We start from the raw sequence: 144,179 nt of genomic DNA on the forward strand, positions 1-144,179 counted from the left end.
CACCTCACAGGAGACTAGTACCTTCTCCATATGAGCGGGGGGCGGGAGAAAGTGTCTCACCTTGGTATCACTTAAGATTTGATCACATGTATAGCAATTATATTCAGTATTGTTAAATATCTGCTGCTATGGAACTATTGAGTCTAACCAGGGGAAGCTAGCCTGGTCCCAATGTGCTGTCTTGCAAACTCCTATGTCAAGTGGCATGGCAACAGATGGAATCAGGCTAAGGAGAAGCATTCCAGTTATCAGAAAGTATAAATGCTATTAGATTCATGCTCTACGCATCTTGAAACCACATTGTGTTGACACCAACCCTTCTCCCCAGAAATGTGGTTGGCAATGACCCCAGTGATAGTGAGGTGTTTACAATCCTGCCTTTTTATAACAAAACAGCAACATACCAGATGCTATGTGGGAACTCCTTCAAGACTGTTGGAAAAGCATTCCAGGTGAAGCTGGTTGAGAGAATGCAAAGCGTGTGCAAAGCTGTCATCAAGGCAAAGGGTGGCTATTTGAAGAATCTCAAATCTAAAATATATTTTGATTTGTTTAACACTTTTTTCCATATGTGTCATTTCATAGTTTTGATGTCTTCACTATTATTCTACAATGTAGAAAATAGTAAAAATAAAGAAAAACCCTTGAATGAGTAGGTGTTCTAAAACTTTTGACCGGTCAAAAGTTTTTCTACATTATTTTCTACATTATTCAAATATAACTATACAGTGCCTTCAGAAAGTATTCACAACTGTTTACTTTTTCCACATTTGAAATGTATAAAAAATGTAAAGCTAAAATATCTTGAGTCAATAAGTATTCAACCCCTTTGTTATGGCAAGCCTAAATAGGTTCAGGAGTAAAAATGTGCTTAACAAATCGCATAATAAGTTGCATGGACTTTAATAATAGTGCTTAATATGATCTTTGAATGACTACTCCTTCTCTGTACCCCACACATAGTCAACTACAAAGGCCAGGGAGGTTTTCCAATGCCTCGCAAAGAAGGGCACCGATTGGTAGATACGTAAAGTAATAAAATGGCAGACGCAGAATATCCCTTTGAGCATGGTGAAGTTGTTAATTACACTTTGGATGGTGTATCAACACACCCAGTCACTACAAAGATACAGGCGTCCTTCCTAACTCAGTTGCCAGAAAGGAAGGAAACTGCTCTGGGATTTTACCATTAGGGCAATTGTGATTTTAAAACAGAGTTTAATGGTAGTGACATGAGAAACCTAAGGATGGATCAATAATACTAACCTAATTGACAGAGTGAAAAGAAGGAAGCCTGTACAGAATAAAAATATTCCAAAACATGCATCCTGTTTGCAACAAGACACTTAAGTGATACTGCAAGAAAATGAGGCAAAGAAATGAACTTTTTGTCCTGAATACAAAGCGTTATGTTTGGGGCAAATCCAACACATCATATCTACAAGTACCACTCTTCATATTTTCAAGCATGGTGGTGGCTGCATCATGTTATGGGTATGCTTGTCATCGGCAAGGGAGTTTTTAGGATAAAAATAAATGGAATACAGCTATAAGCACAGGCAAAATCCTAGTTCAATCTGCTTTCCAACAGACACTGGGAGACAAATTCACCTTATACACTGGAGTTGCTTAGCAAGATGACAAATTTGCAAACATTTCTAAAAACATGTTTTCTCTTTGTCATTATGGGGTATTGTGTGTAGATGGGTGAAAAAATATATTTATTTAATCCATTTTGAATTCAGGCTGTAACAACAAAATGTGGAATAAGTCAAGGGGTATGAATACTTTCTGAAGGCACTGTAAATCTGGGAAATAACAAAAGCCTAAAATATTGGCAGTGTCACATTCTTTACGTAGCAAAACAAAACCAGTAACATCCATACCGAGTTGGGCCTCGAGTTCAATAAGAAACTAAGTACGAATTGAGTTTAGAAAGACATTTCACATTGCATGGTGGAGGAAGACATTGAGTCAATGAGCATTAGTGCTACCAGACGTAACTACAGACATCCTGGTCTAGATACAGTCACACTGTATCAACAAGCATCTCCATAACCGGAAAGTCATTAACTGTGTCCGTTTCAGTACTGAACACTATTATCACACATTACTAATTGTAGTGTTAAATAGCAAACGTATCTAAAATAGAAACACTGGCATCAATGCAATTTGATTCAGTTGTGGAAAACACTTCAGTTGTCCAAAATGACAATGCAAAGATGCACCCAAAGAAGTGCAATGGAAGGCTGGTTAGCCAACAACAACCTTATAGGGTGCACTGCACAACATAGGGACTTCCACTCAGGCACTTAGCTAACTGTGTATCTTTTTCCATCTTTCTCTAGAATGTAGCAGAGTTTTCCTTCACCTGACCATCAAATATTATGGTCTGTACCCTTGATGTATTCCCCTCATTTGAATGATAAACTTCCCTCACAGCCCCCATTTGAGCATTGCGACTCCTGGTTTTAACAGAAGGCACTCCATTTTGGTCTATGAAAATTCAGACCAATAATTGTCTCACAGCAGACCAAATCATCATCCTATGGCAGATGCATTCAGCTTCTACATTCTTCACAATTCACATTTGGACAGATATAAATGGCTGGCAGAGCCATAGCTAGAGAGGACTGGTGGATGGGAATAAGAGGCCATAATAGCTGGCTGATATCTAGGGGCTGAGAACATGTCAGTGTTCAGGGTTGATACCAAAGAGATATTATTAGGAGTGCAACCATTGGCTTCAGAATAGGCAGTGCAGTATGAACTGAGAAGAACCTCCGCTAAGTTAGGGAAAAGTAAACAAACACCCCGCTGATTGCACAAACATGACGCTCAATAATTGAGGATCTGGACGTCGAACAGATCACAGACTCCCTCAAAGATCCAAGATGGCGGAGTAGTGCAGTTGTGTTTTTATCGTATGTCTGTAAATGTCTGTAAATAGCCTGTAAATACCCTATTTTTCGTACATATTTCCCTATCAGACTTTTCATCCTTCTACAAGATATACTTTCCTGCAACCCGCCTCACTCAATGTGGAACGGATTCTATTATTGACTTATCTTTATCTAGAATCTAGAATCTCCAGTTGAAACTAGCTAGCCAGCTAACTAGCTACTTGCTATTAGCCACAGCTAGCGGTGTTTCACCCAGAACATTGGATTTTTTTCTGCGGGATTAATTTTAATCACTGGACATTGATCACCGGATATTCGGCCAGTCTGCACAGCGCGTTATCGACCCAGAACATATCAGTTTTTCCGCCGGAATCACTGAATCACTGGACCTTTAACTCCGGATTCGTCGCTACCAGCTAGCTACAACAAAACGGACGCTGTGGTCTGGCTAATCATCCTGAGCTAGGCCCATCTCCCGGCTATCTACCTCTCTGTCAACCGGACGGGACCACCTAGTGTTGACACGGAGCCCCGCCGATCCTACACGACTGGTCTGCCGACGAAATCGTCTGATTTGGTTACGACGTTAACCACGAAGATTCCATCCATCTGCTAGCCCTGGCCCGCTAGCACACGCTAGCCGTGGCCTCTTACTCACTAGTACTTCACCACCGGACCTTATGATAACTCAGCTATACAGCTGATATCTGCTGGACTGTTCCTTTTTACGGTACTACATCCTGTTTATGTTTAGCCTCAGCCCAAACATGGTTAGTTTATTGTTGTTTCGGTAATTTCTAATTGTACTATATCACTGTAGACCCCCCAGCCTAGCTAAACCTGCCTTAGATAGCTCCTTTGCCCCTCCCCCAAGACACGCGGAGACCGACTCAATTGATGCCTCCAGCGATGCTATCTCTTTCATTGTTACCCAACGCTTAGGTTTACCTCCACTTTACTCATATCCTTCCATATCCTTGTCTGTACATAATGCCCTGAATCTTTTCTATAACACCCGGAAATCTGCCCCCTTTATTCTATGTACCCAACGCACTAGAAGACCAGTTCTTAAAGCCTTTAGCCGTATCCTTATTCTAGTCCTCCTCTGTTCCTCTGGTGATGTAGAGGCTAACCCAGGCCCTGCAGCCCTCAGTATCACTCCTACTCCCCAGGCGCTATCATTTGATGACTTCTGTAATCGCAAAAGTCTTGGTTTCTTGCACATAAATATCAGAAGTCTACTTCCTAAGTTTGAGTTATTCACTGCGTTAGCACACTCTGCCAACCCTGATGTTCTAGCAGTGTCTGAATCCTGGCTCAGGAAGGCCACCAAAAAATCTGAAATTTCCATCCCCAACTATAACATTTTCCGTCTAGATAGGACTGCCAAAGGGGGTGGAGTTGCAATCTACTGTAGAGATAGCCTGCAGAGCTCTATCATACTATCCAGGTCTGTGCCCAAACAGTTTGAGCTTCTACTTCTAAAAATCCACCTTTCCAGAAATAAGTCTCTCACTGTTGCCGCTTGCTACAGACCCCCCTCAGCCCCCAGCTGTGCCCTGGACACCATATGTGAATTGATTGCCCCCCATTTATCCTCAGAGTTTGTACTGCTTGGTGACCTAAATTGGGATATGCTTAATACCCCAGCCATCCTACAATCCAAGCTAGATGCCCTCAACCTCACGCAAATTATCAACGAACCTACCAGGTACAACCCTAAATCCGTAAACATGGGTACCCTCATAAATATCATCCTGACTAACATACCCTCTAAATACACCTCAGCTGTCTTCAACCAGGATCTCAGCGATCACTGCCTTATTGCCTGCGTCCGTAACGGGTCCGCGGTCAAACGACCACCCCTCATCACTGTCAAACGCTCCCTAAAACACTTTAGCGAGGAGGCCTTCCTAATTGACCTGGCCCAGGTATCCTGGATGGATATAGATCTCATTCCGTCAGTAGAGGATGCCTGGTTGTTCCTTAAAAGTAATTTCCTCTCAATCTTAAATAAACATGCCCCATTCAAAAATACAGAACTAAGAACCGATATAGCCCCTGGTTCTCCTCAGACTTGACTGCCCTTGACCAGCACAAAAACATCCTGTGGCGTACAGCATTAGCATCAAATAGCCCCCGCGATATGCAACTTTTCAGGGAAGTTAGGAACCAATATACACAAGCAGTCAGGAAAGCAAAGGCTAACTTTTTCAAACAGAAATTTGCATCCTGTAGCACTAACTCCAAAAAGTTTTGGGACACTGTAAAGTCCATGGAGAATAAGAGCACTTCCTCCCAGCTGCCCACTGCACTGAGGCTAGGAAACACTATCACCACCGATAAATCTACAATAATCGAGAATTTCAACAAGCATTTTGCTACAGCTGGCCATGCTTTCCATCTGGCTACCACTAACCCGGCCACCAACTCTGCACCCTCTGCTGCAACTTGCCCATGCCCCCCCCGCTTCTCCTTCACACAAATTCAGACAGCTGATGTTTTGAAAGCGCTGCAAAAACTGGACCCCTACAAATCAGCTGGGCTAGACAATCTGGACCCTTTCTTTCTAAAACTAGCCGCCGAAATTGTCGCTACCCCTATTACTAGTCTGTTCAACCTCTCTTTCATAACGTCTGAGATCCCCAGAGATTGGAAAGCTGCCGCGGTCATCCCCCTCTTCAAAGGGGGTGACACTCTAGATCCAAACTGCTACAGACCTATATCCATCCTGCCCTGCCTTTCGAAAGTATTCGAAAGCCAAGTTAACAAACAGATCATCGACCATTTCGAATACCACCGTACCTTCTCCGCTATGCAATCCGGTTTCCGAGCTGGTCACGGGTGCACTTCAGCCACGCTCAAGGTCCTAAACGATATTATAACCGCGATTGATAATAGACAGTACTGTGCAGCCGTCTTCATCGACCTGGCCAAGGCTTTCGACTCTGTCAACCACCGCATTCTTATTGGCAGACTAAATAGCCTTGGTTTCTCAAATGACTGCCTCGCCTGGTTCACCAACTACTTCTCAGATAGAGTTCAGTGTGTCAAATCGGAGGGCCTGTTGTCTGGACCTATGGCAGTCTCTATGGGGGTGCCACAGGGTTCAATTCTTGGGCCGACACTTTTCTCCGTGTATATCAATGATGTCGCTCTTGCTGCTGGTGACTCTCAGATCCACCTCTACGCAGACGACACCATTTTGTATACACCTGGCCCTTCATTGGACACTGTGTTAACAAACCTCCAAACGAGCTTCAATGCCATACAACAATCCTTCAGTAGCCTCCAACTGCTCTTAAACACTAGTAAAACTAAATGCATGCTTTTCAATCGAACGCTGCTGGCACCCGCCCACCCGACTAGAATCACCACTCTCGACGGGTCTGACCTAGAAGTATGTGGACAACTACAAATACCTAGGTGTCTGGTTAGACTGTAAACTCAACTTCCAGACTCACATAAAGAATCTCCAATCCAAAGTTAAATCTAGAATCGGCTTCCTATTTCGCAATAAAGCCTCCTTCACTCATGCTGCCAAACATGCCCTCGTAAAACTGACTATCCTACCGATCCTTGACTTCGGCGATGTAATTTACAAAATAGCCTCCAACACTCTACTCAGCAAATTGGATGTAGTCTATCACAGTGCCATCCGTTTTGTCTCCAAAGCCCCATACACTACCCACCACTGTGACCTGTACGCTCTTGTTGGCTGGTCCTCACTACATGTTCGTCGTCAAACCCACTGGCTCCAGGCCATCTATAAATCACTGCTAGGCAAATCCCCGCCTTATCTTAGCTCATTGGTCACCATAGCAGCACCCACCCGTAGTCTGCGCTCCAGCAGGTATATCTCACTGGTCATTCCCAAAGCCAACACCTCCTTTGGCCGCCATTCCTTCCAGTTCTCTGCTGCCAATGACTGGAACGAAATGCAAAAATCTCTGAAGCTGGAGACTTATCTCCCTCAATAACTTTAAGCATCAGTTGTCAGAGCACCTTACCGATCACTGCACCTGTACACAGCCCATCTGAAATTAGCCCACCCAACTACCTCATCCCTATATTGTTATTTATTTTGCTCTTTTGCACCCCAGTATCTCTATTTGCACATAATCTCTTGCACATCTAGCATTCCAGTGTTAATACTATTGTAATTATTCTGCACTATAGCCTATTTATTGCCTTACCTCCATTACTTGCTACATTTGCACACACTGTATATATATTTTCTGTTGTCTTTCTGACTTTATGTTTTTTACCCCATATGTAACTCTGTGTTGTTTTTATTGCACTACTTTGCTTTATCTTGGCCAGGTCGCAGTTGTAAATGAGAACCTGTTCTCAACTGGCTTACCTGGTTAAATAAAGGTGAAATAAAATAAAAAAAATTGTCGTCCAGGTTGAAGTTGTAGTCCACCCCTGCATTGGGAGACGGCCGCAGGAGAGGGAACACTAACACAAAAGAAAGGAAAAAACTCAAATCTCACACTGTCAGACTTTCATATCGGGAGTCTTTGCAGACAATATTGAGAACAGCTAGATATGATCTTTAGACTCTCAGCTCTAATGTTTACTATGATATGATCTTTAGACTCAGCTCTAATACTTACCATCATATGATCTTTAGACTCAGCTCTAATGCTTACCATCAGATCTTTAGACTCAGCTCTAATGCTTACCATCATATGATCTTTAGACTCAGCTCGAATGCTTACCATCATATGATCTTTAGACTCAGCTCTAACGCTTACCATCATATGATCTTTAGACTCAGCTCGAATGCTTACCATCATATGATCTTTAGACTCCCAGCTTTAATGCTTGCCATCAGATTGCATCAGCTCATCTATTAGGTCAGCCACACCTAAAGGACACAGAAAACATCTCTCTGTAAGGACACCACACAGCCGTTTTACTACATGTACAGACCTCAGTCAACAAGCCCCCTCCCAAACCCAAGAGTTAACCTCCCTCCCACTTCCAGACTCCCACCCTCCAACACCTCCTTCATCTGGTCTCTGGAGTCGGTTAGTTTCAGCAGGCTGCCCACTTCCCCTCTCCCCTTCACCCTCCCTCTTCTCCTTCAGCAGGTCTCCTGTATTGAGCTTCAGCAGGCTTCCCACTTCACCTCCCTCCCTCACCCTCTTTCTCCTCCTTAATCCCCATTTCCAGCATGGACTGGAGCTCTTGGCCTGAGTGTCCTCCCAGAACCCCTTGCTGCTGCTGGACGCCTGTTGCAGTGCCAACCAACGATTGCTGCGTCGCCAGGCTGGTCGTCGCCTGGGGGTTGGCATTCTACAGGAGTGGAAGAGGGACAAAAATAGTCAACAGTAGCCTGAAAAATATGAGCATAGAGAAATGCTGCAGACTTCACAATGTTCCAATTCTGTCAACCACTCCCATTGATTTTAGATACAATAACAACGATCATCTTAACCCTCTTTTTAAAAAAGTCCCTTCATTCCTTAGATTCCTTCTGATTACTATAGGCTAAGATACCCTCACCATTCACTTGTAGAATATCACAGTCATCATTACAACTTCACAAATGACCGTGAACTCTGAGTGAATGGCCTAGTAGTCCTACTCAGGTATACGTCTGGTGGGTTGGAGGAGGGTGTCAGAGCCTCATTGTGCCTCTGCAGTGGCGCCATCCTGTGGTCAGAGATGTGGTGTGTCACAGGGCTGTAATGTGTAGACAGGGCTAGGCTACATGTTACATGTGATGTGGTCATGTAGGCTAAATGCGTATGGTTTCACCCCACATTTAGAATTGCAAAAAGAACATTGTTTGCCTCCTGCTTATTTTTGTGCTTCTGCGATATCATTAGTTACAACAGACAGCGGTGTAGCTACATGTCAATCATGTCCTCCTAAATTAGACTATATAGAATTTTTGGGGGAATGCTCGTTCAAAATCGACGCAGGTTTTTTTTAATTCAGCTGTTCAGAAATATGAGGCAGACATACAGTGCCTTCGGAAAGTTCAGACCCCTTGACTTTTTCCAAATTTTGTTACAATACAGCCTTATTCTAAAATGGATTAAATAAATAAAATCCTCAGCAATCTACACACAATACCCCATAATGACAAAGCAAAAACAGGTTTTTAGAAATTTTAGCAAATGTATAAAAACAAAAAAACTGATATCACATTTACATAAGTATTCAGAACCATTACTCAGTACTGATGAGGGGAAAAAAACAATTTAATAAATATTAGAATAAGGCTGTAACTTAACTAAATGTGGAAAAAGTCAAGGGGTCTGAATACTCTCCGAATGCACTGTATATATAGGGATGAGGCAAAATAAATGACAAATAAGTCTGGCTGTACAACCGATTGGCAAACATACTGCAAATTGAGAAATCATGTGACTAAACTGAATAAAAAGAAGACGAAACTACACTATGAAACAAAGATAAATGACAAAGAATGATAGTAAAAAGCTTTGGAGCACCATAAATGAGTTTTTGGGCAAAAAGGCAAACTCCGCTCCATCATTCATTGAATCAGATGGCTCATTCATCACAAAACGATATGCAATACTACATATCCTCCAAGATGTATGGTAAGATACATCCTCTAATTCATATGATATTGTAAGATCGCTATTCCATTCAAAATGTATCCTAATAATCCTACTAAATAAAGTTTCACAGATTTACTTACAGAATCATTCGAATTGCCCTGAGACCACGTTGTAGAGATGTGAGACAGGATATGTGTTTTACTTTTCTTTATGGTCCTCTATAGAACAACTTGTCAGATGGTGAATTAAAGACTGTGTTCCTGACCTGTCTTTTCATAATATCATTGCAGGTATGGTTATATTATCGAAGAATTACCACTTTATGATTTTTTTTTATTGAAAACTGTTTATTATTTTATTCTATACATTGTGGCTATATGTATAAATTGTATAAATGATTGTGGAGTTCGTGATTACACACACAGAGAGAAAGAACAACTTGTCAGATGTTACATTGAAGACTGATGTGTTCCTTTCATAATGTCATTGCAGATCTACATAAAATACCTAAAAGACAGCTGTGGTGTCACTCTTCATTTCTAGATGGTTATGTGGTACATGTAAAGACATCAACCAAGTTAGAGTTACAGCTGTGGTTGCACTGGTTGACAAGTTGCTACAGTAACAGTTGCACCCTTAACCACATATATGTTGGGGATCTGCCCGGCCTATTCAGAAGATTGGTTATTATCTAATTTCATTGCATCATTTTGAATTCCATTGCTTTGGACTTCTATTTCCTTGTAGTCTTTTGTGGTGTTGTGTCATGGACTTTCTCTGTGCTATTTCTCTCATAGTGTTGCTCCTCTATGAAACAAAGAATGATAGTAAAAAGCTTTGGAGCACCATAAATGATATTTTGGGCAAAAAAGGCAAACTCCGCTCCATCATTCATTGAATCAGATGGCTCATTCATCACAAAACTCACTGATATTGCCAACTACTTTATTTTTTTTATTTGCAAGATTAGCAAACTTAGGCATGACAAGCCAGCAACAAATGCTGACACTACACATCCAAGTATATCTGACCAAATTATGAAAGACAAGCATTGTAATTTTGAATTCCGTAAAGTAGGTGTGGAAGAGGTGAAAAAAGTATTGTCTATCAACAATGACAAGCCACTGGGGTCTGACAACTTGGATGGAAAATTACTGAGGATAATAGCGGACGATATTGTCACTCCTATTTGCCATATCTTCAATTTAAGCCTACTAGAAAGTGTGTGCCCTCAGGCCTGGAAGGAAGCAAAATATATTCCCCTACCTAAGAATAGTAAAGCCCCCTTTACTGGCTCAAATAGCCGACCAATCCGCCTGTTACCAACCCTTAGTAAACTTTTTAGAAAATAAATATAGGGAAGGACATTCAACAAGCACAGCACTTACACAAATGACTGATGATTGGCTGAGAGAAATTGATGATAAAAAGATTGTGGGGGCTGTTTTGTTAGACTTCAGTGCGGCTTTTGACATTATCGATCATAGTCTGCTGCTGAAAAAACTTGTGTTATGGCTTTACACCCCCTGCTATATTGTGGATAAAGAGATACCTGTCTAACAGAACATTGAGGGTGTTCTTTAATGGAAGCCTCTCCAACATAATTCAGGCAGAATCGGGAATTCCCCAGGGCAGCTGTCTAGGCCTCTTACTTTTTTCAATCTTTACTAATGACATGCCACTGGCTTTGAGTAAACCCAGTGTGTCTATGTATGCAGATGACTCAACACTATACATGTCAGCTACCACAGCAACTGAAATGACTGCAACACTTAACAAAGAGCTGCAGTTAGTTTCAGAATGGGTGGCAAGGAATAAGTAAGTACTAAATATTTCAAAAACTAAAAGCATTGTATTTGGGACAAATCATTCACTAAACACTAAACCTCAACTAAATCTTGTAATGAATAATGTGGAAATTGAGCAAATTGAGGAGACTAAACTGCTTGGAGTAACCCTGGATTGTAAACAGTCATGGTCAAAACATTGATACAACAGTAGCTAGGATGGGGAGAAGTCTGTCCATAATAAAGCGCTACTCTGCATTCTTAACAGCACTATCAACAAGGCAGGTCCTACAGGCCCTAGTTTTGTTGCACCTGGACTACTGTTCAGTCATGTGGTCAGGTGCCACAAAGAGGGATTTAGGAAAATTGCAATTGGCTCAGAACAGAACAATTTGTGGAAAAATCACCCTGATTAACTCTTTAGTATTATCCCAGTTTACCTATTTGCTTATGGTCTTGCCTACGCCTAGCAAACAGTTTTTTAAATTATATGAGAAAAAAATATTCAATTTTATTTGGAACGGCAAGCCAGACAAAATTAAAAGAGCATATTTATATAATGAATATGAATTCGGAGGACAGAAATTATTAAATATTAAAGCATTAGACCTATCACTAAAATCTTCAGTCATCCAAAAGTTATACTTAAATCCGAACTGGTTCTCAAGCAAATTAGTAAGATTGTCTCACCCACTGTTCAAGAAAGGCCTTTTTCCCTTTATTCAGATTACAACCTCTCACTTTCAGTTATTTGAAAAGGAAATAATCTCCCAAATGTCACTATTTCTAAAACAAGCCATAGAAAGTTGGTTGCAATTTCAATTTAATCCTCCAGAAACGACAGAACAAATAATGCAACAAATATTGTGGTTAAATTCAAATATACTAATTGACAAAAAACCTTTATTTTTTGACAGAATGTTTAAAAAAGGTATAATCTTCGTAAATGATATCATCGGTAGGACTGGTGGAGTTATGTCGCACATGCAGCTAACAAGAACATATGGAAATGTCTGCTCTACCCAAAATTACAACCAAATAATTGCAGCCTTACACGCAAAAGTGGAAGAGGAAAGTTGAAGGGGGGAGAAAGTAAGGAACTTGTCTGTCGGCCTTGCATTAAAGAACATAATTGGTTAAGGAAAACTGTGATAAATAAAAAAGTATATCAGTTTCACTTAAGGACCAAAGGATTGACAGCAGTCCCATATAGATTGCAAAATAGTTGGGAAGAGATCTTTGACGTACCGATCCCATGGCATAGTGTTTATGAACTGACACGCAAAACGACACCGGATTCAAAAATTAGAATCTTTCAATTTAAATTATTATATAAAATTCTTGCTACCAATAGAATGTTATTTATATGGGGGATACAATCTTCCCAGCTCTGCAGATTTTGCTGTGAAGAGATAGAATCATTAGATCATTTGTTTTGGTTCTGTCCATTTGTAGCTTGTTTTTGGACACAGGTCCAGGAATGGCTAAAGGATTGCAATATTTACCTGGAACTAACCTTGTAGATAGCATTACTGGGTGATCTGAAAAGTCATAGTCAATCAATCAATAATATAATAATACTTTTAGCAAAAATGTTTATTTTTAATTCACAATCTGTAGAAGCAATGAGAATAGAAAGGTTCAGAACTTTTGTAAAACATCACAGTACGGTTGAAATATATATGGCAAATAGAAATCCTATATGGATGGTGTTAAGAGATAGATGGGAGGTATTGAATAGAGTTGAAGGATGGGACTAATAAATAACAACAAATAATAACAAAGATAGCTAATAATGTAAGCATACTGTGTCCATAATAAGTATATAGGTTGTATGTTGGGAGCTTTTGGGAAAGAGCACAGTTAGAAAGTTAGAAAGATATGGCATTTAGAAGCAAACCGGATGGACATCATGAAATTGATCGGAGAGGTTGAGAGTAGAAGTAGTTCAGGAGCAAAAAAATAAATAAATAAATAAATATATATATATATATATATATATATTTAGAATTATTGTAAAATTAACTCTGTCCATAAGGTGTAGATAGTAAGTATAGACCGGAAGTAGAGGCCTGGGCGTTGTTGTTCACTAATTTACTCCAAGTAGGGAAAGGATGGTGGGGTTGAAAAGTAATAAAGGGGAATATATATATAAAAACAATTACATTGATAGAAGATACAATCTATCTGCAATATTAAGCTGATCCATTCCCCCCGAAGAAAAAATAAAATAAATAAATAAATAAAATTGGCTCAGAACAGGGCAGCACGGCTGGCCCTTGGATGTACACAGAGAGCTAACATCAATGATATGCATGTCAATCTCTCCTGGCTCAAAGTGGAGGAGAGATTGACTTCATCACTACTTGTATTTGTTAGAGGTATTGACATGTTGAATGCACTGAGCTGTCTGAACTACTGGCACACAGCTCAGACACCCATGCATACCCCACAAGACATGCCACCAGAGGTCTCTTCACAGTCCCTAAGTCCAGAACAGACTATGGGAGGCGCACAGTACTACATAGAGCCATGACTACATGGAACTCTATTCCACATCAAGTAACTGATGCAAGTAGTAAAATTAGATTTAAAAAACAGATACAAATACACCTTATGGAACAGTGGGGACTGTGAAGCAACACAAACATAGACACACACACGATAACATACGCACAATACACACACGTACACATGGATTTTGTGTTGTCATATGTGGTAGTAGAGTAGGGGCCTGAGGGCACACACTTAATATGTTGTGAAATCTGTTGTGAATGTATTGTAATGTTTTTTAATTGTATAACTGCCTTAATTTTGCTGGACCCCAGGAAGAGTAGTTGCTGCCTTGGCAGCTAATGGGGATCCATAATAAATACAAATATATACAGTGAGGGAAAAAAGTATTTGATCCCCTGCTTATTTTGTAAGTTTGCCCACTGACAAAGAAATGATCAGTCTATAATTTTTATGGTAGGTTTATTTGAACAGTGAGAGACAGAATAACAACAAAATAATCCAGAAAAACACATGTCAAAAATGTTACATTTATTTGCATTTTAATGAGGGAAATAAGTATTTGACCCCCTCTCAATCAGAAAGATTTCTGGCTCCCAGGTGTCTTTTATACAGGTAACGAGCTGAGATTAGGAGCACACTCTTAAAGGGAGTGCTCCTAATCTCAGTTTGTTACCTGTATAAAAGACACCTGTCCACAGAAGCAATCAATCAATCAGATTCCAAACTCTCCACCATGGCCAAGACCAAAGAGCTCTCCAAGGATGTCAGGGACAAGATTGTAGACCTACACAAGGCTGGAATGGGCTACAAGACCATCGCCAAGCAGCTTGGTGAGAACGTGACAACAGTTGGTGCGATTATTCGCAACTGGAAGAAACACAAAAGACCTGTCAATCTCCCTCGGCCAGGGGCTCCATGCAAGATCTCACCTCGTGGAGTTGCACTGTTCAAATAAACCTACCATTCAAATTATAGACTGATAATTTATTTGTCAGTGGGCAAACGTACAAAATCAGCAGGGGATAAAATACTTTTTCCCCCTGGATATTGAAAATACGCGACTATCAGTTTTCCATATCATTGCCCACCCCGACCATGTGTCATTTGTTTTGAGTACCTCTGAGTTTGCTGATGGTCTCGGTCTGGTCGTCGATGACCTTGACTTTGATCCTCAGGGCGTCGTTGTCTCGCTCGTTCTGTTTCCTCTGACTCTCCAGTTCAGTGCCGCCTCCAGATGACCCCAGTCCTGGGACAGAGACGCTCCTGCATGTGTTTTGGGGGGTGGGGGTGGAGGTGAAGGGTCAGCCATAGGGGAAAACACACAAGACAATGTTGATTTCAGTATTTATTGATCTGGTGGAGTGTCGAAACAGCAACTAGATGGCAGTAAAGCATCACACGTTAGGCAACACTTGACCGATGACAGAGAACAACCATATCATGTTTTTGTTGTGATCCTTTTCCAGGTTCATCCATTAAAATCACACATTATACATCATTCAGATTATAAATAGCTTTAAAATATATGCGACTACCGCAGCCCCAATACAGTTAAATGAATAGATTGGACTGTCTTCTAAAAAGGAAAAAAGGGTTAGCAACTCCAAAAAAGTAACCTGCATCCAGTTAGCATACATTTTAGATTTAAACCACTGTATACCATATAAATATAATTACCAATAATGGTAACTAGTCAAAAGTAATTCTATTTTTAAGGTGTTCGCATACCTTGTTGAGCCAGCTCCTGTCCCCAGATCTTCCTCTCAGCTTTAAGGCCGTCTATCACAGAGTCCTGGGCAGTGAGCTGCGAAAGCAGAAGGACTTGTCCTACTTCACCAGCACCAGCTGCAGACAACGGTCCTCCTCTGCCCCCGCCTCCAGAGACAGCACGTGGCCCTGATGGGTCAGACGCAGTCCCAAATCATCCCCTAACCCCTACTTAATTTTCCCTACCCCCGTACACTTCCCTAGCCCCTTATGTTAGCCCCTAACCCACAGACTACCTTATAGGCACTTCCCCTAGCCTTAAATTCCAGGTACTGTAGATCAGAAATTATTTGGTAGTGTATTAAGATTATGACTTTGATAAGGTTTTAAGTGGAACCTGAGAGGATGTTTATTTAGAAGAAAGGGAGCCGTTTTTAGGGTGATGCCCCATAGAAGACAGGGGATTGGACAGTAGAGGGAGCCACCCATATTTTGGGGAATATTATATATACTGGATGGAGACAAAGAAGAGCAGAGCGGCCATTGCAATTTGGGAAACACTGCTCTCCGGGTGATCATGACATCTGTAAACTTATGCTGAAATCTTGTGATATTAATAAAACTTATGATCAAAGTTCAGTATAAGCGGACTCCTTTGTTTAACAGCATCATTAGCAACATTGACTCGACACTACAATAGCTATAAGCAAGATGCTAAAGAGCCCCAGGTGTGGTGTAGTATGTTGTACCTTGAGCTCAGTGACGGCCTCTCACTTGATGCGGTTCTTCTGCTCCTTGACCATGGCGGTGAGCCCCTGCACCAGACCCCCCGCCTGTCTCTCTCTCTCTGCTGGGTCTAAGACAGGGCCATCTTCAACTCAGACAGCTCTGCACTCAGCCGTTCACAGCACTGCTCCACCTGCATGGGGACAAAACCAGGCACTTGATTCCTTCAGTTTCTATCAACACGTACCATATTAACTCACAGAGTCATCCGTCCGTTCAGCCTTGGTATCAACCATTGTCTTTATATACTGTACTCATGAAAGTAATCTACTGTACACTCCCTGTTTGTCTCAATCTGACCAGTAATCAATTTTCTTCATGATCCCTTAGAAGGTCAGAGGTTAAAGTTAGAAAATTGAGGTAACGATGTAGGGGACCGGACACCTGATGAAGATTGTGAACATTGTCATATTAAACACACAATAACTACACTAAAGACACTTAAAACACAATTACTATTCATTAAATAAACTGCTGAGGCCCTCTGTTCAGACCTCGATGGTGAGAGCAGCCTCGATGGTGCGTGCCGTGCCGTTAAAACCTCAGCGAAGCGAGCAGCCTCGACGGTGCTTGCCGTGCGGAACTTGTCCTCCAGGGCAGTGTACTGCTGTGTTGCCTGGGCCAGCCTGTCCTCCATCTCAGCCCTGCACTGGGCATGTCTCTGCTCCATGCCAGCCACCTCCCTGATCTCTGCCCCGCCCGGCACCAGCCTGGTCCCCAGCTCCTTCCTGTGGAACGTGTCGACACGTTACTGGCTGGCTGGCTGACTGACTGTATGGCTTGCTAGCTGACTGACTGAGATTGGGGTCATGTTCAGTAGGGAGAAAACTTTTTGAAAATCAAAGTACTAGCCAATAAGAACACAGATTTTATTTTTCAGTGTAACATTTGTATATGGTGTGCCTTACTGAAAACAACCCACATCTGACGTTCCAGTTCAACCATATTGGCACCAAGCCGCTGCTATAAAAAAGGATGCTGTAGTCTACCTGTGTACTTGTTTCCTGGAGGCCAGCAGTTGGTGGAGCTGCTGTAGCTTGTCTTTATGCTGTGAAGCGAGGCTCTCTGGATCTCCAGCTCTCTCATCAGGGCCGACGCCTTGTTCTCCAGCTCCTCTTCATCTGAAAGGTCAAACCCTACTCTCTCACCTATGACCACCATACAGTCCAGGTAACACTATTATGTTTCAGCACAAGGGTAGGAGGCTTGCCTGACCACGTGACAGTTCTTTGTCCCAATGTAAGTGCTGCCTAGGGAAACTCTACTAATGTACAGTGGGGGAAAAAAGTATTTAGTCAGCCACCAATTGTGCAAGTTCTCCCACTTAAAAAGATGAGAGAGGCCTGTAATTTTCATCATAGGTACACGTCAACTATGACAGACAAAATTAGAAAAATAAATCCAGAAAATCACATTGTAGGATTTTTAATGAATTTATTTGCAAATTATGGTGGAAAATAAGTATTTGGTCAATAACAAAAGTTTCTCAATACTTTGTTATATACCCTTTGTTGGCAATGACACAGGTCAAAACGTCTGTAAGTCTTCACAAGGTTTTCACACACTGTTGCTGGTATTTTGGCCCATTCCTCCATGCAGATCTCCTCTAGAGCAGTGATGTTTTGGGGCTGTCGCTGGGCAACACGGACTTTCAACTCCCTCCAAAGATTTTCTATGGGGTTGAGATCTGGAGACTGGCTAGGCGACTCCAGGACCTTGAAATGCTTCTTACGAAGCCACTCCTTCGTTGCCCGGGCGGTGTGTTTGGGATCATTGTCATGCTGATAGACCCAGCCACGTTTCATCTTCAATGCCCTTGCTGATGGAGGGAGGTTTTCACTCAAAATCTCACGATACATGGCCCCATTCATTCTTTCCTTTACACGGATCAGTCGTCCTGGTCCCTTTGTAGAAAAACAGCCCCAAAGCATGATGTTTCCACCCCCATGCTTCACAGTAGGTATGGTGTTCTTTGGATGCAACTCAGCATTCTTTGTCCTCCAAACACGACGAGTTGAGTTTTTACCAAAAAGTTCTATTTTGGTTTCATCTGACCATATGGACATTCTCCCAATCCTCTTCTGAATCATCCAAATGCACTCTAGCAAACTTCAGACGGGCCTGGACATGTACTGGCTTTAGCAGGGGGACACGTCTGGCACTGCAGAATTTGAGTCCCTGGCGGCGTAGTGTGTTACTGATGGTAGGCTTTGTTACTTTGGTCCCAGCTCTCTGCAGGTCATTCACTAGGTCCCCCTGTGTGGTTCTGGGATTTTTGCTCACTGTTCTTGTGATCATTTTGACCCCACGGGGTGAGATCTTGCGTGGAGCCCCAGATCGAGGGAGATTATCAGTGGTCTTGTATGTCTTCCATTTCCTAATAATTGCTCCCACAGTTGATTTCTTCAAACCAAGCTGCTTACCTATTGCAGATTCAGTCTTCCCAGCCTGGTGCAGGTCTACAATTTTGTTTCTGGTGTCCTTTGACAGCTCTTTGGTCTTGGCCATAGTGGAGTTTGGAGTGTGACTGTTTGAGGTTGTGGACAGGTGTCTTTTATACTGATAACAAGTTCAAACAGGTGCCATTAATACAGGTAACGAGTGGAGGAAAGAGGAGCCTCTTAAAGAAGAAGTTACAGGTCTGTGAGAGCCAGAAATCTTGCTTGTTTGTAGGTGACCAAATACTTATTTTCCACCATAATTTGCAAATAAATTCATAAAAAATCCTACAATGTGATTTTCTGGATTTTATTTTCTCAATTTGTCTGTCATAGTTGACGTGTACCTATGTTGAAAATTACAGGCCTCTCATCTTTTTAAGTGGGAGAACTTGCACAATTGGTGGCTGACTAAATACTTTTTTTCCCCACTGTATATCCAGGACGTATCAATAGTTATGAAGCAGCAGCATCCATCTACCTCCTCAGCCTGCTGGCAGGCCCTCAGTGCTTCACTACAGGACATGCTGTCCCTCTTGGGCCTCCGCACCTCAGGCCTCACAGAGATGGTGGAGCTGCTGGAGACCTCTCCTGCAGGAGTCTAGCGACCAAGTTAGGAGCTTAATCAGTGAAGCAGGTGGACAAACCATATCCAATACAACTCTGTAGTATGCTACAACAATATTCTACACTACTCTGTAGTAAGCTACAACAATATTCTACACTACTCTGCAGGTGATGAAGCCGGATGTGGAGGTCCTGGGCTGGCATGGTTACACGTGGTCTGTGGTTGAGGCCGTTTGGACATACTGACAAATTCTCTAAAATGAATTTGGAGACGGCTTATGGTAGAGAAATTAACATTAAATTCTCTGGTGGACATTCCTGCAGTCAGCATGCCAATTGCACGCTTCCTCAAAACTTGAGACATCTGTGGCATTGTGTTGTGTGACAAAACTGCACATTTTAGAGTGGTCTTTTATTGTCCCCTGTGTAGCTCAGTTGGTAGAGCATGGCGCTTGCAACGCCAGGGTTGTGGGTTCGTTTCCCACGGGGGGCCAGTATAAAAAATAAAAAATGTATGCACTCACTAACTGTAAGTCGCTCTGGATAAGAGCGTCTGCTAAATGACTCAAATGTAATGTAAATGTGTAGCACACTACAATACTCGGAAAAAAACGATGCATATGAGATGTGTAGGAGCTAGAGCTAGACAGAATGTCATATCGCGATAAACGTAACTACACTGAACCAAAATATTTTAGCCCATTGTTAAAATGAGAATTGTTCCACTGATCAGATTAAATAAAGTAAATAGAAAATCTAATCTCCTAAAGACATAAAACCCTAACAAAATTACACTTCACAAAAATATAAAACGCAACATGTAAAGTGTTGGTCCCATGTTTCATGAGCTGAAATAAAAAATCCCTGAAATTTTACATTTCTCTCAAATGTTTTGCACAAATTTGGTTACATCCCTGTTAGTGAGCATTTCTCCTTTGCCAAGATAATCCATCCACCTGACAGGTGCGGACAATAAAAGGTCACTTTAAAATGTGCAGTTTTGTCAGGCAACACAATGCCACAGATGTCTCAAGTCGAGGGAGCGTGCAATTGGCATGCTGACTGCAGGAATGTCCACCAGAGCTGTTGCCAGAGAATGTAATGTTCATTTCTCTATCATAATCTGCCTCCCAACATCGTTTTAGAGGATTTGGCCGTATGCCCAACTGGCCTCACAACTGCAGACCACTTGTATTCACCACCTGAGAAAGTGGGAACTCAAAACACTTAGCTAGATTGCTAACTCTAAATTTGATATTGTTGCTAGATAGCCATGTAGACTCCGGGATCTTAAGCACAACAAATTAGTAACATATTGCACGAATTGGATTCGAAATGAATGACATAGTACACAATTGGATGACGTAGTATACAAAAAAACGGGGACCACTTTTGGCTCATGAGCACCACTTTCAAAACGACTGGCTAAAATTATACAAAAGTTTGAGAGTGCATCTTTACATCTATCAGTAAATGTAGGCTGATGTCCAACAAAAATGTTCAGGCGCTAGGCCTAGGCTACTTGATGTAGGCAAATGGCGCGCTTCGCTCGGTGGGCGCATCAAAACCATTCTAGTAACTACAGCCTACTCCGGTTGTAAAGTGGTGCCATGACCTCAATATTAAGAGGTGAGAAATACATGATATACTCACAGAAAGCTACGACTCGCCTCTAAGTAGAACAACAGTAGTTGCTTTGAAAACAATATTTTCCCCGCAATAGCATTTTGAGCAACGGTCAAATGCTTGTGCTTCTCAGAATGCATCTCTACCTACTCCGCGCGCACAGCGGGGAGAGCGAGTGAGAGCCAGTAGCCAACAGCGAAACCGGGACAGGCAGATACTTTCATAGTAGGAATCAACATAATGCATAGGCCAGGGCTCTCCAACCCTGCTTGGAGACCTACCGTCTAGTAGGTTTTAGCTGCAACCCTAATCTAGCGCACCTGATTCTAATAATTAGCTGGATGATACATTTAATCAGGTTAGTTACAACCGAGTTTGGATCGAAAACCTACAGGAGGGTAGCTCTCCGGGAAGAGGGTTGGCGAGCCCTGGCATAGGCTATTACTGTTGACCAAATAATAGTCTTAGAACTATCTACAGGAATGCTGTGTAGCAAAATCACAGACGTAAACAAAATGCTTCGGTAAAAGGAAGGCAATGTCGGTAATTTTTTTTAAAGGACTGGAGCACCATCTCCCTGTAACCTGCATCAGGGAACACAGGAGTCATTACATTTGAATATGCCAAATAGATGCCCAAAATGACCTATCTTTGTGCTAAATGTTCAAAAAAGACAACAGTAAATAATCGACATTTTAGTTTTTCATGGGCAGACTTTTGCAGGCATTTTCACTAAGAATGGAGGTTTAGTATGGCTACCCAGGAATTGTGTGGTGCTTTGGGGCTCAGTTGGTATAGCATGGCGCTTGCAACGCAAGGGTCGTGGGTTCCATTTCCGCTGGGGCCACCCACACGAAAAGTGTATGCATTCAGAACTGTAAGTCGCTTTGGATAAAAGGGTTGGCTAAATGGCATATATAAATAGCACTGCAACATCACTCCCTTTTCATCACCACTCACTTGGTAAACTGCAGACTGGAATGCCTGCCCATCCACGCTTAAAGGCTATGCATGGTAAATCCGTTATCTGCATTGGCCATACAGCATTTATTGCCGATGCGGCCTCCGCAGAAGTCAGAGAAAACACTTCGCGGAGCAGCGCAGAGCTGTTGTCAAGGAAGAGAGTTTGTGTATATACAGGACCTCCCGTCATCACCTACCGTCAACCAATCATGTCAATGCGGAGCTATACGGAGCCCTCCACAATGTTACAATATATGAGAGGCGCACTGCGATGCGGTACATTGCTCAATTTGGCCTCTGCATGCCTCCAGAGACTCCGCAGTTGCGTCACACCCGCCATACGGCGCCTCTGACCACATTTTCGAAACAAGCATAAATTGGCTTTTAGGGTGACATCTCTCAGACTCTGCAGTTCCAGCATGCACTGCAGCAGCCGGTTGACTCCGCCCGGTGAAGGTACAGCAAGTCTGAGGAGATGGACGGAAGTGTTACAACCATTTAGTATTTACATTTTTAGTCATTTAGCAGACGCTCTTATCCAGAGCGACTTACAGTTTAGTGAGTGCATACATTTTCATACTGTATCACCCTTACTGCTGCTCTTTAATTATTTGTAACTTTTTTTTTGGTATTCTTTCTTAAAACTGCATTGTTGGTTAAGGGCTTGTAAGGAAGCATTTCACCTATTGTATTCACGATGCTCGCTCCCAATGATTTTGAATTCTGGTTGAATGTAATTGAATTGTTTATAATGAGAAAACGTAGAAAATGCTTTTGACTTTAATTGGATTTAATTTAATTGCATTCGGAAAGTATTCAGACCCATTCCCTTTTTCCACATTGTTACGTTACAGCCTTATTCCAAAATTGATTAAATACAAATATTTCCTCAAATCAACACACAATACCCCATAATGAGAAATCGAAAACAGTTTTTTAGAAATGTTTGCAAATGTATTAAAAAGAAAAAAACATACCTTATTTACATAAGTATTCAGACCCTTTACTTTGAGACTCGAAACTGAGCTCAGATGCATCCTGTTTCCATTGATCATCCTTGATGTTTCTACAACTTGATTGGAGTCCACCTGTGGTAGTTTCAATTGATTCAACATGATTTGGAAGGCACACACCTGTCTATATAAAGGTCCCACAGTTGAGAGTGCATTTCAGAGCAAAAACCAAGGCATGAGGTCGAAGGAATTGTCCGTAGAGCTCCGAGACAGGATTATGTCGAGGCACAGATCTGGAGAAGGGTACCAAAACATTTCTGCAGCATTGAAGGTCCCCAAGAACACAGTGACCTCAATCATTCTTAAATGGAAGAAGTTTGGAACCACCAATACTTTTCCTTGAGCTGGCTGCCCAGCCAAACTGAGCAATCTGGGGAGAAGGGCCTTGGTCAGGGAGGTGACCAAGAACCCGATGGTCACTCTGACAGAGCTCCAGAGTTCCTCTGTGGAGATGGGAGAACCTTCCAGAAGGACAACCATCTCTGCAGCACTCCACCAATCAGGCCTTTATGGTAGAGCGGACAGACAGAGCCACTCCTCAGTAAAAGGCACATGACAGCTGCTTGGAGTTTGCCAAAAGGCACCTGAAGGACTCTCAGACCATGAGAAACAAGATTCTCTGGTCTGATGAAAGCAAGATTGAACTCTTTGGCCTGAATGCCAAGTGTCATATCTGGAGGAAACCTGACACCATCCCTACGGTGAAGCATGGTGGTGGCAGCATCATGCCGTTAGTATATTTTTCAGTGGCGGAGACTAGTCAGAATCGAGGGAAAGATGAACGGAGCAAAGTAGAGAGATCCTTGATGAAAACCTGCTCCAAATACAGGTGTGCCAAGCTTGTAGCGTCATACCCAAGACTCGAGGCTGTAATCACTGCCAAAGGTGCTTCAACAAAGTACTGTGTAAACGGTCTGAATACTTATATAAATGTACATTTGCAAAAACTTCTAAAAACCTGTTTTTGCTTTGTCATCTTTGTTACTTCTCCTCAGCTATGGACTTTAAAGGGACAGTTCACTCCAAAATCTGTTTGTTGTTGATGAGGGGGGAAAAAAACTATTTAATCCATTTTAGAATAAGGCTGTAACGTAACAAGTCAAGGGGTCTGAATACATTCCGAATGCACTGTATATTGTACTAAAACTATATGATCACTTGTTTAAATTTGTATTGTGGATTATATATTTCCGTAAAGAAAATTGTATTATGAGAATTGTGCATATAATTGTATATTGAAAAGAAAGAGGGAGGGAGGGAGCAGACAAAGCTATTTCAATGCTGGAGATCCTGTCATGTTTGCAGTGACCCTTGTGCATGTTGCCTGTTTTCCAGGAATAAATAAGATCCAAAAGCAAGTCCTGTCTCTGTCATCCATTTGACCAGCCAATCAGCGTTACAATTAGTTGACCTACGATGCAGAGAAACTGGTATTCACTGCAATTCATTACACTAATTTAAAGCAATAGTCGTGTGTGGTCACCTAGATTATAATTTCAGCACCGTTTTGATTGGGACAGCTCCATCGCGCTGGTTTGAGACAAGCCTGGGGGACTCTAGATAAATCAATCAATGTCAGATTTTTGTTTTCGTTGAATCTCCGTTTGGAGATGTACATATTACCTCGACTAACCGGTACCCCCTTTATTTAGCCTCGGCTATTGTCATTTTTACTGCTGCTCTTTAATTATTTGTTACTTTTATTTCTTATTATTTTATATTATATTTGTGAGATTTTTTTGGTATTCTTTCTTAAAACTGCATTGTTGGTTAAGGGCTTGTAAGTAAGCATTTAACTGGTCCCAGTTAAAATACAGTACCTTGATATTTAAACAATTTCTTAATCTCTGATCTGCTATCTTTATAATCAACTCGATTTTTGCCAAATACGACATTTTGTCATTCGTTGTAGGTTATCCAGCAAGTTTAGCAACTTTGGTCATTTTACTTTTTTGTTTGGCTGCCTTTACAAAGTTTGTATGAATGACAACGCTATAGCCTTCACCGTGTGTCCTGAGTGCGCTGTGTCGAAATAGCCTATGCCTGCTGCTGAAATGATTAACGTTGTGTTTGGCAATTCACAACAATGTCACTGGCGATCAAAGTTACTGTATCATGACTAAATATAAGTTGGGTAAAGATGCAGGGCTGACTGGCATTACCAAAAATAGAGAATGTGGGGTTATGCGCTCTAATACTTGCCCTGAAAGATGTTCACTCATTTCGCCATGCAAAGTAAAACAAGATGCAAATAGCATTGTTAGCAATATCATTTAATCCTTCCCCCTCAGCATAGAATCACTGTTGTACATACGTTTTTTTTTTTTTTCTCAATTTCACATGTTCATTTCTCTCTTCAAACTTCCAGTTTGACCTATCTCTCATATCCAAAAAAAGAAAAGCAGATTGTATTATACAAAAATGCAAACCAATTTTCACACAGTGAATTCTCTTACAAAGTCATAAAATGGCGTAATAATGGCTACATCCACATTGGAGGAAGATAATTCTAAACATTCCTTCATGGAGTATAACATACATATAAAAACGTTTTTTTCTTGCTGAAATCAAACCTGTACCTTAAATTAAGAGATATATTACAAGGAAGTAATCATATAAAAGCGCCATTGCGTTTCTCGCCAAATGTTAGGAATTAAAATGTGAGCCCAAAACAGCAGTCACACTTCTGTGATTCCGGGGATAGTTGGCTGTGTGAATGCGGGGTAGGGCAGCAGTTTCACTAAGAAACAAATGAAAGCAGGCGACTGACATGAACATCATTGCTATTCCCAGAAACCACATCTTTGTTACTTTTCCTCAGCTATGGACTTTAAAGGGACAGTTCACTCCAAAATCAGTTTGTTGCATTTTAGACCTCAAGTGGTTTAATGTTGATTTGAGTCTACATCCCACCCCATCTAGTGTTTATCCAGCTATAGCCTAAACCCAAAATGAGTAGAAATGATAGGCACTGAATTATACTGTGTCCATCTTTGCCATTGAGGTTTACAGCTGGACCTACACAACAGATGGCATGGGATGTGGCCTCATGTTTGCCTAAACATCTAACTGTTACCATGGTTACTCAATGGATTTTCAGCCTGACCAAGTCTCCCTAAAAAAAAGACACAATAGTCCATAAGCCAGAATGTTGAAGAAAATTATATTTACACTTACTTTCCTGGTTGTACATGCTGTTGGTCCTTTTGGCGGTAGGTGGTGGAGATACGGTATCCACAGGAAAGTGTTGTTTACCCGACTTTTTGCAGCGCTGGTAGGTTCTGTCTTGTATTTTCAATCTCTTGACGCTTTGCATGTGATGCACAATATGTAAACAATAGCCTAATGTAACCGAATGTAGTCGACCAAACATGCAATCAGCTGGAAGTGTTTGCTGTTTGGTCCATGTCTGTTCGGTTAGGCTCGGCCATATTGTGCAAGTGTTTGTAACATGCGAATTGCATCAGTATTGGAAAATAAAACCAGAAATTCAAACCGATATACAGACCAGCGTACTGAAGGTCGGGTTGATAAAAAAATATCCACAGGGAAGTGTAATCAGATTATGTCCAACATAGGGACAAAATCAGCAGACAACAGGTAAAGTAAGTTGAATTGGAGTTTGTTCAACATTCTGACTTGTAATGGGACTGTTTGGGCATGCAGAGCCTTCATGTGAGAGACGAGTGTTTAAGCATTTCACTCTTGGATTCTAAAAGAGGCTAGCCTCATGTCAACATTAGACCACTGCTGAGATCTGAAAACATTGGACAAATTTGGAGTGAACTCGCTCTTTAAGGGTCATGGCTGGAGGGACCTTGAGAGTATTTCCCAAAGCAGAATTAACAAGTGTGGGCAAGTTAATTTTCATGACTATTCTGAAACAATGACAACCTGTGTGTGGATGATAGAGATGCTGCGTTTGATCATTTCCATGGACAACATGATGCTTCGCCATGTGAGGCGATACGTAGATCACCGTAAGACTTGGAAGTCAGTGATTTTTCACTCAACAACAACAGGAACAAAAACAACTACAAACCCAACTAGTCAATTACATTTTGCCAGCAGAAACAAGTTTTGTTCTAAATATGACAAAAGGTGACTGACAGTTGAAGAGAAAACGAGCATGCCAATTCAAATCGCTTTTAATTTGGTTAGTGTGCTTCCAAATTATCTTACTGTTGGCCAAGGAGTATTCCTTGAGAATATGAAGCAAGCCTTTGACTAAATTAAAGGCTTACCAGTCTTACCTCTTTAAAAAAAAAAACATCAAATGTCTAATATTTCCACACCGTCACCCAGCACAGCACACTTCACTTTGAAAAAAGCCAGTGTACCTTTTCTACAATACAACCTAGTACACTCACACAAAAACGTTTCTCTCTTTAAATTCTCATCATTAAATGAGTCTTCTTTCGGAAGCATATTTCAATATAGAACTTATTTGTTTGAACACAAAAATATTAAGTGAATACACATCAATGCGCACAGAAGTCCTTCAACTGGGAAAGGATAAAGTCTGTGTTGGCAACCAGTGGACAGGGAAAAATATAACATTTTGCTGATTCTAAGTAGAGATCATTTAATATAAATGCTGAGTGAGTAGAATAAGAGGTGGCACGTTAATAGTGCTTAGTATATTAATGTATGTATACATACTCATATGTATAAGTGAGTTGTGTACCTAAATAATAAAATGTATTAAAGAGCAGCCTGAGAGGCTTGAAGTGTGGTTGGAAAAAACTATAAACCCTAACCCTTGCCCCCAACTTTAACTTCCATTGACCCCCACCCACCTTAAACCCAGACAAAAAAGCAGAACTTTTTTTTTGCCAAACCCAAATTATGAACCCAATCGTCACCTCTATCCTTATCATTAACCGTTTGAGCACTAGGACCCACCTTTTTGCATTTCAGCGCAGCCCTTTTCAATGGCCAATCATGAGGATTGTTTACAAAAAGGCAGAGCACTCCTTAACGAGCACCAACAATTTCCATGACAGGGAAAGCAACAATAATGTAAAGATAATGATGATAATAATAATAATACTATAAAACTATGTTGTGAAAAATATCATGAAAGGTTACACTAAAAGTATTCAAATCGAAGGTTGGGAAGACTTTGGGCAGAGGCTTTTTGAGGGGAAAGACTTTCTGGCTGCTTGCTTTAAACCTTGCAAGGTTGTGGCCCAAGATTCTGGGCTTGAATCCACTAATACACTGAATATGTGTCTCGATCCTGACTTGTTCTAAAATGAACTAATAGTATGTGGTTAAAAACAAAAGGAGTAGAAGGAATTTTTAAAAGTAACCTTGTAAGATGACTCAATTATTTTTAAAGAGACACTTCTCTACTCTTTCATTGTTGATTTTGACTCACAAACCATTGAAATGACTGTTTGGCAGACTACAGACACCTTTTACATGTATTAAGACCAAGAGGGGGGGGGGGGGAAATAGCATATTAATCAATCTCACTTCCCCTCCAATAACGGACCAGTGTTCAGGTAGTCCACAGCCCCTTAATCACGATTTACGCGAGCGAGAGAAAGAAAACAAAGGAACACAACTTCATAGAAGTTAAGGAGAACCAATGACAAGATAATCCCAACGGGGTGGGCTTTTGATGACCAGATGAGGAGTTCTGAGCAAGACAAAATCAACTGTCACCCCATATGATTCCATTCACACTGGGAGGGGATTCAATCCATCTTGCACCAAGGAAAATGTTGTTCCTACAATGTGAAAACGCATGTTTTCTAGAACTCTGTTAACTTAACACATTAATTACACTCCCTGGAGAGTGCATATCTGCACTGCAAGTTTGATTGAATTCCAGCCCATCAGAGTACAAACGAGACATTACCGTGGCCAGCAGCAAGTCACAACACATCCCACGAGAAGCACATAGGTTCCCTTACAGAAAACATGAGGAAAGCTCATTATCAAAAAGATTCACTTTGCAATCTTTAAAACAGAATGCTTTGGTTAATAATATACTGCTTTTCAAGTATGAAACAGACATATGATGTATTCATAAAATGCACTAATAAAATCATACTTCTCATGGCAGCATGTGGTCTCATGTGGCTTGAAGCGGCCTGGTCTCGTTTGGTTCTGAAGGTTGGCGGAACGTTTTCACTCCCCCTTTCCCTGGCCTCCCTCACCTGGTCAACCACGTTTTACGATTCTGGGAGTGGTGTATTCCTGAACACTAGCAGTTACTACACTCATATTACTGAACCCGGACAGAACAGTTACTACACTGACTAAATGTTGATTATAATGCCTTCGTAAGCTGTCAAAGGTATCGGAAACTGTCATAACAGGTTATAATGGATTATAACAGACACTTATGTGATGCGTACGACCGCTGAAATAACTATGTCGTAAACACCAAGACTTATGACACTGTTATGTAGTACATATGAGCATAACTTGATTTAGGATTCGATTCTAAGTTGGTTAAGAAATTGAAAGTTTACATTTGACAGCCTTTAAACAGTCTTTGGGGTGTAAAGGTCCCTGCAAGCTGTTTACCCTTAGTATGCCTCGTAATGGGCACAAAGATACTCTACCGATCGATCCACAATGGGTCTTGGTATGTGATGTCTATGTAGTGGAGATAGCCTTCTTTTAACAAATCATCATCATCATCATCATCATCACCATTATTGTCATCATCAACTGCTTATTGTTTTTACATTACTTTGAGAGGCTTGTTTTATAGTCCCAGTAAGAAAACAGAAAACGAAACAAAGAAATAAATGATATCAAATGCCCTGGTTTCCAGGCGATGAAAGTAAAAAAAGAAAGCTCATTCACAGAACAAAAAGAAAGAAAAACTCCTATCACAGCAGATACTGCTCATCTTCTGTCTGTATGCTTTACACCACAGTGTCTGAGTAAGTGGCGTGTGGTCTAGGAGCAGGAATGGACCACACCGTTCTTCTGCAGCTCTGAGTCCCCGGGCCCCGGCTCAGAACACAGGCTGAGCGAAGACGCCTTATTGGTCAGTGACAACATGGCTCCGCCCACACCGCCGTCCTGACCTAGACCGCTGGAGCCATTAGACACCTCACTACACACACCGCGGGAGAGCGAGAAAGGGGAGAGAGCGGGAGAGCGAGAAAGGAGAGAGAGCGGGAGAGGGGAGAGCGAGAAAGGGGAGAGAGCGGGAGAGCGAGAAAGGGGAGAGAGCGGGAGAGCGAGAAAGGGGAGAGAGCGAGAAAGAGGAGAGAGCGGGAGAGCGAGAAAGGGGAGAGAGCGGGAGAGCGAGAAAGGGGAGAGAGCGAGAAAAGGGAGAGAGCGAGAAAGGGGAGAGAGCGGGAGAGCGAGAAAGGGGAGAGAGCGGGAGAGCGAGAAAGGAGAGCGAGAAAGGGGAGAGAGCGGGAGAGCGAGAAAGGGGAGAGAGCGGGAGAGCGAGAAAGCGGGAGAGCGAGAAAGGGGAGAGAGCGGGAGAGCGAGAAAGGGGAGAGAGCGAGAAAGGGGAGAGAGCGGGAGAGCGAGAAAGGGGAGAGAGCGAGAAAGGGGAGAGAGCGGGAGAGCGAGAAAGGGGAGAGAGCGAGAAAGGGGAGAGAGCGGGAGAGCGAGAAAGGGGAGAGAGCGGGAGAGAGCGGGAGAGAGCGAGAAAGGGGAGAGAGCGAGAAAGGGGAGAGAGCGGGAGAGCAAGAAAGGGGAGAGAGCGGGAGAGCGAGAAAGGGGAGAGAGCGGGAGAGCGAGAAAGGCGGGAGAGCGAGAAAGGGGAGAGAGCGAGAAAGGGGAGAGAGCGAGAAAGGGGAGAGAGCGAGAAAGGGGAGAGAGCGGGAGAGCGAGAAAGAGAAAGCATGAAAGGGAGGAACAGACAGAGAGAGAGAGACAGAGTGACAGACAGAGAGCGTGACAGACAGAGGGAGCGTGACAGACAGAGTTACGATCATAAGATCATTCGATGTACAAAGACTGATGACGTGCTGTCCTGCTGAGGTGTGTGTGTGTGTCCACTCACCCGAGGGCCAGGGCAATCTCCTCTAGCTGGGCCTTGTGGTCCTGCTGGCCATTCTCTGCAGCCTTCATCTTGTACTGGACCTCATGAGCCACCTGGCTGTCCTGTAGAGACCACATCAATACACTGTCAGCTCACAGTGGCGCGTCTGTCTATGTGTCTCTCTGTGCCTGCCCGTCTGTCTATACCCGTCTGTGACTGTCCGTCTGTGCATATTCGTCCGTCTGTCTGTGCCATCCCTTGTGTCTGTGCCTGTCCGCCTGTCCGCCTGCCCGTCAGTCCTCCGCCCGCACGCCCGTCCGTGTCAGTCCGCCCATGTCCGCCCGCCCGTCCGTCCGCCCGCCCGTCCGTGTCTGTCTGTCCGTCCGCCCGCCCATACGGGCGGGGGGGGCGGACAGACGGACATGAACTGTTGGACGGACGGACACGGGCGGGCGGACAGACATGAACGGGCGGGCGGACAGGCGGGCGGACACGGACAGGCGGGCGGGCGGACAGACTGACATCAACGGGCGGGCGGACGGACACGGGCGGCCAGACACGGACAGGCGGCCCTGCCTGTCCGTCTGTCTGTCTGTCCGCGTCCGTCCGCTTGCCTGTCCGCGTCCGTCCGCCTGCCTGTCAGCCTGCCTGTCCGTGTCCGTCTGCCTGTCCGTGTCCGCCCGCCTGCCTGTCCGTCCGCCTGCCTGTCCGTGTCCGCCCGCCTGCCTGTCCGTCCGCCTGCCTGTCCGTGTCCGTCCACCTGCCTGTCCGTGTCCGTCCACCTGCCTGTCCGTGTCCGTCCGCCTGCCTGTCCGTGTCCGTCCACCTGCCTGTCCGTGTCCGTCCGCCTGCCCGTCCGTCCGCCTGTCCGTGTCCGTCCGCCTGCCTGTCCGTCTCCGTCCGCCTGCCTGTCCGTGTCTGTCCGCCCGCCTGCCTGTCCGTGTCTGTCCGCCCGCCCGCCTGCCTGTCCGTGTCTGTCCCTGCCTGTCCGCCTGCCTGTCCGCCTGCCTGTCCGTGTCTGTCCGCCTGCCTGTCCGTGTCTGTCTGTCCGCCTGCCTGTCTGTCCGCCTGCCTGCCTGTCCGTGTCTGTCCGCCTAGCTGTCCGTGTCTGTCCGCCTGCCTGTCCGTGTCTAACATGAACACAAACCACACTATAGGGAAAAACACCACACAACAAGTTGCACATAACACTAGCAATACCTCAATAGGGCAGTGGTTCTCAGTACTGGTCCCGGGAACCCAAAGGTGTGCACATTTTTGTTTTTGTCCTAGCACTACACACCAGATTCAAATCATCAAAGCCAGATGATGAGTTGATGATTTGAATTAGGTGTGTAGTGCTAGGGCAAAAACAAAAATGTGCACCCCTTTCGGTCCCCAGGACCAGGATTGACAACCACTGCTATAGGGCGTTGTGAGCAGAGCAGAAGAATTCCCATTGTAAAAGGCAGACAAACTACTATTCTCCCCTCCATCTCTCCCTCACCATGGCCATCTGGCGGGTCCTCTTGCCGATCTCCCTCTCCACCTGATGCAGCTCCATGCTGAGCTGTTCGCTGGACACCAAGGCAGCGCTGCTGGAACCCCCCGCTGGACCGGGCCACTTCCCCTGCTGGCCCTGGTTCTGACCTGGCTGGGAGGGCTGGGCCACCAGGGCACTGACCTCCCTCTGAGGAGGACGGGGAGGAGGGTGTTCAGGGTTAATAAGGTCAATCTTTCCCTACTAATAACCTCTTCTCTACCATTACTTACAAGCTTGGTTTCCCCCACACCCAAAAAGTTTTTGCCTTAATTGATTTCAACGCAAAAGGTTGTGTTTGTCCGATCGCTGTGTGTGTGTGGATACCCACCTCCATGCCGTGGATCTGGGTCTGTTGGGTGATCTGCTGGTTGACCTGTTGGAGCTCAATCTTCAGATGCTCTCTGTCCTGAGCTGGCATAGACAGCCTGAGAGAGGGGAAACGAGAACCAAGCCATCAGAATTACTGATACATAACGCATTAATAGATGGATGGATGGAGTGATGAGAGGAGTGTTTGATCGTACCTTTCACTGAAGTGTCCCTGAGAGGAGGAGCCAGTCTGGTGGGAGGGGTAGGAGGCGCCGCCCCAGCCTCCGTGGTTCCCATAGGAGTACTCCGCTGTGGGCGGGACAACCACGCGTTAACCACCAATTGTATGTCTTAGAAACACGGTTCGACTCAGTCATATTCATGAAGCAACAAACGGAAGAAAACAGACAAACCGGGAGGGACAACATGGATATGTCTATAATGCTCATTTTCAAAAAACGTTTTAAGTATTCCGTTGTGAGCCCTAATGAGCTCAACCCAGATGACAGAGATTGAGTAAGTTGATTGGTCTCCCTACCGGCCATGGGCTTGGGTCCCTGGGTAGAGGCAGAGGCCATGGCCTGCACGGGGCCTGTTGTCTGGTAGCCTGTCTTGGAGGTGCGTGAGATGGCCCCGAAGCGCGACACGGTGGGCTGGGGGCCGAAGGGGATGATGGGGTCGTCGTCTTTCACCTCTGCCCCCCGCCTGGCCTGGGCCTCCATGGAAGGCTCCCCCCGCAGACCTTTACAATCCACATTCTAGAGGGGGAGAGAGGGACAATTTAGAATTGTCATTTAGCAGGCCTCTAATTTAGTCAGTAAGAGTAGCAGGTCCTCAATTTATCAGGCCCTCAATTTATCAGGCCCTCAATTTAACAGTCATTCTACAGAAAAATAAAGGTGTGGATGGGTGGGTGAGATGGTGGGGGGTCATTTATCAAATGTAGTCATTTAGCAGACACTAATTCAGAGTGAAATACAATAATTACAAAAAGGAGAAGGGGAGAAAGAGGCAGTTGGAGAGAAAAGTGAAGATAAAAGCAATTAACAATTTAGCCAAAAAAGGGACGGTAGAAGGGACAAATGAAAGCTAAAATCCTCCTAATGAAGCATATTTTCAACATTGTTCCTGTGACAACTGAACCAGTAATACTTTCAGAAACAGTGTCTTACTAAGACGCACCGCCACTATTCCAGCTGTCACTCACCATCATCTCCATGGCGCCGGGCGCCATGATTTCTTTGGGCTTGGCGTCCTTGGTGACAATGTAGGAGCCGATGGTGTCACAGGACCAGGGAGAATACTGGCCCCCGTAGTCCGGCTCCCTGCACTTCCCAAAGGCTTTGGAGCTCTCCTCCCCATACTATGGAGGCAGACACAGGTGTGTGTTAGCAAGCTACTTGTGCTAACAGTACTGCATAGCAATGCTAACTTGGAAACATAATTTGAACATGCTAAAACACAGGCATTTTAGAAAAGTGTCATACAGGGCAGAATAATATAAAATGTACATTTTTGTGTGAAACAGGGTCATCGCTAGATAAATGAGTGTCATAGCTAAAACAGCATCAAAAGCCCTGTTTTGTAAATGTTATAAAAGGATTATAGTTTCACTTCCCAATTAAATAATGTCATGACATTAATCCTCCCAGTTGGGAGCTTTGAAGGCCTACACATGTGAGCAGTAACAGTTTGTTTCTGGACTGTACCACGCAGAGCTCTGACTCTAATGCAGGGGTTCTCAAACTTTTTGGGGCCTTTTGTGATAGCAAATTTATCAGGGACCTCTCATAATCAGAACACAACTCGAGTGCAATAAAAATAGTCTACAATACGTTTTACTATGACGTCTGCAGTGCATGGCTGGACGAACCAAGTCTTGGGCCTGGGGATTGAACATTTAAAAAGGCCCGCCTCTTGGCATCAGAGAGAAAATGTTGCAGTTTTCAAGATAATTTCCAGCAATTCTACAAAATGTTGGGGGGCAGAGATTTTTTGTTGTTGCAGCTTTAAAACTAATATCCTGCAATTCTACACATTTTGCCATGAGTCAGAGAGAAAACTTTGCCGTTTTAAAGCTTAAATTACAGTGCATTTATGTAAAATAGTTTTGGGGAATAGTTTTCAGTGGAAAAGTGATAATTGGTGGAGTACTGTGGATACCAATATCCCTGTGAGCCTCCCATGCCCATGTTGCCAAGGGTTAAGAACATAAATTGCAGATTAATAATATTACATTGTATTGTATTACACACTTTAAAAACGTATTCCACAGATTCCTTTGCCAAAAGTCATTTAATATGTTGTAAGTGATATAAAATAAATAAATACAATAATTAAATAAAAAAATGGTTAAAAATAATTAATTTGTGGAATTTCTTTCCTTCTTAATGCGTTGGAACCAATCAGTTGTGTTGTGACAAGGTAGGGGTGGTACACAGAAGATAGTCCTATTTGGTAAAAGACCAAGTCCATATTATGGCAAGAACAGCTCAAATAAGCAAAGAGAAACAACAGTCCATCATTACTTTAAGACATGAAGGTCAGTCAATCCGGAAAATGTCAAGAACTTTTAAAGTTTCTTCAAGCGCAGTCGCAAAAACCATCAAGCGCTATTGATGAAACTGGCTCTCATAAGGACACCCACAGGAAAGGAAGACCTAGAGTTACCTCTGCTGCAGAGGATAAGTTCATTAGAGTTACCAGCCTCAGAAATAAGCCCAAATAAATGTTTTACATAGTTCAAGTAACAGAAACACAAGCAATGGACATTAGACCGGTGGAAATCTGTCCAAATTTGCGATTTTTGGTTCCAACTGCCGTGTCTTTGTGAGACGCAGAGTAGGTGAACGGATGATCTCCGCATGCGTGATTCCCACCATGAAGCAGGTGGTGTGATGGTGCTTTGCTGGTGACACTGTCAGTGATTTATTTAGAATTCAAGGCACACTTAACCAGCATGGCTACCACAGCATTCTGCAGCGATATGCCATTCCATCTGGTTTGCGCTTAGTGGGACTATCATTTATTTTTCAACAAGACAATGACCCAAAACACACCTCCAGGCTGTGTAAAGGCTATTTAACCAAGAAGGAGAGTGATGGAGTGCTGAATCAGATGACCTGGTCTCCACAATCCCCCAACCTCAACCCAATTGAGATGGTTTGGGATGAGTTGGACCGCAGAGTGAAGGAAAGCAGCTAACAAGTGCTCAGCATATGTGGGAACTCCTTCAAGACTGTTGGAAAAGCATTCCTCATGAAGCTGGTTGAGAGAATGCCAAGAGTGTGCAAAGCTGTCATCAAGGCAAAGGGTGGCTACTTTGAAGAATCTCAAAAATAAAATATATTTTGATTTGTTTAACACTTTTTTGGTTACTACATGATTCCATGTGTGTTATTTCATAGTTTTGATTATGCTACAATGTAGAAAATATTCGTAGGTGTCCAAACTTTTGACTGGTACTGTATGCATGTATGTATGTATGTATGTATGTATGTATGTATGTATGTATGTATGTATGTATGTATGTATGTATGTATGTATGTATGTATGTATGTATATATATATATATATATATATATATTGTGTGATGTCACGAGAGGCTGTGTCCTGGAGGGACGTTACATCCCCCTGAGGTGGCTGCAAACCCAGACAGCTATGGCTCCATCTGCTGGTATGGTCGGGAACTCCACCCCTCTATGGCCAATCTTCCCACGCAGCTGAAACAAATGAGGAGCTGATGAGCTGAAGGTTTGGGAAGGGAAGAGACACAGTCTCCAACCGGGGCTCTCTGGAGGACAAGAGTGCTGCACGTCCACTTCCATGAGGAATATAAGGATTTGGAGATACTTACCTTTGGGAAATACTCACCTTTGGATATATGCACCTGTGGAAATACGTGAGAGACATTTGGAAGGACTTTTTGCTGGGTTGGCCACTAGCTGCAACGTGGACTACAGTAAGGCTGGGGAAAAGTTATCTGAGCGAGTGAGAATTATGATTTTGGATGTGGAAGAGACATCCCTGAACTGTTAACCCTTAAAGAGCCACAAGAGAACAGAATTTTGTTATATTTTCGTTAATTTCCCAAGACCTATAATAAAATCCTTGTTTTGTTTGAACCTTGTCTCCTTGCACTACTTGAGCAATCCCGCTGAAAGCTGTGTAGCCTCTCGTGACGTCACAGATGGTGGAGAATACGGGCACGCTCAAGCGTTAATAGTGCATGTCAGAGGAGGATACCGAAGGTTTGATCACCCAGTTTTCCAAGTTGGCCGTAGGCTCCCCGCCGACTGAAATGGAGGACATATTGAAAGCCCTTGTTGCTGGCCAGCAAGCCCAGATGCAAGCAAACGTGGCTCTCTTGGAGGAGCAAAAGAAAGCCAACCTTCTGAAGGCAGAGGAGTTGCAGTTGCAGAGACAGAGGGTGGTCCAAAATACCCGCCCAATAAAGGCAAGTGACTTTATATCTAAGATGGGAGCTACCGATGACATTGAGGCATACCTGCATGCATTTGAGGCCACGGCCACTAGGGAAGCCTGGCCCAAGCAACAGTGGGTTGGTCTGTTAGCCCCCTTTCTAACCGGGGAATCGCTGAATGCTGTCCGGGACCTGGGCCCTGACCAGGTTACTGACTATGATGCCCTGAAGTCTGAGATCCTCAGCAGATATGGACTCACAAAGTTTGGTATGGCCCAGCGCTTTCACAGTTGGACCTTCCAACCAGACCAACCTCCTCGGGCGCAGATGCATGAACTTGTCCGAATCGCAAGGAAATGGCTGGATCCGCAGAGGAATACAGCAGCGGCGGTGGTGGAGGCCGTTGTGGTGGATCGTTACCTCACGCGCCCTGCCTTATGAGGCAAAACGGGTCATCAGTCAACAGGCCTTGACCACGGCTGATCTGACCGTGGAAGCTGTGGAAAAGTACCAGGCCACAGCGGAGATGCTGAATGCTTCCCGAAAAGACCCCAGGAGTGCGGCCCCACCACAAATGGGAAGAACCCGTCCAAAGGACCCCAAGGTCTCGAACCCAGCCACGTCAGGACTTATCCCGGCTCCAGGGGGAGCCAGAAACCAGGCGGGTCCAAGAAGAGTACACCAGGAGGGGGAAACTCGACAGTGTTACCGGTGTGGGGAGATGGGACATATCTCCTGGCAGTGTGGGAAACCAGCCGATGAACCTATGCCCACTGCGGAGTCCTCCAGCTCAGCACCCACACACCGTTTGCCTCGCTCTTGGGAGTCGTAGATGGCGGCCCAGATCGACCCCCACCTGCCCGGTAACTGTGAATCACCATGATATGGAGGCCTTACTGGATTCTGTAGCCGGGCCACCCTGGTGCGTAAGGATTTGGTGGGCCCAACGTGTCTGACCCCCGGGAAAGTCCTCCCAGTTTCCTGTGTCCATGGGGACACCAGAGAATACCCCATTACTGAACTTACAATGACCAGCACACGGGGAACCATACACACGACGGCGGGGGTGGTTGATTCCCTCCCCGTCCCTGTCCTAATTGGACGAGACTGCCCAGCCTTTTACCCACTCTGGAGAGAGTCTCAGGAGAGGATAACCCGAGTACCTCGGAAACGGAGAGGCAAGACTCATCCTGGGAAGGCTCCGGTGCAATCCTCCGAGTTACTCACTCCCGCCCGGGCTCTGATAGGGATGGCAGGTGCCCAGACCGACACAGAGACGGAGCTACAGAATCTGGACAAAGAACTGTCTGGTCTGAAGGGGACCGCTGAGAGGTATCGTTTGTTAAAGCAACAGTTAGACATGAAGACAGAAGAGTTAGATATCCTCCAGGCTAAACTCCAACAGAGCTCCTTCCATAAGCAACAGGAGGAGCTGGAGAGGCTGCGCAGGACCATCGAGGAGTGTGAGGAGACCCTGCGCAGTAGTAAGGAGGTCCAGAAGAAGGCAGAGGAGAAGTACAAGGTGTTGGAGAACAAGATGAAGAATGCGGAGGCAGAGAGAGAGAAGGAACTGAAAGCTGCTCAACAGAAGCTAAACTCTGCTAAAACCAAGGCTGATGCGTTCAGTAAGAAACTCAAGGAGAGACAACAGGAGGCTGAGTCCCTGGTCCTAGAGTTGGAGGAGTTGAAGAGAGAGCAGTCTGGCAAGCACCACGGCAATGCGGACGCCCTCTCCCGGCGTGATGCCTTCTTCGCTGCCGTTACCCCGACGAGGACGTCGGTCCCGAGGAGGGGGATGTGTGATGTCACGAGAGGCTGTGTCCTGGAGGGACGTTACATCCCCCTGAGGTGGCTGCAAACCCAGACAGCTATGGCTCCATCTGCTGGTATGGTCGGGAACTCCACCCCTCTATGGCCAATCTTCCCACGCAGCTGAAACAAATGAGGAGCTGATGAGCTGAAGGTTTGGGAAGGGAAGAGACACAGTCTCCAACCGGGGCTCTCTGGAGGACAAGAGTGCTGCACGTCCACTTCCATGAGGAATATAAGGATTTGGAGATACTTACCTTTGGGAAATACTCACCTTTGGATATATGCACCTGTGGAAATACGTGAGAGACATTTGGAAGGACTTTTTGCTGGGTTGGCCACTAGCTGCAACGTGGACTACAGTAAGGCTGGGGAAAAGTTATCTGAGCGAGTGAGAATTATGATTTTGGATGTGGAAGAGACATCCCTGAACTGTTAACCCTTAAAGAGCCACAAGAGAACAGAATTTTGTTATATTTTCGTTAATTTCCCAAGACCTATAATAAAATCCTTGTTTTGTTTGAACCTTGTCTCCTTGCACTACTTGAGCAATCCCGCTGAAAGCTGTGTAGCCTCTCGTGACGTCACAATATATATATATATATACACACACACAGTGGGGGAAAAAAGTATTCAGTCAGCCACCAATTGTGCAAGTTCTCCCACTTAAAAAGATGAGAGAGGCCTGTAATTTTCATCATAGGTACACGTCAACTATGATAGACAAAATGAGGAAAAAATTTCCAGTAAATTACATTGTAGGATTTTTAATGAATTTATTTGAAAATTATGGTGGAAAATAAGTATTTGGTCAATAACAAAAGTTTCTCAATACTTTGTTATATACCCTTTGTTGGCAATGACACAGGTCAAACGTTTTCTGTAAGTCTTCACAAGGTTTTCACACACTGTTGCTGGTATTTTGGCCCATTCCTCCATGCAGATCTCCTCTAGAGCAGTGATGTTTTGGGGCTGTTGCTGGGCAACACAGACTTTCAACTCCCTCCAAAGATTTTCTATGGGGTTGAGATCTGGAGACTGGCTAGGCCACTCCAGGACCTTGAAATGCTTCTTACGAAGCCACTCCTTCGTTGCCCGGGCGGTGTGTTTGGGATCATTGTCATGCTGAAAGACCCAGCCACGTTTCATCTTCAATGCCCTTGCTGATGGAAGGAGGTTTTCACTCAAAATCTCACGATACATGGCCCCATTCATTCTTTCCTTTACACGGATCAGTCGTCCTGGTCCCTTTGCAGAAAAACAGCCCCAAAGCATGATGTTTCCACCCCCATGCTTCACAGTAGGTATGGTGTTCTTTGGATGCAACTCAGCATTCTTTGTCCTCCAAACACGACGAGTTGAGTTTTTACCAAAAAGTTCTATTTTGGTTTCATCTGACCATATGACATTCTCCCAATCCTCTTCTGGATCATCCAAATGCACTCTAGCAAACTTCAGACGTGCCTGGACATGTATTGGCTTAAGCAGGGGGACACGTCTGGCACTGCAGGATTTGAGTCCCTGGCGGCGTAGTGTGTTACTGATGGTAGGCTTTGTTACTTTGGTCCCAGCTCTCTGCAGGTCATTCACTAGGTCCCCCCGTGTGGTTCTGGGATTTTTGCTCACCGTTCTTGTGATCATTTTGACCCCACGGGGTGAGTTCTTGCGTGGAGCCCCAGGTCGAGGGAGATTATCAGTGGTCTTGTATGTCTTCCATTTCCTAATAATTGCTCCCACAGTTGATTTCTTCAAACCAAGCTGCTTACCTATTGCAGATTCAGTCTTCCCAGCCTGGTGCAGGTCTACAATTTTGTTTCTGGTGTCCTTTGACAGCTCTTTGGTCTTGGCCATAGTGGAGTTTGGAGTGTGACTGTTTGAGGTTGTGGACAGGTGTCTTTTATACTGATAACAAGTTCAAACAGGTGCCATTAATACAGGTAACGAGTGGAGGACAGAGGAGCCCCTTAAAGAAGAAGTTACAGGTCTGTGAGAGCCAGATATCTTGCTTGTTTGTAGGTGACAAAATACTTATTTTCCACCATAATTTGCAAATAAATTCATAAAAAATCCTACAATGTGATTTTCTGGAAATGTTTTCCTCAATTTGTCTGTCATAGTTGACGTGTACCTATGATGAAAATTACAGGCCTCTCTCATCTTTTTAAGTGGGAGAACTTGCACAATTGGTGGCTGACTAAATAATTTTTTTCCCCACTGTATATATATATCTACACACCCCTGCAGTACCGCCGCGGACCTTTGGGTTACGTTATGTAACCCCGGTTCTCTGAAGGAGATGAGGGAGACATCTCACTATGGGACACGCCATCTTTTGTGGGTCATTGGTTGAAGCCTTATTCAAATCATGCCCAACAGGCCAATCAGAGCTTTGTGGGTGTACGCCCCGTGTGTCTATATAACAACCTGCACTGCTCTGGTTTCCTTATTCTTCGCCTCTTCACAAGTATATTTGGTTACTAGCCCGTTAAGCAGCTTTCAGAAAACTCTCAACTTAACTGTTCCTCTCGGTGTGGGTTACCACCCCACCTTGGAGCATTGGTTGGCTTATTTTGTATTTTCAGGAATTCTGCTAACTGCAGCCTCACTTTACAGAGTGAAGTTACCTCAGTTTGTTAGCAGGCTTTTTGTTGTCGGCTAGCTACAGTACTCCTGTTGCCTGGCCTACACACAATTGATGTTGTTAGCTAGCTAGCACCACTGCTTTAGCATCCCGCTAATAGCAGGTTCCCACACATTTTTGCTACTTTTACCCAGGGTCTCTAGCTCTCCGTCGGTTCCCACCGTTCGGAGTTAGCTAGCTGAACTTTAAAGTGTCTTGGCTAGTTAGTGGGCTAACGGCACCACTGGTGTTTTAGCTAGCAACCTCTGGGCTAAACCCCCATTCGGTTTGTTTGGCTAGCACAAGCAGTGATGTTTCTTCAGTGTGTTACCCACCATTGAAGCACCATACCTTTTACATTCTCCTGTAAAAGATAACCCAGCCGAGCGTTCTACCTCGAGTTACTTGGTTTACACACCATCCCAGGGCGGCAGGTAGCTTAGTGGGTAAGAGCGTTGTGCCAGTAACCGAAAGGTTGCTGGTTCTAATCCCCGAGCCGACTAGGTGAAAAATCTGTCGATGTGCCCTTGAGCAAGGCACTTAACCCTAATTGCTCCTGTAAGTCGCTCTGGATAAGAGCATCTGCTAAATGACTAAAATTGTAAATGCAAATCCCATAGTGAGATGTTGAACCTAGTCGACTGAAAGAGAACCCACTTTGAGAATCCCTGCTTTAATGTGTTGACCCTGAGAGACCTAAGTTGTGTGTGGGTCTCACCTCTGGGGGGTAGTCACTAGGGAAGGTGTGGGTGTGGGTGGGGGAGGCAGCGAACGGCGGGGGGGAGATGACCTTCCTCTCCTCCAGCTGGGCCATCAGCTCCTTGCGGCGGCGGTGCAGGTAGTCCAGGCTGGGCTGGGAGGAGCGTCCGTACTGCTCCTAGATAACACACCACGGGACACAGTTTATCAGACAACTACTCAGTATTTCCATAATGACACTAAACTATCTGCATCTTAATGATCATTAAAATGATGAAAGATATCAGACTTCTGGTCAACTAACGAGATAAATGTAAATCTCAAGGAAGCTGCAGCTCACAAGACAACAACTGCATAGTAGTCAGTCAGTGTATATGGTCACCAACCTCCGTCCTGGAGTGTTACAGGGTGTGCTAGCTTTTTTCTCAACCCAGTGCTAACACACCCTGATTCAACTGATCAACTGCTCATCATGACCTTAGACAGGTTGAATAAGGTTTTACTGTTGGCCTGAAACAAACGTCTATATACCTTGTAAGTTTCCTGGACCAGGGTTGCTGACCACGGATGTACACACAGAGAAACATGACAGACTGTGGAGAAACCAAACTCACCCTGACGTAGGACCTCATGGATTGGGGCTGGGCCCCAGTTGGGTAGTACCCCTCTGGGGGGTACCTCTCCCTGGCCGCCTGCTCCTGGTGGTAGGGGTGGTTAGGGGGCACATCCAGGGGCGCGGGGCTCATCCGGACCATGTCGTCCCTCTGCGAGGAGTATGGCTGGGGTGGAGGCGGGGGACCAGGGTAAGGGTCGTGGCGGCCCCGGGTGTCATAGTGGGGAGGGTAGGAGAAGGGGGGGGGCGGAGTGGGGAGCCGGGTAAGGGCGCTCGGGGGGGCCATAGCCGGGATAGGGGTCCTGGTAGGCTGGTCCAGCGGGCTCGCCGGGGGGAGGGGGGTTTCGGATGTAGCGCTGAGTGGAGTACTGGGGGGGCTGCTGGTAGGGATATCCTGGAGGACAGGGGGGGACACGTTGACATGTTGATTTACTTTACACGTTTTTGTTTCATATTGGTTCAAAACACATCATAGGTTCAAAACACATTTTCTATTGATAGAGCTGAAATTAGTTGCTATGAAAAAATATATTACAGCTGCGGAAAAAATTAAGAGACCACTGCAAAATGATCAGTTTCTCTGGTTTTACTATTTATAGATATGTGTTTGGGTAAAAATAACATTTTTGTTTTATTCTATAAAACTACTGACAACATTTCTCCCAAATTCCAAAGAAAAATATATTGTCATTTAAAGCATTTATTTGCAGAAAATGACAACTGGTCAAAATAACAAAAAAGATGCAGTGTTGTCAGACCTCGAATAATGCAAAGAAAATAAGCTCATGTTCATTTTTAAACACAATACTAATGTTTTAACTTAGGAAGAGTTCAGAAATCAATATTTGGTGGAATAACCCTGATTTTCAATCACAGCTTTCATGCGTCTTGGCATGCTCTCCACCAGTCTTTCACATTGATGTTGGGTGACTTTATGCCACTCCTGGCGCAAAAATTCAAGCAGCTTGGCTTTGTTTGATGGCTTGTGACCATCCATCTTCCTCTTGATCACATTCCAGAAGTTTTCAATGGGGTTCAGGTCTGGAGATTGGGCTGGCCATGACAGGGTCTTGATCAGGTGGTCCTCCATCCACACCTTGATTGACCTGGCTGTGTGGCATGGTGCATTGTCCTGCTGGAAAAACCAATCCTCAGAGTTGGGGAACAATCTCAGAGCAAAAGGAAGCACGTTTTCTTCCAGGACAACCTTGTACATGGCTTGATTCATGCGTCCTTCACAAAGACAAATCTGCCCGATTCCAGGCCTTGCTGAAGCACCCCCAGATCATCACCGATCCACCACCAAATTTCACAGTGGGCACGAGACACTGTGGCTTGTAGGCCTCTCCAGGTCTCCATCGAACCATTAGACGACCAGGTGTTGGGCAAAGCTGAAAATTGGACTCATCAGACAAGATGACCTTAACACAGTCCTCTACGGTCCAATCCTTATGGTATTTTGCAAACCTCAGCCTGGCTCTTCTTTGCTTCTCATTGATGAAGGGCTTTTTTCTAGCTTTGCACAACTTCAGCCCTGCCCCTAGGAGCCTGTTTCGAACTCGCCGTGCACTTCTCACCAGCTGCCGTTTGTCATTCTTTTTGAAGGTCACTTGTTGTCATCCTACGGTTGTTGAATGACATTCGAATGAGTTGGCGGTCATCCCGGTCAGTAGAGAATAGTTTTCGCCCTCTGCCGGTCTGTAGCTTTGTTGTCCCCAATGTCTGCTGCTTGAACTTGTTCTTATGAACCGCCGTCATTTAAATGTTAATGATGGAAGCAACCTGACGCTCACTGTATCCCCCTGCCAGTAAAGCCAGAATTGAACCCTTCTTTTCCTCACTCAAAACTTTCCTTTTCAACTCTTTTGGCATGGTCAATAGTTATTTTTGGATTAATATTACTTTTGAGGTACTATTATCACTGTTTTTGCCATCCAGCTGGTCCTATTGCAAGAGGATAGTGATGACCACAGCAGTGGTTTTTATACTTTTCCTCGTTAAATTAGATTTGGTTCAGGTGATCACCTAATCAGTACCTAATTCAGTAGAATGAGGTGTGCCTGTGTTGGAATCCAACAGACACTGGAATGGAATGGCTGTCATACATGTAGAGATGCTGATTTAAGAAAAATTTGCAGTGGTCTCTTAATTTTTTCCAGAGCTGTATATATATTTTTGCTATCAAATAAAATACGATATAGCAACCAAACAAACATTTGAACAACATAAAACGTTTCATCAACGTTCAGCCTCACCTTGAGGGTACTGCGAAGGCTCGTACTGGGAGGCAGAGGGCGGTTGGCGTGAGTCGGAGTAGTACATGTCAGGCAGCTGCTGCTGGTACATCTGAGGCCCCCGGGGCATCACACCACCGGGTATCTTTTTGGGCATGTGGTCGCCTGGCCCCCTGGAGTGGCCCATGGCATGGGGGGGCTGAGGGAATCCTTGTTTGGGCCCCAAATCCAGACTGAGGGAAGAAAAACAGAGTTCTGAATACAATGCTTCATAAATCAAGTTTTTGCATTAATGTAAAAAAAGTGCCAGATTTTATAGCTAAAACACGAATTGTATTCTGTTACAAAATAGATTAACCAAAGAGATATAATAATGTCAGCTGAAAGCGGCGGTGTTTCCCACTTACGAGTCAGGGGGCAATCCCGGGGCGCTGTTGCTCCCGCCGTCCATCTTGGGCTTGCGTAACAGGTCGTAGGTCACAGGGTCGGTGCCGCGGGCGATGAGCTGGGGCATGGGGTGTCCGGCCGAGCCGTTGGTGAGGGGCGAGGGTTTCCGGGTCACCCCCATGTCCAGAGGGAGACAGTCATCCGACAGCAGGCCAGATGAGCCAGGGAGGCGAGCCGCCAAACGCTTGTTCATCTTACGGTACCTACGAACATAAAATACAGTTATCCTTGTGGCCTGGGTGGCTTGCTATAAACAAAAAATATGGATTTCACATCACTGGCAGGGGCACAGCCATGGGTGGGCCTGGGAGGGCATAGGCCCACCCACTTGGGAGCCAGGTCCACCCACTGGGGAGCCAGGCCCAGCTAATCAGAATGAGTTTTTCCCCACAAAAGGGCTTTATTACAGACAGAAATACTCCTCAGCATCCCCCCTCCTCAGACGACCCCGCAGGTAAAGAAGCCGGATGTGGAGGTCCTGGGTTGGCATGGTTACACGTGATCTTGTTGGATGTACTGCCAAATTCTCTAAAACAACGTTGGAGGCAGCTTATGGTAGAGAAATTAACATTCAATTCTCTGGCAACAGCTCTGTTGGACATTCCTGCAGTCAGCATGCCAATTGCACGCGCCCTCAAAACTTGAGACATCTGTGGCATTATGTTGTGTAACAAAACTGCACATTTTAGAGTGGCCTTTTATTGTCCCCAGCACAAGGAGCACCAGCGTAACGATCATGCCGTTTAAATCAGCTTCTTGATATGCCGCACCTGTCAGGTGATGGATTATGTTTGCAAAGGAGAAATGCTCACTAACCGGGATGTAAATAAATGTGTGCAAAAAATTGTAGATAAATAATATTTCTTTTATTTCAGCTCATGAAACATGGGACCAACATTTTACATGATGCGTTTATATTTTTGTCCATTATATATAATACACTGCTCAAAAAAATTAAGGGAACACTTAAACAACACAATGTAACTCCAAGTCAATCACACTTCTGTGAAATCAAACTGTCCACTTTGGAAGCAACACTGATTGACAATAAATGTCACATGCTGTTGTGCAAATGGAATAGACAACAGGTGGAAATTATAGCCAATTAGCAAGACACCCCCAATAAAGGACTGGTTTTGCAGGTGGTGACCACAGACCACTTCTCAGTTCCTATGCTTCCTGGCTGATGTTTTGGTCACTTTTGAATGCTGGCGGTGCTTTCACTCTAGTGGTAGCATGAGACGGAGTCTACAACCCACACAAGTGGCTCAGGTAGTGCAGCTCATCCAGGATGGCACATCAATGCGAGCTGTGGCAAGAAGGTTTGCTGTGTCTGTCAGCGTAGTGTCCAGAGCATGGAGGCACTACCAGGAGACAGGCCAGTACATCAGGAGACGTGGAGGAGGCCGTAGGAGGGCAACAACCCAGCAGCAGGACTGCTACCTCCGCCTTTGTGCAAGGAGGAGCACTGCCAGAGCCCTGCAAAATGACCTCCAGCAGGCCACAAATGTGCATGTGTCTGCTCAAACGGTCAGAAACAGACTCCATGAGGGTGGTATGAGGGCCCGACGTCCACAGGTGGGGGTTGTGCTCACAGCCCAACACCGTGCAGGACGTTTGGCATTTGCCAGAGAACACCAAGATTGGCAAATTCGCCGCTGGCGCCCTGTGCTCTTCACAGATGAAAGCAGGTTCACACTGAGCACATGTGACAGACGTGACAGAGTCTGGAGACGCCGTGGAGAACGTTCTGCTGCCTGCAACATCCTCCAGCATGACCGGTTTGGCGGTGGGTCAGTCATGGTGTGGGGTGGCATTTCTTTGGGGGGCCGCACAGCCCTCCATGTGCTCGCCAGAGGTAGCCTGACTGCCATTAGGTACCGAGATGAAATCCTCAGACCCCTTGTGAGACCATATGCTGGTGCGGTTGGCCCTGGGTTCCTCCTAATGCTAGACCTCATGTGGCTGGAGTGTGTCAGCAGTTCCTGCAAGAGGAAGGCATTGATGCTATGGACCGCCCGTTCCCCAGACCTGAATCCAATTGAGCACATCTGGGACATCATGTCTCACTCCATCCACCAACGCCACGTTGCACCACAGACTGTCCAGGAGTTGGCAGATGCTTTAGTCCAGGTCTGGGAGGAGATCCCTCAGGAGACCATCCGCCACCTCATCAGGAGCATGCCCAGGCGTTGTAGGGAGGTCATACAGGCACGTGGAGGACACACACACTACTGAGCCTCATTTTGACTTGATTTAAGGACATTACATCAAAGTTGGATCAGCCTGTAGTGTGGTTTCCACTTTAATTTTGAGGGTGACTCCAAATCCAGACCTCCATGGGTTGATAAATTTGATTTTCATTGATAATATTTGTGTGATTTTGTTGTCAGCACATTCAACTATGTAAAGAAAAAAGTATTTAATAACATTATTTCATTCATTCAGATCTAGGATGTGTTATTTTAGTGTTCCCTTTATTTTTTTGAGCAGTGTATATATTTCTGAAGGTGGAGAGGGGACTTACTTCTCCAGCTCTTCCTGAGAGTGGGCAAAGGTACAGCTGGCTCCACGGGGACAGCCCCCCTTCTGCTTCATGTCCCGACACATGTACGTCTTGTATTTACTGTGCTGGGGGGGCTAGAAAAACAGAAAAACATGTCAATAGAATAATGGTGCCCTTTTTTAGGTCCAAATATCTGGAATTGTATTCATAAATTGTAACAAAGTAGGAGTGCTGATCCAAGATCATTTTAGCCTTTTATTTAGATCATAATTAATAAGGTTACATTGACAGGACGACGCAGTATGAATACGGGCCATGATCAGTGTCAATGAGCCAGAGTGAGAGACGGACCTGTTGTGGGTCGGCTCCCTTCTTGCTGTGGTTCTGGATGAAGTCCACCAGGCCGTGGACCACAGTCTTCACCGCCACCAGACCCTTCTCCAGCTGCTCCCACGTGGGAGGGGGGGCGTCTAGAGAGCCAGAGGGTAGGGGAGAAACGAGTCAATACTTGGCATGAAGGAGTATAACACACAACATTATAATAGTGATGCTGATAACATGGACATCTGGGTCTGTTATGTCAATGATAACAATAACTTAACAATATAAATGATTGAATAGCCATTGCACGCAAAGTATTAAACCAAACTAGCCAAACAAATAATCTTCACGCCCTCTCTTTCATACATAGGCTACTGCTTAAAAGGGCTCTTAAAAAGGCCAAGTGCAGTCAAATACTGGATTTTCCTGTTTTATATATACAGTTGAAGTCTGAAGTTTACATACACTTAGGTTGGAGTCATTAAAACTCATTTTTTAACCACTCCACAAATTTCTTGTTAACAACCTATAGTTTTGGCAAGTCGGTTAGGACATCTACTTTGTGCATGACACAAGTAATCTTTCCAACAATTGTTTACAGACAGATTATTTCACTTATAATTCACTGTATCACAATTCCAGTGGGTCAGAAGTTTACATACACTAAGTTGACTGTGCCTTTAAACAGCTTGGAAAATTCCAGAAAATTATGTCATGGCTTTAGAAGCTTCTGATAGGCTAATTGACATCATTTGAGTCAATTGGAGGTGTACCTGTGGATGTATTTCAAGGCCTACCTTCAAACTCAGTGCCTCTTTGCTTGATATCATGGGAAAATCAAAAGAAAATCAGCCAAAACTTCAGAAATTTTTTGTAGACCTCCACAAGTCTGGTTCATCCTTGGGAGCAATTTCCAAACGCCTGAAGGTACCACGTTCATCTGTACAAACAATAGTACGCAAGTATAAACACCATGGGACCACGCAGCCGTCATACCACTCAGGAAGGAGACGTGTTCTGTCTCCTAGAGATGAACGTACTTTGGTGCGAAAAGTGCAAATCAATCCCAGAACAACAGCAAAGGACCTTGTGAAGACGCTGTAGGAAACAGGTACAAAAGTATCTATACCCACAGTAAAACGAGTCCTATATCGACAACCTGAAAGGCCGCTCAGCAAGGAAGAAGCCACTGCTCCAAAACCACCATAAAAAAGCCAGACCACGGTTTGCAAATGCACATGGGGACAAAGATAGAACTTTTTGGAGAAGTCCTCTGGTCTGATGAAACAAAAATAGAACTGTTTGGCCATAATGACCATCGTTATGTTTGGAGGAAAAAGGGGGTACTAGCAAGCCGAAGAACACCATCCCAATCGTGAAGCACGGGGGTGGCAGCATCATGCTGTGGGGGTGCTTTGCTGCAAGAGGGACTGGTGAACTTCACAAAATTGATGGTATCATGAGGAATTAAAATTATGTGGATATATTGAAGCAACATCAAGACATCAGTCAGGAAGTTAAAGCTTGGTCGCCAATGGGTCTTCCAAATGGACAATGACCCAAAGCATACTTCCAAAGTTGTGGCAAAATGGCTTAAGCACAACAAAGTCAAGGTATTGAAGTGGCCATCACAAAGCCCTGACCTCAATCCTATAGAACATGTGTGGGCAGAACTGAAAAAGCATGTGCGAGCAAGGAGGCCTACAAACCTGACTCAGTTACACCAGCTCTGTCAGGAGGAACGGGCCAAAATTCTTGCTTGTGGAAGGCTACCCGAAACGTTTGACCCAGGTTAAACAATTTAAAGGCAATACTACCAAATACTAATTGAGTGTATGTAAACTTCTGACCCACTGGGAATGTGATGAAAGAAATAAAAGTTGAAATAAATCACTCTAGTATTATTCTGAAATTTGACATTCTTAAAATAAAGTGGTGATCCTAACTGACCTAAGAAAGGGAATTTTTACTAGTATTAAATGTCAGGGATTGTGAAAAACTGAGTTTAAATGTATTTGGCTAACGCGTATGTAACTTCTGACTTCAACTGTGTGTGTGTGTGTGTGTATATATATATATATATATATAAAAACTACCAGTGATGGACGCACCTTCTCATTCAAGGGTTTTTCTTTATTTTTTACATTGTAGAATAATAGTGAAGACATCAAAACTATGAAACAACACGTGGAATCATGTAGTAACCCAAAAAGTGTTAAACAAATAAAAAATGTGAGATTATTCAAATAGCCACCCTTTGCCTTGATGACAGCTTTGCACACTCTTGGCATTCTCGCAACCATCTTCATGAGGTAGTCACCTGGAATGCATTTCAATTAACAGGTGTGCCTTGATAAAAGTTAACTTAATGTGTTTGAGCCAATCAGTTGTGTGGTGACGATGTAGGGGGTTATACAGAAGATAGCCCTATTTGGTAAAAGACCAAGTCCATATTATGGCAAGAACAGCTCAAATAAGCAAAGCAAAACGACAGTCCATCATTACTTTAAGACAGAAAGGGCAGTCAATATGGAACATTTCAAGAACTTTGAACATTTCTTCAAGTGCAGTCGCAAAAACCATCAAGCGCTATGATGAAACTGTCTCTCATGAGGACCACCACAGGAATGGAAGACCCAGAGTTACCTCTGCTGCAGAGGATAAGTTCATTAGAGTTACCAGCCTCAGAAATTGCAGTCCAAATAAATGCTTCAGAGTTCAAGTCACAGACACATCTCAACATCAACTGTTCAGAGGGGACTGTGTGAATCAGGCCTTCATGGTCAATTCGCTGCAAAGAAAATTCGCTCCAAATTTGGCATTTTTGGTTCCAACCGCCATGTCTTTGTGAGACACGATGTGGGTGAAAGGATTGATCTCTGCATTTGTATTTCCCACCGTAAAGCATGGAGGAGGTGACACTCACTGATTTATTTAGAATTTAAGGCACACTTAACCAGCATGGCTACCACAATACTCTGCAGCGATACGCCATCCCATCAGGTTTGGGCTTAGTGGGACTATCATTAGTTTTTCAACAGGACAATGACCCAACACACCTCCAGGCTGTGTAAGGGCTATTTTACCAAGAAGGAGAGTGATGGAGTGCTGCATCAGATGACCTGGCCTCCACAATCACCCGACCTCAACCTAATTGTGATGGTGTGGGATGAGTCGGACAGCAGAGTGAAGGAAAACCAGCCAACAAGTGCTAAGCATATGTGGGATCTCCTTCAAGACTGTTGGAAAAGCATTCCAGGTGAAGCTGGTTGAGAGAATGCCAAGAGTGTGCAAAGCTGTCATCAAGGCAAAGGGTGGCTATTTGAAGAACCTCAAATATAAAATAGATTTTGATTTGTTGAACACTTTTTTGGTTACTACATGATTCCATGTGTTATTTCATAGTTTTGTCTTCACTATTATCCTACAATGTAGAAAATAGTAGAAATAAAGAAAAACACTGGAATGAGTAGGTGTGTCCAAACTTTTGACTGGTACTGTATGTACAGTGGGGAAAAAAAGTATTTAGTCAGCCACCAATTGTGCAAGTTCTCCCACTTAAAAAGATGAGAGAGGCCTGTAATTTTCATCATAGGTACACGTCAACTATGACAGACAAAATGAGAAAAAAAATTCCAGAAAATCACATTGTAGGATTTTTTATGAATTTATTGGCATATGATGGTGGAAAATAAGTATTTGGTCAATAACAAAAGTTTCTCAATACTTTGTTATATACCGTTTGTTGGCAATGACACAGGTCAAACGTTTTCTGTAAGTCTTCACAAGGTTTTCACACACTGTTGCTGGTATTTTGGCCCATTCCTCCATGCAGATCTCCTCTAGAGCAGTGATGTTTTGGGGCTGTCGCTGGGCAACACAGACTTTCAAATCCCTCCAAAGATTTTCTATGGGGTTGAGATCTGGAGACTGGCTAGGCCACTCCAGGACCTTGAAATGCTTCTTACGAAGCCACTCCTTCGTTGCCCGGGCGGTGTGTTTGGGATCATTGTCATGCTGAAAGACCCAGCCACGTTTCATCTTCAATGCCCTTGCTGATGGAAGGAGGGTTTCACTCAAAATCTCACGATACATGGCCCCATTCATTCTTTCCTTTACACGGATCAGTCGTCCTGGTCCCTTTGCAGAAAAAACAGCCCCAAAGCATGATGTTTCCAACCCCATGCTTCACAGTAGGTATGGTGTTCTTTGGATGCAACTCAGCATTCTTTGTCCTCCAAACATGACGAGTTGAGTTTTTACCAAAAATTTATATTTTGGTTTCATCTGACCATATGACATTCTCCCAATCCTCTTCTGGATCATCCAAATGCACTTCAGACGGGCCTGGACATGTACTGGCTTAAGCAGGGGGACACGTCTCGCACTGCAGGATTTGAGTCCCTGGCGGCGTAGTGTGTTACTGATGGTAGGCTTTGTTACTTTGGTCCCAGCTCTCTGCAGGTCATTCACTAGGTCCCCCGTGTGGTTCTGGGATTTTTGCTCACCGTTCTTGTGATCATTTTGACCCCACGGGGTGAGATCTTGCGTGGAGCCCCAGATCGAGGGAGATTATCAGTGGTCTTGTATGTCTTCCATTTCCTAATAATTGCTCCCACAGTTGATTTCTTCAAACCAAGCTGCTTACCTATTGCAGATTCAGTCTTCCCAGCCTGGTGCAGATCTACAATTTTGTTTTTGGTGTCCTTTGACAGCTCTTTGGTCTTGGCCATTGTGGAGTTTGGAGTGTGACTGTTTGAGGTTGTGGACAGGTGTCTTTTATACTGATAACAAGTTCAAACAGGTGCCATTAATACAGGTAACGAGTGGAGGACAGAGGAGCCTCTTAAATAAGAAGTTACAGGTCTGTGAGAGCCAGAAATCTTGCTTGTTTGTAGGTGACCAAATACTTACTTTCCACCATAATTTGCAAATAAATTCATTAAAAATCCTACAATGGGATTTTCTGGATTTTTTTTTCTCAATTTGTCTGTCATTGTTGACGTGTACCTATGATGAAAATTACAGGCCTCTCTCATCTTTTTAAGTGGGAGAACTTGAACAATTGGTGGCTGACTAAATACTTTTTTTCCCCACTGTATGTATGTATGTATGTATGTATGTATGTATGTACAGTGGGGAGAACAAGTATTTGATACACTGCCGATTTTGCAGGTTTTCCTACTTACAAAGCATGTAGAGGTCTGTAATTTTTATCATAGGTACACTTCAACTGTGAGAGACGGAATCTAAAACAAAACTCCAGAAAATCACATTGTATGATTTTTAAGTAATTCATTTGCATTTTATTGCATGACGTAAGTATTTCATCACCTACCAACCAGTAAGAATTCCGGCTCTCACAGACCTGTTAGTTTTTCTTTAAGAAGCCCTCCTGTTCTCCACTCATTACCTGTATTAAATGCACCTGTTTGAACTCGTTACCTGTATAAAAGACACCTGTCCACACACTCAATCAAACAGACTCCAACCTCTCCACAATGGCCAAGACCAGAGAGCTGTGTAAGGACATCAGGGATAACATTGTAGACCTGCACAAGGCTGGGATGGGCTACAGGACAATAGGCAAGCAGCTTGGTGAGAAGGCAACAACTGTTGGCGCAATTATTAGAAAATAGAAAAAGTTCAAGATGACGGTCAATCACCCTCGGTCTGGGGCTCCATGCAAGATCTCACCTCGTGGGGCATCAATGATCATGAGGAAGGTGAGGGATCAGCCCAGAACTACACGGCAGGACCTGGTCAATGACCTGAAGAGAGCTGGGACCACAGTCTCAAAGAAAACCATTAGTAACACACTACGCCGTCATGGATTAAAATCCTGCAGCGCACGCAAGGTCCCCCTGCTCAAGCCAGCGCATGTCCAGGCCCGTCTGAAGTTTGCCAATGACCATCTGGATGATCCAGAGGAGGAATGGGAGAAGGTCATGTGGTCTGATAAGACAGAAATAGAGCTTTTTGGTCTAAACTCCACTCGCCATGTTTGGAGGAAGAAGGATGAGTACAACCCCAAGAACACCATCCCAACCATGAAGCATGGAGGTGGAAACATCATTCTTTGGGGATGCTTTTCTGCAAAGGGGACAGGACGACTGCACCGTATTGAGGGGAGGATGGATGGGGCCATGTATCGCTAGATCTTGGCCAACAACCTCCTTCCCTCAGTAAGAGCATTGAAGATGGGTCGTGGCTGGGTCTTCCAGCATGACAACGACCCGAAACACACAGCCAGGGCAACTAAGGAGTGGCTCCGTAAGTAGCATCTCAAGGTCCTGGAGTGGCCTAGCCAGTCTCCAGACCTGAACCCAATAGAAAATCTTTGGAGGGAGCTGAAAGTCTGTATTGCCCAGCGACAGCCCCGAAACCTGAAAGATCTGGAGAAGGTCTGTATGGAGGAGTGGGCCAAAATTCCTGCTGCAGTGTGTGCAAACCTGGTCAAGACCTACAGGAACTGTATGATCTCTGTAATTGCAAACAAAGGTTTCTGTACCAAATATTAAGTTCTGCTTTTCTGATGTATCAAATACTTATGTACAATACAAATACTAGTGTACCTATGATAAAAATTACAGACCTCTACATGCTTTGTAAGTAGGAAAACCTGCAAACTCGGCAGTGTATCAAATACTTGTTCTCCCCACTGTATAGGTCAAAATCCATGAGTGAGATTAGTCATTAGGGCCTATGAGTCATGCCTATTTATTAACTTCTCATTGACTACATCCACGTGAGCGCAGCTAACAAACACACCCAACCTGTTCTACACTGATTGATTGATTGATTTTTGACCACTTAACTAGTGGAATGTACTGGGCTGCATTTCATTCCAGAAAGTTGGAGAAAGCTCCCTCCCCTCTGCCTATGTTTCCTGACCTTCACGGATCTGATGGGGCTGAAAAGTGGAAAGCAATAGCTCTTCCAAGTTCCTGGTACTGCTTTCATCCATCATAGTCCTATCAGTTCCATAATGGGGACAACACAAAAAGAGAGGTTGAGGGAGGTGGCAACATTTGGGAATGGAATGCAACCCCAGTATGTCGGTGGTCTGAATTCTATCTTCAGTTGTATGCATTGTTGAAGTTAGAATAAGAATATAGGTGTTGAGTATGCGTGTCTGTGTGTCTCACCGGGGCTAGGGTCGATGTTGGCCAGTAGTTCCAGGTGTGGTCGGAGGTGGTTAAGGTTGGCGGGGTCGCCTGTCCTCTGCAAGGCTATGGTCAGCTCCTGAACGCTCTGGGCAAACGACGCCGGCGTCTGCAACTGGGGAGGACACAGGATGGGAAAGGGTTAGCGTAAATCCTATCAGCATCTGAGAGCCTGAACCTGGATCTTCCACCAGTTGTTTTGTGGATATGATCATTCCTGTTCTCCTTTATCCTATTAGCATTGGTTGAAATAATGTTTTCTACTGTGAAGCAAGGATTAACCCTCTGACATCAAGAGTGCTGCTCCTTTAGTGGAAGCTTATTACAATGGCTCTTATGTTGTTTCATGTGTCATACAGACAGTCACTTAGACAAATACAAACTGATAAGCAGATGTTTTACGTGAGTGAATATGGTTATTTTTGTGAATATGTGTCTGAACAAGTAATGGACACACACACACACACACCTTGTTGACAATGAACTAAACAACGTACATGACAACTTCTTCTAGAACTAGTAACAAAGACACAAACAGACACTGACACCTTCCCAAAAAGACACACTAACACACACACACCTTGTTGATACTGAACCACAGGAGGTTGGTGGCACCTTAATTGTGGAGAACGGGCTCATGGTAATGACTGGAGAGGAATTAGTGGAATGGTATCAAATACAAACACATGGTTCCAGGTGTTTGACGTCATTCCATTTGCTCGTTTCAGCCATTATTATGAGCTGTCCTCCTCTCAGCAGCCTCCTGTGTAATGGACTATACGACGTACATCAGGGATCATGAACTAGATTCAGCCGCGGGCAGATTTTTTCTTGAGCGGATTGTCAGGGGGCCAGAACATAATAACAAATAATTTGTAGACTGCAAATTGACCGCAAGAATCCCAAACAGATATAATATTTGACTAAAACATAAATCATTTCCAACATTGCTTACATTTGTATACGATCAGATATATCTCTATTATGGTGGGAATACTTTGGAACAGATTTCCCTTCTTTTTGCTCAGAAAACCTGGGGGGCAAAAAAAAATCATCCGTGGGACGCCAGTTGGGGAACCCTGACGTACATGACAACTTCTTCTTGGACTTGTAACACACACCTTGTCGATGATGGACTGCATGTGGGACTTGTGAGACTGGTCCCCGTAGAGCAGGGAGGACCACTGGTCAGGGGCGATGCGGAGGCCACCCTCCATGGCGATCTGGACAATCTGGGAGTCGTGTTCGCGCCGCAGTGCCTCGTACGTCCTGAACTCCTCTTTCAGCTGCATCAGGGACGAGTCCTCGTCACGCTTGGTCACCTATGCAGCCGGGGAGAGGTACATTAAGGTAGCGTTTCTCTAAATGGTGGGTCAAGATCAGGTGGTTGGTTGCAGCTGGTCCGGAAAGATTTTGGGAGGTCATGGCACAAAAATGTTTGGGAACCACATGGCCTTTGTTGGGTCATGTTCATTTGGGCACACCGAAGCAAACATTTATAAACGCTGAGCAACAGAAAACAGAAATTTGCGCTTCTCATTGGGCAAGTTCAGTTAGTAGCTCCTAGTTTCCGTCCGGTTTCCTGTTTCGTGCCTAGTGAACACGACCGAGGTCTGCGTTTCTGTATGAGATGCAGGTAGTCAGACCTACCTTGAAGCAGGAGGCCCTGTACAGGAGCTGCACCACGTGGCCTATGCTGGTCTTGGAAGCCTGGGGGAAGCGTGGCTCTAACCTCTGGACCACAAACAGCACCAGAACCTTCCTGGACAGGGCCGAGCCGTCCTCCAGAGCCAAGAGCACCAGCTTCAGAGCCTCCTCTTGCATGGCTGGGAGTGAGAAGGAAGCAGGTGGATTATTAGACCACAAATACACACATAAATTCAGAAGACAGTTATGCAAGTTAGACAACATTACAAACATTTACACTAGTAAATATCATTGCATAAGACAGCATTTCTCGAACCTCACCTTGTGTATCCCAAGACATTTCACAATTTTGTTGTAGACCTGAACTAGCAGTGAGTCAACTAGTCAAGGGCTTGAGAATTAGTTCACTAGTTGAATCAGGTCTGATAGCTACGGAATAGATCAAATGGAACATGGAATGGCTAGGGTTCTCTGAGGAGAGGTTTGAGAAACTCTGGTAGTCAGGGCGGGTGTGTAAACTTCCTCTCATCTTACCTGGGCCCAAGAACTGGCAGCCCCTGGCCCGGACGGCGGCCCACAAATTGGACGACAATTGCTGGGGATTCTGGTGCTGCAGGATGAGCTCTGTGACTGTGCGCTCCCCCAGAGACCTAGCTGCCCTCATGGCCCGCACCCGGCCCTCCTCCTCCACCAGCTGACAGTGGACCAGGGTCACCAGTTTCCTTTGCATGGGCCGACTCAGCATGCTCTGGGCCGTGCTGCTTAGACCCACCCCTAGGGAGAGACGGAAGGAGGGAGGGGGGAGAGTGGGGCAGAGAGAGACACACACCATGGGGGGGTGGCATTGTCAGTCTGAAGTCAGAGTTGGTTCATTTTTGTGTGGTGTGTGTTTGTGTATGTTACCTCTGTTGTTGCTGAGGGGTTTGAGGTAAAGAGCCAGCTCCTCCACACAGTGCCTGGCCTCCTCATAGTGCTGCGAATCCTCTGGGCTGGTGATCAGGGCCACCGGCTGAACCTTGGGAACCTGGAGGTGGGACACAGATGGTATATTAATATAGAAATTAAATACGCATGACCTGTAATAGGATGTTTCAATGGGTTTGTTGTGATTGAACAAATACCTTTATTATTGGTTTATAATACAATTAGCCTACTTAATAAATCAATAGATATGTGTTGGCGCATTGAGTGTGCAGGCCCTAAATTCACTATATGCAGTGACATGGAATTAAAATGGCCATAGCACTAAAATGTACAGAAATGTCACAGGCCACCCACCCAGTATGGTTGCTCAATAAAAGTGTTGCACCATGTGCATAACTTAGAAAAAGGTGGAGAATTCTGAGGCGTGGTGTGATATGATAAATTATGCAAACATTCCGGCACACCCAATACGGCCACTAGTCCACCCACCCACAGATTGCTCTGAATGGGAATAAGCTGGTCTGGGGTACGCAAGTCCAGGTAGTCCCTCCCTGTTTCAGTGCATTTTATTTTGTTTGGTGCCTAATGAACACCACCCAATTCAAATAATTGTAATTCAATAGGCACAGACATTTTGCCTGGCTAACCAGACTCCATGCTCCGGCCAAACGCCACGCCCACGGACGTTCGTTTTTTCTTCACAATGAGTCTGGATCCGAGTACCTCCCTGACCCTTCACCAAATGAGAACACATTCGGGGCCGTCTGATTGGTCCAGAAAACCGATGAGTTGGTCCAGAGCCAGAACACATGTGGGTAAAGCAGCGGTTTGAAAACGTGTCATTGGCTTTGATCCTCTGATTGGTTAAAGACAATACAAATCGCTGATTGCTTTGTTTGTACAAAGCCCCTCGTCACAACAAACGACTTCAATGATGGCAGTCTCAGACTAAATGATGTAGCAAACGACAGAGGAGCAGAATCATTTAGTGTGAGTCATCAGGCTAACACTCACTGAGCAGAGAAGATTTTCCTTGCCCACCTCGTATACGGGATTACCAGCAGTGCACACAAGGAGCGCCATTTCTTTCCAAACGTATTTATAAAAAGTTTTTTTTTTTTTTTTTACACACACAACTAATTTAGGCAGCAGGGATCTGGATCCAGGAGGGGACTGATTCTCTCTGTTGTAACCAAGAAGCTTGATCTTGCAAGCTAGCCACTTAGCTAGCAAGTTAGCAAACCAAATGCATAGCTGGAGCCCTGAGCTGGATATCATTTATTTGGCATATTTTAGATAGTTAACTTAACGTTATAAAGCAGTGGCATAGCACAGAATTTCCCCCTAGCCCCAAGGTATATGGGATACACCGCCCAAGCGTAATTGACACACTTGGCTGGCTACGTGTTGAAACTAATCAAATTTCATCATCACAGATTCTCACTTTTTAAAGGGGGAAAAAGCGTGTAGACAGTGTGTCTTAGCAGACTGCCTGGCAACTTCACAGACAAATGTTTCATCAAAATCCATGCCAAACCCTTGTGGGCAATGTCCTCTCACAACAACAACATTATCGATCTGTAGCTCAGCTGGTAGAGCACGGCGCTTGTAACGCCAAGGTAGTGGGTTCGATCCCCGGGAAAATCCAGAAAATCACATTGTATGATTTTTAAGTAATTAATTTGCATTTTATTGCATGACATAAGTATTTGATCACCTACCAACCATTAAGAATTCCGGCTCTCACAGACCTGTTAGTTTTTCTTTAAGAAGCCCTCCTGTTCTCCACTCATTACCTGTATTAACTGCACCTGTTTGAACTCGTTACCTGTATAAAAGACACCTGTCCACAGACTCAATCAAACAGACTCCAACCTCTCCACAATGGCCAAGACCAGAGAGCTGTGTAAGGACATCAGGGATAAAAGTGTAGACTTGCACAAGGCTGGGATGGGCTACAGGACAATAGGCAAGCAGCTTGGTGAGAAGGCAACAACTGTTGGCGCAATTATTAGAAAATTTCAGAAGTTCAAGATGACGGTCAATCACCCTCGGTCTGGGGCTCCATGCAAGATCTCACCTCGTGGGGCATCAATGATCATGAGGAAGGTGAGGGATCAGCCCAGAACTACACGGCAGGACCTGGTCAATGACCTGAAGAGAGCTGGGACCACAGTATCAAAGGAAACCATTAGTAACACACTACGCCGTCATGGATTAAAATCCTGCAGCGCACGCAATGTCCCCCTGGTCAAGCCAGCGCATGTCCAGGCCCGTCTGAAGTTTGCCAATGACCATCTGGATGATCCAGAGGAGGAATGGGAGAAGGTCATGTGGTCTGATGAGACAAAAATAGAGCTTTTTGGTCTAAACTCCACTCGCCATGTTTGGAGGAAGAAGGAGGAATTCTGCAAAGGGGACAGGACGACTGCACCGTATTGAGGGGAGGATGGATGGGGCCATGTATCGCGAGATCTTGGCCAACAACCTCCTTCCCTCAGTAAGAGCATTGAAGATGGGTCGTGGCTGGGTCTTCCAGCATGACAACGACCCGAAACACACAGCCAGGGCAACTAAGGAGTGGCTCCGTAAGTAGCATCTCAAGGTCCTGGAGTGGCCTAGCCAGTCTCCAGACCTGAACCCAATAGAAAATCTTTGGAGGGAGCTGAAAGTCTCTATTGCCCAGCGACAGCCCCGAAACCTGAAGGATCTGGAGAAGGTCTGTATGGAGGAGTGGGCCGAAATCCCTGCTGCAGTGTGTGCAAACCTGGTCAAGACCTACAGGAAACGTATGATCTCTGTAATTGCAAACAAAGGTTTCTGTACCAAATATTAAGTTCTGCTTTTCTGATGTATCAAATACTTATGTCATGCAATAAAATGCAAATGAATTACTTAAAAATCATACAATGTGATTTTCTGGATTTTTGTTTTAGATTCCGTCTCTCACAGTTGAAGTGTACCTATGATAAAAATTACAGACCTCTACATGCTTTGTAAGTAGGAAAACCTGCAAAATCGGCAGTGTATCAAATACTTGTTCTCCCCACTGTATGTATGTATGTATATATATAACAACACACACACACACACTGCTTATTTCTCTCAAATTCTGTGCACAAATTAGTTTACATCCCTGTTAGTGAGCATTTCTCCTTTGCCAAGATAATCCATCCAAACTGACAGGTGTGGCATATCAAGAAGCTGATTAAAAAGCATGATCATTACACAGGTGCACCTTGGGCTGGGGACAATAAAAGGCCACTCTAAAATGTGCAGTTTTGTCAACACAATGCCACATGTCTCAAGTTGAGGGAGCGTGCAATTGGCATGCTGAATGCACAAATGTCCACCAGAGCTGTTGCCAGAGAATGTAATGTTAATTTCTCTACCATAAGCCACCTCCAAAGTTGTTTTAAAGAATTTGGCAGTACGTCCAACCAGCCTCACAACCACAGACCTCGTTTAACCACGCCAGCCGAAGACCTCCACATCCGGCTTCTTCACCTGCAGGATCGTCTGAGACCAGCCACCCAGACAGCTGATGAAACTGAGGAGTATTTCTGACTGTAATCAAGTCCTTTTGTGGGGAAATCATTCTGATTGGGTGGGCCTGGCTCCCCAATGGGTGAGCCTATGCCTTCTCAGGCCCACCCATGGCTGCACCCCTGCCCAGCCATGTGAAACTAAAGTATGTGGACACCTGCTCGTCGAACATTGTCATGCTGAAACAGGAAAGAGCCTTCCCGAAACTGTTGCCACGAAGTTGGAAGCACAGAATGGTCTAGAATGACATATGCTGTAAGGTTAAGATTTCCCATCAATGGAACTAAGGACCCAGCCTGAACCATGACAAAACAGCACCAGACCATTATTCCTCCTCCACCAAACTTCACAATTTACACTATGCATTGGGGAGGGTAGCGTTCTCCTGGCATCCACCAAACCAAGATTCGTCCATCGGACTGCCAGATGGTGAAGCGTGATTCATCACTCCAGTGAACGCGTTTCCACTGCTCCAGAGTCCAATTGTGGTGAGCTTTACACCACTTCAACAAACACTTGGTTTTCCGCATGGTGATCTTAGGCTTGTGTGCGGCTGCTCGGCCATGGAAACCCATTTCATTAAGCTCCCGACAAACAGTTATTGTGCCGACGTTGCTTCCAGAGGCAGTTTGGAACTCGGTAGTGAGTGTTGCAACCGAGGAGAAACGATTTTTATGCGCTACGCGCGCCAGCAATCCCGTTCTGTGAGCTTGTGTAGCCTACCACTTCGCGGCTGAGTCTTTGCCGCTCTTAGACCTTTCCAGTTCACAATAACAGCACTTACAGTTGACCAGGGAAGCTCTAGCAGGGCAGAAATTGGACGAACTGACTTGTTGGAAAGATGGCATCCTATGACGGTGCCACGTTGAAAGTAACTGAACTCTTCAGTAAGGCCATTCTACTGTCAATGTTTGTCTATGGAGATTGCATGTCAGTATGCTCGATTTTATACACCTGTCAGCAACAGGTGTGGCTGCAATAGTCAAATCCACTAATTTGAAGGGGTGTCCACATACTTTTGTATGAATGTACAGTGCATTCGGAAAGTATTCAGACCCCTTCCCTTTTTCCACATTTTGTTAATTGTTTTTGTTTACTTATTCTAAAATGGATTAAATTAAAACATTCTCAATCTACACACAATACCCCATAATGACAAGCAGAAAACCGTTTTTTTTTTTTTTAAATTTTAGCATATGTATTAAACATAATTTACATAGGCATTCAGACCCTTTGCTATGAGACTCAAAATTGAGATCAGGTGCATCAACCAAGACTGAACTCTTTGGCCTGAATGCCAAGTGTCACATCTGGAGGAAACCTGGCACCATCCCTATGGTGAAGCATTGTGATGGCAGCATCATACTGTGGGGATGATTTTCAGCGGCAGGGACTGGGATACTAGTCAGGATCGAAAGAAAGACAACGGAGCAAAGTACACAGAGATCCTTGATGAAAACCTGCTCCAGAGCGCTCAGGACCTCAGAATGGAGCGAAGGTTCACCTTCCAACAGGACAATGACCCTAAGCACACAGCCAAGACAACGGATGAGTGGCTTTGGGACAAGTCTCTGAATGTCCTTTAGTGGGCCAGCCAGAGCCCGGACTTGAACAGCGATCCAACATCTCTGGAGAGACCTGAAAATAGCTGTGCAGCAACACTCCCCATTCAACCTGACAGAGCTTGAGAGGATCTGCAGAGAAGAATGGGAGAAACTCCCCAAATACAGGTGTGCCAAGCTTATAGAGTCATACCCAAGAAGACTCGAGGATGTAATCACTGCCAAAGATGCTTCAACAAAGTACTGAGTAAAGGGTCTGAATACTTACGTAAATGTGATATTTCAGTTTTTTTTGTTTATATACATTTCCAAACATTTCTAAAAAACGTTTTTTTGCTTTGTGTCGGGTAGCCTTCCACAAGCTCCCACAATAAGTTGGGTACAATTTTGGCCCATTCCTCCTGACAGAGCTGGTGTAACTGAGTCAGGTTTGTAGGCCTCCTTGCTCGCACACGCCTTTTCTGTTCTGGCCACACATTTTCTATAGGATTGAGGTCAGGGCTTTATGATGGCCACTCCAATACCTTGACTTTGTTGTCCTTAAGCCATTTTGCCACAACTTTGGAAGTATGCTTGGGGTCATTGTCCATTTGGAAGACCCATTTGCGACCAAGCTTTAACTTCCTGACTGATGTCTTGAGATGTTGCTTCAATATATCCACATAATTTTCCTTCCTCATGATGCCATCCATTTTGTGAAGTGCACCAGTCCCTCCTGCAGCAAAGCACCCCCACAGCATGATGCAGCCATCTCCGTGCTTCACGGTTGGGATGGTGTTCGTCGGCTTGCAAGGCACCCCCTTTTTCCTCCAAATGTAACTATGGTCATTATGGCAAAACCGTTCTATTTTTGTTTCATCAGACCAGAGGACATTTCTCCAAAAAGTACAATCTTTGTCCCCATGTGCAGTTGCAAACCGTAGTCTGGCTTTTTCATGGCGATTTTGGAGCAGTGGCTTCTTCCTTGCTGAGCGGCCTTTCAGGTTATGTCGATATAGGACTCGTTTTACTGTGGATATAGATACTTTTGTACCTGTTTCCTCCAGCATCTTCACAAGGTCCTTTGCTGTTGTTCTGGGATTGATTTGCACTTTTCGCACCAAAGTACATTCATCTCTAGTAGACAGAACGCGTCTCCTTCCTGAGCGGTATAACGTCTGCGTGGTCCCATGGTGTTTACACTTGCATACTATTGTTTGTACAGATGAATTTTCCAAGCTGTTTAAAGGCACAGTCAATTTAGTGTATGTAAACTTCTGACCCACAGGTATTGTGATTCAGTAAATTATAAGTGAAATAATCTGTCTGTAAACAATTGTTGGAGAAATTACTTGTGTCATGCACAAAGTAGATGTCCTAACCGACTTGCCAAAACTATAGTTTATTAACAAGAAATTTGTGGAGTGGTTGAAAAACGAGTTTTAATGACTCCAACCTAAGTGTATGTAAACTTCCGACTTCAACTGTATATACACACACACACGAGTCAGTGAAGACAACTGACACAGACTGACTCTCTGCCACACCTTTAAGGTTACCAGCCAGGTACATCCACCACAACTACTGACCAGAAAGATCTCAGAACAACACACATCCGAAATACTTCCCCATTACGTGTGTCTTCCACTTATCACCCACAGACCAACTATCTTCTCCTACTCCAGTGTTTCCGCTGCAGACATTTTGCTGTGGCGCTGCACACATTGAAGATACTAAAACTCTCCACATTTACTTTTCCTCTGCAAACAAAACAATTAATGCATAGGAAAGTCAGACAACCCCATAGTAGAATTGCGAATCTATTTACCTAGATGGCTTGTTGTTCTGTGTTCAAAGCGAGATAAATATTATCCATATGGTGCATTCAAGTTATGAGTGCCATAGGGAGCGAAACATGCATTCTGACAAGCAGTCAATGCACAACAATTCTTGCAATCGTGAAAACAGCAGTTTTGATGGCCAACTTTCCATTCCTACTTTATTTCTTAACTCCAAAATATGTGCGAACTGCACCATTCTAAACCCAGAGTTTTTAGCAGCAGCATAGTTATGCACATTACCACTCTGCAGTGAGTGCATAGGGGAGAGTGGGGCTAAACGTAACACGGGTCAGTTGTAGGGTAAACTTTTTTTTGGGAGAGACTTCAATTGTGATGAGACATATTTTTAGTTGAGCATGAGTAGTGGTAACCAGGGAAAGTGTTGGGGGGAAAGTGTTGGGGGCTAAATGGTGACATTGGGTGTTTTCTATGTGAAGTACAGGCAGGGGGCGTGTTACCCCGAGGAGCGAGTTGCCCCAAATTACCCTAACATGCAGCTGGTCTACATTATAGTCACTGTGTTGCTGCAATTTTGGGGGGATATAAAATGTATCAATAGGACAATAACTAGTTAAAATATCACATTTGGGATTGGGCTAATGATTAGCCCAATAGGGTAAACGCATGCTACAGGTGATTTGTAAGTCGCTCTGGATAAGAGCGTCTGCTAAATGACGTAAATGTAAATGTAAATAATGTTAATTACTAATAGCATACCTGATAATATGGGCCATGCATAGGCTATATGCATGGTCCAATATGTTAAAATAATTTCAGCACATAATTTTACCCATGTGTTATTGGCCTCATTTCTGGAGGTGGAAATTATATTTTAGATGGTGTCAGCATATTTTATTTTCATTCATTTTTTTGTAGAATGTCCTTGTAAAAAGTCACCAGAAATGAGCTTCTCAGTCCTTCTACATACAAATTATCTGACCTACTCGGTTCCATCACCGTAAATAACCACAACCAGCTCCTACCTTTTGAAATCTCCTACCTATCACATTTCATGGATTAACCACCATTTGTGCTCTGTTATTAACCACCATCCTGTATCCCTAACCCTAGAGACCTTGGCACCCTTTCTAAAATCAAAATACTGTTGGGCAAAGAACAGATTCTAAATGGATTGAGCCACTCCCCTCCACCCCTCTCCCGGGTCTCACCTGTCCCCCCACAAGCTGCAGCAGGGCTGTGTTGACGGGCAGCTGCTCGATGTCGGTGGCGATGGCTGTCTGGTCGAAGGGGCAGGCCTTGCGGTGGAGCTTGTTCAGGCACATCTTGCAGACGGTGTGGCCACAGCCCAGCGAGATGGGCCGCCGTACCGTCTCCTCGAAAGTCTGCGTGCAGATGGGACACAGCAGGAACTCCGTCCATTGTGGGGCTTGCACAGGCATCACTGGACAATGTGTATAGGGGGTGGGTGGGTGTTTGTGCAGGTGTTTTTTTTAACAAATAAAAAAATATATGGAAGATTCCACTGGAATCAAGATTTTTCTTCCGAACTCAATTGTTCTTCAAACGTTGTCACACATCGTGGATGCGCATCATGTCACGTGACAAATCCTGAAAGAGAGAAGGAATACAATCATAGTGACATAATAACTGAGCCAATTACCTTGAGACATCAGGGGTGTATTCACTAGGAAGCAAATGGGGAGGGACCTACCTGAATTTGTCCAATAGAAACTCTAGTTTTCATTGCAAAACAAACCGTTTTGCAACTGTTTGAACTTTGGACTAATGATTACACCCCAGATGACTCAAACCAACATTGTTTACATTTATGGCCGGCAACAAATGACATACCTACACTCCACATAACATAAACAGTCCAAGCTACAGGAGCTGATAGTGGATCTAATTTCTCTTCTTGGCACAGGACAAGCAAGCAATGTTACATTTAGCTACTGCTCCAACAATAAAATAACGTTAGACAAAACCCTTGACCAGTCTGGGTCATGTTAGATAGATACAGTACCAGTGAAAACTTTGGACACACCTACTCATTCAAGGGTTTTTCTTTATTTAATTTCTCTTTTACATTGTACAATAATAGTGAAGACATCAAAACTATGAAATAACACATATGGAATTATGTAGTAACCAAAAAAGTGTTAAACAAATTAAAATATATTTGATATTTTTCAAATAGCCATCCTTTGCCTAGACAGCTTTGCACACTTGACATTCTCTCAACCAGCTTCATGAGGTAATCACCTTGAACGCATTTCAATTAACAGGTGTGCCTTCTTAAAAGTTAATTTGTGGAATTTCTTTTCCTCTTAATGCGTTTCAGCCAATCAGTTGTGTTGTGACAAGGTAGGGGGGGTATACAGAAGATAGCCCTATTTGGTAAAAGATCAAGTCCATATTATGGCAAGAACAGCTCAAATAAGCAAAGAGAAACGACAGTCCATCATTAACACATGAAGGTCAGTCAATACGGAACATTTCAAGAACTTTGAACGTTTCTTCAAGTGCAGTCGCAAAAACCATCAAGCGCTATGATGAAACTGGCTCTCATGAGCACCGCCACAGGAATGGAAGACCCAGAGTTACCTCTGCTGCAGAGGATACGTTCATTAGAGTTACCAGCCTCAGAAATTGCAGCCCAAATAAATGCTTCAGAGTTCAAGTAACAGACATCTCAACATCAACTGTTCAGAAGGGATTGTGTGAATCAGGCCTTCATGGTCTAATTGCTGCAAAAAAAACACTACTAAAGGACACTAATAAAAAGAAAAGACTTGCTTGGGCCAAGAAACACGAGCAATGGACATTAGACCGGCGGAAATTTGTCCTTTCGTCTGGAGTCCAAATTTGAGATTTTTGGTTCAAACCGCCGTGTCTTAGTGAGACGCGGTGTGGGTGAACGGATGATCTCTGCATGTGTAGTTTCCACTGTAAAGCATGGAGGAGGTGTTATGGTGCTTTGCTGGTGGCACTGTCTGTGATTTATTTAGAATTCAAGGCACACTTAACCAGCATGGCTACCACAGTATTCTGCAGCGATACGCCATCCCATCTGGTTTGGGCTTAGTGGGACTATCATTTGTTTTTCAACAGGACAATGACCCAACACACCTCCAGGCTGTGTAAGGGCTATTGTACCAAGAAGGAGAGTGATGGAGTGCTGCATCAGATGACCTGGCCTCCACAATCCCCCGACCTCAACCCAATTGAGATGGTTTGGGATGAGTCGGATGGCAGAGTGAAGAAAAAGCAGCCAACAAGTGCTCAGCATATGTGGGAAGTCCTTCAAGACTGGTGGAAAAGCATTCCAGGTGAAGCTGGTTGAGAGAATGCCAAGAGTGTGCAAAACTGTCATCAATTGGAATCTCAAATACAAAATATTTTGATTTGTTTAACACTTTTTGGGTTACTGATTCCATATGTGTTATTTTATAGTTGATGTCTTCACTATTATTCTACAATGTAAAAAAATAGTAAAAATAAAGAAAAATCATTGAATGCGTGTCATTGAGGCGTGTCCAAACTTTTGACTGGTACTGTGTGTGTGTGTATGTATATATATTTTTTGGATTAATTATTAAAATAATACAAGGCACAATATGATAGCTAACTTAAGATATTCTGGTTAGCTGCACCAGGCGAGTCAGTTCAATGCCCTTACAAATTCAAAATGGCTAGCTAAAAAGACAATCCACCGGCAAGCTCAATAACGTTAGTTAGCATGATCACCATCCAGTGTTGGCTTTAACCAGCCAACTATCTGATTACACCTGTTCTAGCTGGTTCATTAATTTTCATAGAGCCAGGAAATGTAGACTTCAGATAAATAATAAATGGCTGGCAACCCAGATGTCCAAATAACAGATCAAAACAACGACTGACGTTGTTAGTCTAAGGCCTGGCTAGTAGACAAAGAGGAGGCGTAGTTAGTTACTACTGTTTGTGCTTGAGCTAACTTAACGTTAGCTAGATCATTCTGCGCAGCATAGCTAGCTAACACTAGTTAGCTAACAATTTGATCCTGCAGGATATAGCTACATCAATATATTAATGTTTCACTTAAAATATCAATTATCTAGTTAAACACGTAATGTTACATTATCACATAACGGCTAGTTACCTGGCAAGTAGCTAGATATTTGGTGTTAAATTCGTGCAAGTAACGTTAATTTAGCTAGCTAACGTTTGTAGCTAGCCAGTTATCTAGGTAAACAACGTTAGCGATGGGTGGTTAGGTTAGCAATTAGCTAGTTAAGGTTTCATGGTTTCATGACTGACATGAAAACAAAAATGCATCAAACTTACGAATTTACTTAAAGCTAGTTAACTATATAACTAGCTAGCTACATTAGTTACAAGTAAAACAAATGACTAGACGCAAGGGAATCGTTCTAGCTAACCAACCAGAGTTTCATGTGGCAATAATAGCAAAAATGATCTAACTAGCTAGTTAGTTTGGGTATTTAGCAAGTTTTCTAGACGTCTACTTAACTCAACATCAATAATTTAACTAACGTTAGCTACTAACGGCGTGTCAACCAAATCGCTAAACCAGGTTGCAGAATGTTGGCAAATAAATTGCAGCTAGCCAGCTAACGTACTGCTACGTACTTAGCGAGCTGTCTATGACGCTAATGCTAGCTCTCAGTTATGCTAGCTGGTATTAGTACGTCGCTAGGCTAGCTCAGAAACTAGGCGTCGTTAGCTAACTACAGTAGCTACACCAATATAAATAGCTAGTTAATTAAACATGAATTTGGCAATCTTTGTTAACTGCTCATAACATTTTGCGTTTACATGCACAAGTTACTTACTCATTCCAAAATACTTAGAAGATGTATCTGTCTTTAGGAAAATCTTGTGTTATTAAATCGGTCGCCATGTCGACTATGCAGCTTGGCTGCTGCCGAAGTTTGAGGGTGTCAACTGGGGTTTATTCATTAGTTGGATTCTGTTGCAAAACGTTTTGTCTGTTGCAAACGGAAACCATTTACTCCAAACGAAAAACGTTTTGCAACTAAAACGAGAGTTTCTATTGGACACATTTAGATAGGTCCCTCCCTGTTTGCTCTGTTGGCTTCTGTTTGGTTCCTAGAGGACACGGTAAAAGGTTTCCGTTGCACAACGTTTTGTAACAGACCGAACGTTTTGCAACTGTTAGCTAACTTTGGAGTTGAGCGAGGAGCGAGTTCACCCCCTGTTGGTGAGAGAATGCCAGTGCACAGCAAAAAGGTAGGGCAGCATCTGTCACATCCAGTTGTGACATCTGCTGGATATGGCAAGCCACGTTGCCCCATTTCTCCATCACCAAAACATTTTAAAACAATCGCAGGGACCTGTCAGTTCTTTCATCCAAAGCTCCATACATTTTAGGGTGGTAGCTGGTAGGCTACATTTCCCCAGATTCACCCCTCAGCCAAACAAAGTGACAGGTTCAAGCTTGAAATTAGGCATTTTGCCTTTAATTACAACATTACATTTTGTTTGCAAGCTTTCGGTAGCTCACAAAAAAATGTGATTATAATATACTGTTGGGTGAGGTTCCACCAAAGATGCTCCTGCGCAGGCTTTTAATGTGACTGCGCGCACAGACGCTGATGTGTGTGTGCAGTGTGTAGCCTGCTATTGCATCCACTTACGCAACGGAAAGCTTCAGTCAGCCAGGGTGAAATGAAAACTCGCATTTTGTATTTCCATTTTTGTGTAATCCGTCTGATTTCTGAAGGGATTAACGGACCAATCATGAATATTGAGAGACCGCCTGTTCGCTCACTGGGAGCAGTGCACCGTCCGCTCGTGAGCTCACACCGTCTGGAACTGGGCTGGCTGCGGTCAAAACATAATAGTGCAGAATAAAACGGAGAACAACAACACAGGAGAAAGTTACTTTACTTTTTATGACAAATGTTTCCGACAGCTAGTCAGTCGGGTCAGAGGATGCGCTCAAGCTAGCGGACTAAACTCCACTCTATGGTGAAGGAAGTTTCTGATACCGGAGTTTAGTCCTCTACGCTCAAGCTTGTTCCACATAGCCCAGGTTTTGTTGTGGATCGTTGTGCCCCGCCAATTTAAGTCGGCGCGAACGTGAGTTTCTTGAACTGTGGTGAATTGCATCTAAAGAAGATATCACCAAGATCTTTCCAGGTAAATGATTGACCATGTCATAATGTTTTTTGTCCTGTCATTGATAACATTGAAATACTTTTTTGATATTGTATTATTATCCTCTTTGGTTCATTTGAAATGTCAGGGGAATTCTTTCTAAGGCAAATAGGTCATTCACTCATGTGTGATGATATCCTACAGTTGGGTGCTTAGTAATAGATCATTGTTGTCCTTTTACTTAGTTTTATTAACACATAACACAACTGGACAAATCCAGTGCCTAATCATTCTGCAACTGCTTATAAAGACAACTATTTCAGTAGGCCTATTAGAATAAAATTACATGTAGCCAAATCCATATTTTATTTTCTATAACCTTGTCATCAAATGTATTTGATGACAACAACACTTTTATATTGTCAGTACATGCCAGCCACACACACAGGCTTCTTATGCACTGGTGGCCTATTTCCATTCCAAAGGATTATCCTACGCAGTAATCATTGGATAAAGGGTACATAGTGAATTGAATCCACTACTTTAGGTATCCTAGGCCTAGTAAGTCTATTTTACCAGAGGCAACAAATAGTGATCCCTTTTCCTCATTAGGTTCCAATCAGACTCTTTTTCTTTGCCTTGCCAGCCAATGGAGGAGAAAGAGGTCCAAATCACACAAACATTTGCTCCCGCCAGCTCTCCGCCTCAGTCAAGAGCCTCTGATGACCGGGGCCTCCTCCTGAGTCTTGTCCCCAAGCCTGGCACACTCTCTTCCTCCTCTCCCTTGCTTTCCCCTTCTTCCCCCCCTCCTCCAGGCTCCGCCGTCTATTCCCTGCAGTCCAAGGTGAATACACTCTCCGGAGGGAGAGAGGGAAAGAGGGAGAGGGTGAGGGAGGACAATAGGGCCTCAGAGCTCCAGGCAGAGGGACCAGTCTCGTTCCAGGCCCTGCCCAGACAGAAGGGCCGCAGTAGGGGGGAGGTGCCACCACCTGTGCCCTTCCGGCACTTTGACCAGAGGAATAGGTCCAGCAGTAGTGAAGACGAGGTAGAGGAAGAGGTGGTGGCCAGGGTACAGCTCCACACCGACCCGACTGAACCACAGAGGGAGAAGGAGAGCTGGGGTGCCATGGGGAAGGGGGCAGAGAAGGGGGAGAGGGGAGGCCCGGCTGGGGGTGTGCCGGGGCAGTCTCGCGGTTTGGGGGAGGGGGCCAGCTTGGAGAGCTTGGAGAACATCCAGTCAGACAGCACCGGCGCAACCAAGGAGGACCCCCCTCCTTCTCCAAAGCCCGCTCCTGCATCCTCCTCCACCTCCTCTTCCTCCTCTTCCTCTTCTCACAGACACTGGGCACCTCCTAAAGGCTTCTGGAGGGTGGCACGCCCGGAGACTCTGATTCTGAATAGGGTGAGCACCAAGTCTACTGTGGGCACTCAGACTACAATGCCCATACCCTCGTCATTTGTACGTCTGAAGGACGAACCCCCTGCGAATGCCACCCTCTCAGGGCCCCAGAGTAAGTCAAGACTGGCTTCTGTGGATTCTGTAGACGAGGACAAGGACGAGAGTGAAGGGTGTTGGAACATGCTGCGTTCGGACAGCCTGGACTGCTACCTGGAGAGGTGTGATAAGAAAGAAGCGAAGGAGCCTATGGATCGCGTGGGGGGGCTGTGGAGGGCAGAGAGCTGGGAGAGCGTGTGCTCGCAGGAAGGGACGCTTTCGCTGGGGGAGACCATGGAGGCCAACCAGAGATCCAGAGGACGGTCAGTGAACAGACGAAGGAACGCCAAGAGAGGAGAGGAGAAAGGTGGCGTGGAGATCCCGTACCTCTGTGTCGACCAGATACACAAGAGAGATGGTATGAAGTTCCAGTTTAGAAAATACATCTTGGTACACCTTGTTGTAAAACAAGTCCGGGTGCTTGGAGAGGTAAATTCAATAACTTAAGTAAAATATTTACCAAGGCTGCGTTTACACAGGCAGATCAATATTTTTTTCCACTAATTGGTCTTTTGACCAATCACATCAGATCTTTTCAAATCAGAATATTTTTCAGATCTGATCTTGTTGGTCAAAAGACAAATTAGTGAAAAAAATATCAGAATTGGGCTGCCTGTGTAAACGTAGCCAAAGTATCCCATTCTGGGCCTCTCATGGTTTAAGAACATGGTAGAACATGTGCTGTTGGACAAAGTGTCCATCAAGAGTATGGTAGGTAAACAAATCACGCTTTGGAACACAAATAATTTGCTCAATCATGATAGGGTTGGAGAGGAGGGCTTAGTTGCACGTTTTACATGCACCTCCTTTTCAAGTAAATAACAATTGTTTTGTAAGCAAACCAGGCGTAGTTGATTAGATAAATCCAAGAATTATAAAGCATATCAATGTGTGCTTACAACTGTGATCATGTGTCAGATGAATTACTGTAAATTGAACATGAGATACAGAGTTATGCATTCTATTTCTGTCAGCACCTCCCACCATCAGGAGCACTTAGAGGAACAGATGTGCTGGTGTTCTGTAGCTATTATTAGCACTCTGTCTGTGTGTCTGTGTGTGTGTGTGTGTGTGTGTGTGTGTGTTACGCTTTGGTTAGTTCAACCTATTCTATTCAATTTGTCTGAAATCAAATGACAAATTTGACTGATCAATGTGACTTTCTGAATTGAATAAAAGCTTCTAAATTGCTTTCAACACCTCATGCGCTTTCACATTGAATAGCGGTGTGGGAAATGTAGCGGCAGCAGCCCACCTGTGAGAGTGAATGTCATTCCAGTTAATGTGGTCTATAGTATTCGTTATTCAAACTAAAATGTGTACTTGCCTGCATTTTAATGATAATTGCATAAGTACATCTGATACTAAAGAGCCTGATAAGGTTTCTATGTTAAGGTAGACAATGCTTGGTTGCGGCTACTAAATGTGGACGTCTTGTGAAAATAATATGTTTGGAAACATTATTTCAATATATTGAACCAACTTAATTTCTTGATTTACAAGAAAATGATTTAATTGTTTCAAATACATTATTTATTGTCACATGCTTCATAAACAACAGGTGTAGACTAACAGTGAAATACTTACTTACGGGCCCTTCCCAACAATGCAGAATAAATTAAAAAATATAATACAAATTAAATAACAAAAAGTAACACGAGGAATAAATACACAATGAGTAATGATAGCTTGGCTATATACATGGGGTACCAGTACCGAGTCAGTGTGCAGGGGTAGGAGGAAATTGAGGTAGATATGTACATATACAGTGAGGGAAAAAAGTATTTGATCCCCTGCTGATTTTGTACGTCTGCCCACTGACAAAGACATGATCAGTCTATAATTTTAATGGTAGGTTTATTTGAACAGTGAGAGACAGAATAACAACAAAATAATCCTTAAAAAATGCATGTCAAAAAAGTTATTAATTGATTTGCATTTTAATGAGGGAAATAAGTATTTGACCCCTCTGACTTAGTACTTGGTGGCAAAACCCTTGTTGGCAATCACAGAGGTCAGACGTTTCTTGTAGTTGGCCACCAGGTTTGTACACATCTCAGGAGGGATTTTGTTCCACTCTTCTCCAAGTCATTAAGGTTTCAAGGCTGACGTTTGGCAACTCAAACCTTCAGCTCCCTCCACATATTTTCTATGGGATTAAGGTCTGGAGACTGGCTAGGCCACTCCAGGACCTTAATGTGCTTCTTCTTGAGCCACTCCTTTGTTGCCTTGGCCGTGTGTTTTGGGTCATTGTCATGCTGGAATACCCATCCACGACCCATTTTCAATGCCCTGGCTGAGGGAAGGAGGTTCTCAGCCAAGATTTGACGGTACATGGCCCCGTCCATCGTCCCTTTGATGCGGTGAAGTTGTCCTGTCCCCTTAGCAGAAAAACACCCACAAAGCATAATGTTTCCACCTCCATGTTTGACTGTGGGGATGGTGTTCTTGGGGTCATAGGCAGCATTCCTCCTCCTCCAAACACGGCGAGTTGAGTTGATGCCAAAGAGCTCGATTTTGGTCTCATCTGACCACAACACTTTCACCCAGTTCTCTTCTGAATCATTCAGATGTTCATTGGCAAACTTCAGACGGCCCTGTTTATGTGCTTTCTTGAGCAGGGGGACCTTGCGGGCGCTGCAGGATTTCAGTCCTTCACGGCGTAGTGTGTTACCAATTGTTTTCTTGGTGACTATGGTCCCAGCTGCCTTGAGATCATTGACAAGATCCTCCCGTGTAGTTCTGGGCTGATTCCTCACCGTTCTCATGATCATTGCAACTCCACGAGGTGAGATCTTGCATGGAGCCCCAGGCCGAGGGAGATTGACAGTTATTTTGTGTTTCTTCCATTTGTGAATAATCGCACCAACTGTTGTCACCTTCTCACCAAGCTGCTTGGCGATGGTCTTGTAGCCCATTCCAGCCTTGTGTAGGTCTACAATCTTGTCCCTGACATCCTTGGAGAGCTCTTTGGTCTTGGCCATGGTGGAGAGTTTGGAATCTGATTGATTGATTGCTTCTGTGGACAGGTGTCTTTTATACAGGTAACAAACTGAGATTAGGAGCACTTCCTTTAAGAGTTACCTGTATAAAAGTCACCTGGGAGCCAGAAATATTTCTGATTGAGAGTGGGTCAAATACTTATTTCCCTCATTAAAATGCAAATCAATTTATAACATTTTTGACATGCGTTTTTCTGGATTTTTTTGTTGTTATTCTGTCTCTCACTGTTCAAATAAACCTACCATTAAAATTATAGACTGATAATTTCTTTGTCAGTGGGCAAACGTACAAAATCAGCAGGGGATCAAATACTTTCCCTCACTGTACACTATCGGTCGAAAGTTTTAGAACACCTACTCATTCAAGGGTTTTTCTTAATTTTTACTATTTTCTACATTGTAGAATAATAGTGAAGACATCAAAACTATGACATAACAACAATGGAATCATGTAGTAACCAAAAAAGTGTTAAACAAATCAAAATATATTTTATATTTGAGATTCTTCAAATAGCCACCCTTTGCCTTGATGACAGCTTTGCACACTCTTGGCATTCTCTCAACCAGCTTCACCTGGAATGCTTTTCCATCAGTCTTGAAGGAGTTCCCACATATGCTGAGCACTTGTTGGCTGCTTTTCCTTCACTCAGGGGATTGTGAAGGCCAGGTCATCTGATGCAGCACTCTATCACTCTCCTTCTTGGTAAAATAGCCCTTACACAGCCTGGAGGTGTGTTAGGTCATTGTCCTGTTGAAAAACAAATTATAGTCCCACTAAGCCCAAACCAGATGGGATGGCGTATCGCTGCAGAATGCTGTGGTAGCCATGCTGGTTAAGTGTGCCTTGAATTTTAAAAAATCACAGACTGTGTCACCAGCAAAGCACCCCCACACCATAACACCTCCTCCATGCTTTACGGTGGGAAATACAAATGCGGAGATCATCCGTTCACCCACACCGCATTTCACAAAGACACGGCGGTTGGAACCAAAAATCTCAAATTTGGACTCCAGACCAAAGGACAAATTTCAACCGGTCTAATGTCCATTGCTCATGTTTCTTGGCCCAAGCAAGTCTCTTCTTATTATTGGTGTCCTTTAGTAGTGGTTTCTTTGCAGCAATTCGACCATGAAGGCCTGATTCACACAGTCTCCTCTGAACAGTTGATGTTGAGATGTGTTTGTTACTTGAACTCTGTGAAGCATTTATTTGGGCTGCAATTTCTGAGGCTGGTAACTCTAATTAACTTATTCTCTGCAGCAGAGGTAACTCTGGGTTTTCCATTCCTGTGGCGGTCCTCATGAGAGCCAGTTTCATCATAGCGCTTGATGGTTTTTGCGACTGCACTTGAAGAAACGTTCAAAGTTCTTGAAATGTTCCGTATTGACTGACCTTCATGTGTTAATGATGGACTGTTGTTTCTCTTTGCTTATTTGAGCTGTTCTTGCCATAATACGGACTTGGTCTTTTACCAAATAGGGCTATCATCTGTATACCACCCCTGCCTTGTCACAGCACAACTGATTGGCTGAAACGCATTAAGAAGGAAAGAAATGCCACAAATTAACTTTTAAGAAGGCACACCTGTTAATTGAAATGCATTCCAGGTGACTACCTCATGAAGCTGGTTGAGAGAATGCCGATAGTGTGCAAAGCTGTCATCAAGGCAAAGGGTGGCTACTTTGAAGAATATAAAATATATAACACTTTTTTGGTTACTACTGTGCCTTGCAAAGGTATTCATCCCCGTTGGCGTTTTTCCTATTTTGTTGCATTACAACCTGTAATTTAAATGGATTTTTATTTGGATTTCATGTAATGGATATACACAAAATAGTCCAAATTGGTGAAGTGAAATGAAAAAAAGAACTTGTTTCAAAGAATTCTAAAAAAATTAATAACTGAAAAGTGGTGCGTGCATATGTATTCACCCCCTTTGCTATGAAGCCCCTAAATAAGATCTGGTGCAACCAATTACATTCCGAAGTCACATAATTAGTTAAATAAAGTCCACCTGTGTGCAATCTAAGTGTCACATGATCTGTCATATGATCTCAGTATATAGACACCTGTTCTGAAAGGCCCCAGAGTCTGCAACACCACTAAGCAAGGGGCACCACCAAGCAAGCGGCACCATGAAGATCAAGGAGCTCTCCAAACAGGTCAGGGACAAAGTTGTGGAGAAGTACAGATCAGGGTTGGGTTATAAAAAATTATATCCAAAACGTTGAACAGCCCACGGAGCACCATTAAATCCATTATTACAAAATTTGAAGAATATGGCACCACAACAAACCTGCCAAGAGAGGGCCGCCCACCAAAACTCACGGACCAGGCAAGGAGGGCATTAATCAGAGAGGCAACAAAGAGATCAAAGATAACCCTGAAGGAGCTGCAAAGCTCCACAGCGGAGATTGGAGTATCTGTTCATAGGACCACTTTAAGCCGTACACTCCACAGAGCTGGGCTTTACGGAAGAGTGGCCAGAAAAAAGCCATTGCTTAAAGAAAGAAATAAGCAAACACGTTTGGTGTTCGCCAAAAGGTAAACGCTATGTCTGAAGCAAACCCAACACCTCTCATCACCCCGAGAACACAATCCCCACAGTGAAGCATGGTGGTAGCAGCATCATGCCCTGGGGATGTTTTTCATCGGCAGGGACTAGGAAACTGGTCAGAATTGAAGGAATGATAGATGGCGCTAAATACAGGGAAATTCTTGAGGGAAACCTGTTTCACTCTTCCAGAGATTTGAAACTGGGACTGAGGTTCACCTTCCAGCAGGACAATGACCCTAAGTATACTACCTAAAGCAACACTCTAGTGGTTTAAGGGGAAACATTTAAATGTCTTGGAATGGCCTAGTCAAAGCCCAGACCTCAATCCAATTGAGAATCTGTGGTATGACTTAAAGATTGCTGTACACTAGCGGAACCCATCCAACTTGAATGAGCTGGAGCAGTTTTGCCTTGAAGAATGGGCAAAAATCCCAGTGGCTAGATGTGCCAAGCTTATAGAGACATTCCCCAAGAGACTTGCAGCTGTAATTGCTGCAAAAGGTGTCTCTATAAATAGTTATGCACGCTCAAGTTTTCTGTTTTTTTTGTCTTATTTCTTGTTTGTTTCACAAAAAAAAATATTTTGCATCTTCAAAGTGGTAGGCATGTTGTGTAAATCAAACGAGACAAACTCAAAATTCCAGGTTGTAAGGCAACAAAATAGGAAAAATGCCAAGAGGGGTTAATACTTTCACAAGCCATAGTTTTGATGTCTTCACTATTATTCTACAATGTAGAAAATAGTAAAAATAAAGAAAAATCCTTGAATTAATAGGTGTTCTAAAACTTTGGACTGGTAGGGTAGGTAGGGGTAAAGTGACTAGGCAACAGGATAGATAATGGACAGTAGTAGCAGCGTATGTGATGAGAGTGTGAGTGTGTGTGTGTATGTTTATGTGTTGGAGTGTCAGTGTAAGTATGTGTGAGTGTGTGAGTCCAGTGTGTGTGCATAGAGTCAAAAAGAGTGCAAAAAGGGTACAGTTTGCCGTGCGGTAGCAGAGAAAATAGTATTTGACTTGGGTGGGACCATTTTTAGGGTCATCCTCTGACACCGCCTGGTATATAGGTCCTGGATTGCAGGGAGTTCGACCCCAGTGATGTACTGGGCCGTACACGCACTACCCTCTGTAGCGCCTTGCGGTCGGATGCCAAGCAGTTGCCATACCAAGCGGTGATGCAGCCAATTAAGATCCTCTCAATGGTGCAGCTGTAGAACGTTTTGAGGATCTGAGGGCCCATGCCAAATCTTTTCAGCCTCCTGAGGGGGAAGAGGCGTTGTCGTGCCCTCTTCACGACTGTGTTGGTCTGTTTAGACCATGATAGGTCCTTAGCAATGTGGACACCGAGGAACTTGAAGCTCTTGCCCTTGTTGAGAGAGAGGTTGTTGTCCTGGCACCACACGGCCAGGTCTGTGACCTCCTTCCTATAGGCTGTCTCATTGTTGTTGGTGATCAGGCCCACCACCGTTGTGTCATCAGCAAACTTGATGATGGTGTTGGAGTCGTGTACGGCCACACGGTCGTGGGTGAACAGGGAGTACAGGAGGAGACTAAGCACACTTCCCTGAGGGGCACACGTGTTGAGGGTCAGCGTGGCGGATGTGTTGTTGCCTACCCTCACCACCTGGGGGCGGCCTGTCAGGAAATCCAGTTGCAGAGGGAGGTGTTCAGTCCCAAGGGACCTTAGCTTAGTGATGAGCTTGGTGGGCACTATGGTGTTGAATTCTGATCTGTAGTCTATGAACAGCATTCTCACGTAGGTGTTCCTTTTGTCCAGGTGGGAAAGGGCAGTGTAGAGTGCAATTGAGATGTCGTCATCTGTGGATCTGGTTGGGCGGTATGTGAATGAGAGTGGGTCCAGGGTTTATGGGATGATGGTGTTGATGTGAGCCATGACCAGCCTTTCAAAGCATTTCATTCCTACAGATGTGAGTGCTACAGGGCGGTAGTCATTTAGACAGGTTACCTTGGCGTTCTTGGGCACAGGGACTATGGTGGTCTGCTTGAAACAAGTAGGGATTACAGACTGGGTCAGGGAGAGGTTGAAAATGTCAGGAAAGACACTTGCCTGCTGGTCAGCGCAAGGTCTGAGTATGAGTCCTGGTAATCCATCTGGCCCCGCGGCCTTGTGAATGTTAACCTTTTTAAAGGTCTTACTCACATCGGCTACGAAGAGCATGATCACACAGTCGTCCGGAACAGCTGGTGCTCTCACGCATGGTTCAGTGTTGCTTGCCTCGAAGCGAGCATAGAAGGCATTTAGCTCGTCTGGTAGGCTCGCGTCACTGGGCAGCTCTCGGCTGGGTTTCCCTTTGTAATCTGTGATAGTTTTAAAAGCCCTGCCATATCTGAAGAGCGTCATACCTGGTGTAATAGGATTCAATCTTAATCCTGTATTGACTCTTTGCCTGTTTGATGGTTGTAACCCAATTGAATATATTTGGATAGGTAATTCCAAATTAAAAAGTGAACTTGGAACAAGATGAAAACATGGGATGTATTTACATTAAATATTAGTTTGTATTTGTTATTTATTAGGTTGAACCAAAGGGGAAAAGTAAGTTGAGTGTTGAAAGAAATAGGTTGCAACTTGAAATATATGTTTGGTAATAATCAAATAAAACAGTTGGCATTGAATAATATATTTGGTTTCAACAAATGTAGTGTTTTTCAATTGAGAAAGCATAACTAATTTACTTGTAACCAGTTGAAGTAATTTTTTTTGGTTGATCCAGAGTATTTTCTTTTTACCGTGCAGTGCACTGAGTGCAGGGCATGATCAGATGATATTGTTTAATACCTCTCTGTTCCCGGCGTTATGTAAGGCCCATGAATCTGACAGGCATTAGGAGGATCAGAGATTAGCTTTTGGACCGGTCCATGGGTTTGATGTGATGTGGGGCTTATGGAAACCTTTATGGTTGTGTAAAGCCCTTGGCAGTTTAGTACCTGCATACATGCTTTAACAATGCACTTCTGCTCCTATATTTGCTTAACTGTGAGTATCATATCCTGCCATAAAATGTATTTGAAGCATCTCCACCCTAAACTTCAACCATGTGAATTGAAATTGGTTTTGTATAACTATGTAATAGCATTGTGTAATACTCAGCTTGTTGAACTGTTCCTTTGGATTTGTTGCAAGTAATGCGTGAGGGTCCATTTGCATGGCATGGAACTAGGTTTGAAAAGCTTTATTTTAATGGTGAAAGTTCTGTTTTCAGTGTCTCTAGACGCATCTGCCTTCCGGAACCATAAGTGGGATTCAAACATTCCACAACAGGAGCTGCTTGAACTGCCCGGGTAAGGAATATCACACTAGTGTCTGTCTGCATAGAAAAATGGGGTGGTAAGTGTGTGAGGCTAGGTGGGGGTTCAACCATCTTTTTAGGGATAGTTTTTGCCCGCTATATATTCTTGGAATGTAAAGCAGTCCGGTCCAATTTGTTTTGCAGATTGAAAAATAAGCTACGTAAAGATGCTAATATAGCATATGACATCAGATCACACCTCTCCCATGAGACTGGAGGTAGAGGATAGGTAGCCTAGCAGTTAGAGAGGCGAGCCAGCAACCAGAGGGTTGCCATTTAGAATCCTGGACTTTACTAGAAAAAGTTGTCAGGGAATGAGCTGGCAACAAATCAAATCCTAGATGCCACTGCCTGCCATTGTGCCCTTGAGCAAGGCACTTAACCCCCTACAACAACAGCTCCCCGGGCACCCAGTGTGGCAGCCCCCCACACCTATCCAAAACCTGTATATGTATACAGTAGGGGGGAAAAGTATATAGTCAGCCACCAATTGTGCAAGTTCTCCCACTTAAAAAGATGAGAGAGGCCTGTAATTTTCATCAAAGGTACACGTCAACTATGACAGACAAATGGAGAAAAAAAATTGTAGGATTTTTAATGAATTTATTTGCAAATTATGGTGGAAAATAAGTATTTGGTCACCTACAAACAAGCAAGATTTCTGGCTCTCACAGACCTGTAACTTCTTCTTTAAGAGGCTCCTCTGTCCTCCACTCGTTACCTGTATTAATGGCACCTGTTTGAACTTGTTATCAGTATAAAAGACACCTGTCCACAACCTCAAACAGTCACACTCCAAACTCCACTATGGCCAAGACCAAAGAGCTGTCAAAGGACACCAGAAACAAAATTGTAGACCTGCACCTGGCTGGGAAGACTGAAAATGCAATAGGTAAGCAGCTTGGTTTGAAGAAATCAACTGTGGGAGCAATTATTAGGAAATGGAAGACATACAATCTCCCTCGATCTGGGGCTCCACACAAGATCTCACCCCGTGGGGTCAAAATGATCACAAGAACGGTGAGCAAAAATCCCAGAACCACACAGGGGGACCTAGTGAATGACCTGCAGAGAGCTGGGACCAAAGTAACAAAGCCTACCATCAGTAACACACTACGCCGCCAGGGACTCAAATCCTGCAGTGCCAGACGTGTCCCCCTGCTTAAGCCAGTACATGTCCAGGCCCGTCTGAAGTTTGCTAGAGTGCATTTGGATGATCCAGAAGAGGATTGGGAGAATGTCATATGGTCAGATGAAACCAAAATATAACTTTTTGGTAAAAACTCAACTCGTCGTGTTTGGAGGACAAAGAATGCTGAGTTGCATCCAAAGAACACCATACCTACTGTGAAGCATGGGGGTGGAAACATCATGCTTTGGGGCTGTTTTTCTGCAAAGGGACCAGGACGACTGATCCGTGTAAAGGAAAGAATGAATGGGGCCATGTATCGTGAGATTTTGAGTGAAAACCTCCTTCCATCAGCAAGGACATTGAAGATGAAACGTGGCTGGGACTTTCAGCATGACAATGATCCCAAACACACCGCCCGGGCAACGAAGGAGTGGCTTCGTAAGAAGCATTTCAAGGTCCTGGAGTGGCCTAGCCAGTCTCCAGATCTCAACCCCATAGAAAATCTTTGGAGGGAGTTGAAAGTCTGTGTTGCCCAGCGACAGCCCCAAAACATCACTGCTCTAGAGGAGATCTGCATGAATGAATGGGCCAAAATACCAGCAACAGTGTGTAAAAACCTTGTGAAGACTTACAGAAAACGTTTGACCTGTGTCATTGCCAACAAAGGGTATATAACAAAGTATTGAGAAACTTTTGTTATTGACCAAATACTTATTTTCCACCATAATTTGCAAATAAATTCATTAAAAATCCTACAATGTGATTTTCTGGAGAAAAAAATTCTCATTTTGTCTGTCATAGTTGACGTGTACCTATGATGAAAATTACAGGCCTCTCTCATCTTTTTAAGTGGGAGAACATGCACAATTGGTGGCTGACTAAATACTTTTTCCCCCCACTGTATATGTGTGTCTTTCGGAGTGGTTGGGTTAAAAGCGGACGTCAAATTTCTGTTGGACCTTGTGTGCAATTGACCAATAAAGTGAACTTAATCTTAATAAATACGAACATTACAAAGCTAAGCTGCCTGCATACACAAAATCTTCCTCCATCCTCCGTACATACAGGAGTGGATGAGTGTGTTGGTGACAGGGATAATCCACAGGCGTATCATACTCTCCTGGCCGCTAAAGCCCATAGAGCAGAGGATCAACTGGAATACAGGGGATGAAGTACAATACAGGGGCTAAGCTCGCCACCACGCCCCAGTCCAATCGGATATTACATAAGAAGGCTTAGCGTAGAAGACTGAGGTTCAGAGCTCCATTCTCTTTAACTATATCCGTAGGGCATATGATGTTCTCTGGATATGTAACTGTGCAGGATCAGCTCGATACAACTGAAGGCACCAGATGTGTGGTAGCTTCGCAAGCCACATGATCTCGCAAGCTTACATGGATGTTCGCTACATGGAAATAGTGCAGCGGTAATCGGTCCGGTAATTATGAGGCTAGATGTGTGGTGCAGGCAAATGATTCAAGACAAAATGCATTTCAAATGATTTCATGGCTACACAAAATTTGGAGTTTGACCTTATCGATTACTGTAGACCAGAAAAATGATTATGAACCTCGTTAATCACATCAGCAATATGCTAAGAGATCTTTAATTCAGCAAGCCATGGATAGTACAGCAATATTGGACTACTGTCTGGTTACCCCCAACCTCAACCCTCCCCACCTTTTTTCCCCCTCCAGTCATTTCAATCGTGTGTGTTCGGATCCCGCTGCGGTCACCAGTTGTGTAAGGCAAGGATTTAGTAAAGGGTAGGACAACTTCTTTCTTCAATGGTGAAAGATCAATATCATAGAGGTAGATAGAGGCCTGCTTTAGCATGGGCAGCACCTTGGAGGTCTTTCACCATTTTGAAGTAGTCTACTGGGTGGGACTTGCTATGGGTTAACAAAGAATCACAGAATTCCATCCAGGTCAGCGACTTTATAGCTGTTCAGACTATACACACTCCAGCACAGTAGGTGGTGGTATGCACCTTTTTAGTATATTTACGAACTGCTAATACACTCATAGAAGTATAATAATAATACATTGACTATTTTAAAATGGAGATAGTCCCCAATGGTCCTGTCCATGCTATCACAGAAGATGCCCCTTACAAAGTTAAAAGGTGTGCTATTTTTCCATATCTACGATAAATAAACAAACATGTAACCACTTCAATGACTAGCTCAAAGACCACCCTGAACCCAAATCCTCCCAACAAACTATTTAAGTATCCCACAGGGTGATTATACCCTCTCCTGGCGAGGATTGGTAAGACATTTCTATCACCTTCTATATTTCTATATCTCCCTCTCCCATTCACCCTCGGTCTCTGTGTGATTGACAGCTCACACTTCAACCCTGTGGAACTTCCTCTGAGCCCCAGACATGAGCAGGCCATGCTCCTGCTGGAGAGGGCTCGGTTAAAAGCCCACTTCAATCACGCCAAAGGGGAACGCCCCCCAACCCGCCGCGCCCATTCTGCACAGAGATACAACCCGTAAGTCAGCTGTATCTGCTCCTCTGTTGATCTCTATCCCCCCCCTTCTGTTAGTCTGACTACCTGATGCTCTGTGTGTCTGTCTGTTAGTCTGACTACCTGATGCTCTGTCTGTCTGTTTGTTAGTCTGACTACCTGATGCTCTGTCTGTCTGTCTGTTAGTCTGACTACCTGATGCTCTGTGTGTCTGTCTGTTTGTCTGACTACCTGATGCTTTGTCTGTCTGTTTGTCTGACTACCTGATGCTTTGTCTGTCTATCTGTCTGTCTGTTAGTCTGACTACCTGATGCTCTGTCTGTCTGTTAGTCTGACTACCTGATGCTCTGTCTGTATGTTAGTCTGACTACCTTATACTCTGTCTGTCTGTCTGTCTGTTTGTCTGTCTGTCTGTTAGTCTGACTACCTGATGCTCTGTCTGTCTGTTAGTCTGACTACCTGATGCTCTATCTGTCTGTCTGTTATTCTGACTACCTGATGCTCTGTCTGTCTGTCTGTTATTCTGACTACCTGATGCTCTGTCTGTCTGTCTGTCTGTTAGTCTGACTACCTGATGATCTGTTTGTCTGTCTGTCTGTCTTTATACTGTATCAGTGTGCCTACCCCTTCCTACATCAAATCAAATTGTATTTGTCACATGCGCCGAATACAACAGGTGTAGACCTTACAGTGAAATGCTTACTTACAAGCCCTTAACCAACAATGCAGTTTTAAGAAAAATAAGTGTTAAGTAAACATTTTATAAATAAAAATTTAAAAATAATTAAAGAGCAGCGGTAAAGTAACAATAGTGAGGCTATATACAGGGGGTACCGGTACAGAGTCAATGTGTGGGGGCACAGGTTAGTCGAGGTAATTGAGGTAATATGTACATGTAGGTAGAGTGACTATGCATAGATAATAAACAGAGAGTAGCAGCAGCGTAAAGGGGGGGGGACAATGCAAATAGTCCGGGCAGCCATTTGATTAGCAGTTCAGAAGTCTTATGGCTTGGGGGTAGAAGCTGTTAAGAAGCCTTTTGGACCTAGACATGGCGCTCCGGTACCGCTTGCCGTGCGGTAGCAGAGAGAACAGTCTATGACTAGGGTGGCTGGAGTCTTTGACAATTTTAGGGCCTTCCTCTGACACCGCCTGGTATAGAGGTCCTGGATGGCAGGAAGCTTGGCCCCAGTGATGTACTGGGCCGTACACACTACTCTGTAGTGCCTTGCGGTCGGAGGCCGAGCAGTTGCCATACCAGGCAGTGATGCAACCAGTCAGGATGCTCTCGATGGTGCAGCTGTGGAACTATTTGAAGATCTGAGGACCCATGCCAAATCTTTTCAGTCTCCTGAGGGCAATAGGCTTTGTTGTGCCCTCTTCACGACTGTCTTGGTGTGTTTGGACCATGATAATTTGTTGGTGATATGGACACCAAGGAACTTGAAGCTCTCAACCTGCTCAACTACAGCCCTGTCGATGAGAATGGGGGCATGCTCGGTCCTCTTTTTCCTGTAGTCCACAATCATCTCCTCGGGGCGGCAGGTAGCTTAGTGGTTAAGAGCGTTGTGCCAGTAACCGAAAGGTCGCTGGTTCTAATCCCCGAGCCAACTAGGTGAAAAATCTGTCGATGTGCCCTTGAGCAAGGCACTTAACCCTAATTGCTCTGGATAAGAGCGTCTGCTAAATAATGTAAATGTATATGTTTGTCTTGATCACGTTGAGGGAGAGGTTGTTATCCTGGCACCACACGGCCAGGTCTCTGACCTCCTCCCTATAGGCTGTCTCATCGTTGTCGGTGATCAGGCCTACCACTGTTGTGTCGTCGGCAAACTTAATGATGGTGTTGGAGTCGTGCCTGGCCATGCAGTCATGGGTGAACAGGGAGTAGAGGAGGGGACTGAGCACGCATCCCTGAGGGGCCCCCGTGTTGAGGATCAGCGTAGAGGATGTGTTGTTACCTACCCTCACCACCTGGGGGTGGCCCGTCAGGAAGTCCAGGATCCAGTTGCAGAGGGAGGTGTTTAGTCCCAGGGTCCTTAGCTTAGTGATGAGCTTTGAGGGCACTATGGTGTTGAACGCTGAGCTGTAGTCAATTAATAGCATTTTCACGTAGGTGTTCCTTTTGTCCAGGTGGGAAAGGGCAGTGTGGAGTGCAATAGAGATTGCATCATCTGTGGATCTGTTGGGGCGGTATGGAAATTGGAGTGGGTCTAGGGTTTCTGTGATAATGGTGTTGATGTGAGCCATGACCAGCCTTTCAAAGCACTTCATTGCTACAGACGTGAGTGCTACGGGTCGGTAGTCATTTAGGCAGGTTACCTTAGTGTTCTTGGGCACAGGGACTATGGTGGTCTGCTTGAAACATGTTGGTATTACAGACTCAGTCAGGGACAGGTTGAAAATGTCAGTGAAGTCACTTGCCAGTTGGTCAGTGCATGCTCGGAGTACACGTCCTGGTAATCCGTCTTGCCCTGCGGCCTTGTGAATGTTGACCTGTTTAAAGGTCTTACTCACATTGGCTAAGGAGAGCGTGATCACACAGTCATCCAGAACAGCTGAGTATAGAGTTATGGTCAGATTTGCCAAATGGAGGGCGAGGGAGAGCTTTGTATACGTCTCTGTGTGTGGAGTAAAGGTGGTCTAGAGTTTTCTTTCCTTTGGTTGCACATTTAACATGCTGGTTGAAATTAGGTAAAACGGATGTAAGTTTCCCTGCATTAAAGTCCCCGGCCACTAGGAGCGCCGCCTTTGGATGAGCGTTTTCCTGTTTGCTTATGGCCTTATACAGCTCATTGAGTGCGGTCTTAGTGCCAGCATCGATTTGTGGTGGTAAATAGACAGGTACGAAAAATATAGATTAAAACTCTCTTGGTAAATATTGTGGTCTACAGCTTATCATGAGATACTCTACCTCAGGTGAGCAAAACCTCGAGACCTCCTTAATATTAGATTTCGTGCACCAGCTGTTGTTTACAAATATACACAGACCGCCACCCCTTGTCTTACCGGAGGCAGCTGTTCTATCTTGCCGATGCAGCGTATACAGTGGGGAAAAAAGTATTTAGTCAGCCACCAATTGTGCAAGTTCTCCCACTTAAAAAGATGAGAGAGGCCTGTAATTTTCATCATAGGTACACGTCAACTATGACAGACAAATTGAGAAAAAAAAATCCAGAAAATCACATTGTAGGATTTTTTATGAAGTTATTTGCAAATTATGGTGGAAAATAAGTATTTGGTCACCTACAAACAAGCAAGATTTCTGGCTCTCACAGACCTGTAACTTCTTCTTTAAGAGGCTCCTCTGTCCTCCACTCGTTACCTGTATTAATGGCACCTGTTTGAACTTGTTATCAGTATAAAAGACACCTGTCCACAACCTCAAACAGTCACACTCCAAACTCCACTATGGCCAAGACCAAAGAGCTGTCAAAGGACACCAGAAACAAAATTGTAGACCTGCACCAGGCTAGGAAGACTGAATCTGCAATAGGTAAGAAGCTTGGTTTGAAGAAATCAACTGTGGGAGCAATTATTAGGAAATGGAAGACATACAAGACCACTGATAATCTCCCTCGATCTGGGGCTCCACGCAAGATCTCACCCCGTGGGGTCAAAATGATCACAAGAACGGTGAGCAAAAATCCCAGAACCACACGGGGGGACCTAGTGAATGACCTGCAGAGAGCTGGGACCAAAGTAACAAAGCCTACCATCAGTAACACACTACGCCGCCAGGGACTCAAATCCTGCAGTGCCAGACGTGTCCCCCTGCTTAAGCCAGTACATGTCCAGGCCCGTCTGAAGTTTGCTAGAGTGCATTTGGATGATCCAGAAGAGGATTGGGAGAATGTCATATGGTCAGATGAAACCAAAATAGAACTTTTTGGTAAAAAAAGTCGTGTTTGGAGGACAAAGAATGCTGAGTTGCATCCAAAGAACACCATACCTACTGTGAAGCATGGGGGTGGAAACATCATGCTTTGGGGCTGTTTTTCTGCAAAGGGACCAGGACGACTGATCCGTGTAAAGGAAAGAATGAATGGGGCCATGTATCGTGAGATTTTGAGTGAAAACCTCCTTCCATCAGCAAGGGCATTGAAGATGAAACGTGGCTGGGTCTTTCAGCATGACAATGATCCCAAACACACCGCCCGGGCAACGAAGGAGTGGCTTCGTAAGAAGCATTTCAAGGTCCTGGAGTGGCCTAGCCAGTCTCCAGATCTCAACCCCATAGAAAATCTTTGGAGGGAGTTGAAAGTCCGTGTTGCCCAGCGACAGCCCCAAAACATCACTGCTCTAGAGGAGATCTGCATGGAGGAATGGGCCAAAATACCAGCAACAGTGTGTAAAAACTTTGTGAAGACTTACAGAAAACGTTTGACCTGTGTCATTGCCAACAAAGGGTATATAACAAAGTATTGAGAAACTTTTGTTATTGACCAAATACTTATTTTCCACCATAATTTGCAAATAAATTCATAAAAAATCCTACAATGTGATTTTCTGGATTTTTTCCCCCTCATTTTGTCTGTCATAGTTGACGTGTACCTATGATGAAAATTACAGGCCTCTCTCATCTTTATAAGTGGGAGAACTTGCACAATTGGTTGCTGACTAAAAACTTTTTTTCCCCACTGTATCCCGCCAGCTGTATGTTATCCATGTCATCGTTCAGCCACGACTCGGTGAAACATAAGATATTACAGTTTTTAATGTCCCGTTGGTAGGATATCCGTGATCGTAGTTCATCTATTTCGTTATCCAATGATTGTACGTTGGCTAATAGGACTGATGGTAGAGGCAGATTACCCACTCGCCGTCGGATCCTTACAAGGCACCCCGACCTATGTCCCCGATATTTCCGTCTCTTTCTCATGCGAATGACGGGGATTTGGGCCTTGTCGGGTATCTGAAGAAAATCCTTCGCGTCCGACTCGTTAAAGAAAAAATCTTTGTCCAGTACGAGGTGAGTAATCGCTGCCCTGATATCCAGAAGCTCTTTTCGGTCATAAGAAACAGTGGCAAAAACATTATGTACAAAATAAGTTACAAATAACGCGAAAAACACACACATTAGTACAATAGGTTAGGAGGCCGTAAAACGGCAGCCATGTCCTTCGGCACCATTCTTTCAGTTCTTCATTTCTAATTTCTCTGGGGGCGGCAGGTAGCTTAGTGGTTAAGAGCGTTGTGCCAGTAACTGAAAGGTCGATGGTTCTACTCCCCGAGCCGACTAGGTGAAAAATCTGTCGATGTGCCCTTGAGCAAGGCACTTAACCCTAATTGCTCATGTAAGTCGCTCTGGATAAGAGCGTCTGCTAAATGACTAAAATGTAAATGTAATTACATAACTACCAATGACTGATGGTTTCAGAATCTTATGTAACCATGTTTACCACATACACCATGATGTTTCATTTCTTGTAATGGGTATTTTGTTCATTAAATCTCCTCTTATATCAGTGGGATACATTCACAGCAAATGGTATTAGGAATACTGGCACTCATGAGAGAACACACACACTCTCAAACACACACACACACACACAGATTACTAATGTGCTTTCATGGATTTGTGTCAGCAGAAGTACTTGTATTCGTGTCTATGAAAATATGTACAGATAATGAAGTCTATTATTATTATTATTATTATTTATTATTATTATTATTATTATTATTATTATATACAGTATTTAGTGTGTTCCCTGTTCTATCCAGCAGGAGGCAGCAATCTGGGAGTGATTCACCACTGCTCCAAAAGGCTGTGGATTTTAAACCCAAGGAAGAGTTGACAGCCCCTCCCTCATCAGGCCCTCTCCTGCTCCCACAAAGCAAAGACCTCTCCCCTGGGGGGCGTAATCGTCGGTATGGTAACTCACCAACAAGGGTACGGTTTGAGGACGAATCAGAGAAGGAGGTGGAGTCTCGCTACCTGGATCGGGTGAGGGAACGTGTGCGGGCCACGGGACAGAAATCCAAGGGCACTCTGGAAAAGAAGGCGGAGTCTAGCATCAGCATTACTGTCCCGAACGCTGCTTCCACCCAGGTAATGGAGGTAGTGGTGGTGGTGAGGAAATGTGAAGCTTGTGGATCCATTCTTAGGGATCCTCCGGTGCCCGAACCAGAGACTGCTCCGCCCCAGCCCGGCAACGCGGAGGAGAATCAGGGCAGGATGGTCCCTCGCTGGGTCCCCCCAGCCCAATCAGACGGGATCTCCCAACCAGACCAGCCCAGCAGCGTCCACCCCAAAGCGGCAGGGGTCACCTTCGGTGAGGTCCTGATTCTGGGAGAGGATACAGAGGGCGGGGCCGGGGGTGGAGTGGGGGAGAGGGCCTCCGGTTTCGGGAAGTTGAGGAGGCGCAGCAGGAAGGGAGAGAGCCGGCTGAAACGGGTGGGCTCAGGACATGGCCCCTATGGTGCCTCGTGGGCCCACCGTCGGAACTCCAACCCCAGAAACAGGGTCAACGTGTGCAGGCGAGCCGTCACCTTTGCTCTAGGCAGCCCTGTAGCTCTGGACCGCCCTCTGGTGGGAGACTCCGGAAACAGCAGCCCCAAGGATAGGGACGCCCCAACCCCGCAGCTGCCCATTAAGTCAGCTCTGAAGTCAGGCTCCAAGAGCAGGGTGAGTGGGCAGCGTGTGGTAAAGCTCCTGCCCTCGGTTCAGCATCGCCTCATCAACCTGGACGAGGAGGCAGGGGGAAGCCCTCAGCATGACCTCATCACCACAGAGCAACATGGAGAGGGTCCTATCTCTGCCCCCTCAGGGTCTCCCCCTAGCTCCACCTTAGTCCCCTGCATCCGGCCGTCCTCCCTCAGGTACTCCCCTGCCAGGATCACCCCTGACCTCCCCCCTGCGGAACTCTGGGACACTGCTGCAGATGGAGCTGGTGAGTAGATAGTATGTATTGTGTTGGAAGGAAGTGTAGACTTGATGTGATGTGCCCACTCTATGCTTCTTTCAGTTACACACTTAAAATGTCTCTCTCTTCCAGGTCTGGCGCTGAGCGGAGACGTGTGTCGAGATATGCTGGTGGCTCTTCCAGAGTGCCGCCCTGCCCTGCGCTGCTTGGGCGTGTCCCGAGCAGAGGACCTAAGGGCAGAGTTATTGAGAGCGGAGCACCTGAAGGCGGAGGCTCAGTGGGAGGATGGCCAAGAGGGGGCTCGGTCAGTATGGATCCCACCGCTGACACCAAATTCAAGTCAGACCCATATATATGTTTAATGTGGCTCTGGTTCCTTTAAATGGTGTGTTATTCTTAATCTATCTGGCGGTGAGGAAAGACTGCCCTCTCTTGGCACTAAAGCATAACTTCATGCTCCACAGTTAGTTCTATCAGAGGGAACTTCAAGAACTCTGTGATGGGGTGGATAAGTGTAACACTGTTAGCTACTCTGTGATAGATTGCATTAGTACATTTGGCAGCATACAGTTTCTCTGTAATATATCTTGCAGGAATTTAACTATGCATTGTAATCCCTAGGTGACAGCAGGATTCAATAGAACATAAACCAATGTCACTCTTACAGCCTGCTTTTTTACATACAACTTACATGTTTTGCTCTGTCTGTATGTGTTGGTGACATGTGTAGGAGGTCTATGGCAGAGCGGGACGGCAGACCAAAGCTATCGCTGCGACGGTTCTTCTCCTCCATCGGGCTGCACAGTGTGGGCAGGCTGGTGAAGGGAGGGCGCTCCAGCAGCATGGAACAGCTCAGCATCTCAGTGCCGCGGGCCAGCTCCGCCTCACCCAGCCCCACCCACACCCGCCTGCAGAGGACCCCCTCACTACAGGCCCTGAACACAGTAAGCACCAGCCATTCAATTCAGTTCAGCTCTATTGAATCTAGTTCAGTGTTTTCACTAACTCATTTGTCAAGAAACAGAATGGCATATGCCGCTTTACTTTTACATCATTCTTTAACATTTTCATGTTGAGATGCAATTTTGGCTGACATTGAAAATACAAGAGACTCTGGCTGTGTCTGAAATCTGGCTTGCCTACTACTGCTTTTAGATTTACATTTTAGTCGACGCTCTTATCCAGAGCAATTAGGGTTAAGTGCCTTGCTCAAGGGCACATCGACAGATTTTTCACCTAGTCGGCTCGGGGATTAGAACCAGTGACCTTTCGGTTACTGGCACAACGCTCTTAACCACTAAGCTACCTGCTTCCCCTAATCTAACTACATGCAAATTAGAACGTATACTGTTTAGTAAAAACAAATGAATATCAGCATACTAGGCTCATCTTACTGGGAATGTGTAATTTATTGCACAATTGCGTTGATTCCCGCCAGTCGTTCAATTTGGTACAGCGCGTCACCTTCTCTGATTATCAGCTGTTGTCAGACACACGTGGGTCTCGAAAGACGATTCTCTTCCTCAACAGTGTGCAGCGAATTCTACTAGATGAAAAGCCAAAATGAGTATGACATCCTGGCATTCGAAATTTCACCTACTATAAAACTGTATTTTTTCGAAAACCCCAAAATGCCTACTTTTTAGAACGCAAGTAAGGTATTCGGACACAGCCTCTGTCTGTGACTGTCAGGACTGAGGAGACAAAATCAACTGCACGGATGATGACACCTTGTTGCAATGTCCCTAATAAATATGAATCTCCTTCTCTGTCACCAGGTGTCCCCACTGGCCCAGCTTCGGAAAGCCTCCTCTGTGCAGAGTCTGGAGAGGAGAGTGGAGCGTTCGACCATTCTGAGAGAGGTGTCCGTGCCTAACAGCCTGGCACCCAGGTACAGTGTGTGTGTGTGTGTGTGTGTGTGTGTGTGTGCGTGTGTGTGTGTGTGTGTGTGTGTGTGTGTGTGTGTGTGTGTGTGTGTGTGCCAATTGTTCAGTTGGTTAAAAAAAACTGGAACAGAAATGTCATTCCAATCAACAAATTTCAGGACAACATAAGGAACATAACTACTAGGAATGTGAATACTGTAATCCTTATTGACACAACACTACAAATCCAGGCAGCTTTCCAAAATCTCTTGAAGTGATGTCATCTAGACCGTATTTACACTGAGCAATGTTTGACTTGGCAAAATGCCTTACGTATATAAAAACAATATAGCTAGATTATTGTAAGAACCCATTTCCAACAGGAAACCAATTTTGACAAACTGCCACTAATTTCTCATGAAGGTAAATGACCCCGACTACATTTCACTGAAATGTCTCTATATACTATCTCTACAGGGTGATTCAGAAAGCCCTGAGCGTGGAAGATGTGTTAGCCCCTCGGGTGGTGCGTCCCGTGGGTCCAATGGGTCGGGTTGTCCAGGCCTTCCCTGATGGGACCCTCCGGTTGGAGCTCACCAGACCCCCTAATGGCCCTTTTGGGTTCGTCATCTCACGAGGCAAAGGTCGACCGGTCACAGGTATATTAAAGCACCTTTACTGTATAACTTGGTTCCTTTAGATGTAGCCTACATTTTAGTGTTGTGGATGTGAAGGTGTACAGTGCATTCGGAAAGTGTTCAGAAGCATTTTGTTACGTTACAGCCTTATTCTAAAATGGATTAAATACCAAATATTTCCTCATCAATCTACACACAATATCCCATAATGACATAGCGAAAACAGATTTTTAGAAATTTTTGCAAATGTATTTAAAATAAAAAACAGAAATACCTTATTTACATAAGTATTCAGACCCTTTCCTATTAGACTCGAAATTGAGCTCAGGTGCATCCTGTTTCCATTGATCATCCTTGAGATGTTTCTACAACTTGATTGGAGTCCACCTGTGGAAATCCAATTGATTGGACATGATTTGATAAGGCACACACCTGTCTATATAAGATCCCACAGTTGACAGTGCATGTCAGAGCAAAAACCAAGCCATGAGGTCGAAGGAATTGTCTGTAGAGCTCCGAGACAGGATTGTGTCGAGGCACAGATCTGGGCAAGGGTACCAAAACATTTCTGCAGCATTGATGGTCCCCAAGAACACAGTGGCCTCCATCATTCTTAAATGGAAGAAGTTTGGAACCACCAAGACTCTTCCTAGAGCTGGCCGCCTGGACAAATTGAGCAATCGGGGGAGAAGGGCCTTGGTCAGGGAGGTGACCAAGAACCCGATGGTCACTCTGACAGAGCTCCAGAATTCCTCTGTGGAGATGGGAGAACCTTCCAGAAGGACAACCATCTCTGCAGCACTCCACCAATCAGGCCTTTATGGTAGAGTGGCCAGACGGAAGCCACTCCTCAGTAAAAGGCACATGACAGCTGCTTGGAGTTTGCCAAAAGGCACCTAAAGGACTCTCAGACCATGAGAAACAAGATTCTCTGGTCTGATGAAGCCAATATTGAACTCTTTGGCCTGAATGCCAAGCGTCACATCTGGAGGAAACCTGGCACCATCCCTACGGTGAACCATTGTGGTGGCAGCATCATGCTGTGGGGAGGTTTTTCAGCGGCAGGGACTGGGAGACTAGTCAAGATCGAGGGAAAGATGAACGGAGCAAAGTACTGAGAAAACCTGCTCCGGAGCACTCAGACTGGGGTGAAGGTTTACCTTCCAACAGGATAATGACCCTAAGCACACAGCCAAGATAACACTGGAGTGGCTTCGGGAGAAGTCTCTGAATGTCCTTGAGTGGCCCAGCCAGAGCCCGGTCTTGAACCTGATCTAACATCTCTGGAGAGACCTGAAAATAGCTGTGCAGTGACGCTCCCCATCCAACCTGACAGAACTTGAGAGGATCTGCAGAGAAGAATGGGAGAAACTCCCCAAATACAGGTGTGCCAAGCTTAAGCTTGTAGTGTCATACACAAGAAGACTCAAGGCTGTAATCGCTGCCAAAGGTGCTTCAACAAAGTACTGAGTAAAGGTTGTGAATACTTATGTAAATGTTATATTTCATTTTTTTTATATATACACTACTAGATCTACTCATTCAAGGGTTTTTCTTTATTTTTACTATTTTCTACATTGTAGAATAATAGTGAAGACATCAAAACTATGAAATAACACATATGGAATAATGTGGTAACCAAAAAAGTGTTAAACAAATCAAAATAGATTTTAGATTCTTGAAAGTAGCCACACTTTGCCTTAGTTTAGTTTAGTGTATTAATTCAACCATTTAAAAAAACAAGCACACATAAAACTTTAAAACGCCATACATGCACATGAGTAAAATCATTGAGGCTAACACACAATAAAGTCTGGGACTTATTTCTATTGGGGTCCTCTTGAAACAAGATGGCTGGGTAAGATCCAACAGGGTTGAACACAGTATGACAACGAGATAATAAAACAAAAAACAAAGAAGAAGAACATCAATCTCATCATTGCAGTTACATCATAGGGGTCATTCATATGGGCACAGAACACATCAAACAGTTTCTTTACTTCTTTTTTTAAGCTGCCCAGAGAGGACGTCGTTTTTATGGGCAGATGCAACTCATTCCACTCGGAGGCTCCAGTATACAAGAAAGTACCTTTCCCAGCATTACTCCTGAACCTGTATAAGCACACGTTAGCAACACCTGATCTGGTGCTGTGATTGTGTGCATCCATTAACACGGGGAAAGTAATCAGTTAGATATCTGGGCGCAGAACCATAAATACTCCTGTAAACCAAACCCAGTCTAATCTGGGACACCCTAGCCTCAACAGGCAGCCAGTTGCTGAAAGCAGCTCCTGCCTATGTGAGTACGTGGACTCACCTTCAAAACTACCCTGATCAGCTTATTCTGGGCTATCTGGAGCTTCCCCTTCATAAGCTTAGATAAGCCCCCAAACCAGGAAGTAGTAGCGTAGTCAAAATGGCATTGAATGAGGGCAGTGGCTAGCACTCTCATGGAGTCCTTATCAAGCAGCTTGGACATTCTAGCCAAAAACGTAGTCCTGACATTAACCTTCCCTAGCACTTTAGTGGTCATGCTCACACCTCCCAAGCTTCCATCAAGGATACATCCCAGGTAGCTAACAGAGGTTTTTGTAGTCAGCACCTCACCCCCTAACTCCAACAAGCATCTTTCATATCGTTAATATACAGTAAAAACAGTAGAGGCCCAAGCACACTCCCCTGCGGAGCGCCACAACTCATTGGTGTTTGTTGACATATTCATAAATTTACTAATGTACAGTGCCTTGCAAAAGTATTCATCCCCCTTGGCGTTTTTCCTATTTTGTTGCATTACAACCTGTAATTGAAATGGATTTGTATTTGTATGTCATGTATTGGACATACACAAAATAGTCAAAATTGGTGAAGTGAAATTAAAAAAATTACTTTTTTCAAAATATTCTAAAAAAATAAATAACGGAAAAGTGGTGCGTGCATCTGTATTCACCCCCTTTGCTATGAAGCCCCTAAATAAGGTCTAGTGCAACCAATTACCTTCAGAAGTCACATAATTAGTTAAATAAAGTCCACCTGTGTGCAATCTAAGTGTCACATGATCTCAGTATATATACACCTGTTCTGAAAGGCCCCAGATTCTGCAACACCACTAAGCAAGGGGCACCACCAAGCAAGCGGCACCATGAAGAACAAGGAGCTCTCCAAACAGGTCAGGGACAAAGTTGTGGAGAAGTACAGATCAGGGTTGGGTTATAAAAAAATATCAGAAACTGAACATCCCACGGAGCACCATTAAATCCATTATTTAAAAATGGAAAGAATATGGCACCACAACAAACCTGCCAAGAGAGGGCCACCCACCAAAACTCACGGACCAGGCAAGGAGGGCATTAATCAAAGAGGCAACAAAGAGACCAAAGATAAACCTGTAGGAGCTGCAAAGCTCCACAGCGGAGATTGGAGTATCTGTTCATAGGACCGCTTTAAGCCGTACACTCCACAGAGCTGGGCTTTACGGAAGAGTGGCCAGAAAAAAGCCATTGCTTAAAGAAAAAAATAAGCAAACCCATTTGGTGTTCGCAAAAGGCATGTGGGAGACTCCCCAAACATATGGAAGAAGGTACTCTGGTCAGATGAGACTAAAATTGTGCTTTTTGGCCATCAAGGAAAACGCTATGTCTGGATGTGTACATCACAATGGCACACATATACAATCAATGTCTCAAGGCTTACACATTTTTCTTTAACTTGTCTCCTCCCCTTCATAAACACTGTCTGAATTGGATTTAACAAGTGACATCAATAAGGGATCATAGCTTTCACCTGGTCAGTTTGTCATGGAAAGAGCAGGTGTTTTTAATGTTTTATACACTGTCAAACGCAGCATCAGCGTAAGAATATAATACATTTCTTAAATGTGTATATGTATACAGTACATTAACTAGCTGTCTTTTGAACTGTAGTAACCCTATTTCCATGATATAACCGAGATATCAGATGTACATTACATAAGGTTTCTGCCTGTACATAATGTACATTTTCAACATGTCCCTGACTGAGTCTGTAATACCAACATGTTTCAAGCAGACCACCATAGTCCCTGTGCTCAAGGACACTAAAATAACCTGCCTAAATGATTACCGACCCATAGCACTCACGTCTGCAGCCATGAAGTGCTTTGAAAGGCTGGTCATGGCTCACATCAACACCATTATCCCAGAAACCCTAGACCCACTCCAATTTGCATACCGCCCCAACAGATCCACAGATGATGCAATCTCTATTGCACTCCACACTGCCCTTTCCCACCTGGACAAGAGGAACACCTTCATGAGAATGCGAGTCATTGACTACAGCTCAGCATTCAACACCATAGTGCCCTCAAAGCTCATCACTAAGCTAAGGACCCTGGGACTAAACACCTACCTCTGCAACTGGTACATGGACTTCCTGACAGGCCGCCCCCATGTCGTAAGGATAGGTAACAACACATCTGCCACGCTGATCCTCCCCCTCAGGGCTGCGTGCTTAGTCCCCTCCTGTACTCCCTGTTCACCCATGACTGCATGGCCAGGCTCGACTCCAACACCATCATTAAGTTTGCAGACGACACAACAGTGATAGGCCTGATCACCGACAATGATGAGACAGCCTATAGGGAGGAGGTCAGAGACTTGGCCGTGTGGTGCCAGGATAACAACCTCTCCCTCTACGTGATCAAGACAAAGGAGATGACTGTGGGGACTACAGGAACAAAAAGAGGACTGAGCACGCCCCCATTCTCATCGACGGAGCTGTAGTGGAACAGGTTGAGAGCTTCAAGTTCCTTGGTGTCCACATCACCAACAAACTATCATGGTCCAAACACACCAAGACAGTCGTGAAGAGGGCACGACAAAGCCTATTCCCCCTCAGGAGACTGAAAAGATTTGGCATGGGTCCTCAGATCCTCAAAAGGTTCTACAGCTGCACCATCGAGAGCATCCTGACTGGTTGCATCACTGCCTGGTATGGCAACTGCTCGGCCTCCGACCGCAAGGCACTACAGAGTAGTGTGTACGGCCCAGTACATCACTGGGGCCAAGCTTCCTGCCATCCAGGACCTCTATACCAGGCGGTGTCAGAGGAAGGCCCTAAAATTGTCAAAGACTCCAGCCACCCTAGTCATAGACTGTTCTCTCTGCTACCGCACAGCAAGCGGTACCGGAGCACCAAGTTTAGGTCCAAAAGCCTTCTTAACAGCTTCTACCCCCAAGCCATAAGACTTCTGAACAGCTAATCATGGCTACCCGGACTATTTGCACTGCCCCCCCACCCCACCCCATCCCCCTCTTTTACGCTGCTGCTGTCGTAGAAATATTTGACTCAAAAGTAGTCAACTCAAAAATATCTCTCAAGAGACTGGAGCTTGTGAATCCAAAAATTTGACTTTATTATTTGCGTAACAAAGCCGAGCCACTCCATGGAACGGCTGTCTCTCTTTGGCTCAGAGATCTCTTTTATACACACACAAATGCACAGTCATGTATACATAGCTTATACAGCTACTCCCCTTAAGATAACTGATTAACATCTTTAACTGCCACGCCACTATTATTTTTCAAAGTCCAACAACACATGTTGTTTACTCCAAAAGACCATGGGCGCTTTTGCCTCTTTCCCTTATCTCATTATATTGGTGGCGTGGCTCAGACACTTAAAAAAATAATATACATACATTAATTAAAGCATGTTTACACACTGTATTGGCTATATTCCTTATTTAGACATGCATCTGGATTATAAAATGTCAATCATGTTTACTATATTTTACCTTTGACATTTCCCAACATTTTCCTTAATGATACATAAAATATTACCATACTGCTTATTGTTTATTATTTATGCATAGTCACTTTAATTCTACCCACATGTACATATTACATCAATTACCTTGACTAGCCGGTGCCCCCGCACATTGACACTGTACCGGTACCCCCCTGTATATAGCCTCTCTACTGTTATTTTATTTTACTGCTGCTCTTTAGTTATTTGCATTTATTTTTTACTTATCTATTTTTTACTTAACACTTTTTTTCTTTCTTTTTTTCTTTAAAAAACTGCATTGTTGGTTAAGGGCTTGTAAGTAAGCATTTCACTGTAATGTCTACACCTGTTGTATTCGGCGCATGTGGCAAATAACATTTTATTTTATTTTATTTGCGTCTCACAAAGACACGGCGGTTGGAACCAAAAATCTCAAATTTGGACTCATCAGACCAAAGGACAGATTTCCACTGGTCTAATGTCCATTGCTCGTGTTTTTTGGCCCAAGCAAGTCTCTTCTTATTATTGGTGTCCTTTAATAGTGGTTTCTTTGCAGCAATTCGACCATGAAGGCCTGATTCACACAGTCTCCTCTGAACAGTTGATGTTGAGATGTGTCTGTTACTTGAACTCTGTGAAGCATTTATTTGGACTGCAATTTCTGAGGCTGGTAACTCTAATGAACTTATCCTCTGCAGCAGAGGTAACTCTGGGTCTTCCTTTCCTGTGGCGGTGCTCATGAGAGCCAGTTTCATCATAGCGCTTGATGGTTTTTATGACTGCACTTGAAGAAACTTTTAAAATGTTCTTGAAATGTTCCGTATTGACTGACCTTCATGTCTTAAAGTAATGATGGACTGTCGTTTCTCTTTGTTTATTTGAGCTGTTCTTGCCATAATATGTACTTGGTCTTACCAAATAGGGATATCTTCTGTATACCTCCCCCTACCTTGTCACAACACAACTGATTGGCTCAAACGCATTAAGAAGGAAAGAAATTTCACAAATTAACTTTTAATAAGGCACACTTGTTAATTGAAATGCATTCCTGGTGACTACCTCATGAAGTTGGTTGAGAGAATGCCAAGAGTGTGCAAAGCTGTCGTCAAGGCAAAGGGTGGCTAATTTTAAGAATATAAAATATAAAATATATTTTGATTTGTTTAACACTTTTTGGGTTACTACATGATTCCATATGTGTTATTTCATAGTTTTGATGTCTTCACTATTATTCTACAATGTAGAAAATAGTAAAAATAAAGAAAAACCTTTGAATGAGTAGGTGTGTCCAAACCTTTGACTGGTACTGGTATATAAATTAGCAAAGATTTCAAAAAAACTGTTTTTGCTTTTTCATTATGGGGTATTGTGTGTAGATTGATGAGTCCAAAAAAGTATTTCATCCATTTTAGAATAAGGCTGTAACGTAATTTTTTAGGGAAACGGTCAATGGGTCTGAATACTTTCAGAATGTAGTCATGGAACACCTAATTGCAGGGATTTTAGTTGGGTGGTTGAGAGGGCATTTTACCCGAGTGTGTAATGACATACTATTTAATGATTTTAAGTTGACATATTCTTAGTGTTTGTGCACCGTTACTTATTGTGCCCTCTATTCTGTGGTCCTCTGTAGCTCAGGGACACGCCAAGGTTCGGGACCACCCAACAATGTATGCACGCATGACTGTAAGTCGCTTTGGATAAAAGCGTCTGCTAAATGGCATATTATTATTCGCTCTCTCTCCCCATTTATCTCCCTCCATCTCTCTCTCTTTATATCTCCCTCTCGGTCCTTCCCCCACCCCTCTGTCTTGTCTCAGGTGTGTACGTGGAGCAGGTAGGGGACGGTACTGAGGAGGGCCTGTACTCTGGGCTCCTGGGTGTTGGGGATGAGATCCTGGAGGTGAATGGGGAGGCGGTGGTCGGACTGACCCTGGATCTGGTGACACGCCTCATGACCCGCGACAGCACCGCCTCTATCCGGGTCCTGCCACACCGTCGGAACCATCGCTGAGCAACACCACAATGGAATATTCCATTATCCATTTCAATGAAAAAACATACTGGATACTGCGCCATGATGATGTCATGACGAAAACATGAGAATGGAAATAGGCATAAAGAGACATTTTTAACTCAGGGAGAACCAAAGGAAGGACATAATACATATCCTTATGCTTGTCTATTATTAGGCCTAGTCATTGAAGATTCAGGCAACTTTTTGTGAATCAAATCTGTTGTCAGATAAAACAAAGTATAAAGAAAATGTTGCACTGAAGATGCAAGTGAGATGATCTGCAGTGCCTTCAGAAAGTATTTATACCCCTTGACTTATTCCACATTCCACAGCCTAAATTAAAAATTGATTAAATTGATTTGATTTTCTCACCCATCTACAAATGTTTGCAAATGTATTGAAAATGAAATACAGAAATATCTTATTTACGTAAGTATTCACACCCCTGAGTCAATATACAGTGAGGGAAAAAAGTATTTGATCCCCTGCTGATTTTGTACGTTTGCCCACTGACAAAGACATGATCAGTCTATAATTTTAATGGTAGGTTAATTTGAACAGTGAGAGACACAATAACAACAAAAAAATCCAGAAAAACGCATGTCAAAAATGTTATAAATTGATTTGCATTTTACTGAGGGAAATAAGTATTTGACCCCTCTGCAAAACATGACTTAGTACTTGGTGGCAAAACCTTTGTTGGCAATCACAGAGGTCAGACGTTTCTTGTAGTTGGCCACCAGGTTTGCACACATCTCAGGAGGGATTTTGTTCCACTCCTCTTTGCAGATCTTCTCCAAGTCATTAAGGTTTTGAGGCTGATGTTTGGCAACTCGAACCTTCAGCTCCCTCCACAGATTTACTATGGGATTAAGGTCTGGAGACTGGCTAGGCCACTCCAGGACCTTAATGTGCTTCTTCTTGAGCCACTCCTTTGTTGTTTTGGCCGTGTGTTTTGGGTCATTGTCATGCTGGAATACCCATCCACAACCCATTTTCAATGCCCTGGCTGAGGGAAGGAGGTTCTCACCCAAGATTTGACGGTACATGGCCCCGTCCATCGTCCCTTTGATGCGGTGAAGTTGTCCTGTCCCCTTAGCAGAAAAACACCCCCAAAGCATAATGTTTCCACCTCCATGTTTGACGGTGTGCATGGGGTTCTTGGGGTCATAGGCAGCATTCCTCCTCCTCCAAACACGGCGAGTTGTGTTGATGCCAAAGAGCTCGATTTTGGTCTCATCTGAACACAAAACTTTCACCCAGTTCTCCTCTGAATCATTCAGATGTTCATTGGCAAACTTCAGATGGGCCTGTATATGTGCTTTCTTGAGCAGGGGGACCTTGCGGGCGCTGCAGGATTTCAGTCCTTCGCGGCGTAGTGTGTTACCAATTGTTTTCTTGGTGACTATGGTCCCAGCTGCCTTGAGATCATTGACAAGATCCTCCCGTGTAGTTCTGGGCTGATTCCTCACCGTTCTCATGATCATTGCAACTCCACGATGTGAGATCTTGCATGGAGCCCCAGGCCGAGGGAGATTGACAGTTATTTTGTGTTTCTTCCATTTGCGAATAATCGCACCAACTGTTGTCACCTTCTCACCAAGCTGCTTGGCGATGGTCTTGTAGCCCATTCCAGCCTTGTGTAGGTCTACAATCTTGTCCCTGACATCCTTGGAGAGCTCTTTGGTCTTAGCCATGGTGGAGAGTTTGTAATCTGATTTATTGATTGCTTCTGTGGACAGGTGTCTTTTATACAGGTAATAAACTGAGATTAGGAGCACTCCCTTTAAGAGTGTGCTCCTAATCTCAGCTCGTTACCTGTATAAAAAGACACCTGGGAGCCAGAAATCTTTCTGATTGAGAGGGGGTCAAATACTTATTTCCCTCATTAAAATGCAAATCAATTTATAACATTTTTGTCTCTCACTGTTCAAATAAACCTACCATTAAAATTATAGACTGATAATTTATTTGTCAGTGGGCAAATGTACAAAATCAGCAGGGGATCAAATACTTTTTTACCTCACTGTATGTTAAAATCACCTTTGGCATTGATTACAGCTGTGTGTCTTTCTGAGTAAGGCTCTAAGAGCTTTTCACACCTGGATTGTACAATATAAAAATTATTTAAGCTCTGTCAAGTTGGTTGTTGATCATTGCTAGACATTTTCAAGTCTTGCCATAGATTTTCAAGTAGATTTAAGTCAAAACTGTAACTAAGCCACTCAGGAACATTCACTGTTGTCTTGGTAAGCAACTTGGTAAGTATATAGCCTTATGGTTTAGGTTACTGACCTGCTGAAAGGTGAATTTGTCTCTCAGTGTCTGTTGTAAAGCAGACTGAACCAGGTTTTTCTCTAGGACTTTGCATTCCGTTTATTTTTATTCAAAACAACTCCCTAGTCCTTGCCGATGACAAGCATACCCATAACATGATGCAGCCACCACTATGCTAGAAAATATGAAGGGATGTGTTGTGTTGGATTTGCCCCGAACATAACTCTTTCTATTCAGGACATAAAGTTAATTTATTTGCAATATTTCTGCCAGTTTTACTTTAGTGCCTTATTGCAAAAAATATGGATGTTTTGGGATATTTTTATTCTGTACAGGCTTCCTTCTTTTCACACTGTCAATTATGTTAGTATTGTGGAGTAACTACAATATTGTTGATCTAGCCTCAGTTTTCTCCTATCCCAGCCATTAAACTCTGTAACTGTTTTAAAGTCACCCTTGGCCTCCTGGTGAAATCCCTGAGCAGTTTCCTTCCTCTCCAGAAACTGAGTAAGGAAGGACGCCTGTATCTTTGTAGTGACTGGGTGTATTGATACACCATCCAAAGTTAAATTAATAACTTCACCATGCTCAAAGGAATATTCAATGTCAGCTTTTTTTTTTACCCATCTACCAATAAGTGCCCCTCTTTGTGAGGCATTTGAAAACCTCCCTGGTCTTTGTGGTTGAATTTGTGTTTGAAATGAATTGCTTGACTGAGGGACCTAACAGATAATTGTATGTGTGGGGTACAGAGATGAGGTAGTCATTCAAAAATCATGTTAACGCTATTATTGCACACAGAGTGAGTACATGCAACTTATTATGCGACTTGTTAAGCACATTTTTACTCCTAAACTTATTTAGGCTTGCCATAACAAAAGGGTTGAATACTTATTGACTCAAGACATTTCAGCTTTTAATTTTGTATTATGGGGTATTGTGTGTAGGCCAGTGACACCAAATCTCAATATAACCCATTTAAAATGTAGGCTGTAACACAACAAAATGTGGAAAAAGTTAAGGGGTGTGAATACTTTCTGAAGGCTCTGTAAATAAAGACTGTATAATGATTATTGTGTGTTTCACAATAAACAGCCTATTGTGTCAAAGGTGATAATGAACTCTGTTTATTATGAAATACCAGTTGCCTTGCACTCACTATATGCACATTAGGGCCTAATATTAGGTAACTACACAGTTTATGTGCAACCCACTAGTCTACCTTTCCCCACCACAAAGCCTACCTTGTCATAACATTTTATTATTATTTTATTTTTTTTGTCATTTAGCAGACGCTCTTATCCAGAGCGACTTACAGGAGCAATTACGGTTAAGTGCCTTGCTCAAGGGCACGTTGGGGATTAGAACCAGCGACCTTTCGGTTACTGGCACTACGCTCTTAACCACTAAGCTACCTGAAGCGAATCAAATTGCAAACTTTGTTGAAAAAGCTCATTCATAGCAGGTCTACTACCAATGTGGGAGAAAACATTTATCTAAAGTTATTCAACACTTAGCCTTCATATGTTATAATTTTTTTGGTGTGTGGCAGTGTCCCATTCTGCAATCACTTTATTTACTTTAATGAAATTAGTTGGGAAATAGGCTGTTTGTTTTTCTCTTTTTGTAGCCACAGTATTCTCAGTCTGCTTCACCAGGATGTAGGATGCTTGTCGTGACCAGTGACCTAAAAGCACGTGATATGTCGGTCGTGACAGTCGACTTTACCTCAGATGATCGGACAAACTAGGCTGAAAAACTGAAAAATACCTGACCATGTAGCCTATTCTAAGGAAACCCTTAAGCCAGCGTTTCCCAAACTCGGTCCTCGGGACCTCAAGGGGTGCACATTTTGGTTTTTGCCCTAACACTACACAGTATAAAAACTCTTCCACAGTAGTATAGACTCGTGCTTCCTTGCCAAAAGGTGTTAGGCCTACTGCTGATAGGTAGCTCTCTCTGCTCTCTCCCTCCCCTCTGTCTGTCCTTGATTGCAGGAGTGAAGTCTGGTGTGCGGGAGTCAGGGTTCCAGCTGCAGCTCATTCACCATATCACCTCAGCCTTTAAGACCCGGTCAAACTTACCACTCATCGTCAGATCATAGTCAAGACGACCATATATTTGGAACCTGACTCCTGCCTCCGCTTCACTCCTGCCACCACCATCCTGCTCTCCATTACCGGACCTCTCTTTTGGACTCACCACGGACACTAGGACATTACGGTACCACACCTGCCCTGATCTGGATCTGTTACCCTCCCTGTACCTGGACTTGCTCTTCCCATATATTTGGAAACCTGGACTTTGAACATTGTAAATAAACCTGTTAAAACTTCTCTGGCTTGGTGTACTTGTCTGCATTTGGGTTCTTATCCAGTTAAATCATAACAAAAGGAGGCTATCGAAGAGGGGAGGGCTGCCTTCCGTTTGCCTACTAATTAATTTACACACTCCTCGACCACTGACCACTTCCGGGTCACGGAGGAGAGAGGACAGAGGATAGAGGACCTAGGCCAGACTTTTATCTAAACGAGAAACCCCCTATATGTCCTCCAGTGATGGCGCTTCACTGCTGATTTCTCCATTCACTAATCCGCCGAATGGGGCTGATATGGGTTTATCTCTCTCACCCATGTCGCCCCCGGGGGACCCCCGCTAAATTTGCCATGAATCCCAGGCCTGGCCACCCCATACATAGGCTACATAAAACAATGACAGTAAACAATTCCTTCCAGTAGGCCTATCAGAAGTCCTTTGATATTGGATCAATTTGTACATTCAACATATACAATAATTTAGCAAAGTGTTGTTGTTTATTAACGAATAGAATAGAATAGAATAGAATAGAATAGAATAGAGATTAGACCTACATTCAACTGAAATGTATATTACTATAATGATTATCATTATGATATGTTAATCATTATGATTATATGGCTATTATTATTATATGGCTATTATTATCAGGCTTATACTATAAGTTATAGGGTTATTTAGCCTAATGTTGATTGGCCATTAAGCCTTATGTTTGTTTGTTTTCCAGGGGGGAAAAATTGTATCAGAAAAATGTAACCACCTCGATTAACCTTTAGCCTATTCCTCGCATAGTTGTAGTTACTGGAGTTGCATCCATATATTTTTATGCTTTGCCCTCCACAAGCCTATATAGCCTACGACAGTCAAATAATAATGACTCATTTAATAAATAATGGGTTTAGGGGCTTATCGGGAACGAAGAGGCCGCTACCGTGCGCTTATCTCGCCTGACCACATTGCGCTCTTGTTCCGCTCCACAAACTGAGCGGGCGCGCTTTACGCAATGAGGAATAACTCAAACCTCACTTCCAGTTCCACACTGCACTTCACCCGCACAACAAAAAAAACTCAGACATGGATGACCCTCTCACAAAATGGCTCCACTTTCACACTAACATCAACATCACGTCGGGAACGGTGAGCATATAGAATTCATCTATATTTCATTTTCCATGCCTGCTTTGCACGCGAATTATTTTGAATTACAATTAGGAGTGTGTTTGAAGTGCTTTTTCGTTATTGTTCGTTCCTTGGACACTTTGGAATCCATTAGGAACGTAATAGGGCCTATTATTTTTCTCGATTAAAAAAATAAAACACACAATTATAGGTTCATTAGCCTAGGCCTAAATAATGATGTGGCTATTGGTTAAAACTGTTTTTTTTGTGCCTATTTTAATGACTGTATGGATAGGAATATTTATTGTCATTGTTTCATTGACAATGATAGGTTGTATTATTAGCCTACAGATAAAAATGATTGCCTTGTGATTTCTTCGTTGTTTTGAGTTATGGCAGCCTACACACTCCAATATTACATCATCTAGGCCTATAGAACAAGAAAGGGAACGAAAAAATGAATCCAAAATTCGAACAAAAGCTCGGTTATGTCAACCTTTGTTCCAAATGTCTGATGCAATTTATAATCGAAGTGACTGTCTATTGGATCTTAGGCTATTGCTTAAACCATGGGAGAATTTAAAAAAAATCATTATAGAGAAATAAAACCCATTATAGAGTCGTTGTAAAGGCCTTTTGATTCGTTTTTTTTATCAGTTAAATACGTTACCAATTAAGAATCATATTCACTTACTCTCTTGTTAAAAATAAATGAATTCACATGATCAAATTAAATAGGCCTATAAAAATGAATAATTTCAAGAACAAATCGGCTATTGAACGTTTATGCTCACAATTCTAGTGGCCTACCTTGCAACAACAACAAAAAACGTTAGAGGATTTGAATAAAAGGTCATGTTAAAAAAAAAACATCAACACCAATTGCCATTTCAAATGCCACATTGAATGCTTGCTCCATAGGCCTAGGTCAGGTTGTTGTTGACATGAGAATAATACACGTGTAAAACCCCAGTTGTTTGAGGGGGAAAGGACTTCGATGAACAACACAAACGATTGACCATCAAAAGCAGTTAATTCAATACTGTTTTTGACTGACCTCTCATAATGTAGGCACCTTGTGCTATTCATATTCTTTGTAGGCCTATTCGTTATTCGCATTTAATGTATTTCTTCTTCTTTGAATATTTTTAAATGTGGTACACTCAAACATGTCCATAGGTATTTGGTGAATTAATTTCAAGAAGTAGAACTAGCCAATTTTTTCATAATAGCAAACCCTTCGCTGAGCCTTCTAGGACTTATTTACTGGCTAATCCAAAATGTGGAAAATAAGTAACTCGACCATAGCCTACAAAATAACATGGCAACGTGTTGGTGATGACTATATGGGACATTGATGAGGCTATTTTTCTACTGCACTGTTGGAGCTAGGAACACAAGCATTTCGTTACACCCGCAATAACATCTGCTAAATATGTGTATGTGACCAATACAATTGGATTTGATTTGATTTGACATGCACCACCCGTTCTGAATCGAAAACATGTTAAAATTTGATGTGCAGATGCCTGCATTTTAGGGGTTATTTTCTTGCTAATTTCTAGGCTATACGAAATCAACACATTCTCACTTTAAAATGTGGGGCTTTATACCCGTATACACACGACCCTCCAAGTGATGAAATGATGGGGAAAAGTCTAGAATCTGAATCTGACCGGAAGAATCCCCCCCCAAAAAATGTTTAGGCTATGGCATGTGTCTTTTTACGAAACGTTTTTCTGCCCCATAGTGTGGTGTTTTCGACAGCTGATTTATGGAAAGGCAGGATATAACTGCAACGTGATGAAATTATGGAAAAAATGAAGCCGGAGCTTTGTCCTGTAAGTCCCGGTGCCAAATCGTGCAGCCCACTGAAGCAGGATTCCATCATCAGGGAGAATGGATGCAAAGACCTGGAGGACTCGAAGAAGGGGAACTTCCCTGGGGAGGGGGTTAAGACAGATGACGCGCCTCTGCGGGACCCGCGCAACCGGACCATCATCCTCAACGGTGTTGCCAAGGAAACCGCTTACGACGCTTTTGACCTGAAAAGGGAAGTACCAGTAATCGATCTCTCGAGGAGAGACGATATAAAGGCGGGACAGCAGAGAACGGACAGTCACACAGTACCCATCACGGAGCTTCGCAGACCACCCGTGCCATTGCCGCTGCCGCACCGAGACGCGCTGAACGACGCTCGAATGGTTCAGCTGAGCCCAAACGCGTTCCCTCTCCCGGCGCGAGCGATGCTCTACAACTTGGCGCAACCTCTCGCCGCAATCAACAGGTAAAATATAATAAAACATAAAATAGCCTAGCCTTTAAGCATTTGAAACAAATGTTATGTTTTACTGAAAGTTGTATTTCCTCCTAAAGCATATAGTCTATATTATAGCCCATACGTTATTCATCTTCATTTATTTTTAAGGTAGAATACTTATATGTTGCCTATTAGGTCTACTGATAGGCATACATCAACTCATGTAGTAGCTTGTTATCTAGAATATTGGCTTAATCTACCTTCACAGGGGTATCTGTCAGTGCCTTTACCTCTAGGCTACCTGTGTTGATTAATTGCAGTCTTTTCCTTGATTAATTTGAATGTGGAGGATTTCAGGTTAGTCTAATAATAATAATAATAATATGCCATTTAGCAGACTACTTGTGCCTATACTCACACATACTTTATGTGTTTTGGTTGTGAGTTGTAAGTATGGACACAGAGACCATCTGTGGTCCTCTGTAGCTCAGTTGCTAGAGCATGGCGCTTGCTACGCCAGGATAGTGGGTTCGATTTCCAGGACCACCCATCCTTAAAATGTATGCATGCATGACTTTAAGTCGCTTTGGATAAAATCCTCTGCTAAATGGCATATATTATAGAGCAGGACTGCCCAACACTGTTCCTGGAGAGCTACCGTCCTGTAGGTTTTTGCTCCAACCCTAATCTAGCACACCTGATTCTAATAATTAGCAGGTTGATAAGATAAATCAGGTTAGTAACACCTGGGTTGGAGCGAAAATCTCTCCAGGAACAGGGTTGGGCAACCCTGTTATAAAGGCTATAATTAGGCTATCACTTTCATGAAATATTTTGTTATTGCTTCATACTTCTAATTGGTGAGCTGTTATAGCCTATATGTGCCTGTGTGTAAATAGTATGTGTGTATGGTCATGTGTGTAGCTGTGCCTCATATATTTTCCCTGTCACTAGTCTTGGAGGGGAGTCGGAACAGTACTGCATGTACCCCAGCAACAGGGTAAAGCACCGTCCTGCGCCTTACGAGGTTGAGCTCGACGAGGGTAGGCGCATTTTAGATCTTTATAAGTATGGTAAAACGCACCTCTGCTGTGTCCACCTTCTGCTTACAGTCTTCTCCTCAATCCTCTCCTCATCCCAACGTCATCCCATTCCATTTATCCCCTGGCATGGCTGTAACATGGGCAGGTATTTAATACAATAGGCTACTGACCACCAACTTATAGAGAACTCCTAAACCTAATCTTCTGAAATAGTTGAATATACATGTGATGTCTATGGTTTTAGCTTCTTAGAGAAACATAATATACTGCATCTCATTTTCTCTATCTCCCACTCACAGTCAAATGCAGGCGTAGCATAAAGGGAGGGTGGAGGGAGTTAGCTGCTGCCATGCCAAGGCTTTGCTGCATAGTAAACTGGAGGATAAGGGAGGCCGGGTATGTTCCAGGAGCTTGTTATGCACCAACGGGATATTACATTTCTCAAATGCATTCCACAGTTTCTGACGTAAGCCGCAGGTATTGTGCATCGGCTTTATGTACCAATATATTAAAAACTACTTTGGAAAATACACTACATGACCAAAAGTATGTGGACACCTGTTTGTCGAACATCTAATTTCAAAATCATAGGCATTAATATGGAGTTGGTCCCCCCTTTGCTGCTACAACAGCCTCCACTCTTCTGGGAAGGCTTTCCACTAGATGTTGGAACGTTGCTGCGGGGACTTGCTTCCATTCAGCCACAAGAGCATTAGTGAGGTCGGGCACTGATGTTGGGTGATTAGGCCTGGCTCGCAGTCAGCGTTCTAATTCATCCCAAAGGTGTTCGATGGGGTTGAGGTCAGGGCTCTGTGCAGGCCAGTCAAGTTCTTCCACACCAATCTCGACAAACCATTTCTGTATGGACCTCACTTTATGCACAGGGACATTGTCATGCTGAAAAAGGAAAGGGCCTTCCCCAAACTGTTGCCACGAAGTTGGAAGCACAGAATTGTCTAGAATGTCATTGTATGCTGTAGCGTTAAGATTTCCCTTCACTGGAACTAAGGGGCCTAGCCCGAACCACGAAAAACAGCCCCAGACCATTATTTATCCTCCACAAAACATTACAGTTGACATTATGCATTGGGGGAGGTAGCATTCCCCTGGCATCTGCCAAACCCAGATTCGTCCGTCGGACTGCCAGATGGTGAAGCGTGATTCATCACTCCAGAGAATGCTTTTCCACTGCTCCAGAGTCCAATGGCGGCAAGCTTTACACCACTCCAGCCGACGCTTGGCATTGCGCATGGTGAGCTTAGGCTTGTGTGCGGCTGCTCGGCCATGGAAACCCATTTCATGAAGCTCCCGACGAACAGTTATTGTGCTGACATTGCTTCCAGAGGCAGTTTGGAACTCAATAGTGAGTGTTGCAACAGAGGACAGACGATTTCAGCACTTCAGCACTCTGCGGTCCCGTTCTGTGAGCTTGTGTGGCCTACCACTTCGCGGCTGAGCCGTTGTTGCTCCTAGACGTTTCCACTTCACAATAACAGCACTTACAGTTGACTGGGGCAGCTCTAGCAGGGCAAAAATTTGACGAACTGACTTGTTGGGAAGGTGGCCTCCTTTGACGGTGCCACGTTGACACTCACTGAGCTCTTCAGTAAGGCCATTCTACTGCCAATGTTTGTCAATGGAGATTAAATGGCTGTGTGCTTGATTTTACACACCTGTCAGCAACGGGTGTGGCTGAAATAGCCAAATCCACTCATTTGAAGGGGTATATACTTTTGTATATATAGTGTATATGATAATGGATAACATACATCACAGGAGGTTGGTGGCACCTTAATTGGGGAGAACGGGCTTGTGTTAATGACTGGAGCGGAATAGGTGGAATGGTATCAAATACATCAAACACATGGTTTCCAAGTGTTTGATGCCATTCCATTTGCGCCGTTCCGGCCATTATTAAGAGCTGTTCTCCAGTCAGCAACCTCCTGTGACATACATTTATGGACTCGTATCACCTATCACCAGATGCTTAAATACTTTCCCACATACTGTGGCGTAGTGACCCTCCCCACCAGCCCCAGCTCCTCCACTTGCCAGACTGCATCTCCTATCCCACTTCTGACATCAATGTAGCAAAGCCAAGAATAGAGTCCAACCAGCAACATTGTGCTCGCCAATCCAACACTGTAGTTGGTGTGCCAAAGTCTGAAACCTCGTTACATATGGCAGAGCATTGACAAATACATGTATTCAGATTGTAAAAGTGCAATTGTCTAAATAAGTATGACAGCTCACTGCGTAATATCTGGTTGCTTTATGATACATAATCAGCTCCTTAACCACAACACCACAGCTGTCTTCATAAATGCACAACGCAGTCCCTCATCACTACGCTGGCTTCTTTCATGCCTCTATTCTCATTTTGTGTCACACTCGACTACTTTACCACCTTTAACACATTCTCATCACTTATCGTTTTTAATTTACTTTGTGAACAGGAAGGCTTACATCTGAAGTGACCACTTCAATTCTGTAGAGGAGTTAAGAGAATGAGGAAGCCTGACTTTAACAATGAAATTGACATAATAAAACATTTGGACTGACTGAGTCTTACTCTTCATTTGTGCATCTCCCTTCCTACATCCCGTATCTCTACCGTTACTCCTCTCCCCTTCTCCTCTCCTCCTCCCCCTCTCCTCCTCCTCTCCCCTCCTCCTCCCATCCTCCTCTCCTCCTCCTGTCCTCCGCCAGCTGGCCAGCCAAAGATTGTACGGCGGATCTTCACCAACAGCCGGGAGCGCTGGCGGCAGCAGAACGTCAACGGGGCGTTCTCAGAGCTCCGGAAGCTCATCCCCACCCACCCGCCTGACAAGAAGCTGAGCAAGAACGAGATCCTGCGTCTGGCCATGAAGTACATCAGCTTCCTGTCCAACCTGCTGGATGACCAGGACGGAGGGGGCACAGTGGCCGCAAGCGACGAGACGGGGCTTCTGGTGGGGGGCCATGAGGGTGGACCCCAGGGGCCCTGTCAGGACGTGGTGGGACTGGCCACGGAGGACGACCCATTCCTCCAGGGCACGTTGTCGCCCGGGTCCAGCTGTGGGAGTCTGCCAGATGGGGACGGCAGTCCCGAGAGCTTCACAGAGGACAGGGACTCGCCCCCAGCCCAGAGGACTGTGCCCGCCCCGCGCGGTAGGGAACTGCGACGCAACGTGCGTCCACAAGACAGTTGCAGCCAGCGATGACGGTGATGATAATAGTGGTGGTGACAGTCATGACGATGGTGGTGACGGAGTTGACGATGATGGAGTTGATGGTGACGGTGTTGATGGTGGACCGCAGGAAAATCGAAATGGATTGACTTATGTCCCCGAAAGAGGGATGACAAGGGCCCTAGCATCTCTGAGCTTCATCTAAAGAGCGGTGCTTTAGGTTCTGGAAGCATGCTGAGGACAGAATTTCACTTCATCAGGATGCTAATCAGCCCATACTGAAGCCAATGGCAGCTTGCTTGGTATGGTCCTTATTTGGTCAGTTGGTTGACAAAACGAAAGACTTGTAAATTCTGCATGCTTTTAATGCTGTCTACGACCTGGGTTGAGGAACACCTCATATTTCCGGAGTTATGAATGTTCAAATACAGTGTGCTTCTGTTACACTATCATGTCATGAGAAGTATACATCCTATGTCATCATCATAGAAGTCACTGATGCCATGGTACACGAGGCGACGCAATGGAGGTTACATCAGGAAATGGCAATGCTGTCATGTTCTCACCTTGGGTTAAGATCCAACTTCGCCAGTTGTCAATGAGGGCATTCTAACTCTTCTGAATGGTCAAGTTTACGACAACAACACGACAACAGCATAGCTGTTTCACTGATAGCAATGACTTGACGTCAAATCTTCACAACATAATACACACTTAAACAAGTATTAACAACAATTATTTGCTTGAAAATGTGTTATCTTAAGTAAGGTCGCACTCACAACACATTATCAAACATGCACATATATCATTACCTACCAAAATATGTTCTACAGTGGTTCATGTCAAGTGATGTGATTAGGCAGTTTGATATATTTTAGACAGGGTTTTCAGGCAGGTTTTTTTTTTTAAGATTCTGCTCAGTGCTCCTGAACACATTAAATCAACAGTAGCCAAACAACATGTTCTCTAGAAAATGAATGACAAACATGTAGAATGATATAAATGTGGTACCTTATTTATATTTTTGGTCATACATAACTGATTAGCATTGAGTAAAACACCCCAGAGTAACATGGCAACTGACTGTGAACCGTGTGCACACACAAACACACACACACACACACAAACACACACACACACACACACACATCAAGTACAATCTGATTTCTGAGACACATTGCCATAGCATGTAGATGATGGACTTATGTGTGGCGAGGTAACAAGCAACTACATCTACCAGAGGTTAAGAAATTACAATTTCTCCTGTCAAGAGGTACAAATAGTATTTCCGTAACTGATGTCCAATGAAATCATATGATGACTCACCCAATAATTTTGTATATTATACATTTCTATTTCAATGTTTTTTTTCATTGTAATGCACTTGTGATTTGGTATGGTACACTAAGTATATCACCTCCTAAATATGCCCTCATTTTCTCTGTTGGGATTAGCAACGACACCAGCAGTTTTATGTCAGTAAACAGTGAGGCGTACATCTCTGTTGTTTGGTTATTTGATCACTGCTTTTTCAGCAGACATTTAGTAGCCTATCTTGGTACCTTTGGTTACTATTTTATGAACTACAGGAAAGCAAAGGGGCATTGTATGTTCTTTTTAGTAAAAAAGCATGTTTGTTGTATGATAGATATATCTATGACTATATGCAATGGCTTTTATATAAAATGCTGAATAAAATGAACACATGAAAAGGCAACAAAATACTCCTTATGTATGTTATAAACCATGTCTATGGCAGACTATTTTTTCAAACATTTTTATAACACAGATTTGTAAATTTCTGTTATGCATTTTTCTTTATTTACTTATTTCTCAGGAATCATTACCCATATAGAATTAAGACTATGGAACCAATGTGTTAACAATATTTGAAAACAATTTGTTCTTACATTTTAAAGCTGACAATCTAAAATGGACCAATCACTCCCTGTAACACATCCTACTGCCTAGACAATGTGAAGTAAATCCATAACCCCCCACAAGGGATGTAAAACACTCCCACTGGAGTGACAACTTCCTGCAAAGGTCATCATGGCTCAGTGACCTTCAGGATATCCTGCCATTGTGAAAGTGGTTCACAGTTTTTAGACCCTCCACACTCGCAGTCTGTCTGCAGCATTACCAAACAATCACAACCAACATGGAGAGTTATTCATTGATGATGCGACACAAAACCAAAAAGTAAACCACAAACACAGTAATAATGTACAAACACAGTAATAATGCATAAACGCTACATCAACCATTTTACTTAATGATAATATTGCAGTAAAAATATGTTTCTGTTTCTGTATGAATTATTGTGATATCAGCTCCACTTGCACACATCACAAAACCAAAGTGCATTGTTTCTAGGAAAGCGGAGACACCCTGGTGTTTTAGGACCTCTCCAGTATTCCGCAGTCGGCTATGTCTGGACTGTGACCTCCATAACTAACTCTATGACTGGACTGTGACCTCCATAACTAACTCTTTGACTAGACTGTGACCTCCATAACTAGCTCTATGACTGGACTGTGACCTCCATAACTAGCTCTGTGACTGGACTGTGACCTCCATAACTAGCTCTGTGACTGGACTGTGATCTCATAACTAACTCTGTGACTGACTGTGACCTCCATAACTAGCTCTATGACTGGACTGTGACTTCCATAGCTAACTCTGTGACTAGACTGTGACCTCCATAGCTAGCTCTGTGACTGGACTGTGACCTACATAACTAGCTCTGTGACTGGACTGTGAACGCCATAGCTAGCTCTGTGACTGGACTGTGACCTCCATAACTAGCTCTGTGACTGGACTGTGACCTCCATAACTAGCTCTGTGACTGGACTGTGATCTCATAACTAACTCTGTGACTGACTGTGACCTCCATAACTAGCTCTATGACTGGACTGTGACTTCCATAGCTAACTCTGTGACTAGACTGTGACCTCCATAGCTAGCTCTGTGACTGGACTGTGACCTACATAACTAGCTCTGTGACTGGACTGTGAACGCCATAGCTAGCTCTGTGACTGGACTGTGACCTCCATAACTAGCTCTGTGACTGGACTGTGACCTCCATAACTAGCTCTGTGACTGGACTGTGACCTCCTTAACTAGCTCTGTGACTGGACTGTGACCTCCATAACTAGCTCTGTGACTGGACCGTGACCTCCATAACTAGCTCTTTGACTGGACCGTGACCTCCATAACTAGCTCTGTGACTGGACTGTGACCTCCATAACTAGATCTGTGACTGGACTGTGTTCTCCATAACTAGCTCTGTGACTGGACTGCCAAACATTTACCTGCAAACTGGAGACTATAGTCATACTGTCCATCTAAAAAGAGTGAAAGAGTGAAAAAGTGACAAAAAGATAGGGTAAGTATGTGTGTGCTTGTGTGTTTGTGCTTGTATGTGCACGCATGTGTGTGTGTACGCCCGTGTGTGGATTTATCAGCTCAGTGCAGATGGATGGTAGAGTGGCTCTTGCAGCCAAATTATTCTGTATGTTAATGAGCTGTTATCTGACGCCCTGCAGGAACAATACACTGACTCTCACACAGTGGGGATCCAGCCTGCTGGGTACAGATTACACTGCCTACACCGCCATGGCAGTTATTTATATTTTCACACACAGTATACCTTAACACACACACACACACACACACAAGCTTATGCATTTATGCGCTCAGAAACACACACAAACACACACACACACACACACACACACACACACAAGCATATGCATTTATGCGCTCAGAAACACACACACACACATGCACACACACACACAAACTCAAACGTAAAACAAACAGAAATGGTTTCTCTTTTATTTGACCTGGAAAAATAGTATGGTTTAAAACTCATGGTGGAAAGCAGCTTTTCTCATTCTCTACCCACAGGTGGCGATGTCGCTCCTTTTATGGTTTGTATTGAATGTACAGGTTACTGCCAAAATAAAGGAAACACTTGAGTAAATGAGGGATACAAATTATATTGAAAGCAGGTGCTTCCACACAGGTGTGGTTCCTGAGTTAATTAAGCAATTAACATCCCATCATGCTTAAGGTCATGTATTGTGTGGAAACCCAACATTGAATTTCATTGAATTCTACGTTGGGCAGAAATGGATCGTTTGAATCAAGAAAGTTTCCTCACAACCTCTACAAGCCAGAATGTTGAATAAAATTACATTTTTACTTACTTTACCGGTTGTCTGTGCGGTTGGTGCTTTTGGCAGTAGGGATGTGAGACAATACAGTGCCTTGCAAAAGTATTCATCCCCCTTGGCGTTTTTCCTATTTTGTTGCATTACAACCTGTAATTTAAATTGATTTTTATTTGGATTTCATGTAATGGACATACACAAAATAGTCAAAATTGGTGAAGTGAAATGAAAAAAATAACTTGTTTCAAAAAATTCTAAAAAATTAATAACGGAAAAGTGGTGCGTGCATATGTATTCATCCGCTTTGCTATGAAGCCCTAAATAAGATCTGGTGCAACCAATTACCTTCAGAAGTCACATAATTAGTTAAATAAAGTCCACCTGTGTGCAATCTAAGTGTCACATGATCTCAGTATATATACACCTGTTCTGAAAGGCCCCAGAGTCTGCAACACCACTAAGCAAGGGGCACCACCAAGCAAGCGGCACCATGAAGACCAAGGAGCTCTCCAAACAGGTCAGGGACAAAGTTGTGGAGAAGTACAGATCAGGGTTGGGTTATAAAAAAATATCAGAAACTTTGAACATCCCACGGAGCACCATTTAATCCATTATTAAAACATTGAAAGAATATGGCACCACAACAAACCTGCCAAGAGAGGGCCGCCCACCAAAACTCACAGACCAGGCAAGGAGGGCATTAATCAGAGAGGCAACAAAGAGACCAAAGATAACCCTGAAGGAGCTGCAAAGCTACACAGTGGAGATTGGACTATCTGTCCATAGGAACACTTTAAGCCGTACACTCCATAGAGCTGGGCTTTACGGAAGAGTGGCCAGAAAAAAGCCATTGCTTAAAGAAAAAAATAAGCAAACACTTTTGGTGTTTGCCAAAAGGCATGTGGGAGACTCCCCAAACACATGGAAGAAGGTACTCTGGTCAGATGAGACTCAAATTGAGCTTTTTGGCCATCAGGGAAAATGCTATGTCTGGCGCAAACCCAACACCTCTCATCACCCCGAGAACACCATCCCCACAGTGAAGCATGGTGGTGGCGGCATCATGCTGTAGGGATGTTTTTCATCGGCAGGGACTGGGAAACTGGTCAGAATTGAAGGAATGATGGATGTTGCTAAATACAGGGAAATTCTTGAGGGAAACCCGTTTCAGTCTTTCAGAGATTTGAGACTGGGACGGAGGTTCACCTTCCAGCAGGACAATGACCCTAAGCATACTGCTAAAGCAACACTTGAGTGGTTTAAGGGGAAACATTTAAATGTCTTGGAATGGCCTAGTCAAAGCCCAGACCTCAATCCAATTGAGAATCTGTGGTATGACTTAAAGATTGCTGTACACCAGCGGAACCCATCCAACTTGAATGAGCTGGAGCAGTTTTGCCTTGAAGAATAGGCAAAAATCCCAGTGGCTAGATGTGCCAAGCTTATAGAGACCTATCCCAAGAGACTTGCAGCTGTAATTGCTGCAAAAGGTGGCTCTACAAGGTATTTACTTTGGGGGGGGGGGGGTGAATAGTTATGCACGCTCAAGTTTTCTGTTTTGTTGTCTTATTTCTTGTTTGTTTCACACACAAAAAATATTTAGCATCTTCAAAGTGGTAGGCATGTTGTGTAAATCAAATGATACAAACCCCCCCAAAATCCATTTTAATTACAGGTTGTAAGGCAACAAAATAAGAAAAATGCCAAGGTGGTATATACTTCGCAAGCCACTGTATAGTCTCTATTAGACTGGCTTAGCACACCTAACATGGACATTTCAATATTGTCAGCTAGCGTCACTAAATTGGCAGCAAGATTGCTAGCCAGCTGAGAACCAACTAACCAACCATAGACGATTTATACACATTCAACATTGCTACCAACACACAAACAGAGAGTGAGTTAGCTATATCGACCATTCTATTTTTGTAACCGAGTGTTTTCCACACAAGGGTGGAATAGATGGCTACTAGCGTTAGCTAGCTTACGTTAGCTAACAGTAGTCAAAGATAGAATGAACAAACAAACATATTTACTTTGCTGAAGGTACCAGTCTGGCATAGGCGTAATTGATTGACAGTGTGCATCCAAAAGATAGCTAGCTAGCTATATGATTTAGCTGATGGCATTCAAAGTTTAATACAGGACTGTAACATTAGCTAGCTAGCTAATGTATCTAGTCCAGCTAGGCTAGCATGCTAGCTAACATTACATTACCTCTAATCGAGCATCTTCTGTTTTGTTGTGAAGGAAGAAAACAATGGTATTGCATCACTTGTCAGCTGTCATCAAAATGGATTCCCCATCAGTTCAGCCTGAAAAGCCCTCTGATAGTGTTTGGTCACCGTAAACATCATTCTTGATAGCCGCAAGCCACTGGCAGCATCGGGGTAAATCTCTGGTAGGTAGAATGGTGAAAGATAACTAATTTAAGAACTTGTTTGTAATTAGCACAGCCAGACACAGAACACAACATGGGTATGATGACAAACGTTAGTGGAAAAACAACGTTTTTAAAATCTTGCCTAGACAAGTTCTGAGATTACTGTGTTGGTCGTTCTAAGTAAACTACGCCATCATCCAAGTTTGTGTGCACGGCCTATCTACCTAGTGTGGCGGTATTTGCATTCGCTATGAACGTCGGATTTTGTGATTCACTATGAGCAGCCGAATACACAGGAAGTCGAAACTTCCCAATTCTACATTCTGTTGTCCCGCATTTGGGTATTTTAAATGTTTTCACCCTATAGTCATCCTAACAATTCACTTATTTCTCCAGGGGATTACAGTATATCCTGGTGAATGCTAAATGAGACAAGATAGCATTCAGTGACCGTTTACAGAAGAGGAATATGTGTATGTATATACACTGAGTCTATAAAACATTATGCTCTTTCCATGACACAGACTGACCAGGTGAATCCAGGTGAAAGCTATGTTCCCTTATTGATGTCACTTGTTAAATCCACTTCAATCAGTGTAGATGAAGGGGAGGATTTTTAAGCCTTGAGACATGGATTGTGAATGGGTGCCATTCAGAGGGTGAATGGGCAAGACAAAAGATTTAAGAGCATTTTAGCAGACATTTTTATCCAGAGTGACTTACAAGAGCAATTAGAGTTAAGTGCCTTGCTCAAGGGCATATCGACAGATTTTCTCCTAGTCAGCTCGGGGATTTGAACCAGCAACCTTTCACGGTTACTGGCCCAACGCTCTCAACCACTAGGCTACCTGCCTTTGAGCAGGGTATGATAGTAGATGCCAGGCCAGGCGCACCGGTTTGTGTCAAAAACTGCAAGGCTGCTGGCTTTTTCACGCTTAACAGTTTCCTGTGTGTATCAAGAAAGGTCCACCACCCAAAGAACATCCAGCCAACTTGACAAAACTGTGTGATGCATTGGAGTCAACATGGGCCAGCATCCCTCTGGAACGCTTTTGACACCTTGTAGAGTCCATGCCCTGACAAATTGAGACTGTTCTGAGGGCAAAAGGGAATGTGTATTTTTTCTAAACTAATCCAATCTGTAAGTGGTTGGATTTATAGCAACCGTTAGTGAAATAGTTGTTCCAGTTTACATGGTGTAGGTAGTCTTCATGTACTGTATTTTCTTCCCTACTCTGACAAGTATTCTTAATGCAAGGTGTGAGTGATGTAAAAGTGCTTTATATCTTCCTGAAAATAGGCTTCCAACAGATAATTGATTTCACATTGTAAACCACCATAATGTGACACAGTAAGAAATATTCAAATAAGGCTTTACACCCTTATAACTCAAAGGAGGTCAACTGAAAGAGAAAATGTACTCTGCTGTAATTGATTGTTAATTTAAAACAACACAGAAAAGTGTAAAATGGCAAGGGAGTTGATTAAAAACGACACTGACAATAGTTAAATGGTAATTGGAGTTAAAGTTAATTTGACAAGTCAACTGACAAGCTATAGCTAACTAGCTGTTTAGCTGGCTAGCACAACCACAAACGCATGTTTAAACATATTAACCAGCTAGCTAGCACATTATCTTGTCAAACTGTTAAATGAGTAGCAAGCCAGCTACAAGTGATGCCAAATAACAAGACATATGTCTTATACAGTGAGACATGCAGAATGCAATTGGTGCCATGCTAAAAACCAACAACAAACTTGTGAGGTGATTTTCCCTGAACAGCTCATAAGGGAGACAGACCTCTGTTGTAACTAGCTATGCTGCGCTCAATATGAACAGTTAATACACAAGTTGTACATCGTTTTGAAGCTAAGAATCTTCTCTTTCCAGCAGTGTATAAAAATCTAAATGTGTTTTGGGGTCAATGTGACTGATTATGATAGAGCAAGTCACATATGTGCAGATAATGGGCACCGTGTCATTGCTCTCTCTCTCACTCTGCTTTGTGATTCTTGCTAGTTGGTGAGAGGCTGGATGTCATTGGCTAGAACTCGAATTGCTAGGGGGCTGGCCCACGTGGGGGGAAATGTAGGGAAAATAAAACAGCACAGCATGTAGAAAACAGTTGCTTTCAAACTAGGGATTACGTGGCTAATTGAGGTAAAACAGTAATTCTGCTCATAGATTATGCATGTATAAACTACACATTGACACATCCAGCCCAATTTACCACCAGCTCACCTGCTTTCACACCGTGATTTGACTATTTGACTATTAGATGTTCAATGTTTCTTTAGATTTTTTAAGGAATAGTTTCACCATATTAAAACGAGAGTTCAGTTCACGTAACAAGGTTGACCTTAAAATGAGGGACAGACGTAAATGAATCACTAATCATATGAAATAAATAATAACCTTTGGAAATTATTTTGTCAAACCAACAGTTGTCAAACTGTGAGCTGCCCAGTGACACGAGCCTACCAGACAAGCTAAATCACTTCTGTGCTCGCTTCGATGCAAGCAACACTGAGGCATGCATGACAGCATCAGCTGTTCCGGACGACTGTGTGATCACGCTCTCCGTAGCCAATGTGAGTAAAACCTTTAAACAGCTCAACATTCACAAGGCCGCAGGGCAAGACGGATTACCAGGACGTGTACTCCGAGCATGCGCTGACCAACTTGCAAGTGTCTTCACTGACATTTTCAACCTGTCCCTGACTGAGTCTGTAATTAATACCAACATGTTTCAAGCAGACCACCATAGTCCCTGTGCCCAAGAACACTAAGGTAACCTGCCTAAATGACTACAGACCTGTAGCATTCACGTCTGTAGCCATGAAGTGCTTTGAAAGGCTGGTCATGGCTCACATCAACACCATTATCCCAGAAACCCTAGACCCACTCAATTTGCATACCGCCCCAACAGATCCACAGATGATGCAATCTCTATTGCACTCGACACTGCCCTTTTCCACCTGGACAAAAGGAACACCTACGTGAGAATGCTATTCATTGACTACAGCTCAGCGTTCAACACCATAGTACCCTCAAAGCTCATCACTAAGCTAAGGACCCTGGGACTAAACACCTCCCTCTGCAACTGGATCCTGGACTTCCTGACGGGCTGCCCCCAGGTGGTAAGGGTAGGTAACAACACATCTGCCACGCTGATCCTCAACACGGGGGCCCCTCAGGGGTGCGTGCTCAGTCCCCTCCTGTACTTTTTTTGGTATTTTATTAGGATCCCCATTAGCTGTTGCAAAAGCAGCAACTACTCTTCCTGGGGTCCACACAAAACATGAAACATGACATAATACAGAACATTAATAGACAAGAACAGCTCAAGCATAGAACTACATACATTTTTGTTAAGGCACACGTAGCCTACATATCAATACATACACACAAACTATCTAGGTCAAATAGGGGAGAGGCATTGTGCCGTGAGGTGTTGCTTTTTCTGTTTTTTAAAACCAGGTTTGCTGTTTATTTGAGCAATATGAGATGGAACGGAGTTCCATGCAATAATGGCTCTATATAATACTGTACGCTTTCTTGAATTTGTTCTGGATTTGGGGACTGTGAAAAGACCCCTGGTGGCATGTCTAGTGGGGTAAGTGTGTGTGTCAGAGCTGTGTGTAAGTTGATTATGCAAACAATTTGTGATTTTGAACACATTCATGTGTACTCCCTGTTCACCCATGACTGCATGACTCCAACACCATCATTAAGTTTGCCGACGACACAACAGTGGTAGGCCTGATCACCGACAACGATGAGACAGCCTATAGGGAGGAGGTCAGAGACCTGGCCGTGTGGTGCCAGGATAACAACCTCTCCCTCAACGTGATCAAGACAAAGGAGATGATTGTGGGCTACAGGAAAAAGAAGAGGACCGAGCACGCCCCCATTCTCATCGACAGGGCTGTTGTGGAGCAGGTTGAGAGCTTCAAGTTCCTTGGTGTCCACATCACCAACAAACTATTATGGTCCAAACAACCAAGACAGTCGTGAAGAGGGCACGACAAAGCCTATTGCCCTCAGGAGACTGAAAAGATTTGGCATGGGTCCTCAGATCCTCAAAAAGTTCTACAGCTGCGCCATCGAGAGCATCCTGACTGGTTGCATCACTACCTGGTATGGCAACTGCTCGGTCTCCGACCGCAAGGCACTACAGAGGGTACTGCGTACGGCCCAGTACATCACCGGGGCCAAGGTGATGTCACCAGGCAGGCCAAAATTCCATCCCACCAAAACAGCCTGAAATTTCGTACAAGATGGACAGGCAGACTTTTCAAACAGCTCTGACATTAAAAGGGCATTATCATATATTTCACAGTAATAGTCCAACCTCAGTGGGGAAAAAAAGTATTTAGTCAGCCACCAATTGTGCAAGTTCTCCCACTTAAAAAGATGAGAGAGGCCTGTAATTTTCATCATAGGTACACGTCAACTATGACAGACAAATTGAGAAATTTTTTTCCAGAAAATCACATTGTAGGATTTTTAATGAATTTATTTGCAAATTATGCTGGAAAATAAGTATTTGGTCACCTACAAACAAGCAAGATTTCTGGCTCTCATAGACCTGTAACTTCTTCTTTAAGAGGCTCCTCTGTCCTCCACTCGTTACCTGTATTAATGGCACCTGTTTGAACTTGTTATCAGTATAAAAGACACCTGTCCACAACCTCAAACAGTCACACTCCAAACTCCACTATGGCCAAGACCAAAGAGCTGTCAAAGGACACCAGAAACAAAATTGTAGACCTGCACCAGGCTGGGAAGACTGAATATGCAATAGGTAAGCAGTTTGGTTTGAAGAAATCAACTGTGGGAGCAATTATTAGGAAACGGAAGACATACAAGACCACTGATAATCTCCCTCGATCTGGGGCTCCACGCAAGATCTCACCCCGTGGGGTCAAAATGATCACAAGAACGGTGAGCAAAAATCCCAGAACCACACGGGGGGACCTAGTGAATGACCTGCAGAGAGCTGGGACCAAAGTAACAAAGCCTACCATCTACAGTAACACACTACGCCGCCAGGGACTCAAATCCTGCAGTGCCAGACGTGTCCCCCTGCTTAAGCCAGTACATGTCCAGGCCCGTCTGAAGTTTGCTAGAGTTTTGGGATCCAGAAGAGGATTGGGAGAATGTTATGGTCAGATGAAACCAAAATAGAACTTTTTGGTAAAAACTCAACTCAGTCGTGTTTGGAGGACAAAGAATGCTGAGTTGCATCCAAAGAACACCATACCTACTGTGAAGTATGGGGGTGGAAACATCATGCTTTGGGGCTGTTTTTTCTGCAAAGGGACCAGGACGACTGATCCGTGTAAAGGAAAGAATGAATGGGGCCATGTATCGTGAGATTTTGAGTGAAAACCTCCTTCCATCAGCAAGGGCATTGAAGATGAAACGTGGCTGGGTCTTTCAGCATGACAATGATCCCAAACACACCGCCCGGGCAACGAAGGAGTGGCTCGTAAGAAGCATTTCAAGGTCCTGGAGTGGCCTAGCCAGTCTCCAGATCTCAACCCCATAGAAAATCTTTGGAGGGAGTTGAAAGTCCGTGTTGCCCAGCGACAGCCCCAAAACATCACTGCTCTAGAGGAGATCTGCATGGAGGAATGGGCCAAAATACCAGCAACAGTGTGTGAAAACCTTGTGAAGACTTACAGAAAACGTTTGACCTGTGTCATTGCCAACAAAGGGTATATAACAAAGTATTGAGAAACTTTTGTTATTGACCAAATACTTATTTTCCACCATAATTTGCAAATAAATTCATTAAAAATCCTACAATGTGATTTTCTGGATTTTTATTTCTCATTTTGTCTGTCATAGTTGATGTGTACCTATGATGAAAATTACAGGCCTCTCTCATCTTTGTAAGTGGGAGAACTTGCACAATTGGTGGCTGACTAAATACTTTTTTCCCCCACTGTACATAAAACAAAGGAAAATCACGTTTTTGCCTGCACTGAGCCTTTAAAACTGTAACATTTTCTCTACACCCCATGGCAAAATGAGTAGAACTGCAGCAAACTTGCTGCAAAACTGCACATTTTTTCTCTCCGCTCCATGGCAAAATGTGTTGAATTGCAAAAAAAAATGCTTTAAAACTGCAACATTTTCTCTACGCCCCATGGCAAAATGTGTGAAATTGCAGGAAATTACATTTACTGCGAGGTGGGGAGCCCCCCAACCAAATCGGGCACATAGACACACACGGACACACACACACACAACTTAAGCATGTATGCACTCAGAAACACCACACATAAACACAAAGAGAAACAAACAGAAATGGTGGACAGAAGCTTTTTCTCATTCTCTACCCACAGATGGCGATGTCACTCCTTTTATTGTTTTTATTGGATGTATGAGTTCAAGACCGTCAACAGGAAGCATGTCTTGTACTTTACTTTATATCTAAGTTATGGTAAAAATAGGACAAACTCTCTCTCTCTCACACACACAGTTTTGATAAAACTTGGTTCTCTTGAGTATGGACGTACTATGAACATAATATCCAATGAACAGTGAAAGTGGAAAGGGTAAACAGCACAGGCAGTACTGGTGCACAAATATGAGGCAACATAATCAGTAGATGTGATGACTAATATAACTGGTTTGTCAGACTTAAGTCACAAAGTCCATCTATCTTTTCTTGCACCCTTTTTGTTTTTATGCTGGTGTTGTACCGGGGCAGCTCTAGCAGGGCAGAAATTTGACTAACTGACTTGTTGGAAAGGAGGCATCCTATGACGGTGGCACGTTGAAAGTCACTGAGCTCTTGAGTACGGGCCATTATACTGCCAATATTTGTCTATGGAGATTGCATGGCTGTGCTCGATTTTATACACCTGTCAGCAACGGTGTGGCTGAAATAGCCAAATCCACTCATTTGAAGGGGTGTCCACATACTTTTGGCCATGTAGTGTACTTTCCTAACCCTAAATAATATACAAGATCAGAGAATATTTAAATCTACCAATTGGTGCTGAAAAGGAGATGAATTTGTGTCTATTTAGATGGTTTTCTTTAATTGATCCCTATCGTGAACCTGTTCTCTAATAAAGAAAACCCCTGAAATGAGTAGGTGTGTCCAAACTTTTGACTGGTACTATATATTCTAGTGAGTCGGTTTTCGCTCCTCCCTTGTACTTGATTGAATAATTAAGGTCACTAATTAGTAAGGAACTCCCCACACCTGGTTGTCTAGGTCTTAATTGAAAGGAAAAACCAAAAACCACTAGACACAAAGCCCTCCATGAAATGAGTTTGACGCCGTTGAATTAAAGGTACACCGTATTTAAAGGGATGGCTTTAGATCAGGGTTTCCAAAACTCGGTCCTGGAGCCTATCTCTACACAGCTGATTCAAATAATCTAACTTTGATGATGAGTAGGATATTTTAATCAGCTGTGTAATGTGATGGCAAAAACCAAAACGGTGGCTACGGGTTTTGGGAAACCCTGCTTTACATAAATGTACTGAAAACCCTATTAAATGTTTTGTTTTTATGCTGGTGTTGTATTTTTACACAAATGAAGTTTAGACGCTCCTCAAAAACAGGGCAGCACTGGCAAGAGAAGAAACCTTGAAAGGAAACAGGGTGCAGTGTAGTTAATTAAAGACAACACCTTGAATACTTAATTTACTCAAAATACAAAATGGTAAGGAAAGTGAAGTTGGGGTTTGTTTACACCCATTTGGGTCATTGTGTGCTGTCATTCTGAATGCAACATGTACCAATAACACGATGAGAATAATCTACCTGGGTCAAATAATACCTCAGAGGAAAAGTATGTACCATGTGAAGGTCTTTGTCTCAACAAGCACAGTGAAGTAAAAACTGTCCCAGTTACCATTTATTTGGCATCGTATCAGTTTCACTTTCTGCCTACAATTTCCTGAAAATCATGTGACTTCTATTTGTGTTGAGTGTCGAACCTTGCCTAGGCCTTACTACAGAAATATGCAGGGACATATGACTTTGACTCAAAGTGGAAAAGTGACTGGATTTGCAACAAAAAAATTTACCAAAGGTTTACGCTAAATCCAATGACATGGGACATTTGTGGTTGATTTCTTGTTGAATTCACTGTTAGTTGACAACTCAACCAAATGTAAATCAAAACTAGACCTTTGAAATGACGTCTGTGCCCAGTCGGTAATAATGCATCATCGCCATTGTACAATTGCTGAATCTTTTGAACAATTGCCAGAGAAAGCAGATCAACCTATTTTCTTGGATCAAACGATCAGATACTTACAACTGTTTGACATATAGAATTGACACAGATAAACATCAAGTTTTCATTGACTGCATTAATAAGTACTATTTTCTATTTCGTATGTAATGAGTTGCTCTCTTGTTCTCTGATTAGCACGCTTGTATCATGGAACTATTTACATAGTTCTGGAATGTTTTGAAACAGAAAGTATTTGCCACAGATTGTTAACACTGGTCTAACTTACAGTATTCATCTCATTCTCCAGTGACAGTTGTTTTTCCAGTCAGTCAACCATTTCAAGGTTTAGATGTTAATCCCAATGAACTTTGTTCCTTAGTGTCAACCTTACTTTAAGACATGATCATTCCTGTACATTTACTGAGTGCATTTTCAAGAGGATAAAAAAAAAACTGCATCTACAATGCTGGGCTGATGATGCAGGACATTTTGTTCCAAAGCCCTGATTTGATAAGAGGGAACAATTTGCCATTGTTTAAAATTAGGATTACATTAGGACAAATAAAGTATCACTGAATAGTTTGTCACAGTTTTTATTACATTAAAAAACTAAGCCAGAATATAAAGATTTGATGAAATACAAAATATAATGAAATGCTAAATATATTTGTAGGAGCAATGTGAGGATGACACTACCATAACCTTCTAAATTTTCATTACTTAACTGAATATTGTTAGTTGTTTGGCCTCATGATCTACTTCATCACATTTCATAGGCGCTGCACAAATCATTTATCAGCTAAGTTGATAAGCCACAGAACAGCGCCCCTGGATGGAGAGCAGTTTTAGGGTTTAAGTCCCTTGCGCAAGGGCACAACGGCAGGAGGTGGTACCTGGAATCATAGACCAACAGCCCTCTAGTTCCCACAGTTCTGTTTTTACACCCTGACCGGGGATTGAATCAGCAACCTTCTGCCTCTCTAAAGCCTCATTTTGCAACTTCTGCACCGTCCGAAAAAAAAAAAAAAGTTTTTCACAATTCCTGACATTTAAGCCTAGTAAAAATTCCCTGTCTTAGGTCAGTTAGGATCACCACTTTATTTTAAGAATGTGAAATGTCAGAATAATAGTAGAGAGAACGATTTATTTCAGCTTTTATTTCTTTCATCACATTCCCAGTGGGTCAGAAGTTTACATACACTCAATTAGTATTTGGTAGCATTGCCTTTTAATTGTTTAACTTAGGTAAACGTTTGGGGTAGCGTCAACAAGCTTCCCACAATAAGTTGGGTGATTTTGGCCCATTCCTCCTGACAGAGCTGGTGTAACTGAGTCAGGTTTGTAGGCCTCCTTGCTCACACACGCTTTTTCAGTTCTGCCCACAAATGTTTTATAGGATTGAGGACAGGGCTTTGTGATGGCCACTCCAATACCTTTACTTTGTTGTCCTTAAGCCATTTTGCCACAACTTTGGAAGTATGCTTGGGGTCATTGTCCATTTGGAAGACCCATTTGCGACCAAACTTTAACTTCCTGGCTGATGTCTTGAGATGTTGCTTCAATATATCCACACAATTTTCCTTCCTCATGATACCATCTATTTTGTGAAGTGCACCAGTCCCTCCTGCAGCAAAGCACCCCCACAGCATGATGCTGCCACCCCCGTGCTTCACGGTTGGGATGATGTTCTTCGGCTTGCAAGCACCCCCTTTTTCCTCCAAACATAACGATAATCATTATAGCCAAACAGTTCTATTTTTGTTTCATCGGACCAGAGGACATTTCTCCAAAAAGTACGATCTTTGTCCCCATGTGCAGTTGCAAACCGTAGTCTGGCTTTTTTTATGGCGGTTTTGGAGCAGTGGCTTCTTCCTTGCTGAGTGGCCTTTCAGGTTATGTTGATGTAGGACTTGTTTTACTGTGGATATAGATACCTTTGTTCCTGTTTCCTCCAGCATCTTCACAAGGTCCTTTGCTGTTGTTCTGGGATTGATTTACACTTTTCACACCAAACTACGTTCATCTCTGAGTAGCTCCTGAGTGGTGCAGTGGTCTAAGGCACTGCATCGCAGTGCTAACTGTGCCACTAGAGATCCTGGTTCGAATCCAGGCTCTGTCGCAGCCGGCCGCGACCGGGAGACTCATGGGCGGCGCACAATTGGCCCAGGGTAGGGGAGGGAATGGCCGGCAGGGATGTAGCTCAGTTGATAGAGCATGGTGTTTGCAACGCCAGGGTTGTGGGTTCGATTCCCACGGGGGGCCAGTATAAAAAAATATGTATTCACTAACTGTAAGTTGCTCTGGATAAGAGCGTCTGCTAAATGACTAAAATGTAAATCTCTAAGAGACAGAACGCGTCTCCTTCCTGACCTATTGTACTATTGTTTGTACAGATTAAAGTGGTACCTTCAGGCGTTTGGAAATTGCTCCCAAGGATGAACCAGACTTTTGGAGGTCTACATTTTTTTTTCTGAGGTCTTGGCTGATTTCCCCATGATGTCAAGCGAAGAGGGACTGAGTTTGAAGGTAGGCCTTGAAATACATCCACAGGTACACCTCCAATTGACTCACATGATGTAAATTAGCCTATCAGAAGCTTCTAAAGCTATGACATCATTTTCTGGAATTTTCCAAGCTGTTAAAAGGCACAGTCAACTTAGTGTATGTAAACTTCTGACCCACTGGAATTGTGAATTATAAGTGAAATAATCTGTCTGTAAACAATTATTGGAAAAATTACTTGTGTCATGCACAAAGTAGATGTCATAACCGACTTGCCAAAACTACAGGTTGTTAACAAGAAATTTGTGGAGTGGTTGAAAAACTAGTTTTAATGACTCCAACCTAAGTGTATGTAAACTTCCGACTTCAAATGTACATGCATGTAAGTCCACCATTGTAAAAGAGTGTATAATTTATATCATACACCACCTTAAATATTCGGAAACAAAAATCCTTTAAATTGAAATTAAGTTATTCTGAATGAGATAACACAACATGCTGCTGAGTTTTTATTCCACACATTTATGTTTGGCTTTTTTCCATATATTTTTAAATAGTTAATCTAATAATAGCCTGCTCACCCTCCATCCAACTCCAAGGAGATCATGGAGGTCTTGGAAGGTCATAGGCCACACCTGATAACCGTTTCCTTTTCTTTTTTCCCTCTGATGACGACTTCCTCCTCTTGTTTTGAGGAGGAGTGTCAGTCTCCTCAGAGCCCTGTCCTGCTTGGCGCTCGCTTCGCCTCCCTGCTCTGTGCTCGGCCCAGAGTTCTGAGAGGATCTCTTCTGGCTTCGTCTCTTGCCGGATGTCCGCCTTCCCCTCTTTTTCTCTCTCCCTCTCCCTTGTGGGGAGGTGCGGCGACGTGAGTGGCTTCGGCGGCTTGAGGAGCTTCGGCAGCGCCTGATGGTGCATTTACCTGCACTTACACCACGCCGGGGGCTACTTCTGCTCCCTGCTTGCCCAGGTAGAGCTGTCCCATCCTGGGGTGAGTCAGCGGCAGTGCTTGGAGGCATTGGTGGGGCGTCATCCACAGAAAGACTGGGATCCAGATTTAGGGTCTTGGTGCTCCCACAGAAGCGAAGGACACCGTCCCCGTCCTCCAGAGCCTCACAGCCAGGCTGGGACTCCTCCAGGCTGAGGGTCTCCAGAAGAGGGGGTGGCCAATACCGCTTCCAGGAGGGATCTTGGTCCCTGGTCGAGGCAGCCATCAGAAGCCAGTGGAAGAGCATCTCTGCTGACGGTTTGGGTGGCAGCGTCGAATATGTCCACCTCACTCTCCGATGTCGAGAAGTCCAAATCACTGAGATCTCTTTCGTTCTTAGTCATTACTGAATCGGTTGTGTAGTCTTCGCTAATACCACCCTCAATCTTTGGTAGAAGTGGGGCTATATTCCCCCTGACTCGCTGACCAAGATGAGTTGTTGACACTGGATGAATCACTTAGTTCTACATAGTGATCCCTGAAGATGGGAACCAGAGTAGGAGGTGAGGAAGCACTTGGGTCTTCTAGTTCACCCTGTGATGATGGTGTCTGTAAGGGAAGTGAAGAATGTCTACAGACTTCTAAGCCATGCTGTGACAAGGCCATCAGTATTGGAGAGGAAGGTCTTAAATCTTGCTGTTGGTCTTGATGCATGTCTTGCTGGTAATTTGACATGGTATCTTGGTGAACATCCTGGTGCATGTCTTGATGATCATTCTGCATTTCAACTTGCTTTAGATCATTCATAACGTGCATATCTTGCTGGTGATTTGACATGTCACCTTTTTGGAGGTGTAGTTGGCTGACTGACTGGGTGTTATATTGGTTGTCCAACTGATCATCTTGGCAAGATGGTATTGGAGGAGATGGTGATTCACTGGTATCCTCATGGAGGTCTCTTATAGGATGCTTGTCATGAGCCTGCTCCCCCTCTTGGGACTCTTCAGGGGCAGGGTTCGCCCCATCCATCTGACCTTTCATCTCTATGAAGTGGAGATGGGACAATCTTTATGTAAACATAACGTTACTTCTCAAAGGTCTCACAGTAGAGACAACCGGTAAAAATCAACTGTTCCTGTCTGCCACTGTGATTGTTACAGTATTCTAGAATGTTGTAGAACTTGTAGTTCCCTGTAGCTCAGTTGGTAGAGCATGGCGCTTGCAACGCCAGGGTTGTGGGTTCGATTCCAAAGGAAAAAAAAAAAAATTGTATGCACTCACTTACTGTAAGTCGCTCTGGATAAGAGCGTCTGCTAAATTGACATTTACATTTTAGTCATTTAGCAGACGCTCTTATCCAGAGCGACTTACAGTTAGTGAGTGCATACATTTTTCATACTGGCCCCCCGTGGGAAACGAACCCACAACCCTGGCTTTGCAAGCGCCATGCTCTACCAACTGAGCTACAGGGGACCTGTCACCACACCTTATTGGATCTTCAACATTGCAGAACCAATTTTATTTTTGTAAACTTAAGTTTACAATTGTAATTTAGAAAACAAAGACAAATGGCATCGACAAAATTATTGGCACCCCAGAGCTAGTACTTGGTTGCACAGCCTTTTGACCAAGATAACTGCAGACAAACACCTCTTGTAGCCAAATTATGCTTGCTGCACCTTTCTACTGACAATTTGGGGACTTTTTGCTGGCCACACCAGAACAGTCCAGCATCCCCTCCCAACCACACCAGGGTGATTAATGACTGAAATTAAATTAAATGTAGTTTCCATGGAGATTTATGCTTCTAAAAGAGGGCCAGTGACATCACAATGCTGCTTTGTGACATCAGGTTTTCTACCTGTTGAATATCACATACTTTGTAGTAGTAGTAGTTTTGTTACATTTACATGTAGGAAGTGGTACATGTCAGCTAAAAGCTGAATTACGTATGAAGCACATACAAGTCATTAAACAAGGAAACAAAAACAGTAAATAAGGAAGTCAGGATGGGAGCTGAAGCCGTTCCTCTTGGTAGCATCAAACAATGGCTTGAGCGGTGGGAGGCAGCATCATGGGTCACAGGGATGAAGCATGGTGGTCACGGCCAGGGGGGAATTGTGAAAGTATAAATGGAGTATCAACCTGCTTTATTTTATTTCTAGTTGTCTATCTGTGATTGGATGGTGTAACATAAATAGGTATAGCAGGTGTGTTTGTGCTGATATTTCCCCTCTACGTTTGTATGAATATCCACATTATTTTAGTGTATTTAAAAACGAATTTGACATGATACTGTAAAATGAATACAATTCTCATTCAGCCCTCCTCTTCAAACTGTGACCGAGTGCCCTCTAGTGGGGGAAATAACATGCAGGTTTCAGTCAGATGTACACTGCTCAAAAAAATAAAGGGAACACTAAAATAACACATCCTAGATCTGAATGAAATAATCTTATTAAATAGTTTTTTCTTTACATAGTTGAATGTGCTGACAACAAAATCACACAAAGTATCAATGGAAATCAAATTTATCAACCCATGGAGGTCTGGATTTGGAGTCACCCTCAAAATTAAAGTGGAAAACCACACTACAGGCTGATCCAACTTTGATGTAATGTCCTTAAAACAAGTCAAAATGAGGCTCAGTAGTGTGTGTGGCCTCCACGTGCCTGTATGACCTCCCTACAACGCCTGGGCATGCTCCTGATGAGGTGGCGGATGTTCTCCTGAGGGATCTCCTCCCAGACCTGGACTAAAGCATCCGCCAACTCCTGGACAGTCTGTGGTGCAACGTGGCGTTGGTGGATGGAAGCGAGACATGATGTCCCAGATGTGCTCAATTGGATTCAGGTCTGGGGAACAGGCGGGCCAGTCCATAGCATCAATGCCTTCCTCTTGCAGGAACTGCTGACACCTCCAGCCACATGAGGTCTAGCATTGTCTTGCATTAGGAGAACCCAGGGCCAACCGCACCCAGCATATGGTCTCACAAGGGGTTTGAGGATCTCATCTCGGTACCTAATGGCAGTCAGGCTACCTCTGGCGAGCACATGGAGGGCTGTGCCCCCCAAAGAAATGCCCCCCCACACCATGACTGACTCACCGCCAAACCGGTCATGCTGGAGGATGTTGCAGGCAGCAGAACGTTCTCCACGGCGTCTCCAGACTCTGTCACGTCTGTCACATGTGCTCAGTGTGAACCTGCTTTCATCTGTGAAGAGCACAGGGCGCCAGTGGCGAATTTGCCTATCTTGGTGTTCTCAGGCAAATGCCAAATGTCCTGCTCCTTGTTGGGCTGTAAGCACAACCCCCACCTGTGGATGTCGGGCCCTCATACCACCCTCATGGAGTCTGTTTCTGACCGTTTGAGCAGACACATGCACATTTGTGGCCTGCTGGAGGTCATTTTGCAGGGCTCTCGCAGTGCTCCTCCTGCTCCTCCTTGCACATAGGCGGAGGTAGCAGTCGTGCTGCTGGGTTGTTGCCCTCCTACGGCCTCCTCCACGTCTCCTGATGTACTGGCCTGTCTCCTGGTAGCGCCTCCATGCTCTGGACACTACGCTGACAGACACAGCAAACCTTCTTGCCACAGCTCGCATTGATGTGCCATCCTGGATGAGCTGCACTACCTGAGCCACTTGTGTGGGTTGTAGACTCCGTCTCATGCTACCACTAGAGTGAAAGCACCGCCAGCATTCAAAAGTGACCAAAACATCAGCCAGGAAGCATAGGAACTGAGAAGTGGTCTGTGGTCACCACCTGCAAAACCAGTCCTTTATTGGGGGTGTCTTGCTAATTGCCTATAATTTCCACCTGTTGTCTAATCCATTTGCACAACAGCATGTGACATTTATTGTCAATCAGTGTTGCTTCCTAAGTGGACAGTTTGATTTCACAGAAGTGTGATTGACTTAGAGTTATATTGTGTTGTTTAAGTGTTCCCTTTATTTTTTTGAGCAGTGTATTTTGGTGGTGACGTAGACTAGTACATTAGTAGGCTATAAAACATAATGCATTCATACATCACTCACCATCACCCACAGACCTTGGAGCTATATTGTTATGGCACAGAAATGATTAAGGCTTTTTACTGTTAGGAGCACATTAAACTACAGGAAACAGTAATGGGTGAGACTGTCCATAATCAGAGCTGGGATTGAGCAGTTTACAAAACTAACATCAGTCATTGTGAAGTCTAGATAGCTTCACATCTAAACTAAAAAAATTCAAGAAATGTTCATTGAAAGTATTAGCAGTGTTTTATTGCATTGATAGAAAGTGTAAGCGTTGCATAAAGCAGGGGTTCACCAACCTTTCTGCTTCGTGACCCACCGATTGAGGTGTCTTTTGAGCCACGACCCACCATAAACGGTAAAAACACAGACCAAAGAATAACTCACAAATATTATCTTGGCATCAGACAGAAAATGTAGCAGTTTCAAAGCTAATCTCCTGCAATTCCACACATCCTACCATGGAGCTGAAAGTACATTTTGCAATTTTAAAGCCAATTCCCTGCAATTCTATGCATTTTGCCATGGATACTTTTTTTCTGTTTTTAAGCTAATTTCCTACAATTCTACGCATTTTGACATGGCTAGTGTTCTTATGCTCAAACATTATAACAAAATCAATGGAGGCCTGATCGTCAGTGTTTTATTGCATTGATAGAAAGTGTAAACATTGCATAAAGTGTTACATCCTTCACCATCCAAATACAGCAAGCATTTGGTCAAATTATTTTGATAGCAATAAGCAGGAATGTAGTTAGTAGCAGTAGCTATATTGACAGAGATGATTTATCAGTGTAGTGAAAAGAGTTTGGAGGCGATGCAGAGTCATCATAAGTTATCAGATAAAGGTCATGCAGAGGTCACGCCCGGTTCACAGGCAAGGTCGTAGGTCAGGCCTTGGGGTCGGCATAGAGCAGGAAGCCGATGAAGGTGCTGTAGTCCTTGCTGCTGGAGTAAACTCTGTTCCAGTCCCTCAGCATCTCCAGCCACACCTGGTCCCCTGCACAGATTGGACGCCTAGTCGATGTCCTGGCCATACAGGGAGTCACGAGTCTGCAGCTTCTTCAAACCGTTAATCACTAGTGTGGCGAGCAGGGGCCGGTTGCACAGGGTGATGTGGTAGGAAATCACGTAGACCTCCGTGTGAGTGCAGTTGAACTTGGTGAGCATCGGGTCCTAGTGTTCCTCCTCATTGTAGAGGATCTTGTTGAACTTGACAGGCAGGCCCGGAGGGGGAAGGGACTTGCTGGGGAAGAGGCCCACGCTGAAGCCAGAGCATATATGTTCCACGCTCTCAGGGTCCTTTCTCTCCATTCGGCCCAGGCATGCCCCTCAAGCCTGGGGGTTCCAGAGGCCCCCGCCCCCTTGCCTCCCCTCTCTCTCCCTGGGAGCCTGGCTCACCCCTGTCACCTTTAGGCCCAGATAGACCATCAGTTCCATTTACTCTCAGGAGGCTCACCTCCCACCTCGGCCCAGGGGAGCCAGTTAAGCCCACCACCCCTTTGTCTCCCTTTTGGCCATTCTGTCTCTACGGGACAGGCAGCCCAGAGGGTCCTGTAGGGCTTATTCTACCCGGGTCACCTTTCTTACCCTGGGTCCCATTCTGCCCAAGCTCTCCCCTTTCTCCAGGGTCTCCTTTCAAGCCAGGGAGGCCTGTTCTCCTTTCTCTCCTTTGGGGTCCAAGTCACCTGTGAGAAGGAACTTAGTCACTTACTGTAGCAAGAAAGTATTTGATAGTGAAACAACAGTTTACATTCAGTTTAAGAACACTACTATTCTCCTCTAATATAGTGTGATCTTCTAGCACTAGCATTTCCTCATGTCACTCTGTATTGTTACTCCATGTGGTGTTACTCCATGATGCAAGTGTTACTACACATTACTCTGATGAAATCTAGGGAGTATTGTATACCTTTCTCTCCTTGTCTCCCAAGTAGCCCCAGGGCACCAGGCATCCCCATGTTTCCTTGATCTCCTTTGTCACCTATCATAAGAAATTGGAATCTGAAATGTGTCACCACATGAGGATAGATATCAGTCCCCAGCATGAATACTCTATTTTAGATCAAAGTTAGCGATTTGATGAAAAACAGCAACAGATAACAACGTATTCAGGAATGAGATAACAGATAGCATAGCAGCTCACACTTTGGACTGTAAATATAAAAACCCAGATTACATTCTTTAACAGTTGTATTTGAGAATTGGCTAGCTTCCCTTTATCTCCTTCCAGTCCAGTCACTTCAGCCATTCCATCCAGTCCAGGAGTTCCCCATGAGTCCAACACCCCCCTTATCTCCAGGTACACACAAAGAAGACAGGGGGAAGGAGGGGAAGAGCGAAGGTAGGAGGGTTGGGGATATGAGGAGATATTTAGGAGTACACACCATGAAGACACACAATATAACTGCAAGCACACCGCACACAACCTACAGTCATGGTCACTATCCACTACAGTACTATGTATACTTTTAGTCAATCTATACTGAAATCAACACTATTTATATTCTTTAGTCTACCTGGAAGTCCCCACTCTCCTCCCAGCCCTGGGGGGCCACTCTTCCCCTGGGGCCCCAGAGGGCCCTTCTCAGGCGGGCAACACTCACAGACGTGAAGCACTGGGTGTAGTCCAGGGTGTAGTTCCCCAGGCCGGCGGCGCCATGGCGTCTGTGTGGATCTCTATGGAGTAGGTATTGCTCATGTTGGTGGGTGACAGGGAGTAGGCGTCCGTCATGGTATCCTCAGTGGTCTCCTCAGTGCCCAGGCTGCTGGATGGGGCCGTGGTGGTGGTCTGCCTGAAGCCCAGACTGTGCTGTGCGCCACCTCCTTCCCTTCTGAGCACTGACCAAAACAAAAAAGTGACCTCACCTGAAGCGCTCAATGCTTACCTTTAAATTAAATGGTTTGTTTTTCACTCCATTCCCTGCATTTGGTGGTTCTAACAACAAACCCCTCCCCTTTCATTGTGTCTGCTAGCCTCTTGCTTCCATAGCTTTATCAATGAGAAGATACCAAGGGACAGATACACACACACACACACACACACCACAGAGTTAGTAATACATCATACCCTACATGCGATGGATCAGGATGGTCCAGTCGTGGTCAAAAGTTTAGAATGACACAAGTATTGGTCTTCACAAAGTTTGCTGCTTCAGTGTTTTTAGATATTTTTGTCAGATGTTACTCTGGTATACTGAAGTATAATTACAAGCATTCCATAAGTGTCAAAGGCTTTTATTGACAATTACATTAAGTTTACGCAAAGAGTCAATATTTGCAGTGTTGACCCTTCTTTTTCAAGACCTCTGCAATCCGCCCTGACATGCTGTCAATTAACTTCTGGGCCACATCCTGACTGATGGCAGCCCATTCTTGCATAATCAATGCTTGGAGTTTGTCAGAATTTGTGGGGTTTTGTTTGTCCACCCGCCTCTTGAGGATTGACCACAAGTTCTCAATGGGATTAAGGTCTGGGGAGTTTCCTGGCCATGGACCCAAAACTTTTGCCTTATGGCAAGGTGCTCCATCATGCTGGAAAAGGCATTGTTCGTCATCAAACTGTTCTTGGATGTTTGGGAGAAGTTACTCTCGGAGGATGTGTTGGTACCATTCTTTATTCATGGCTGTGTTCTTAGGCAAAATTGTGAGTGAGCCCACTCCCTTGGCTGAGAAGCAACCCCACACACGAATGGTCTCAGGATGCTTTACTGTTGGCATGACACAGGACTGATGGTAGCGCTCACCTTGTCTTCTCCGGACAAGCTTTTTTCCGGATGCCCCAAACAATCAGAAAGGGGATTCAGAGAAAATGACTTTACCCCAGTCCTCAGCAGTCCAATCCCTGTACCGTTTGCACAATATCAGTCTGTCCCTGATGTTTTTCCTGGAGAGAAGTGGCTTCCTCGCTGCCCTTCTTGACACCAGGCCATCCTCCAAAAGTCTTTGCCTCACTGTGCGTGCAGATGCACTCACACCTGCCTGCTGCCATTCCTGAGCAAGCTCTGCACTGGTGGTGCCCCGATCCCGCAGCTGAATCAACTTTAGGAGACGGTCCTGGCGCTTGCTGGACTTTCTTGGGCACCCTGAAGCCTTCTTCACAACAATTGAACCTCTCTCCTTGAAGTTCTTGATGATCCGATAAATGGTTGATTTAGGTGCAATCTTACTAGCAGCAATATCCTTGCTTGTGAAGCCCTTTTTGTGCAAAGCAATGATGATGGCATGGTTTCCTTGCATGGTTAACAGAGGAAGAACAATGATTTCAAGCACCACCCTCCTTTTAAAGCTTCCAGTCTAACTTAATCAGCATGACAGAGTGATCTCCAGCCTTGTCCTCGTCAACACTCTCACCTGTGTTAACGAGAGAATCACTGACATGATGTCAGCTGGTCCTTTTGTGGCAGGGCTGAAATGCAGTGGAAATGTATTTTTGGGATGAAGTTCATTTTCATGGCAAAGAGGGACTTTGCAATTAATTGCAATTCATCTGATCACTCTTCATAACATTCTGGAGTATATGCAAATTGCCATCATAAAAACTGAGGAAATAGACTTTGTGAAAATTAATATTTGTGTAATTCTCAAAACTTTTGACCACGACTGTACAGTCAGGCATCAGGACGACAGCACACAAACGAGCCTCCATGACCAGTGACCACCTTGATTCAACATCCTACCAACCTTTAGGAAACCCAGTATTGCTGACTTTTATAACTTCTCTCAGAGGGCATTATGGGTAGGATGTCCACCTTCTACCTTAACACAGGAGGGGGTGTGGTTTGAGGTTGGAAGTTTGAACCCTCTGGACTGCTGTAATTGGGTCTTGTCAGTGAAACCAACACCAGCGTCTCAATAGGTACACTACACACCCCTCTGAGGCTGTATAGGTGCCTCATGACAAGGTCCTACTAATAGAGATAAACCATATATATACACACTACATGACCAAAGGTATGGGGACATCGGCTCTCATTCCAAAATCATGGGCATTAATATGGAGGTGGTCGTTGCTTTGCTGCTATTACACCATCCACTCTTCTGGGAAGGCTTTCCACTAGATGTTGGAACATTGCTGCGGGGACTTGCTTCCATTCAGCCACAAGAGCATTAGTGAGGTCGGGCACTGATGTTGAGTGATTAGGCCTGGCTCGCAGTCAGCGTTCTAATTCATCTCAAAGGTGTTCGATGGAGTTGAGGTCAGGGCTCTGTGCAAGCCAGTCAAGTTCTTCCACACCGATCTCGACAAACCATTTCTGTATGGACCTCGCTTTGTACACAGGGGCATTGTCATGCTGAAACAGGAAAGGGCCTTCCCCAAACTGTTGCCACAAAGTTGGAAGCACAGAATCATCGACAATGCCATTGTATACTGTAGCATTAAGATTTCCCTTCACTGTAAATAAGGGGCCTAAACCAAACCATGAAAAACAGCCCCAGACCATTATTCCTCCTCCACCAAACATTACAGTTGGCACTCTGCATTCGTGCAGGTAGCGTTCTCCTGGCATCCGCCAAACCCAGATTTGTCCGTCAGAACTGCCAGATGGTGGAGCATGATTCATCACTCAAGAGAGGCATTTCCACTGCTCCAGAGTCCAATGGCGGTGAGGTTTACACCACTCTAGCTGACACTTGGCATTGCGCATGATGATCTTAGGCTTGTGTGCGGTTGCTCCCGATGAACAGTTCTTGTGCTGACATTGCTTCCAGGGGCAGTTTGGAACTCGGTAGTGAGTGTTGCAACCGAGGACAGACGATTTTACGCGCTATGCACTTCAGCACTCTGCGGTCCCGTTCTGTGAGCTAGTGTGGCATTCCACTTCGTGGCTGAGCCGTTGCTGCTCCTAGACAAAGGAGGGGCAAAGTACAGCCCACAGGCCCTATCCAGCCCACAGGCCCTATCCAGCCCACAGGCCCTATCCAGCCCGCCAGGCACTTCAATCTGGCCCGCGAGACATTTTTTAAATGTATTAAATATTTCCATATTTGAGTTACGATTTATTGCCTAAAATGTCTCATTCCATGGTATACATACAACCTCCAATAGATTGCGCTGTAGCCTGGCAATGCGCTCTGTATTTGGGCCTACAGTCAGATTCAGAATGCGCTCAGTCATCATAGCCACTTCATTGCTTGAAGATTTTTGACGTGAAAAATGAGTGCTGTGAAAATGAGAAAAGTGGAATCTGAATGATGGGAACAACCAGGGGCTCTGATTTATATGACAGGCTGTCTGCCTGCTTGGAAAAAAATTAATCTACCGTGGAGCAAACTGACAAACGTCACAACAGATGGATCACCAAATCTAACCGGTAAAAACATTGGCCGACTAAAAAGATTACAAGACAAAGTAAAAGAAGAAAGCCCTAACAAAGTAAAAGAAGAAAGCCCAAAGTAAAAGAAGAAAGCCCTATTTCTTCACTGTATTATTCATCAGGAAGCCCTGTGTAAAAGTGTGTTAAAGCTGGGAAATGTTGTCAAAGTGGTTGTAAAACGTGTCAACTTTATACGGGCAAGGGGGCTTAACCATCATCAGTTCATTCAGCTGCTCAATGACACAGAGGTAGAGCACCAGGACTTGTTGTACCATTCAAATGTGCGCTGGCTAAGCCTGGGAAAGTATTTCGCTGTGTGTGGGAACTGAGAGGGGAGATAGGTATGTTCCTTGATACGGTTGGTAAAGCTGACGACTTCTCAGAGTTGAAAGACATAGACTGGCTCGGCGACTTTGCTTTCGGTGTGGACACATTGGGGCATCTGAATGATCTAAATGTGAAATTGTTGTGTTTTTGTGCATGAACTGTATTCCAACGTGAAAGTGTTCAAGGCCAAACTTATGTTGTTCTCCAGACAAATGAGCAGCCGGTCTCGCTCATTTTCCGACACTGGCCGCACTGAACCCACCCACATACAGTAGCACTTTGATTGACCGGCATGCTGAGTTTTCCCGCCGCTTCTCAGACTTCACCAAGATTGAGACTGAGCTGGAGCTTGTATCATGCCCCTTGTCTTTCGACAGTGAGAAAGCACCACCAGACACACAATTGGAGCTCATCGACATCCAATGTGACAGTGCTTTGAAGGAGAAGTACAAAACAGCAACAACAGACCAGTTCTATGGCTCCCTGAATGAAACAAAGTTTCCAAACATTAAAAAGCACGCCCAAAGGATGCTTGTTTTAGTCGGGTCCACATATGTGTGTGAACAAACGTTCTCAGTCATGAATTACAACAAATCCTGTCACAGGTCAAATTTAACAAATGACCACTTGTCAGCTGTTCTGAGAATCTCTACATCAAAGATGACACCAGACTTTGATGCCCTTGCCAAGAGAGGTGACCAGACCCATTGTTCACATTAAGACTCAAATAACCGTGACTGGGGTAGGGAAGGATAATGCTTTTTCATGGTGATGGTTATGCAGTGAGAATTATCCAGCAATGCACTTGGATAAAGGTAATAACTAATCAGTCAGATTTGGGCTGAGGTGATTGGATAACTGTAAATATGGCTCACAGTGGAGATTAGAATGGTTCCTTAATATGCTTTCAAAAACAGACCATTCCAAATGAAACGGATGCTCTTAT

The 144,179-nt window shown here is 44.0% G+C and overlaps 5 protein-coding genes, 1 long non-coding RNA gene and 1 pseudogene across 6 annotated transcripts in view; 4 read left to right on the top strand and 3 right to left on the bottom strand.

The window, feature by feature from the left end:
• The window catches only part of LOC121580801 (atypical chemokine receptor 4-like), a 1,077-nt gene extending 1,043 nt beyond the window's left edge, over nt 1-34 (top strand). Inside the window, exon 1 of the mRNA XM_041895845.1 lies at nt 1-34. This exon is cut by the window's left edge and continues 1,043 nt beyond it. Coding sequence (XP_041751779.1) covers nt 1-34 — 34 coding nt within the window.
• An 8,044-nt stretch (nt 35-8,078) lies between these two features.
• Nucleotides 8,079-15,638, bottom strand: LOC121581475. The gene is made up of 3 exons (XR_006003210.1): nt 15,478-15,638; nt 14,867-15,012; nt 8,079-8,207 (listed from the first exon to the last, which is right to left on the bottom strand). It is a non-coding gene; the product is annotated as an uncharacterized LOC121581475 (long non-coding RNA).
• A 9,463-nt stretch (nt 15,639-25,101) lies between these two features.
• On the bottom strand, nt 25,102-69,875 carry LOC121580799 (roquin-1). The gene is given in 21 exon segments (XM_041895838.2): nt 25,102-29,933; nt 30,840-30,940; nt 32,305-32,487; nt 32,669-32,765; nt 32,865-32,958; nt 33,188-33,407; nt 33,857-34,012; nt 42,220-42,378; nt 42,815-43,055; nt 43,057-43,207; nt 45,069-45,280; nt 45,455-45,697; nt 48,022-48,134; nt 48,352-48,470; nt 55,470-55,602; nt 56,609-56,809; nt 57,138-57,313; nt 57,669-57,908; nt 58,038-58,158; nt 66,156-66,555; nt 69,780-69,875. Coding segments are annotated over 20 exon segments (3,351 nt in total). The 5' UTR covers nt 66,387-66,555; nt 69,780-69,875; the 3' UTR covers nt 25,102-29,773.
• Nucleotides 69,876-71,716: 1,841 nt separating this feature from the next.
• Nucleotides 71,717-91,941, top strand: LOC121581691. The gene is made up of 4 exons (XM_041897171.2): nt 71,717-72,920; nt 81,346-81,424; nt 84,912-85,064; nt 90,765-91,941. The coding sequence occupies exons 1-4, from the start codon at nt 71,717-71,719 to the stop codon at nt 91,939-91,941; spliced, it is 2,613 nt and encodes an 870-aa protein (XP_041753105.2).
• A 103-nt stretch (nt 91,942-92,044) lies between these two features.
• LOC121581473 (uncharacterized protein KIAA1614-like) lies at nt 92,045-102,508 on the top strand. Its single transcript, XM_041896970.2, has 5 exons — nt 92,045-92,210; nt 92,637-92,850; nt 93,685-93,797; nt 94,249-94,430; nt 101,993-102,508. The coding sequence occupies exons 1-5, from the start codon at nt 92,071-92,073 to the stop codon at nt 102,184-102,186; spliced, it is 843 nt and encodes a 280-aa protein (XP_041752904.1). The 5' UTR covers nt 92,045-92,070; the 3' UTR covers nt 102,187-102,508.
• A 5,295-nt stretch (nt 102,509-107,803) lies between these two features.
• On the top strand, nt 107,804-116,085 carry LOC121580797 (T-cell acute lymphocytic leukemia protein 1). Its single transcript, XM_041895837.2, has 4 exons — nt 107,804-107,919; nt 109,652-110,188; nt 111,116-111,204; nt 113,914-116,085. Exons 2-4 carry the CDS (start codon nt 109,713-109,715, stop codon nt 114,405-114,407), a joined length of 1,059 nt encoding a protein of 352 aa, XP_041751771.2. The 5' UTR covers nt 107,804-107,919; nt 109,652-109,712; the 3' UTR covers nt 114,408-116,085.
• A 20,731-nt stretch (nt 116,086-136,816) lies between these two features.
• Nucleotides 136,817-144,179, bottom strand: part of LOC121581689 — a 14,203-nt pseudogene continuing 6,840 nt past the window's right edge.

This window comes from Coregonus clupeaformis, chromosome 14 (genome assembly GCF_020615455.1).
Source record: "Coregonus clupeaformis isolate EN_2021a chromosome 14, ASM2061545v1, whole genome shotgun sequence".
Classification (NCBI taxonomy): domain Eukaryota; kingdom Metazoa; phylum Chordata; class Actinopteri; order Salmoniformes; family Salmonidae; genus Coregonus; species Coregonus clupeaformis.

What these genes read in the sequence shown, in the direction of transcription:
- LOC121581691 (XM_041897171.2), top strand. Translation starts at nt 71,717, where the DNA reads ATGGAGGAGAAAGAGGTCCAAATCACACAAACATTTGCTCCCGCCAGC. An exon ending in CCAGATACACAAGAGAGATG is followed by an intron (nt 72,921 to 81,345) that starts GTATGAAGTTCC and finishes TTCTGTTTTCAG; the next exon opens with TGTCTCTAGACGCATCTGCC. An exon ending in TCTGCACAGAGATACAACCC is followed by an intron (nt 85,065 to 90,764) that starts GTAAGTCAGCTG and finishes TGTTCTATCCAG; the next exon opens with CAGGAGGCAGCAATCTGGGA.
- LOC121581473 (XM_041896970.2), top strand. Translation starts at nt 92,071, where the DNA reads ATGCTGGTGGCTCTTCCAGAGTGCCGCCCTGCCCTGCGCTGCTTGGGC. An exon ending in CACTACAGGCCCTGAACACA is followed by an intron (nt 92,851 to 93,684) that starts GTAAGCACCAGC and finishes CTCTGTCACCAG; the next exon opens with GTGTCCCCACTGGCCCAGCT. An exon ending in CAAAGGTCGACCGGTCACAG is followed by an intron (nt 94,431 to 101,992) that starts GTATATTAAAGC and finishes GTCTTGTCTCAG; the next exon opens with GTGTGTACGTGGAGCAGGTA.
- LOC121580797 (XM_041895837.2), top strand. Translation starts at nt 109,713, where the DNA reads ATGGAAAAAATGAAGCCGGAGCTTTGTCCTGTAAGTCCCGGTGCCAAA. An exon ending in CCTCTCGCCGCAATCAACAG is followed by an intron (nt 110,189 to 111,115) that starts GTAAAATATAAT and finishes CCCTGTCACTAG; the next exon opens with TCTTGGAGGGGAGTCGGAAC. An exon ending in CGAGGTTGAGCTCGACGAGG is followed by an intron (nt 111,205 to 113,913) that starts GTAGGCGCATTT and finishes GTCCTCCGCCAG; the next exon opens with CTGGCCAGCCAAAGATTGTA.